Raw genomic sequence first — 139832 nt, 5'->3', positions numbered from 1 at the left:
TAACATTTTACAGTTAAGAGCGTGGTTACAAATAGGGGAAGAGATTAGGTTATAATTAAGTACATAGTCTTCATTATTTCGATTCATTTTCATGACAAAAAATTGCAAAAGGAAGACTCTAAGATATTGGATGTATTTATAAGCCTGTTAGCCTCACACAAGTGAGAAAGTAAGTCAAACATCTCAACATTGTTCAAGATTGGTCAGGAAAACATGATAGAGCAAAGCTCCTCACCAAAAAAGGACACACGTGACCAGGCCCCGGCCCGCCGCTCCTTTAAGCTCAAGGAGCCAAGGAACCTGCCCTCTGTGCAGTCTCCCTCCAGGTGGATAGGTGGGCAGATTCATCATCCCAGATGCCTGGCAAACCCAGTCTGGGGAAGGTAGGTACGGCAGACTGGACGATAGTCACCTGTGCAACACACCATGGACTGCTGTCCTGTACAAAGGTCCTTAAGAAAGTCCAGGATGTGACACCCCATCTGTCTCCCCTCCCGACTTCTCTGAAAGAGCTTTGGTGAGAAGTCCCACTGGACAGACAGCAAGGAATGGCTGGAAACGGGCTGCCTGCCCCCTTTTCCACTAGATGAAGCCCCATGGCCGACATGGGCCCTGTCAGGTGGCTGACATTCCAGAGTGGCAGTGTCACAGGGCAATGACCCCGCATGGCCTCAGCAGCCATTTGGAATTAGAGAAGGACTGAGGAAAAACAACAAAAGTGTATTTAAAGTACAACTCGTGCAAAGAGCCGATTATAAGGCTGCTTAAGAAACCAACAGGCACAAGCATCCCGAGCCCGCAGAGCACGTCTCATCACACTGCACAGGATGCTGTTCCCAGAGTCTCAAACCCGAGTGGCTTGATGAGTTGAATTAGTTCTTGTTCTAGCCTCAATCTCTACCACGTAATCTCCTTCACTGAGAACACCAGGTTATTCCTCAGAAATCACGTCAAATTAAGAGTGGACACTACGTAACAATTCCAACACCTCTCTCCTCCACCCCAATGCCCAGCTCCTGACTCCTTCCCCCTTTCTGCCTCTGCTCCCTGAAGAAACAAGGCATTTGAGCCATGATGGGAAACCCAGGCTTCTGGAATTCTGCTGTGGAAACTTTTCCTTTTATACGACCTGGAGAAACAATCTGGCCTCTGATAAATGGATTCTGAGGTAAGAACATTCTTAGAAACCAAAGTCCCTTATTAAAAGGGCCTCATCTGGGACTTGATCAAAATTTATTTCTCTGAAGCCAGCTGAAAAATAGCAGAGAAATCAGGCATCCACTACCTGGAACATCCACACAGTTGATACAAGTTTATAAAAAATGGCCCTCTTTATTTGGGGAAAGACGTGCTCTCCTCTCTTAATTCAGTTACTTATGGATGGGATGCAGATACTAACATGTTTTCTGTGACATTTAATATTACAGAAATGTTACACACCAAGGGATAGATGCTTCTGAGAAGCAACCATTGCAAAGTTATAGCAACCTCTGTGGGGGAGGCAAGCAGACAGCTGCACAGGAGTTTCAACTATAAGAAATCTCTGAATTCCTGGGAAACCTATCTGACCCTCTAAGAGTCTGAACATTCCACAGGCCCTTCACAGACGGCATCCAAAAGGACCTTTTTGGAAAGAAGCCTCACAGACTCGGATTTTAAGCCTCTGGCCATCAGTGTGAAGAAATCCCTCCAGGAGTCCAAGTCCCAACTCCTCAACTTAGGGCAGAGGATTTTCAGTCTCAGGGATTCTCCCCCATAAGGAACACACCAGCAGGTACCAAGTCTCCTCTGTGCTCTCGCCTGGGGAGCAGAGGAAGTAAACAGCCACTCATGCACTGCAGGAACAGCACCCACTCCTCCCACCTTATTTCTCCAGATCAAGCGGCAGTCATGGATCTCACCTTCAGGTTGCCAGGTCCTCTAGTACCACCCTCCCCCTCAGCCAGGCCTCCAAACAGTTCAGACCTCTGCACCTCGCCCAGTCATAAAACCACCAAACTACGCAGCAGTACCTCCAAAAGCGTATGATCTGCCACGGAGTAGCATCCATCACTATCATGAAGAGTACCTAGAATTTCTTCCAAAAATAAGCAGTCAAAAAAAAGCAGGTGTACATTATGCAAATACGTGATTTGTTACATACTGGGGAGAAAGTCCCTTACTCAACCAGAAGCTATAGCCACACCCCAGGTAAGGTTTCTGTGTTAGGAAAATCACATTTTTAGGAAATGGGAGAGGGGAGGAAGCTGGCATCCTATTTCTAATCATCACTAGCTCTTTTAAGATACCAATTTCACTAATCCTGTAACTTCCAAAAGCAAGATGCTTTTCACTTAAATTACGGTACACTCTACTAAATATGGATGCTGCTCCCCAAATCTCAAATTGTCAATTTCACAAGTAGCTAAAACGAACTCAAAAATAAAGACAAGCATTAAATATTATGTAAGGTTTTCTTTTATTTAAAAGATCATTCACAAAATACCATATCCATAGATTTACTTTCTGTCATATAGCTGAATGTGTTAAGTGTTTGGAATTCCATTCTTACATTTAAAAGTCAACCGGATTGCCCAGTGTAGATGAATTTGTTTTGTTCTTAATCTTTTCCACATTGAAGATGTAAGTAGGTCATCTGAAAGCATTCAGGTTTGATTACAACCACATAATGCATGTCTTTCTTAAGTTAAGTATTGGTGTTACACAAATGGTTCTTATTTCAGAAGCAAAGATGACAGGTGGAAGGAAAGAAGGGAGAGTTCTGTAAATTGCTGAGACCTTGTGACAAAGACAGAGTAAGAGAAGCCAAGGACGCCAGCTAGTGACGAACTACTAAGTACACTGCGCCGCGGAGGCCAGGCTACCCCTCAGCCCCCCGTCATGCTGGTGAGGGTCTCTAGCTGCTGGCTGAGCCCGAATGCTCCCAATGTGACAGACTGGGACTCGGGTGCTAAACAACTTAATTTGTTCACACATAGATGTTCAAGCTCAAAAGCTACTGCCTAGCCCCTAGCCCTAGGTAAATGCTAAACACTGTATGTGGGAACAATCAACTTTGCCCCAAAGATGACTCCTAGCAACTTATAGCCACCTACCAGTTATTTCAAGGTTCTTGACAGCTCTGCATAGTAAAATTCTCAATTCATCAAGTGATACAATAAAGTGCCAGATTCCAGGCCCATTTTCATTATAAAATTAAGGGATGGTGGGAAGCACAGTATTTCATTGTTACTTATACCAGGGAACAGACCAACAAGGAAGAGACGACAGGAATTTGGATGAAGCAATGGCCACACTATCAAGTTAGCCCAGCAAAGCTCGACCACCACCACCACCACCACCCAAAGCACCTGTGCCCCGCGGAAGAGAAGCCAGCAGCAGGCAGGTCGCTACATCCAGCCGGATAGAGGAGCCTCTGATACCGCCGGGGAATGGAGGAACCCAGTTTGGACATGGTGTTGAAAAGCAACAGTAAAATGTGCAAACACAGTACTGCATCTAACTGATCTTTATGGAAACTCCCCACCAACATTTCACAGTCCTCTTTTAGCTTGTACTGTCTGAAATCTGAGCCTATTCTCCTGGAATAATCCATTTGGGGAGGGCATAACAGAGACAGGACTACCTCTAAATAGGGATGGGAAGGAATTTGCAAGGATCAACAGATATGTTTTATCCTTGTTTTGAAAACAAGGTGCCTCAAATTCTGTGTGTTGATCACAGTTGAATAAAAACAAAATGCTATCCAATTTGTGACTTTTCTGTTTTTTTTTTCGTGGAAGCCACAGCAATACAGAACTCAACATGCAGGTCAGAAGAGAAGCACTGAGAAAAAGCAAAGGAACGACTGGAGTCTGGCCAGTGTGTCTGAAGTGAAAAGAGAAGGCAAAGGAAAAAGATGAAGCAGCACCTCCATCCAGAGAGCTCCCACATGGCGGCTGCCTTTGTCCCTCTAGAAACTCATGTGCTGGAAGGAAACAAGGAGCAAGAAGGAAAAAGGACAGAAGGAACGTGGGGGAAGTGGCAGGGGGGGAAAAAAAAGCACAAATCAGGCACTAGACACAGCAAAGCCAAGAATGTACTAAAAACCACTTGTTAACGGCTGACATGCACTCACAAGCTCTGTGTCCTTTGTAAGAAAGGAGGACAAAAGTCAGGCGCAGGAATGGCAACTGCAGGACTGCCGGCCGGCTAGCCAGGCTGCGGTCTCGCTCTAACTCCCCCCATGCCCCACTCCCTCCCAGCCGCAGGCTCATTCCTGCTCCTTTTGAACCACTTCCTCTCTGGGCCGGGCTCCTCCGAAGATAGCAGAGTTGGGATTGGCTACTTGGTTGAGGGGTGTTGCAACTGTTCGAGGTTTAAGCTGGAGCCGTGGTCTCTGTGCTCTTTCCTCTGGTGGGGAAAAACATGATTTGTAAAGAATGGATACGTCTCTCCATCTGGCAAAACGACCAAACAGATGCTCATCTCTATAGCCCAGCCCATTTTCTAAAAATGAACAGCCCTGTAGAACTATACCATCCCTAGCTATGCTTACCACTTAATAGTAAACTTACTATTTAAGACTAAGGGGGGACTACAGTAACTGTGCGTGGCCTAAAAAGGCAGGTATCGGTGGGGTGCACACAAAATATCATGGGAAGGCACCCTCCATTTACACGTTGTCGCCATACCTTCTGTTGGTTCTCTGAAATCCATATTGGGCCCTCGAAGGGGAGGGCCATCTCTGAAACGACTCCCCATTGGAGGGCCCGTTCGCCGGTCACCGGGGCGACTCCCTCCCCTGCCTCCTAAGAAGTCATCCCTGAAGCCTGAAGAAGGAAGACGACACTGAATTACTTTTTAGACTACTGTTTCAAAACTTATTATATAGCTGGTGTGAATTGTTTGACTTTAAAATTTAAATTCTTTAGTTTGTCCAGCATCTGAAGTTTTTCCAAAATACAGCATTGAAAATGAGTCCAAATGTGAATCTGCTGGGTAATTTCAATGCTAACAGAATTTTTACATAAAAAAGAATCTTAGGAGAGAAAAAAATAAGCTGTTGAAATTCTTAGCTTGTAGTATAAGTGGAAAAACACCATATGAGGCTATATTCTAACATGGCTTAAAACAATACGAAAATCCTCAAAACACATTTTATTCTGTTTTCTAACATAAAATCTATACAGTTATTAAGATAAACCTGAAATTTTGAAGTTACAATTCAGAATGCAAAATCACAAGAAAAAAACTAGATACAAAGACAAAATAAAAATACGAAGTCACCTCTGGGTGACACTCCCCATTTTCCTGTTCCTGCTGCGTTTCAGTGTGGCTCATTCTAAAAGCAAAGCACCTGTGTGGTAAACAAAGCAGTTATCCGAGTAAGGCCTGCTCCCTCAGGGGGGGCAAGCTGAAGAGAGGAGAGCAGCTCACACCCGACCTCACCTCCTCTGGCTGCAAAGGGGTTTTCCCCATTCATTTGTGTATCTGCTAAAACAATTACCAACAGAAGTAAAATGCACCTCATTTAAAAATGTTAAGAGAATACAATTCTCATCAGTGTGTAGAAAAAGAGCATTTTCTCAACAGACTATAAGACCCTTAGGCTTTTAGTTTTGTATTTAAGTCCAAGTCTTTCAGTTATGGGGGTGTAAGTTAATTACCTTGTAACAATATGGCCTATTGAAATAGAGTTAACTTGCAGTAAAAATTTCGGAAATAAGATTGTTATTAAACAAATGAGCTCGCCCGCTCTGTTTAAGCTCCCAAAGGTGACTACTTTACTCCCTCCAAGGATGGTGCCATTGCTCAAAACTTTATGGGAACGTATCTCTGAGAAGCCTAAGCCTGAGGCATCTTCTTCTATATAGTTGATCCCCGTTATTCAGAGATTTAGTATCTGCAAATTCATCTACTTGCTACAATTTACTTAGAACCCCGAAATCAATACTAGCGGTGCTGCGCCATCATTCAGACAGGTACACAGCAGGGAAAGATTTGAGTCACCTGACACTCATGTTCTTAGCTGAGGTACAAGGCAACACTCTGGCCTTCCTGTTTCAGCTTATACTGTCAACAGATCCTTTTCACAATCTATTTAGTGCAAGGATTTTGCTCTTGTACTTTCTGTTTAAAATGGCCTCTAAACAGAATTGTCTAGTGTTCCTAAATACAAGGCTGCGATGTGTCTTAGGGAGAAGACGCGTTAGATAAGCGTCATTCAGGGAGTTGCAGCACTGCTGGCTGTGAGTTCCATGTGAATGAATCAACGACATTTATTAAGTAAGGTCTCTTTAAACAGAAACACACACTAAACAAGTTTACATATTGATCCGCTGACAAAATGCTGTGGTCAGAGATTCACAGGAACCCGACCTTGTTATTTCCCTTGGGAGCAGTGGTTCAGTATTTAACTCGGTGTTCGCGGTGATTCTACAAACCTAACTACTGCTTACAGGAGAATCCACTATCTGCAATGGTGGTGCTTTTCCTGTTCTTTAAGGATGGCAAGGATTTTGGAAAAAGAGCAAGTTATCTGAAACCTGGTTCAGAGACGGAGTTGAACAATGTTAATTTTAACAAAACAAGGAATGAAAACACTAAAAACATTGAGACCAAATAGCTCTGCTTTGGGGAAAACACACTGGGATGCATATCGGCAAGTATGAGGTTCTTCACCAAGTTTTTTAACCTGACACTTTCCGCCAAACTAATCTAAACTGTGATGTGTACCTTTCCACATGAGCATGGAAGTAAACTTACTTTCCCTTAAAGAGATCAAGTAATTTTTGCTACCAGTGTTTAGCATAAAGCAAATCAGCTCACACCCGCACTGACAAGGCCGATAAACACACTGGGACTTTGTCCAGGTGGATGAGACAGGGCGGTAGAGGGAAAAACCAGCGTATGTTAATATCAGTGACAGCCTCATTTCAAAGTATCTGACGATACGAGCAGTGGGAAGATCAGGAGGGAAAGGCAAGGCTGACAAATACCTTTTAATTAAGTTTGATGACAGATTTCTAGGAGGCACACTATTCATGGGACTGTCCTGAGTTTTCTTTACAAAGTGTAGTTTAACACACTGGCTATTTCCGGTGGTGGCACTTTCTATATTTTTGTTTGTTTTCTTTGTATTTTTGGGTAATGCTTGATATTTTTCTTTTACAATGAGCAGGCACATGAAAGAAATAGCATCATTCTTTTAAAGAGGAAAAGAAGACCTACTTTTACAAAGGACATATACAGGCATGACTCCGCCACGTGTGCCCTTCACCAAGACTGGTGGTGGCACAGCAGTCTCTCTGGCTATGTTCACTGTATGTCTCTGCTTCAGAGTAAAAGCCCAACCAAGCCAATAGCAGAAAGGCATTCGTGACTTAACTTTCACAGTTCCAGAGCTACGAGCTCACTGTGCATTCCATGGTACCAGGAATGCACAGCTGGCAGGTCAGGTCAAAAACCACCACTCATCGAGCCACTAACTGCTTGCACCCGGATTGGCTTTGAGACGACCTTTGTTGCATGTTTCAATCAGAGACTAGCTTATACATAAAATTACAGGTTTACTGGATTATACTGTACTTTTATGAATAAGCTCATTTCTGATTGGCCAAAGGACTTTTAAAAATTAAATTATTCAATAGATATACAGTCATCTGTTTGGCTAAAGCAGTTCTGGAAATACATTTAAAAAATCTTAAGACTCACAACACACCTTGCATCAGTTTCCCCATACTTACCCATTACTTTATACTAAGTTTTGTTTCGAAGGGGGGGAGGGTGCTAGGGTGGGTGGGTGTGTTCTCATATAGTAGAGAGTGCAGAGATAACCTCAAGTTTATAGGAAACTTACTTTTAATTTTCTACATTTTTACTACATACATCAATTACTTTTATAATTAAAAAAAATAAAGAGATGAAGACATGTTTAGGAGAGCTTCTAAAGCAGAGGCCTCGCATGCAAAATGACCTCTTGAGTTGAGCCAAGGAGGCACCTACTGGTCTGCCTTGGTCAGGCAAGAGAAAGAATGGCAAAGTGGACCGTGCCTACCATCAAGGGATATGAGTTCCACGCCCTCCAGGAAAGGAAAACATAGGTACCATCTAACAGGGAGCCACCAGGAACCACAAATATAAGGCTTTCTGTAGGTTTCTAGAACCTCCATACTATTTCTAGAACTAGCAGCACTTCTATTTGTGCCGTACACACACGAGGCAGCAAGGAGTGTCCTCGGGCTACCGAGAAAGGCTGCAGCAGGAGACGAGGCACACGTGGGAGTGAACAGCAGGTTAAGCAAAAGTAACAAAATAAGGTGGCTCAGGCTGACTCTCCCACAGTGTGGAACCTTTCAAGCCCTACCCCACACATGTAGGTCCTAACACAAGCTCATCGCATGCCTGGGTACCTTTCAGGAAAGCTTCTTTTGTGAAAGGAACTACAAGAGTAGTTGGGCCAGGCCGGCTACGCCCAGAAACGTACACCAGCAGCCAGGCCGTGGGCAGGGTTAAGTGTGAGACTGTAAATACTGATACCGGAATTGAAGTCATCCCGGGACTCCCAGCCACCTCTAGATTCTCGAGGGCCACCCATTCCTGAGGACACACAAAAAAGATAAAGTTGAGGTCGGATCGTTACCCTACTGCACAAACATGGAAAAATTCATTGGGATGATACACAACTCAGGTGATGGGAACATCAATGAAATTAAAGATTTTTTTGCTGCCAACAAGGGGGGAAAAAACCAGTAACAAAAAACAAAAAACACCCAGGCTTGCAGAAGCACCGTCCACTCTTGCTAAGACTTCACATGTTTTTACAAGCTCTCACAGACCTACCAGACCTACGGCATGGAGCTCTATTAGTAACCTTCCAAGGTCGCAACCAGTGGGCATATAGCAAGTTTGTGTTCAGTTTTAGAAGAACCAATCACCTCTGTCATCTGGTCCACCTTTCCTGAATCCAAAGCCACCTTTATCTTGTTTTCTGCCTTCTGCAATGTCCACACGAAGTGACCGATCACCCAACAGCTAACGACAAGGGGAAAACAGTGTTAAGTATTAGCAAGAAAAACGTCTCAACTGCGAACATGACAGAAAACCTGAAGATACTTACTGCACCATCATATGTCAAGGCTTCCTTAAGGGAATCCACCTCATCAAATTCTACATAGCAGAAGCCTGCAAGAGAAAACAAACTCCATTTCCTCGAGGAATTGTGAGGTCAAGACACGGTGGGGTCCCTCTTTGTACCACTTCCCGACGTCAGAACTACTACCTTTGTTGCACTGGAATGACTATAGACTAGCAGAGCCCGAAAGGCAGGTTTTACTTTTCAGTAAGCAGAACTTGACTGGTATGCCTCCTTCTCAGTTATATTCCATCAGAAAGTGCTAATCAAACCGGCAGTGAAATAGCAGCTGTGTTTTTATAAAGCTTTCTTTTAGTTTCAACCATAATATTAAAGCCTTTCTTGGATTACTCACCGCACAGCTGTTGCTTCTGATTTCTGAATAACTTTAATATAACCTAATTGGGGTTTTAAGACAGATTTCAAATTCAATATCAAACATGCTTTGAAGGAGGAGGTTGAGGGTGCTTTTACTACTCGGTAGTTGGTATAAAAACCTCTGAATAAGCCTTTCCCTCTACTTGCAGCACTCTTGCCTGTGTCCCTTCCTTGCCACCTGGAGTCATATCTGGGTTAAGTACTGTCCCTGCCCTACTGTGCTCACCGTGCACCCCTACCCCCCCACCCGCCAGTGTGCCCTCATCCTGTGTGATGAGTACCTCCAACGCCCACTAGGTCGCAGTGCTGTGAAGGCCTGGGGCCACACCTATCCTGTTCACCACTTGCTCGGTGAGTACTTACTGCCGCTTGGCTGGACAGTGTCTACCTCCCTGCCCCCACCCCTCAAGTGGATTCAAGGTTTAGAGAAACTGAGAAAAACCCAAGTCCCCAAAGGCCACAGCAGCCCAGTCACACATCTCACACCCCAGATCCGCTGAAACGGAAGAGGATCCTCTAAGGAGACAAAATATAAACCTTGCTGCTACAGACTCACCCAGAGGCTGGCTTCACCCACACATTTTTACCTTAAGTTTGAATTCCTAATGCCTGTTACCAGGCAAACTGGGTGGGACTTGCTTTCACAAGCTCAACTGACACCATGTTTCCCCGAAAACAAGACCTAGCCGGACAATCAGCTCTAATGCGTCTTTTGGAGCAAAAATCAATATAAGACCCGGTCTTGAAAATACCGGGTCTTATATTGATTTTTGCTCCAAAAGACGCATTAGAGCTGATTGTCCGGCTAGGTCTTGTTTTCGGGGAAACAGGGTATATTGCTTTCATTGTTTGATCACATACTGTAACAAGGCTTCAGGTTCTAAAGTCAAAAAGCTTTCAAAAAGATAAAAACACGGCCTACACACAGAACTGAGATGAGCAACCCCCCGGCTTCTTGTCGGCTTCCCTGCTGTAAGTTACCAGTAACTCCCCTTCTCATGGATGGACTTCTGGGTAAATAATGTAAACCAAACGCCCATGTACCTCTCCTCATGCACTTAACCACTGGGCACATTTCCCTTCCGGCAACCTTGCAAGCTAGACGATAATGTCATTTGACTCTTCATTCCTATTCCTTCTTTGCTCAAGTGCCCTTAAGATACTAATCTATAGACACTAACTTTATCTGAAATTTGAGCCAGCCCTCTCCCAAACACATGCTCTGAAGTCACAAGTGTATAGTGACAACACTTATTTATATGATCTTTTGGATTTTATAACAACTAACTAAATTACAGGAAAACTACCAAGAAAAATGTATGCGTTGGCGAAGGTGAAAGGCACCTGAAAAGTCCACGATTTTATCTGTTCACGTCTTTCCCAGCTAACTCTTTTACTAGCAGACAAGACTGCTATACAGGTCAAACAAACAACAGATTTACTTGGGTATATGCCCCATATTTCTACGAACTTGATTATGTGTAAAACATTTTCCCCAAGTAGAAATGAAGGCTTACGGGTTAAAGTGCTGTATTTGTATCAGCTACTTGAACCAGGCAAACATTTAAAACACTTTCATAATTAGAGCCCTCTGTTTCACTAACACATTTTGGTTTAGACCCCTCCCCCCATAATAATGTACAGTAAGAATCCCCCCCAAACTCACCTTTAAATTTGTCTGTGTCTTTGTCTCTGACTAGCCGTACACTCCTTATGCTGAGATCCTTAAAGATAGCGTCTATGTCGCCCTGAACTGTATTAAAAGGTAGGTTTCCTACATATGCTGTGTAGGGGGGCTCTGTGGGCAGCTCCTTCTGGCCACGGGAACCATGGCCACCAGCAGTGCCACGGGACCTAGGAGGGGAAACAGACAGGATTCAAGTTTGCCCACACGTTCCTGTCCCAGATCAGGGTCAATGAAAATGTCCTCCACTCAGCCACACGATGCAGGTGAAACGCTCCACTCTAACACACAATAATATCGTCTGGAAGTTATATATCCTCCTGCGGCTCTCTCAGATTCACTTAGAATCAGCATCTGCAAAATGTTTATATCCTAAAACCTAAGCAAACGCCCTCCCTCACACCCAATACCAATACACAAACGGACTGTCCAGTCTCACTGCACTGTATTTAGGCGGGATTACTGAAGCTCCTGAAGTGTTAATGCACTCACAATACGACTGTTTCTTGCTACTTGATAACCACCCTCTAATACAAATTTTAGATTTTGTGCAGCAATTACCATATGTACTACTTTCCACCCCCCGTGTATTACTTCCCTGCGTCCTCAGACATACGGTGCGTATTACTAATCCACGAAAACCTCAATACCATTTCCTCAGGTGGAACAAGAGGGGTTTACCTATCCTTGGTGACAGAGCTCAAAAGTGGCGAAGGCAGGACTTTTATTCTACCCCATCACCATGCGGAGGTAGCAGTTTAAATCCCAGCCCTGCCACTTACTAGCCATATGACTTTGAGGAGTTCCTCAGCTTCTCTAAGCTTTATCTACTTGTGAAATTGAGTTAATACTAACAAAAATCTTGAGTTACTGAGAAACAACAACTCTAAGGCGCTTCCTACACTGCCTGACACTGTGTATACAGAGTAACAAGTACCATTATCACAGCCACCTACAACCTGAGGTTAAAAATGTTTCATCGACGATTAAAAAGAGTGGGCCCATTATACATCTGTCCAAACCTACAGATGTACAGCACCAAGAGTGAACCCTAATGCAACTGGACTTTGGGTGTTACCGACTTATCAGTGTAAGGGTTCAAAGATTGTAACAAATGTACTAACTACTCCTTTGCAAGCAGGGGAGGTTGCATGTGAGGGCAGGGGATATATAGGAACTCTGTAATTTCTGTTCAACTTTGCCACCAACCTGAAACTGCTCTAAAAAGTAGTCTATTAAAATGAATTAAGGAATGAATGGGAAGGGGAGCTCTTCTTTACATCAATAAGAATGTCAGCTAATAAATTCAGAAGGAATCACGTAACTAGAAAATCACTACTCTGCAACCCACAACGCAGCAGTAACCAATTCAGGCCAGGCTCATCAATGGAGGCACAAACCACTGATAAACTGGTTTTGGGGGAGCAAGATAGTCACATGATCTCGAATTATCCTCCACAGATTCTTAATCTCAAGGGGGAGGGGGAGTTCCTTCTCAAATGGAAAAATGTGTCAGTCACCACCATAACCAGGTAATTGCTAATAATGGGACAAGCTTACATTATATGCCTTTTTTATTGGCATGGATTCTTCAAATCTGTCAAAGTCATGAAAGACAAAAAAGGCACGGAGACTAATGAAATATGACAACCAATGCTATGTATGATCTTGGATTCTGGAACGAACAGCTATGAAAGAAAAAGCAGATGGAGAAATTTGAATATGGAATTATAGATATTGTATCAATGTTAAATTTCTTTGAAGTGATAATTGGTACTGTAGTTAGTAGAATGCCCTTTTCCTCAAGAGAAACTTGAAAGTATTTAGGAGTGAAGGGTCAAGACAGCCAACATTTACCCACACACATGTATGTATTAAATTTGGTCATTTTCTGTTGCTGGGGGGGGAGCCACCATTTATTTCTAAAGGGTTTGGCATAAAGGATGTTGTGAGCATGGGTGTGTGTGTGTGTGTAAAATGTGAAACTTACGAATAATCTATCAGAGTCCATCGTATCATTCTTTCAACTTTACGGCGATTTGAAAAATTTTCAAAATAAAATGTTTGCAGAATACAGGAGGAAAAAAAAGTAAAAAGGGAGGTATTGTTTCTTTTTAAAGAGATATTTAAAACAAATGAGTTTCCTACCAACAATCAAAGATCGGCTCAAAGTCATGCTTTATTCAAGGGAAATCGTAATTTAATTAGGCTTGGAAAGCAACTTGATTTCCATATATTGCTAGAAATATGAAAAAGTCCACATCTGCCTTGAGAGAAATTCCAGGTAAATACCTGGTAATAAATATCATTCTTTAAGATATTTTTCTAAAGCCCAAGCCATGATCTAATTCTTAGATGCCTAAATTTTTAAAGTTTAATAATTCAAAATTCTGCTACTACCCAATAGGAAGTATTAGGTATTATTCCCATTCTGTTCCAAGAACAGAAGAATGTCTGTGAATGAATCACACCCCCGCCCCCCCCCAGTTATTTTGCATTTCAGCATTGTCGCTAGTGCACAACCCTGTTATCATCTCTATAACCACAAAACCTAAATTACCTTTAGTAAGACCCTCTTTGGGACTGGATACTGAACATATAAGGCCCAGTATAACCATGCATCTGATGGAAAGCAGTCCCAGCCCTCAAGCAGCTCACAACTGAGAAGCACATAGAAGACACATAACTACATGTGCACACGAGTGAATGTTTGTGTTGTATGTCCACACACAGTACATTCTCAAATTAACATCATCCATAGCTTTTACGACTTTAAGTAAAATGACATAATGAAACCAATTTCACCGTAGGCTAATTGATGGAAACAAGAGTTAAGTTCCTACGGCATCTCATTAATGTTACATCGAAACCACGCTGAGGACCTGCTGCATATGTAAAAAAGCAAAAAGCTATAATGATCTTTTTAAAAATTTAAGCTGAAGGGGAAGATGAAGAGATGGTAAATTTCACAGATGTTTGGTGAATCAGGAAAATGGAGGTAGGAAAGCTTGCTGACAGAGCACGTTAAATGTTTACACGAGAACCTATGGAGGGTGCTCAATGTAGGACTGAGAAGATGGGGTCAGAGGGCCTCTGAGTACAGGGAGCCAGGGGAGCCTGGACAGGGACACTGCCACCTAGGTGATCGCCGAGATGACGAGATGACGGGGCACTAAGAACAGTGCCGCGGGATAAAAGCCCAGCTCGGGCTTGGGGAAGGTACAAGAATCCCCTCTCAGGCAAGCAGTATTTTAAGAGCTAGAGATGTGGAAACGTCTAACTAAGCCCTCAACTGGCTCATTTTCCCCTAGCCTCACAAAACCACCAGTGGCTCAATACGCTCGCCCTCATCGAGAATCACTGACGCCGTCCTAAACACCACCCCGTCCATCTGATGGGGTCAGCTCTAAAGGACTTAGGTGCTTTTCAGCTTTTCATTGAGCAGGTCACTGAACATACTACAGGGCAGTGGGACAGGGGCCACGGAAGCAGATTTAAATGTATCCACTTTAACATCCATGAAGCTTCCACAGTGTGCCATCAACGTGAGAGACCAAGCCCAGAGAGTGCATGTGCGTACAATAAAATATACCTTCTATTATCAACCAAATAAAAAGGATTAAATGCCAGAAAATTCTTTGAGCTAAAATCCCTCTGATACCTTTGACACTAATTTCAGTTTAGAGAGAACTATTACCTAAATAAGCAAGCTGTGTACATGGAAGCACTTCCGAAAACAGAGAAGACTGTTCTGACACCTTAGCTTGGTGTACGACCTCTTCCAAGTCACCTCATACCTCAAAGTTTCCTTGTCTGTTATTTTATAAATATTTCTAATCTTTACTTTATAAAGATGTTTAAAATTGACCATAAAAACACTTCATAAATACTAAGTAATAAAAAGTTTAGTAACAATTCTAAAGTGTTAGAGAAGGCCAAACACGCTCAAGACTGCACGGTTCATGCACAAGCAGGTGGACCCCAGCAGTGGTTATAAAACAGGAAGCAAGTGATACAAGCGGCAGGTAGGGGCCCCTTGCCCATTCAGAATAGATACTCGAAGGTCTGTGCTACAATCACCCAGGCTATACCATCCCTGCTACTAAGCAACGATCCTCTCTGCCATCACAGTTTCTTACTGTGCCATTAAAAACAATGTACGAAGTCTGACAATTAAGTTCACGAACTCATCCTAGAACAAGTGCTACATACCTCGTTGTTGAATATCACTAAGGTCACCTCTGAAGTGCTCCCCTTGGGAAGCTGTGCACCGACACCAGCACCTAGTCTACCCTTCAAAGCAATTTTGGAACTCTTTCTGGAATGGCCACCAGAGCTGTTGTAGTATTACCCTTGTCCTGAATGTCATCAAAATGTCTTCCTTTCAATATTTCCTTTATCTTCAAGTAAAGAAAGAAGTCATTGGGGGCCAGATCAGGTGAGTAGGGAGGGTGTTCCAATAATTATTCGTTTACTGGATAAAAATGCCCCCAGACAGCGCCGTGTGAGCTGGTGCACTGTCGTGATGCAAGAGCCAGGCATGAATTGTTGGCCAAAAGTTCAGGTTGTTTTCGTCTAACTTTTTCACGCAGCCTTTTCAGCACTTCCAAATAGTAACCTTGGTTAACTGTTTGTCCAGTTGGTACAAATTTGTAATGAATAATTCCTTGGTATCAAAAAATATTATTAGCAACATTGATTTGACTCTTGATTTGGACTGACGGGACATTTTTGGTCGTGGAGAATTGGCTGACTTCCATTGTTCACTTTGACCCTTTGTTTCAGGGTCATTTTGGTACATCCACGTTTCATCACCAGTGATAACACGGCCCAAAACATCATCTTGCCTCTCCAACAGGTCTTGACAAACTTCAACTCTCCTTTGCTTTTGTTCATGGGTGAGCTCCTTCGGGACCATTTTTGCACACACCTTTCTCATACCACGATTTTTAGTTAAGATTTTCCTAACTGTTTCTCTATAGACGTTTACTTGGTCTGCTATGCTTCTCACAGTCAGCTGAAGATTTCAGCGCACAAGTCGACGAATTTTTGCAATGTTTTCGTCAGTTCTGCTCGTTACTGGCCACCCTGACCTCTCCTCATCAGTGACACGTTCTCTCCCCTCAGAAAAACGATTAATCCATTTGTACACTGCCGTTTTCTTCATGGCATTATCCCCAGAAACTTGGACTAACACGTCCCAGATTTCACTTCCACTCTTGCCAAGTTTAACAAGAAATTTAATACGTTCATTGCTGTAATTCAAGCTCAGACATTCTCACAACAGCACACAAAAACACACAATAATGAACACCACTCAAAAAGATACTGCCACACATCAGCACAAACACAGCTGTGAGACACTGATATACCGAGGTTATGAAACCTTACGGAGCTGTTTGTATAGTGCTGCCAATGGAAGCGCACGGTGGAGCATTCACGAACTTAATCGTCAGATCCCATATGACAGTTTCAAATAATACGTAATATACTAAGTATTAGGAAATCCAACTTTCAACTCCAAGTACAAAGTCCTTTACAGGCAAATCACTTTTCTTCACTTAGTTCAACTAATATCTGAATGTCCATAAGGTACAGAGTGCAATACAGAACTAAGATTCAGTTCCTGCCCTTAAGGAGCTGATAACTCAATTGAGGATGGGGTGCGGGGTTTGTTCATGCAGCTACAAAGGAGAAATCCCATCCTAAGCAAAGGATTGCAGGAAATTCAGGAAGACAGCAAGGAGAGCAAATCTCTTCAGAGTGGTATAACAGGAACTTGGACTCCACTTTCCAGATAGCAAACGGAGAAAACTGAACTCGTAAGATGATTATATGTAAGTAAGCAAAGATATGCAGGACTGAGAGACCAGAAGAAGAGTAAGTACTGCACATAAAAAAAGAGTAAAAATTATTAGAGTTGGGATTGGATCCAGTAAGTAGATAAAGAGAAAATTACGTGCTCAAGACTTATTTCTAAATTGTAACAGTTAATGAAAAATGAGGGCCGACGCAGTGGCTCAGGTGGTTGGAGCGCCAGGCCGAGGTCTCCAGTTCGATTCCCACACGGGCCAGTGAGCTGCGCCCTCTACAGCTAAGACTGTGAACAACATCTCTCCCTGGAGCTGGGCTGCCGTGAGCTGCCACAGGCTGCGGCGTGATGCCGTGAGTGGCTGGTGGCCAGCGAGAGTTGCTGTGAGCGGCTGACCCATGACTGGCCACCCACTGCCTCAGCGGGAGTGTGTGTGTGACACACATGGACCCACAAGGCTCATTATACCAGCATGGGCCAGGGAGCTGTGTCCTACACAACTAGACTGAGAAACAACGGCTTGAATGGGAGTGTGGGGCGGGGGAGATGGAAGAAAAGGGAAAGGAAAAAAGAAAAACGAAGGACACATGGTAAATTATTTCTGGGACAGAACTTTATAAAGATTCCTAGGTGCATCAGAAACTATACACAATATAAGCACTGTTGCTGTCACTCTTAAAACTTCAAGACCAATGCCAAGATACCAAGACTATAGCTAACCTCTCTTTGGTATTTGGAACATTAGGTGTTCTTCTATTATTTCTAGTAGGTAATAACTGAGATCACTTTATTAGCTGATCAACAACGCTGGTCTCACCCGTGCCATCCAGAAACACTTTATTAGCACATACCTTGGCATGTGGCACTATGTTAGATCCTCCATAAAATCACAGTAAGATTGCCTTTATAAAAGTAAATACAAGTGTGCAACAAAGCCAAAATCCACTGAGCATACTTTGAAAAAAGAGAAAATAAAAAAGTAATGGTCAAAATGTGTAACCTATTTATTTTCTTGACAGTAATCAAAAAAGGTTAAGCTCTCAAAAGCCGAACATTATTTCATCTACACCATTTCACACTACCTATTCTCTTACAATAGTAAGATACACTAGTTATAAATCATTGAACCAATATAGATACATTGTTAACTAAAGTTCAGTTAATTCAGATTTCCTTAGATTTTCACCTAGGGTCCTTTTTAATCTGTTCCAGGATCCCATCCAAGATGCCACAGTACATTTTAGTAGTTGTAGCTTATGTCTTTAAGAACAAGCCCAATGCAACCTGGATTAAAAGCACTTATTTCCAAGAAGATCTCCCTCTAAGTATATGCATTTCCAAGGCCTTCAATCAGCATTCAAAATTAAATACCTTCATCTTGATAACTGTCATTTACTACAGGATATGTGCATAGAAACCTCTGAAAGTTTCTGGCAAACACTGGGGGGGCGGGGTAATGCCTATGGTAAATTCTTCAACAAGCCCTATTTTTAAGAAGCTCTTTTCTGCTGTGAGTGAGGACTTCTTAATTCAAGCACATTTATAAAGGCCTTGCAAGGAAATGCAAAGTAGTTCTAAGGCAGGAAACTCAGTATTGTACATTGCTATATCTCCAGAACTATTACAATATCTGGTACACTTACCAGGGATGGAAGGAATGAAGTCAGGCCTAGCAACTACTTTAGCACTGCAAATAACTTCTCTCACCAGTATTTGGGGGAAAAAATGTAAACACAACAGAAAGTTCCATGTATATAGATGATATCCCCAATTAGGTATGTGTTTTTCCAAAAATTTTGGGCTGTGACCAACAGCAAGAAGTATGTTTTACACCATGACTTAATATATGCATACATATATACCTGCCTGCATATTACCCATACAAATAAAAAGAGCTTGCCCAAGAGCACTAACTCATAGTAAAATGTACACTATTCTCTGTTCTACTGCATCTTTAAAAATGCTTGTCAGGATTTCATCATCTACCAAAAGGACACAACAGGCAGTTTGAAAGCCTTATTTTTAGATGAATAATGAACACAAGGGGGACTTCTAGTTTACACAGTCTTTAAGGGAATTTTCCTCATTAGGAAAAAGGCATTTATCATAATGTACTAAAATTTTGGATTCCCACACATTAATAAAAGCAAGTAAGTGGGATGTTAATTAAATAACTTCATATGGGTGAAAAAGATTTCTCAATCAAAAAGTTCCAGATTTTCCAGAGGAAATAAAATCTTAAACCTCAAATCTATCAGTCCTCAGAGAACACTGCTACAAAACACCTTTGTCTTACAGCTATGGTGTAAACTATTTCTATGGATTAGTTTTGAACTTTATAAGCCAAGAGTTCTTTTTTCTGAATTAGAATGCTTATTATTTGAGACCTGACACTCTACAGACTACCAGCTCTAATTAATTTTTAATGAAACTTCATTTTCATTCAATGTTGGATTTTGTATGATCCACAAATAACTTGCAACTATACAATTTACTTTAAAATTTTCAATTATTTAGGTAAGTACAAAATGCCACACACCACCACTTAAAATCTAGAGTTCAAACTCAAAAGGCCTTCAGTTATAGCCTTTTCTTCATTTAACATTTGAAAAAGCAAAAATCTAAATTACGTGTACAAAACACATGTATTAAAAAGAATACTTAATATTGTTTCTCACTATCGAATATATTTCAATTTATAGCTAGCTCACACATAGTTACAAGAATTAAATGTATTAAAAGTACATGGGGACGGTGTAGATGCCTGACCACTGTACTGTACACTTGAAGCTGAATAATACTGAGTGTCAACTATAATTTTATATATACATACATATATATAGTCACGAGATATGGAGTGCAGCACAGGGAACAGTCAATGGAACTGTAACAGCTATATACAATGTCAGAGGGGCAATAGATTGGGGGAGAGGGGTTATCACTTTGTGAGGGGTGAAATGTCTATTACATTGTTTTGTACACCTGAAACTAAAAAAACAAAAAACAAAAGTCATGGAGAAAAGCTACACATTCCCCCCATTTACAAAGAAATAGCCAAGAAAGAGAGGAACCTATCAATTAAAAAGGTTTAGCAGGCAGAATGACCAAACGCAATGTGTACACCCTGTCTGGTCCTGATTCAAACACATCAGCTGCACATCAAAGTACTGTATGAGCTCATTAGAGAAATTAAGTATTTACTGGGTTATTGTAACATTATGTTTTCAGATGTAATGATATTGTGGTTATATTTTTTTAAGTTTTTACCTGTGAAACTCATAGTGAAGTACTCCTAGATGAAATGAAATGATACTAAGATTTGCTTTAAAATAATCCAGAAGTGTGTGGAAGGAGAGTGAAGCAAGGAGGTATGGATGAAATAAAAGTGGTCACTTTTTAAAAAAGTGGATAAATGGATACATGGGGTGGATTATTATACTAGACTCTGCTTTTATGTTTTAAGTTTTCTATAATCAAATATTTTTTGCATATTCAAACAAGCCAACTATATGAAGTAATCTTTGAGACAACTGGGAAAACATGAACACGGACCACGTAACAGAAAAACTGGTGGTTAAAAAACCCTTACCAATTAGAAATACATAAATCAAGGATTGCAAGTATTTTAAGATAGAATGTTAGGAAGGCTGGGATTGGTTTTAAAATATTCTATCCCCTCCCCACAATGGGCAAGATAGATGAAACAGGACTAGCAAAAATGTTTATGAAGTTATAACTGGGAAATGACTGGAGAGTAGCTTAATGGGTAGAGTTTGTTTGGGATGATGAACAGTTCTGGAAATAGTGGTGACGGTTACACAGCACTGTGATTACTGAATTGTAATCACTGTGAACATTAGTGCCACTGAACTATACACTTAAATGGTAAATTTTGTCACACACACACACACTGGGTTAATGGCTACACAAGGGTTCGATATACTAGTCTCTACTGTTTATGTATGAGAATGAAAATATGCAGATTAATTTTTAAGTGTTAGGTAAAATGAGCAACTGGTAAATTCCAGCCCAACCTAGACCACACTGAAGTTCTTCCATTAACAGAAAATTAGCTCACGCAGGAATTCTTTCCATCTTCAGTCTCTAAAGAGCACTAGAATGCACTTGCTTTGGTTCCAGACACCTTTTGTCCACTTAACAGCACCTTAGGCTTACCAGCTGCTGTATCCCTGTTAAGTCTGCTCTTTTCATCCGACCTACACAGATCTTGCATTCAGCCTTAGCACAAATCAAGAGGGGGCACCAAACTGCACTATTACTACTCTTCACCAACCACTTGCAGTATTAAATAGAAAACAAAAACAAAAAACCCAGCTCCAATGAAGAATGCCCCTGATAAAGCACTAAAATTTTTTATTAAATCATGACCCCCATTTTAATATCCCGTGTTACGAAATGGGGACTGCTACTTGTACCATGGTTATCTCTATGAAAAGCACTCATACAAGTGAGTTACAAGCTGAACTAGCTATTCTTTTCATGGAATGCCATTTTTACCTGAAAGAATTGACAAATTATGGTTACTCAGTCTTGTGTATTAGGCAGACATTTTCTTGAAAATTAAGTGAGCCTGTCACTTCGAGGAAAACAACTAAAAGTATCTGTTGCAAATGATAAAACGCAGGCTTTCAAGCAGCAAAAAATAGAATTTTAAAAAATTTGTCTTTATCAATATAAGCTTGACAGCCTCCCAATACCTGAAAATTTTCAGCTGAAATCTATGGTGATGGTAATAAACATGACTTTTGATACTGCATAACGAAACGTGTGAACATCTGGAAAACTTGCATAACTCAGTCAACTGGTATTTTCCAAATGCCCAACGTGTATCACGTCACTCAAAATGTAAGCCAGATTGGAGGATTTTAATGTAACAGTATGAAGTCTATTGATAAAAGTTTCAGATTCTACGTTGCAACTAACCTTTATGGAAACTACCACTTGTTGAATTTTGGTATAGTGGTAAATAAGAATATCTACAACTAACTGAAAAGGCTATTAAAATACTGCTCCCTTTTCCAACCACTTATCTATGTAAGGCTGGATTTTGTTCATAAACCTATATCAACCAAAACTTCTGAGAGTGAATACAGAAGCACATATGAGAAACAAATTGTCTTGTACTAAGCCAGACATTCAAAAATGCTCCAAAAATGCAACTGATTACTTTAACTATAGAGGAATGCGTGCAGAACAAGGGGACCAGACTCTCCATCTACCTTACACTGGCGCGCAATGCTTAGGTGGAGCTGCCATGTATTCAATGGAGTATCACCACATTAGAGCACAGCCAGAGCCCCATCAAGTAGGAACATTTCAGGAATCATAACATGGGGAAAACTTCAAAAAATCTACGACATTCAATTTAAAAAGATGACTTTGATGAAAAAGCAGAGGCCGGGCATGCTCTCTTGCCCAATTCTCACTTCTGTTTCGAGAGGAAAGCTGGAAAACTGGAAGATGGAATCTGATCTTGGACTAACAACACCCCCTAAGCATTCTGCTTTTTATGTTCCAAGCTCCTGGAAAGATTTTTTGAATTTGTATCGTTTTCCTAGATCACTAAGGTTAATTTCAAATAGAAATATAAATGTAAAAAATATACAAAGCAAGTTTTTAGAAATCTCAGAGGCATTTATACTAAACATTCCAAGCATAAATTCTGTAACAAACCAATAACGTACAAGAATTACTTAGTATTGATTTGTAACACTTACGGCACCCTAGATGAACAGATTTCTTATTTGACTTTAGAAATATAGCCAGTTAAGTAAAAACTCACTCAACAGAACTTTTCCCACTTTACTAATCCCAAGGGAAATATTTTAAGAACTGAAAAATAACAAATCAAGAGCTACCAATTCTTTTCAGCTAACATGTGAGGAAAATGAGGCTGAGAGAGGTAAAGGAGCTTGTTCCAGATCACACAGCTAATACATGGCTGAGATGACTGACACTCAAGCTATGGTCTGCCTGATTCTAAAGCTGGGGCTTTTGCCTGAACTGTCTCCCAGAGAGCTCCAAGTATTTGTGGTAACACTTCTCATTGAGGATAATGATTTGGAATCAAGCACTGGGAGACTGGGGAGTGAAGTATAACAATAAACCCCAAATTGCCATTTGATAGGTAAACAGGACTTTAGAATAAGCTTTTCAATACCTTTACTGATCCTGTTATCAGTGAAAATAGGTACCATTTTTATACACTGTTTTCCTTCCTGTTTTAAGTTAAAACATGCTTAGAAATTTAGCCAGATATGCCAAGCTAAATTTCTATAAGACTCAAAGTTTAGAATTCTAATCCCCCTAACTGGAACCTGATAAAGAATACTTAAGTTTGGTTTAATCAATTTTTAGCAGGTACCATTTCTGCAACCTCAATTCTTGCTAACTCCAAGTTCCAACCTAATTCTCAGAATTGATGGTTTCAGGTTAAACACTCAAAAGGCTTTATTGCACTTAGAAAAGTAAAATCAGTATTACTCTACCCTTTTTTGCCAATGGCAAATGAAAAACTAGAACTTCAGAATGATAATTTAGCAAATTGCAAAAACAAAATACATTCAAAATCTGGTACAATGAACTCTTTGATAATTTGGAATTTTGTTTTTACTTGCTTTTTGAGCAACAATGCAGTACCTGATTCTCTTTGGTTGCTGGGGTTATGCCTCTATAGGCTGGAAAAATTAAGCAGTTGCCCAATATTGCTTCCTGACAACTGCACTGGTTATTACATACGACTATAAAATTAACTTATGGGGAATGTATAATTATAAAAACTAAGTTTTTAGATTATGACCATATATTTCAAACCTGCTATTCTTTTCACCTGTGACCCAAGCGGTTTAGAGTTGTGGAATCTTATCAAGCTAAGGAGTTTTAGACTAGAGGTAAGATGCCTTACAAAAGTACCAAAAGAAACAACACAAGACTGAAATTTCCATAGGGGGTGTGATCTTCTATAATGCGTGAACATTATATCTGGATATAAGCAAACAGCAGGGAGACACCTGTTGGTGTGAACACTTCAAATAACAATTGAAATGATCTTCACTGAAGAATATCTGGTCAACTATCCTACCATCTTGCTGAATTTCAGAGATTCCAATAACTCATAACTTCTGCTCTCAGAAAATAAAATTAAAATAACACTGACTCTGGAACAGGAAAGCTTTGGCACAGACTACTCCACTACAAGTCTGGACCTCTGTGAAGTTTTCAGGCCCACTCTAGACACTGTCTACATGAACAAACAAATTCACCAAAAGATTTTTGAAAGTACTTGTAAGAATCTGAGCAATATATCCTGTGTACTTTTACATAAATATGAAGTCAAATGGAAAATTCCAAGAAGGTCAGATGTAGAAAGTGCTTAACAGTAAAGACACTTTAAAAATATCTTTTTATTAGAAAGCTTAGGAGATGTAGAATGCTAGCTACCGTTCTCTCATATCAGTCTTTGGAGGACATCTGGGCAAATGGCTAACATTTTCAATTGTCTTTGATATTGAAATGAATAGCACCTTAAGAGAATTTTACTTTTGATCACTTTCTATTGCTCACAGCATTCCAACTGTCAAATGTGGCATCCACTAAGTCTAACTTGAACACCTCAAGTCACCAGAAGAGCTGGCAAATTTGTGAAAAAGCATAATAATAATAAAAAAATAATCCCCAGGCTCAGTCAGTATATGACTTACTGTAGTCCCAAACCAACTAAAACTCCTTGGGTCTGCCTTAAATTGAACTACTCTAAGAGTAGTTTTCCTGGGTACTTCTAAATGGAAGTTGGGGGGAAAATCCTAGTTATTAAATTTCAAGATGACTTAAGTACAAATTTGATGTCTAGAAACCTATCCCAAAGGCAGTAATTTTACATGTCAGCCAACATCTATTTCTTTTTTATTAGCAAATAAAATATTCTTTGTAATAACAGGTGGCTCCACTTCCATGTTATAGTGTCATGAATGACATTGGGTACACTCCCGCACCAAAAAAAGCCTTTGTTTGAGCCATTCCCAAACCAAGGCATTAAAAGATCATTCTTCACTAAACAAAGATACTTTTGGGATTGAAACCCAGGAGACTGGACACCTCAGTAGGTACTATTGTGGTGTTATCCTGGGAAAGTAATCCTTTCTGTAAAAGCACACAAAGGCCAAGTGTGTTCTTGACAAATAAGATGTTCACAGTCTATCTTCTAAATTCTGTATGAAGTAACTTGTATTAAAAAAAAATAATCCAGTGCGGGTGCCTGGAGTTAAACACCATAAGCTTTTTATTTACTAGTCAAGGATTTTTTCTTTTAAACAAGGCGCCTCAATTTCATGTAGTCTGTATATGACCAGAATCAGGATGAGGCTAAAGGCTAGCTCAGAAAGAAATACTAGGGAAAGATAAAATTTTCTGCCAGCAAGCACGTAGCATCTGTCATGAAGACACTGTGACCCAAAAGAGAATAAAAAAATGCTATGATGTATTCGTTTAGGTTGGTCTTCCCCCTCCTCGCGTGAACCGGACCATTCCCGGGCTCCAGCCGCCAAATCCCTGTCTTACACGTAAGGGGAAGGGAATCGTCCCTCTCGGCCTCCCGATCTCACCCAAGCGGCTGGCCTTAGGGCGAAGGGGGTCAGGGCGCCTGCAGCGCAGACAAACGGGAGGCCGAGGCAGAGACCGGGACCGGAGAGGGACAGGCCGCGGCCCCCACCCGAGCCTGCAGCACAGCCCCGCGCTGGCTCTGCCGTACTGGAGGATGGGGTTGGAAGCTGGAGCTCGTCTCCCAGAGCGCTCAGTACCGCTGCGGCCCAGCCTTGCGGCCGAGGCAGGGGGAAGAGGAAGGGATCCGCCCCGCGAGCAAGACCCCGGGAGTCTAACCGCCGCCGCCCCCTCCCCGAGCGCGCCATTTCCAGGCCCCAGCCCTAAGCGCCTCTCCGAGGCCTCCACCGGCCCAGCCCGGCTTCTACCTCTTGCCGCCCTGGGTGTGCGCGGGAAGGCCGCCGCCCCGGGGCCCCCGACTCCGCCCGTCCCCCGCGCCCGGACGGGGCCCGCGCACCCCTGCCTCACCCTCTGCCGCCGCCGAAGCTGCTGTAGGCCCGTTCGTCGTAGGTATCGAAGTCCGCCATTTGCCGTCTCCGCTCCGAGAGGAACCAGGGTGAGCGAGAAAGGACCCCGCAATATAACTCCCCCCGCCCCGCCGCCGGGGCTGTCCGCAGCGCCGCCTGATCGCAAATCGCACGCACGCGCGCGCGCGCGCACGTACGCCGCGCCGCGCCCGGCCTGGTCCGCTCCTGGGCCCGGCGCGCTCTGAGGCCCACGTGGTGCCGCGGCACTTTTGGCCGGGCACCTGGCCTCGCGCCCCCGCCCATTGTGTGCTAGCCCTGCGGCTTCACCCGCAGCCGCCTCCTGCCCCTGCCCCGCCCGTGGGCGCCAGCCTTGCCCATCCTTGGGCATCTCCGGTGGCTCCCTCCGCTTGCTCTGACGGCCGCTCTCCCGGCTGGCCTGGGCCCCTCTGCTCTTTTCCTCTTCGCCTCCAGATCTGGCGGGAAACCCAGAGTCCTGCTCCGCTTGACTCCACTCCTACACTCTCTTCCCGGCTAAGGGGTCGCCGGCTAACACCAAAGTAAGGGCACCTCCTCCAGGTTGGAGACCCCAGAGCTGGGAACACGCTGAGAACGCACGGGGGCGAAGGGCCCGGAAGGGGTGAGATTGGGGTCAGCATCTAAGCGTGCGAGGAGATGGGGATGCAGCTATGAATCGCCTTCCAGGGCCTACTCGCATCCTGTATATTGGGGTGGGAGGAGGGGATTGAGATTAGAGAGTAGGTTGTTGTTGAACAAGCAAAAGAGTCAGCACACCTCGCTTTTGCAGAAGTCACTGCACTGGAAAAGAATTCAATCCTGACGTGAATTCCATCCAGCAATAACAATGAATGGATATGCAATGAGAATGAATTAGGTTTGTGATTAAGGTTGTGGTAATATTGGATACTCCAAACCCTAATACGTCTAGGCACAATTTAAAAGAACTTAGTAGAATTCTTGTGTGTATAGCCAGTAAGTATATATAAAAGAAGTATACCCAGTAGGTATAAAAGTATAACAGTACTTTTATATTTAAACATTTTCTGCTATTTTATCCCAGTACTGGGATTGTCAGAGCAGCTATTAACTCATTTTCCATTTTCCTGTCTCTTTCCATATAAGACCACTTTACTATCAGATAGACAGACCCAAAGTGGCCTGGGTCCCGCCTCTTACTAGCTGCGTGACCTCAAGCAAGTTACTGAACCTCTTTAATGTCTCAATTTTATCTGTATAAGGGGAGGATATCACCTACCTTCTCAGTGTTGTAAATATTACCTTAAATGAAATGTTTGTAAAATACCTGTTCCACAATAATCTATATTAAGCACCTATTTACTATGTGTCTGGCAACATTATAAGTGTTTTGCATATGTAATTTCCAAATCTCTAATATAAGCTACAGCTATGGAAACCCCCAGAGAGAGGAAGTGACTTGTCCAAGGTCACAAAGCCTTGAACTTAGCACATGACTCAGAGAAGAATCAATGGTTTCTTCTCTCCCTGCACGGTTTTGACCCAGACCCCCTTCCACATCTCTTTCCCATAACCCCATTACTCTTAAAGTGCACTTAAATGCATTTGACTAAATGAAAACCTTAATTACTCTTTCTTCCAGTTTTATTGAGACTTTAATATTTATTACTGAATGGCATTACATTTTTTATTCCAAAGTCTCCCGGTCCAAAGCCACCTCAAGGTGAGATCCTGGAGGACAGGAACCATGTTAAGAGTGTTCCCTCTGTCATCTCCCACAGAGCTCTACATGAGAAGGGGATAATTTATAATTAACGAAGTAAAAGGAGGGAAGACTTGGAGAAAGGCCTGTGGCTGAGGCTTTCCCGGCACGAGCCAATCCTTTGGTCAGCCCCTCCCGCCTGGTTTAATCTTGTTTCTACCCAGCTAGCACCGGAGGCCCCGTCTCTTGGGCCATACTCCTAGACCATAGGCCCTTTTTCCTTACGTTGGTTTCCAGCACACAGCCCACCTCCCACCCAGGATCCAGAGGATTGAGGCCAACCCTAGAAAGTTCCATAAACAAGCTGACTGCCTCCATGGCAAAGTTAGATGTCCAGCCTCTCCTGAGGTTATTCTCATGAGCTTTGATCCTAATTTGTTGCCTATCTCCTTCCCCAGAGTGGATATCCCAGCCTTTACCAGCTCCGTTGAGCCCTGGGGGTGGGGAAAAGGCAACCCTCCTTGAAGCCCCACTCAGTACTCCTTTCTCCGAAAAGCCTTACGTGTAATGGTGAACCTGTGGATTGCATTTCAAACTGCTTGTGTGTAAATCCTGGCCAAGCCACTTTCTACTAGTTGTGTGACCTCAAGCAAATTGTTTAATGTGTCAGTTCTTTGTCTATAAAAAAGGAATAATAGTCATTGTGACACCAGCTTTCAGTATTCATGCTATTTTTTTAAGTTCTGAAATGTTGTTTTGTTGGTATAATACTGTTAACCTATCTAAAAGCTGAATTCATTTTTATGTTGAAATTAAAATCAATGACTCAGATATTCAGTTTGCGTGAGGAGACACATTGATACTGTACAAATCTTCTCCTGTGTGAATCTTTCTGATCATCCCTATTGAGCTGCGGCAAAGCTTCTGTTACAAGCATGAGTGTTACTCTAGGTTAGAGACTTTCCAAACAAGTGAGTATGAATGTGAAAAAAAAATTGAAATTGACACATGGAATCTCCATTTTGATGAAAATAAAGGAAAAACAGTACTAAGTATGTTTTCTTCCTAACCAAAACTATAGCTGTAAAAATGTGCAGATTTTGCACATTTTGCACAAATAACTCAAAAAACTTCAGAAAGATTTCAAATATATCAAGTAAGAAGTGGAACTATTTGAAGAAGTATGCTTCCACTCGGCCCCTTTGGTCTGTTTTCCACATAGTAGTTGTAGAGTTTCTTCTAACCCAAATCAGGGCATGTCCTTGCTCTGCTCAAACCCTCCCATCTTCCTGAGTAGGAGCCAAAGCCCTTGCTATGGCCTAAAAGCCCTGTGTGGTGTGCTCCCAGCCGGTCCTCCCTTCTCTCCCATCTTTCATCTGCCCAGTCACACTGGCTTCTTGGCTCGTTTCTCGAACACTCCAATCACCTTCCCACTTCAAGCCTCTGTCTTTACTGTCCCATGATACTCATATGGCACACACTTTGCTTCCTTTCCGTCTCTGCTCACAGGAGCCTTCCCTAACGGCTCTGTTTGAAATAACAATAGCCCCTAATTTTCTCTTTTCTGCCCGGCGGTTCTTTTTTCCAGCACTTGTTTCACCTGACTTCTCATTTATTGTTTTCTTATTTAATATCTGTCTTCCCTGAGAACAGGGAGTTTGTTTTGCTTGCTGCTTGCTGATGGAGCTACAGCACCTATGGCAGGGCCTGCTTCATAGAGGTCCTCAGTAACTAAATAGTGGCGCTTCTCCGAAAACTGGAACCAGTGAAAATATCTGGAGTCAGATGAAAACCCTTTCTTCATCATTCATTTTTTCCCATCCCTCAACTTTGGTAGCATTGTAAAGAATTTCTGCAGCCTCTGGAGTTCTTTGGTTAGAAAAAGCCCTGTGACTCAATAATGCTACCATTCATGTGCTTTATTGGTAATATTTTTAACAGTTTTATTGAGATATAATTCATATACCATGCAATTCACCCATTTAAATTGTACAGTTCAATGGTTTGTGGTATATCCACAGAGTTGTACAAACCTTAACACAATTTTAGAACATTTTCATTACCCAAAAGAAACCCTGTTCCCCTAAGCCTTAATTCCCTGACCCTCCCCGCTCACACACACCAGAGCTACAGACTAACTAATCTACTTTTCTGCCTTTATACAAGGTGTGATCAAACAATGTGGTGAATGTTTAAATAAAAAAAAATTATTACAGTAAAGACACATTGCCATTAATTCCCCTCAAAATACTCCCCTTCACTTCGAACACACTCTTTCCATCTTTCTTGCCACTTTTTGAAGCAGTTCTGGAAGTCCTCTTTTGTGAGTGTCTTTAGTTGTGCTGTCATGGCTGCCTTGATGTCCTGAATCATTTTGACTTTGGGGAAGAGCCAGAAGTTGCACAGTGTCAGATCCAGTGAGTAAGGTAGATGAGGACATGCTGTAATGTTTTTATTTGACAGAAATTGCTGTACCAGAAGTGACGTGTGACATGGAGTGTTGTCATGATGGAGGATGATTTATGGCACACTTTAAAACGCACCTTCTCTCAACTGTAGCTCACACCCAACCTACTGCACTGAAGAAGTTGAAACTTGTCACACACTGTTATTAAGGTTCGAGGTGCCGCTTTCCTTATTGAAGATCCCTGCCTTCCCATTGAATGGCACTTGGCAGCAGCATTCACCATATTTTGTGATCACAACAGAAAGGCTCCATGTCACACATCACTTCTGGTATGGCAATTTCTGTCAAATACATTATGGTGTGTCCTCATCTACCTTATTCACCGGATCTGGCACCGTGTGACTTCTGGCTTTTCCCCAAAGTCAAAATGATTCAGGACATCGAGGCAGCCACGACAGCGCAGCTAAAGACATTCACGAAAAAGGACTTCCAGAACTGCATCAGAAAGTGCCAAGAATGATGGGATACATGTGTTCAAAGTGAGGGGGAGTATTTTGAGGGGGATTAATGGCAATGTGTCTTACTGTAATAATTTTTTAAAAAATTTAAACATTCACTGTATTATTTGATCACACCTCGTAGATTTGCCTGTTCTGGACATTCCATGTAAATGGAATCATACAATACATTGACCTTTGTGACTTGCTTCTTTTACTTAGCATAATATTTTCAAGGTTCATCCATGCTGTAGCATGTATCAGTATTCCTTTTTTATTGCCAAATAAAATTCCACTGTATGGGTATACAGCGGTACCTCGGTTTTCAAACATAATCCATTCTGGAAGACCGTTCGAATTCTGAAACGTTTGAAAACAGCTGACAGCTAGGCCTCAGGATCTTGCACTCAGTGGAAGCTGCGTGACATGTTCGACTTCTGAGGTGTGTTCAAAAACCGAAGCATTTACTTCCGGGTTTACGGTGTTCGTAAACTGAAATGTTCGTCAACGGAGACGTTCGAAAACCGAGGTACTACTGTACCGCATTTTATTTATCCATTCATCAGTTGAGGAACATTTGGGTTGTTTCCATTTTGGGCCATTATAAATAATGCTACTTGTATTTTGGGCCATTGTAAATAATGCTGCTGTGCACATTCATGCACAGGTTTTTGTGTAGACACGTCTTTTCTCTTCTCTTGGGTGTATACCTAGAAGTGAAATGCTGGATCATATGGTAACTGTATGATTAACTATTTGAGGAACTTCCAGGCTGTTTTCCAAGGTGGTGTGTGAGCGTTCCAGTGTCTCCCCATCCTCACCAGCACTTGTTATGTGTCTTTTTGGTTATAGCTATCTTATGGATATGAAGTGGTATCTCATTGTGGTTTTGATTTGCATTTCCCTGATGGCTGTGAATATCTTTTCATGTGCTTATTGACGGTTTATATGTCTTATTTGGAGAAATGTGTATTCAGATCATTTGCCCATTTTTAAATTGGGTTATTTGTCTTATTATTATTGAGTTGTAAGAGTTTTTTCTATATTCTAGATACAAGACCCTTTGCAGATATATGATTTGTAAAATTTTTCTCCCATTCTGAGGTTTTTTTCATTTTCTTCATGGTGTCACTTGAAACATAAAATTTTTAAATTTTGATGATGTCCAGTTTTATATTTTTTCTTAGTTGCTTATGCTTTAAATGTCATATCTAAGGAACCATTGTCTAGTCCAAGTTCACGAAGACTTATGTCTATGTTTTCTTCTAAGAGTTTTATGGTTTCAGTTATTATATTTAGGTCTTTGGTCCATTTTGAGTTAATTTTTGTATGTGGTGTGACATAAGGCTCCAACTTCATTCATTCACATGTGGATATCCAGTTGTTCCAGCACCATTTGTTGAAGACTGTTATTTCACCATCTAATTGTGTTGGCACTCTTGTTGAAAAATCAGTTGACTGTAATGTGAGAGTTTATTTGTGAACTCAGTTCTATTGCATGGGTCTATACTTTTAAGTCTAGCTTTATGCCAGCACTGTCTTGATTATTGCTTTGCAGTAAGCTTTGAAATCAGAACGTGTGAGTCCTCCAATTTTGTCCTTTTTTTCAAGATTGTTTTACTATTTGGGGTCCCTTGAATTTCCATATGAATTTTAGGATCAGCTTGTCAATCTCTTGAGAGAAATCAGCTGGGATTTTTAATAGGCATCGCATTTAATCTGTAGATAGATTTTGGAACTACAGCCAGCTTAACAATTTTAAGTTTTCTAATCTGTGAACGTGAGATATCTTTAAATTTATTTAGGTTGTCTTTAATTTCTTTTACCAATGTTTTGTAGTTTTCAGAGTATAAGTTTTGCATTTCTTTTGTTAAATTTATTTCTAAGGAATTTTCTGGATGTTATTGTAAAATGGAATTGTTTTCTTAATTTCTTTTTCAGTTTGGTCATTGCTAATGTATAAAAATACAATTGGCTTTCGTGTATTGATCTTGTATACTACAATCTTGCTGAACTCATTTATTAGTTCTAATAGCTGTTAAGTGGATTCCTTAGTGTTTTCTTTGTACAAGATCATGTCTTCTGCAAATAGATATATTTTTACGTCTTCCTTTCCAATTTAGATTCATTTTATTTCATTTTCTTGCCTAATTGCCCTGGGAAAAATTATAGTGTCGAACTGAAGTGGTGAGAGCAGATATCCTTGCATTGTTCCTGATCTTAGGAGGAAAACGTTCAGTTCTTCACTGTTAAGTATGATGTTAGCTGTGGGTTTTTCACAGATACCCTTTATCCCGTTAAGGCAGTCCTCTTCTATTAACTAGGTTTTTGAGTGATTTATCATGAAAGAGTGTTGAATTTTGTCAAATGCTTTTTGTGTGTTTTCCTTTGAAGTTTTGTCCTTTATTCTATTGATGTGGTACATTAATTGATTTTAACAAGGATTTTAAACCAACCTTGTATTCCTGGTATAAATCCTACTTGGTCATAGTGTAGAATCCTTTTTTTTTTTTAATTTTTAAAGTGTGTTTTTCCAGGACCCATCAGCTCCAAGTCAAGTAGTTGTTTCAATCCAGTTGTGGAGGGCGCAGCTCACAGTGGCCCATGTGGGAATCGAACCGGCAACCTTATTGTTAAGAGCACCACGCTCTAACCAACTGAGCCAACTGGCCGCCCCTGGAATCCTTTTCACACACTGCTGGATTTGATTTGCTAGTATGTTGTTGAGGATTTTTGCATCTATAATCATAAGAGATACTGGTTTTCTTGTGATATCTGTCTGATTTCATATACTCTATTTTTTTAGATGACTCTTCTTAAAAGAAAAACATTTAAATTTTTCATGACAATGTTCTTCATTTTGAGGTAGTGTTCAGATTATTACTTTTGAATACTGCTTTATTTTTATCCTTTTAATCTGGTAACAATTAATGTAAGTTTATACTTGACATGTTAAAATGTTTGTATTTGCAATACAGTAAATATTTCGTTTCATTGACTTTGGTTCATACATTCTAAACACTTTTTATAAATTTTGCAAAGTAAATACCAGTGTACCACTACTGTCCACATTGGCATGTCCTACCTCGTGAGGTTGTCAGGATTAAACGAGATCAGTCAATGGTGCTCTCAGCACAGTGCCAGACGTGGCAGTAAAGTTATACAGATTTCCACATACAATTCATTGTTGTTACTACTACGTGACCATTTCCCTGCCTCTCCCAGGTGTCACGCCCCCGCCCCACGCACCAGCACTGTGATCTCACAGTCAGGCGGATGGGGCAGCCAGTCGTTTACATTATCTGCCTTCCCCACTGCACAGTTGTCTCCTTCAGAACAGGGAGGATGTTAGCCTTTTGGGGGTCCCCTCTGACCACCTGAGGTCTGGCTTCCCAAGGCTCTGGGTCACAAGAGGGGAATGGAGTGGAGAGAAGCAGAAGGGATGCTCAGGGCCTTAGCCAGGGGTCCCTTGGCTCAGAGGACCCTGGTCGTGGAACCTGTGTGGTGGACAGTCTGGCACCATGAGGCCCTCAGTCAGAAGGGTGGAGTTGTTCACTGGCAAAATCTGGGCCGCTTCCGGCGTGGCCGAGCCAGCCTGTCCTCCCCAGAGCTTCTGTTCAAACCCATACCCGACTTCCTGTGGTCAGGGCAAAAGTCAGAAGGGGTGGGCACACAGACCAAATTCGACCCCCCTGCAGAACAGACACCACCACCCCACTTCAGTCTTTTAAAGAATTGGAACATAATTCATATAAATATCTTGATTCTTGTTTGTCTTTCCACACTGGGAAGACTTGGTGACTCGGGCCTTCATTTCTTCATGGCACCAGGCGCTGGCGCTGAGTCTCGATCCCCCCAGGCCATGCTGGGCCTTGAGTCCTCCTGGCCCCCTTACCACTCCCTGTTCTTACATTCAACCCCTTTCATGTCTGAAGAAGTGATGCTACTATCATGTTTATAGTTTCCATTTTACATAATGGTATCAGACTGTACATGTTTCCATTCCAAATTATGTTTCTCCGATTTATTCATGTTCATATTTGTAGAACTAGCTCATTCTTTTTAACAGCTGTACGGTATTCCATTATATGAATAAACTGTAATTTATTTATCCATTCCCCCACTAGGACCAATTGGTGGTTGGATATTTAAACTACCCATTTAAAAAATGGTTATACTTGTAAGTTTATTTGGGTTTTCTATTTCTTCTTGAATACATTGTGGTAAATTATATTTTTAAGATAAATTATTCCATCTAAGACCTTTAATTTTATGTCATAAAGTGGTTCATAGTACAATCTCTATAATATGACCCTTTTTCTTTGCAATAGTTCTCACCCTCGCCCTCGCCCCACCCTCGCCCCGCCCTGCCCCCGCCCCCGCCCCCGAGGATTTATTAGGTTTTAAAAAGAACCACTTTAGAGTTTGTGGACCTTCTCTCTTATTTCTTTTTTCTCTATTTTCCTTTATTCTTTCTTTGGGATTTTTTTTCCCCCCTCTAACTCTCTGAGTTGATTGCCCAGTTCACTGACTTTCGGTCTTTATTTCTAACGTATGCATTTAAAGTTATAAAAATTTCCCCTAAGTATTCCAATGGCCACATCCTTTGTTTTGTTATATTTTCATTTCTTCTTTGACCAGTAAATACTCTGTATTTTTAGTTTCAACTGTGTAGGGACTTGCTTATGTTTTTTTCTCATTGCTTTCTCTATTGTATTGTAGTCAAAGAACATGGTATTATGATATTAATTTTTTGATATTTATTAAGGCTTGTAGCTAACTTAGCAGATGGTCAATTTTTGAAAATGTTTCATTTGTATTCTCTAATTGTTGAATACGGAGTTTTATGAAGGTAAAGGTAGTTTAAATCTTCTGTCACACTGATTTTTTTTGTCTGCTTCATCTAGCTCTCAACTAGTGGGAGAGGTATATTTAAAATCTCCCACTGTGATTATGGATTTGTCAATCTATCCTTGTAATTCTGTAATTTTTGCATTGTATGTTTGTAGACTGTTGTTATATGCATATAAGTTTAAATTATCTTGTCTTCTTGGTCAACTGATCCTTTAAACATTATGTAGTGAAGCTCTTTATTCCTACTAGTGTTTTGTTTTTTGTTTTGTTTTTTCCTTAAAGTCTATTGAAATATGTCTATACTAATGTATAGGACACACATGTACAACAGCTTTCTGTTACCTAGTATTTTTTTCCTCCCTTTAGTTTACACTTAGCCTTTCTAAATATTTTTAGAGCCTCTTATAAATAGAATATAGTTAAATATTATTAATAGCATATGATCAGATTATGTCTACCCTTCATTGGCAAGTTAGTCCATTTTCATTTATTGTAATTACTGATATATTTAGGATATTCTGTCTGCTATTCTATGCTTTCTATATACTTTACCTTTTTTTGAGTTGCCTTTCTTGATTCTATCTTCTATTAAATTGATCAAAATATTTATTCCTCCCCTCAACTTTTCTTATAATTCTACTTCAAATATTTTAGAATTTAGAAGTCATTCAATTTCCAGCATGCATATTTGATTTAAAAAGTCTAAAATTAATCCCAGACAAAACAAGGACCCTAGAACTCTTTAATTACTCTCTTGCCATCTGTAGTAGGTTGACTAGCGGCCCCCCAAAAGATATATAAAGATGGAGGCAGAAATTGGAGTCATGCAGCTAGAAGCCAAGGAACACCAAGAAGTGCCAGTGGGTACCAGAAGCCAGGAGAGCGTCTCCCCCAGGCCCTCCTGAGGGAAGCAGCCTTGCTGACACCTTGATTTCTGGCCTCCAGGACTGTGAGAGAATACATTTCTGTTGTTTTAGGCCACCCATTTGTTCGGGCAGACCTGAAAAACAAATACAACATTTTACAAGTTACTGACTTCCAGTATTTTATTTTCAACACTAAAGTTAGGCTTTTACAAAGTCCATGCTTATTTAGATTTATCCGCGTGCATTCTCATGTTTGCTGTCATCACAGCTTGCAGCCTACCCCTCCATTCTAAAGTCCAGTTCTTCCTGGAGCACATCCTCTACAAGTTTTTTTATTTTTTTTTTTAATTTTAGTGGGGAAGAGGAACAGGACTTTATTGGGGAACAGTATACTTCCAGGACTTTTTCCAAGTCAAGTTGTTGTCCTTTCAATCTTAGTTGCAGGGGGTGCAGCTCACCATCCCTGGTGGGAGTCAAGGAATTGAACAGGCAACCTTGTGGTTGAGAGCCCACTGGCCCATGTGGGAATCGAACCGGCAGCCTTTGGCTGCAGAAACACGGAGCTCCAACCGCCTGAGCCACCGGGCCGGCCCTGCAATTCTTTTAGAAAGGATTTATGTGTGATAAATTCTCTGAGTCTTTTTTGGAAAAATGAATTTCACTTTCATTATTGAAGGATGATTTAGCTGGGCCTAGATGTTTACAGTTGACAATTATTTTCCCATAGAATTTGATGGTGTTATTCCATTATCTTTTTTGTCTTATGTTGTTGCTGTGGTTCATGTCTGTTGTCAGTCTTATTTTCAGATAATCAGCATTTTTTCCTCTGTTTCCTTTAGCTTTAAACATTTTTTCCTTTTGCCTTTGTTTCGCACTTTCACTATGATGGTTCTAAATGTAGACTTACTGTTTCTAAGCATGGGAGGGTTTGGGCTTCTTGTGTCTTTTGTCCTTTCTGCAAACTTATTAATTGTTATTTCTTTAAATATTGCCTTCCCCCCATTTTGTCCTTCTTAAAGAATCCTATTAGACCTATGTCACATTTTGTTATTCTCTCTTCTATGTCTTCTAACTTCTATATTTTCCATCATTTTAGCTTTTTGTGCATTCTGGGCATAGATAGTGTGTTCCTCAGGTATGTCTCCTAGTTCACTAATTTGCATTTCAGGTACATTTTACCTGTTATGTAACTCATTTCCTTTTTAAAAATTTGTTTCATTGAGTGTTTTTCATTTTCAAAAGTTCTATTTGGTTCTTCTTCTATAAACCTGCCCCCATAAAGTCTTATTCTTTAGAGTTCCGATCCCTAATGTTTCCATTTAATCATTTGTTAAATCATTTTATTAAATGACAACACACATCTGGAAAAGTGTACAAATTATTGGTGTACATCAGAATTTTCCAAAACGGAACAACCCCTTGTAACCAGCAGCGGGGTGAGGACACAAAACCTTCCCGTTTCCCCAGAAGCCTTCCTAATGTCCACTCCCAGTCACTCCTTCCCTCCAAAGGCAAAACATGCTTTATAATCATTTTTAGGACTCATTTTATGTTCTCTTTCAGATTGTTGTATATTCTGGAGATCCTCTGTTTCTTACGTCTTCCAGGTTTCAATCCTAGTGGATTGTGCCCCCAGGGATCTTGACATTTTGTACTGTGAGCTCATCCTTAGGGTGACTGATTCTTAATTACTTTTTACCTCCTATAGAGTCTTTTGCCGCCTGGATCCTGGGAGCATGGCTTCAGGGCTTTTCCACTTTTGCTCACGTCCCTCGGAGTATCACCAGACTGCACCTTGTTTTTATGTCCTTGTATCGGCTGAGGAGTTTCTGGACTGTCCCTGTTCAGCAAATTGGCATCCCAAACCATACAGTGCTGGGCTGAGAGTTTTCAATTCTCAGGCTGAAACAGACAAGCTTGTCACTTGCTTGTTGAGGGGCACATTTTCTCAAATTTGCCCTTTTGCTGAGAGTGTGGCTTTTCAACGGTCCAGCTTTATGCAGAGATGTCAGGCCCACTGTAATCTTAGGTGCACCCCAAGGTTGTCTCCTGTCCCCATGGGCTTTAAGCCCAAGCCCCAGTTGCTGACCCTATCCTCACCCCATGGCAGACACATTAGCTGTCATCTGCGGGGCTCAGTCCCCTCTTGTTTCTGGCATCTTGTTTCTTTTGTGGGAACTCAGCTGTACATTTGAAATAATTTCTGTTCTGTTTCATTGGCCATTTTAAAGAGTATGTGATGAGAAAAATTTTAGGTTATTTATATTTTAGAAAAAGTTTGCAAAGTCAGAAATATCTGAGGAGGTATTCATGCAACTATTGAATGCCTGAAAGGTAGCTAACGAGGCTGTGGCACCGATTTTTAAATTTTGTTTCATTTTAATTACTTGACATTGAAATTTAAATAGCCACCTGTGGCAGGTGGCTCCAATATTGGACAGTACTGCCTTAGAGAGGAAGGAGGAACTGACCATGGCCCCACAGCCTCGGCAGACTCAGGTTAGACGAATTCCAGGGAGCAGACAACCTGCATTCCAGCCTTGGTGCAGGTTTCTGAGGAACTTGATGGAGGTCAAGTGGGAAGCCTGTGCGGTGGCCTCGATTCCACGCTGTGGATGTGGACCCACCAGTGCTTAATGAATGGGCTGGTGAGCCCGGAGGACAGGCCCTCGGAGGTCTGCCAGGTCTGCATTAGGCGCCAGCTGCTCATCTGTGTGGGGCGTGGCGGAGTTGTGAAGGGTCAGGGCCACCTCAGTGAGAGTCAGGAGCCCAGGGAGCCGCTTGGCCCTTGAAACCTTGGCTTTCATCCCCTAGTCTGTGCTCAGCCCTTCCCTGACCCTCACGCTTCCAGGAGAGCATCCCCTCCAGCAGGGGTCCCCCCCAGGGGCGCCAGCTCCCCCGTGTACCTCAGTTACAACCTCCCACACCTCCTGAGTCCTCACACACATCCTGCTTTCCCAGGCCTGTAGGCCTTTGCCCATGCTGTTCCCCCTTCCCAGCAGGTTCTCTCTATTACCCTCTACCCTCTTTCCCGATGGGCACATTTTAATTCTCTTTCAAGACCAATCTCAAATGTCACCTCCCCTAGAAAGTGCAACTTCTATACTCTCAAAAATGCTAACATACGTATTCTATTCTGATACATACGTATACGTATATATGTGTACGTGTACACACATATAAAATTTGAAAACGAAGCTTTGTACGTACAATGTGCAAGATTTAAAATTCATGAGTACATGGTGAAGTTTGTCTCCCGTCCCCTGGGTTCCAGGCCGCCCAGTTGCCCTTCCCAAGGGTACTTGTCAAGGGCCATATGGATTTCTTTTGAGCTGCCAGGCAGCGAGTGCCTGCAGGGCAGGGGGAAACGTGTTCCCTCTGCAGGCTGAGTGCTGAGGGGGAGTTTGATGCTTGGGCAGACGGCAGCCACCTGAGGACGGGTCTGGGGGACTGAGAGGGAGTGTGAAGGAGCTTGTAAACCCCTGACGGGAGAATGGGTGACGGGACTCCCCCACCAGCTTCCTGAGGGCACCAAGGGTGGGAGCTGGAGTTTCTTCCTGGGCAGGGCCTTGTGCATAAGCATCAGCCCTTGCTCCTGGTGTGGGCCTGGGCAAAGGACATGTCAGCGCTATGGACGGGAAGGGACGCTGTGATAAATGTAAGCGAAACTCCTAACTGGGCAGGCCCTGGAGGTAGTCACACCCCAGGCCTGTAACTTCTTTAGTAAAAGGTTTCTAAGCAAAGCCCTGTCCATTGTTTCTGTGCATCTAGGTTAACACACCTTTGAAGTGCCAGAGTAACCCTCTTTTCCAGACCCCTTGAAGGCATAACCACCCTCATTTGATGCCCTATTTGATCTTCCTTTTGGTCAATGTTGTCAGTTTGGCTCAAATAAACTCATAAAAATTCTCTACAGGTTTGGATGTTTCTTACTTGTGGACAGTCCAGATGGTTCAGGCTGGGATGTCCCACCTTCTCTGGAATACCAGTAGAAATGCAACTTTTGGGAATTCAATCATGGAGACCTGCATCCATGGGAAGCCAGGGCTGGGGGAGGCAAGTGGGAGAGTTGGGAGACGGAGGCAGGCAGTTCTGTAGGAACACAACTGGAAATGTCTGCTTTGAAAGCAAGTTCTGACTTCTCTTTTCAAAGAATCTTTTTGTGATTATCTGATCAAGTAAGATTTATATTCAAGCCCAGCAAACTTTTGGGCGCCTACTGTTGTGCTGGTCCCCAGGCTAGGGAATTATGCTCTTATACTCTCATTTAGTCCTTATGGCAGCACATGGAAAACAGAATGGAGAAAGCCCCGCAGGGAACCCCGTCCACTGTTCATCAGTAAGGATCTGATAATCACTTTCAACATGAGATGGTTTATATATCCAGGCACTTGCAGATTTGCTTTTGTTCCTGTTTGGACTGGCTCAGAGGTTTCCAAATTGTGCTCTACAGGGTGGTACACACAAAGTTGGGCAAACTAGTGCAAAAGCTGTACCATTGGGAGTTTCTCCAAACTCTTCTTATTCTAAAAAATTTTTTTCCTAAGATCTGGGACCAAAGAGAAGGGAGAGGTTAAAAGGCTTTGAGGGGTGGGGGTCCACACCGGAAGGAGAGCCTGCTGGACTGAAGGAGCCTGGTACCCGTATCCACTGTAAGTTTTTCTTTTCTACACTGGAATTCTGCTCTGATAGCTCAAGCCTTGGGTATAAAGGGAAGGTCCACATTTTGAGGATGAAGTAGATCAGAAAGTTGAACAAAATGAGCATGACAAGATTATCTGAAGCAGCGAGTCAGGTAAGTGGTGACAAGGGACGACAATGTTGAGATGGCACCACTCACGGGGGACCCCAGAAACATTTAGTGGGGAAGACACTGAGCTTCCTGAGACCCCGGGGAACAGGTGCTGGAATGATGGCCATTTGTATTTTAAAAGCCAGGGAACTTGGTGACTGTGGGGCCACAGGTATGACCACGTTGGGTTGGAAGGCACCTGGTCCTGCCTACTCGATCAGACCCACCCCAGCCGCTCCCCCACTATGTCCTCCTATGCTGCTGGCCTCCTAGTGGTTCGGACACACTCCAAGTCCTTGCTCACATCCGTGCCTTTGCACACGCTGTTCCCACTTCCCAGAATGCCCCTCTCCCTCTCCGTCCTCACTGCTCCCACGTGGCCACCAGGCAAATGCCTACTCCTTCTCTCTGCTTTTTACAAGTGCCACGCCCCCTGGGGAGCCTCTCACAGCACTGATTCCACAACACTGTCTATAAGCACGTCTGCCTCCCCACTGTGCTGTGGGTCCTCCAGTCCGAGGGCCACAAGGTGTTTGTTTCTATCCTCCCCTTCTATTGAAATGCTGGCAAGTGGGCGTGCAACACGTGTTTGCCAAATACATAGGTTTTTGAAAAGGCGAGTAGCGTTACTTAAGGATAAGTGAGACTTGGCTGTAAATCATACTGATGTGGATTTGTAGTCATCCATAAAGTTATTCTGAGATGCAGTGAGCTCTGGTTCCCCAAAAGCAAATGCCATCCATCTTTAAGGTAATGTAATAGACATGTACTGATTTTCAGCCTGCCAGCATCGCTGTTTCTCAGGCATACACCCATCTGCCACCCGCACATGAGGACAAAGCACCCAGGCTTTGGCAAACAGTACCCATCTTCCCAGGGGTACTGTGATTGGTCCCAAGCAGTGTGCACGTGACCCAGCAGGTCGATTCCCTGGAATGATGCACATTTGCAGGGAGGCAAATCCTCCTTTGCTGGAGTTGATGAGCTGGGACTGCTATGTAAGCCACTGGATTGGAGTTTTGTTTTGCTTTTTCTTAAGCCAGTTTGAGTTGGTTTCTATCACTAGCAACCAAAAGAATTCAAGTAATAAAGGCTAAATCAAGTAAAGTGAATGCTCCTGACTGGTGAGGGCCGCCTATCAGCTCTACACAGTACAATTGTAGAGTCAGAGACATAAGATGCTTCTCCTTCCCAGTATGTTGAAAGGCCTGGAAACTGTGTTCTGTATGTAAAATGAGGAAGACCTAAGGATTTTTAGCCAGAAGAGAAAGCTGAGCCTGCAGAGGGGTTAGATTTACCATCCACATGTTGAAAGAAGTGGATTTGGATCATAGCTGAAAGATACAGGAGGAGGAGGGACTGGCCGGTGATCAGCGCTATCTGAAAATGGAAGGGCTGCCTTGCTAGGCAGTGAGATCCCTGTCACTGGAGATATGCCAGCAGAGGTGTAATATGAATTGGGAACACTGATGAGGCAATTCTTGCTTTGGTAATAACGATAGACCCCAATAGGAGAAGTACGGCTCTTCTCAACATGGGAAATGAGTGGGGACTTGTTTTTTAATTCAGTGACTATGGAGTGCAATTGACATTTAATGAATCCAATTCTTTGGACCAATTTACACAGTAAAGGTTGCCTAAAATGCTAAGAGTGCCGGTACTGAGAAACACTGGAAGAAAGAGTTAGTTAGAAGAGTAGTTTTAAATTTTATTTTAGTAATGGAACAAATCTTATACAGAACCATGAAACACAACAATTCCGCATTCAGTATTTAAGATACAGATGTACTCATACTTGTGGGAAATGATATATGTACAAGAGTATTTCAGCAAAAACATTGGAAGAAATTTAACTATAAATGATGGTTCTCCCACAGAGAGGTATACTGTGCAGCCCTAAAGAGGAATGAGACATCCACTGACAGGAACCTACAAGTATTTATCAGGAATACCTAACAGAATTTTGTTCATTAAAAGGCATATACTAGAATGTTCACAGCAGCACTATTAGTTAGAACTAAACCTTGGAACCTGCCAGATGCCCATCAACAGTAGGATGGATAAATGGCTATGTATCCTTCACTAGCATAGCTCACAAAGGTGAGAATGAATCAGCTACAACGATACACAATGTGGGTGAATTTCACAGACACAGTGTTGAGTAAAAGAAGCCAGACACAAAAGAGAATATGTTCTGAGTCCGTGTGTATAATAAAAATGCAAAAAGCAGGCAAAACTAAAGTCCAGTGTTAGGAGTCAGGATAGTGGTTACTTTTGGGGGTAACACGATGCTGGCAGTGGGGGGCTGGAATCCTCTTTGTCTCCCTCTGCGTGCTGGTCACATGGTGCATTCACCTTGTGAGAATTCATTGAGATTTTCCCTCACGTGCACTTTTATGTATGTGTATTACACTTTAAAAAAAGGTTACAAAAAAAGAAATGAGAAACCTTTTCATGTACTGGAATGAAGTGATCTCTGAGGTTATGAGGTGGAATGAAGCAAGGAACAGAGACATATGTGCCTGTTAAAAACAAGTGTGTGCTTGGGGAGGGCATATACCTCCATCTGCTGGGGACAGCTGCAGTATAAATTGTTCACACCTTTTGAATTTTCTACCATGTAAATGTGTTTCTAATTCAAGAGAATAATGAAATTTGGATTTGGCTTTAACGAACATTATGGAGCCCCGGCCATGAGCCAGACACTGGCTGGGCCGTGCTTCCTGAAGCCCTTGGAAGAGCAGGTGAGCACTGCTTTCCCTCAGCTGAGCCTGAGAGGGTCAGCATTTGCCCGCAGGTACCCAGAACCTGAGTGATGGTGGCTGGAATTGATGTCCTGCTCCTGTGATAGAGGCAGAGAATTGGAGAAGCGCCTGGATCTCAGGCCGCCGAGCTCAGTGGTTTTCTTGCGTGTTCTTTGGTGCCTCAGGGTTCTGGAGAGGAGCCACAGTGGGCCACCCTGGCTGTAGGCCTTGTGATTCTATTCTGTATTCTCAGACCGTGAAGCTATTTGACAAATATTTCCATTGCTGAAAAAAGGTTGAAAGCTATTTTCTAACGAAGCCTCTCACCCAGAAGTTCTCAGTAGCATGTTGGGTGAGATAGTTCTTTTTATGGGATGGTCCCACCTGCTGCAGGGCCATGAGTGTCCACTAGCTATCAACAGTTGCAGTCATTGTGACAACCAAAAACACTCCTTAAAGTATCCAGCTGGAGCGGGGAGGGGAGTGTGGTCTAACCAAAGCAAGAGGTCCTCTAGACCCTGTTGGAGCACCCCCAGGGCCAAGGAGCTCACCGCCTCACGGGGAAGCCCAGGGCACATTCAGCAGCTCTGGTCTCTATACACAGCTTTTCCTTTTCCCCTGTCATATCCGCCAGTTGGTTCCAAATATCAGCCTAAACGCAGAGAGTAAATCAAAGTCCTTTCCCCTATGTACACCGCACCACGCATGAGATAGTCTTGTCAGAATGTGTAATGTGAGCCCAGTCGGGCCCTCACATGTAACTTCTCTTCCCAGTTACAGGAAACACAGGGGCTAGAGGAACGAGTTAAACAACACCTGAAGGAAATGTGACAAATCCAGAAGGCGGGACTTCATAGAAGACAGTTGTCCTGGTTGCTTGAAAAAGGGACAGAGGATTAGTGTCGGCAATGTTTGAGAGTAACAGAGAATAAAGGCACAGCAGGCAGCGTAGCCCTTTAGCCTTGGCTGGGTCCTGATGTGACCGACAAAACAGCTGTAAAATACTTTTCTGAGACAATTGGGGAAACTGACTACGGACTAGGTATTAGGTAGTACTCGGAATTATTGTTAATTGTTAATTTTCTTGAGCCTGATAATGTTATTGTGTTTTTGAAGAGAAATGTATTTTTAGGATATGCACGCTGAGGTATTCAGTGTATTCAGGAAGTGAAAGGTTATGATGTTTGCAAATTAATTTCAAATGTTTCAACAAAACCAACCAACCAACCCACCCACCCTGTACACACAGGCAAATGGTAACCATTGTAGAATATAGGTGGTGGTCATAAGGGACTCATTAACAAATCATTTCAACTTTTCTTAATGTATGTATTAATGTATAATAAAAAGTTCGGGAACAATCTCTCCTCAAAGACAGCTCAATGGTCAGTGTTTTATATTTAGTGTGGATGAGGAAAGGAGTTCTATGGAAAGTAATCTCACAGGGCGATCTGAGTATAAATTCCTAATTGGGCCGATCATGGTGGGTAGTCACACCCCAGGCATAACTTCTTTAGTAAAAGGCTTATCTTCACTTTAAGCAAAGCCCTGTCCACTGTTTCTGTTCATCCAGGTAAACACACCTTTGAAATGTCTCTTTTCAGAAGTAATCACCCTTAGAGAGCACATCACCTTAACTGTCCTGTAATCCAATCACTACGTCACTTTCTCCCACCTTCATGTAATCTTCCTTACGTTCCCTCCTTCATTTCAGGTGCATGAAAGAAACTGCAAAACTTATTCTCCAGAGCACTTGAGGTCTTGCTTCCCGGCATATGTCGTCGGTTTGCTCAAATAAACTTACAAAAATTCTCTACAGGTGTACACACTTGGGTATGTAGCCCTGTACAATCATTCTTATGTAAAGTAAGGAGGCCCAAAAGCCCAATTCAGATGCAGCAAGACTTGGGGAAGCAGGCTGCAGTTGGGAAATGTGAGAAGACCTGGGAAGCAGCTTGCAGGCTGTGGCGCGTCAGGGAGCAGAAGGACGGGGTAAGGCCGGAGAGGCAGCATGAGTGGAGTGGGGAAGGGCCTTGAATGCCAGGGCAAGGAGGATGATTTCCTCTGCAGGGCCTTAGACAAGCTGCTGATTGGCAGGGGCAATTTTGGCACGTTAGTCGGGAGCAGTGAAGATGACGATGGACTGGAGAGAGAGGAACCTTTAGGGGCAAGGCGGACTGTTTGGGGTCTGTGTTCATTGGGGAGGTGAGTCCCCTCTGAAGGAAACAGCTGCCATTTGGGGAGAGCTGATATTCCGTCCAAGGGAGTGAAATGTATGTAGGCCCAGCAAATTTCTCAAATTCAGCCAGAATTCTTTTTTTAAATATGTGAAATTTCTACTTCATAGTGTTGGCCCATTTAAAAACAAAAGCGAAGTAAACCACTGTTGCGGGCAGACAAAGCAGGTGTGTGTCTCTGGTTGGGCTCAGGGGCCACTATCCCTGGGCTAGAGGCTGGAGATGAATTAGGAGGTGCAGTAATCCAGGAGGCTGAGCTGGTGGCTGACGTCAGGCGCCAGGCCTGATTGCAGAGATACCATCCTGGAGACTTGGTGACTGAGCAGGTTTGGAAAGGGGAGGGTGGAAACCAGGATGATACTCGGAGATGGAATCACAGGAGGGCAGGGTGTGGGGGAGAGAAGTGCGTGTCTGGGCACAAAGTCGTTAGAGCCGCTGGACCCTCCTGCCACAGGCTGGAGAGGGGATGAGCTGGAGCCCCCGGGGCAGGCAGCTGTGCAGGAGGAGGAGTTGGAGCGAGGAAAGTGCTGAGCACGGAATGGAGGAGTGGGCAGGGGGTGCAGTAGGAAAGCTGACGCTTTAGGAGGCTGAAGAAACCCTCATGGTGCTGACTCACCCAAGGTGTTCCTGTGCCACACCCCACGCAGATGAACAGGTGGTGCCTAACACAGACCTGACACAACGCCTAGGGCCTGTCCTCCGTGCTCACTGGCCCATTCATCAAGCACTCGTGGGTCCAAATCCACAGAATGGAATCTAGGCCAACCCACATGCTTCCCAGGTTGTCCACCCTCTGGAATTAGTCTGACCTGAGCCTGCCAAACCCACAGGATGGAGCCCCTCTTCCTTGTTTTAGGGAAAGAGAAAATAGACTTTTATTGAGTAGTTACTATGAGCTGGGCTGGGTCAGATACTGTCATTTGATCACACATCAGACCTGCACAATGGACATTCTAGTTATTTTACTCTGACCACAAAGTGTCTGCCAATAATCCATACATTCATTTATTCATTCAGCATATATTTACCCAGTATCTTTTATGAGCCATGAAACTGCATTAGGCACTGGGGTACAAAAGTCTAAAACACCAGGAATTGAATCTAACACTAGGAAAGTGGGTTATGTGTTTTTCAAATTATGCAAGAATGATTCCCACCTCCATCCCATTTCTGGCCCCAGCTCCACCCAGATTTTGCACACTCCCTAGGGCACTGTATCAGAATTTTGGCAGGGGAAGAGGGGCTTTGAAACATGCTCTGAAAAACCTCCCCATATGTTTCTGATTTGGAAGGCTAAGATAACCAAAAACTCTCCTATTAAAACTCTTTGAAATGTGTGATAAAATTTAAAAATTTTATTCTAAATGCACAACTGAGCTCCCATGAAAGAAAGGGAAATCTCAGGAGTCCAGAAAGAAATAGGAGATTAAACATTGTAGATGACAGCCAGTGAGTTGATAATGTGTCTTCCCTTAGGTGTCAATGAGGGTCAGTAACCAGGAGTGACAGGAGATAAAGCCCTGCACTAGGGTTGCCAGAAAAACAAAACAAAACAGGGTAATTCAGGATGCCCGTGTGTGTGTGTGTGTGTGTGTGTGTGTGTGTGTGTGCGTGCGTGTGTGTCTGTGCATGTGTGTGTGTGTGTGTGTGTGAGTGTGTACAGACACTTTACATATATATGGCAGCCTGGACCCACCTATAATGGAAATTGTACCCAAGGGCTCTGTACAGCTTGACCCGTAAAAAGCCACACTCTCAGTGAAAGGATAGACTAGAGATAATGTATCTACCCAAGGAGGTGATGAGCTTGTCTGCCTCAGCCTGAGAATTCAAAGCCCCTGACCTGGCTTCACGTGTGAGGGATTCCAGATCACTCCATAGGAATGGTGCAGTAACTTGCAAGACAAGCAATGAACAGAAATAAAGATACTCCTGAGGAAGGAAAAAAAAAGTGAGGATGGGGTGCTGGGGAGCCCTGAAGGTATGCCCCCACGCTGTAAGGGATTCTCTAAATAAAATGAAAGACAAAACAAATGATGATTTACAGTTAAATGTTGAAGCCCTTTCCACATGTGAAACTCAAAGTACAAGTTAGAACAATCAGAGCCCCTAGATGTTGGGATTATACAACAACAACATGAAAGAGAATGTAAAATTTAGTGTGTTGAAAATTATGAAAGATGTAAAATAAGAAACCTAAACCTTAAGAAAACAAACACTATAAAACTCCCAGGATTTAACAGTGAATCAAATAGAGTTTCTAAAAATGAATAGTAGCTGAAACAAAGATCACAATAAACCCCTCAATGGGTGGCTTTAACAGCTGATTGAACACAGTAGAAGAGAGGATTAGTGAACGGGGAGAGAGATTTGAAGATGCGAAGAGAGATGAAATTACAAAAACGTATGAAAAAGAAGTTAGAAGACACCGACAATAGAATCAATAGAGTTAGACACCGACAATAGTTTCCAGAAAGAGTATGGAAAAAATGAGGTAGAGATATTTGAAGATATAATGACTAAGAATTTTCCAGAATTGTTGACTCATAATTTTTAAGAATGAAGAAACACTTTGAATCCTAAACATAACTTTAAATGGGCCCATAAGAAAAAAGCTTTCAAAAAAAGATTTTATCTCACAGATTCTTTCTAAAAGAGTTACTAATGGATTTGCTTCATAAAGAAGACACTTCTACTTAGAGCATTATAAAAAGTAGTGAGAAATGAAAAGGGGAAGTGACAGAGGGAAGACCTTGGCAAATGCTCTCCTCAAAAAAGCAATGATGAAACTTGCAAAATTATCAAATACAACCATTTCGGTACTCTGGAAGTTAACTAAAAGCATACAACAAATTGAAGGGCATTTATTCCAGAAAAGCTCCTGAACCTTGGTAATAACAGAGGGAGGGATCTGTGGCATTTTATCTCCGGATTGCTCCCATTTCCCTCCCCTCCCCTCGAAACGACATGGTAGCCATGAAAACTGGCATTCTCACTGCTGCTGGAGAGGTTGGCCTGATTTGGAGCTCTGCAAAAAAAGCTCATGGTGAGAGGTGATGTTGAAAATAATATCAATTGGTGGCAAACAATTGGGAAAGACTGATGTTACAATCGCCTAAGGCTATAATGCTGTCTGGGACAAGCAAGAGATCAGTCAAAAATAAAAAAAAAAAAAAAGAAATGTTGGGCACAAGACAGCCATAGGAGGCTTTGAGAAAGCTCAAACATATTCTTGGGGATTTCAAAGAGTGCACATATTAAGGGCTGCATATGTATGCAGGAGAGTATTCCGACCCTGGGTCTCTGGCTGGCCACAAGGCCTTGTGAAGCAGAAAGTAAAGTCCGACTGTAACCTTCCTTAACCTTGTGTGCCAAGCACACACATAGACCCTCTTGGTAAAGGCAGAAGGCACAGGCTTAACGTATTTAAGGAAAACTGACCAACAGTTGGCTGGCCACTGAGCTATGCTGATTCAGGGGTGAGACCTAGGAAGCCAGGCTTAAAAATAAAAGCAAGAGTTAAAAAAACACACACAAAAAACCCACAAACAAAACTGAACAGAAACTTTGGTGGCTGTACACTGCAGGGAAGACAAACTGTAAAGAATTAGTCCAGGCAAGTCACGAAACAAACCAACCAGCCAACCAGCAAACAACAACAATGACAAAATCTGTAACTGCCATCTCTGGGAGATCAGAATCCAGAATTACGGTATATTATCTAAAATGTCCAACTTTCAACAACAAAATTATCAGGTAGCTCTCATTTAATCCTCCCAAATGAGGAGTTTCTAGCTCCCATTTAGGGGAAATGAAGCCCAGAGAGGTAAAGTAGCTTGCTCTGGATAATACAGCTAGGCTGACACACACACTGGTCCACCTGATAGGGAAGGAAACAGGAAAGCATAGCCCAACACAGGATAAGGCGGTAACTAGAAATTGGCCGAAACAGCCCAGATGCTGGGCTTAGTAGTCAGACTTTAAACCAGCTATTATAAATATGTTTACAGAACTAAAGGAATACATGTTTCAAGCATTAAAGTATGACAAGTACCAAATAGAGAGCATCAATAAAGAGATGGAACTTATTTAAAAAGAACCAAATAGAAATTCTGGAGTTGGAAAGTACAATAACTGAAATCAGAAATTCGTTAGGTGTACTCAATAATAGGTTTGAGCTGATAGAAGAAAGCATCTGCAAACTCGAAGACAAATCAATACAGATTATCCAGTCTAACCATTAGAAAGAAAAAAGAAAAATTGGCAGAGCTTCAAGCCATATATGTAAATCAACATACATGTCCTAGAAGCAGGGCTGGCTATGTAATGTGTGGGTCCCAGACATTACGTATGAGGCCTTTTCTTTTATTACGCAATCTCTCTGTGCCCTTCCATGTTTCTTTGTTTGTTTCTATTCAATGTGCACTCACAGGCATGGGGCTACTTGGGGGATGAGTGCAGGTCCTTGCAGGAGCCTGGCCCTACAGCTCGTTGTGTGGGACATGTGCCACACCACATCGGAGTCCTTACTGGGGGCTGAGGGTGGCAGTCACTGGGTGGGGAATGGGGTGTGGGTGGCTGAGAACCCATCCTGGGGAGGCTGGGAGGTGGTGGGAGGCTGCACTACATGTGAGCTGAGTCTCCAAGCATCTGGTGCATGCTCCATTATTCCACTGGACTTCACTTATACAGCAAATTCAAAAATACAATTATTAAGAATTTCAAGACAGTGACTGAAGAGCATTAAACACCAAGCATGGGGCGCCCCCTCTAGAGAGTGTGGCCCTGTATGATTGCACCGACTGCATGCCATGAAGCTGGCCCTAGTCACAAGGAAAGGAGAAAAGAAAAGGGGAAGAAAAAAAAAAAGCCGAAAACTGTTAAAATTTGATGAAAAACATTTATCTACCCATGCAAGAAGGTGGATGAACCCCAAGTAGGATAAATCAAAGAGATCCACACCCAGACACATTACAGTCCAGTTGTTGGAAGACGAAGGCAAAGAGAAAATCTTGAAAGTAGCAAGAGAAGAAGCAATGGGACACAAAGACATGGGTACATTTGTGAGTAAATTAAACAAGTCAAATCCAAATCTGCTCAGAGAAATCGAAGACAAATGTTGGGAGTGAAACTAAAATAGTGGATGTCAATAGGTTAAGATGGGAAGAAAGTGATTGGAATTAAAGATCCAATGTCCTTAGAGAGGAGTAGGAAGGTTAATTTTACACTTTGGTAAGTCAAGTATGCAGTTAGAGGTTGAATGGCCACTACCAAAAGATAAGAAATACTGTACGATAACAAAAATTATGGGAGTAAGCATATACGTTATCAATTATTAAAAGGCAGGATTGGTGAAAAAAAGAATAAAAGAAAGAGCACAGAAAATAGAAAGTACAAATAGGATGGTACAAGTAAATTAAAATATAACAGTAATCATAAGCCATGTAAATGGCTTAATTCATCAAGCACAAGGCAGATATTGTCAAGTTCTATAATTAAAGTCAAAGCAATTCAAGTATACGAGTGTGCTATTATAACAGATTCACCTGAAATATAAGGACACAGGAAGAGTTAAAAGGATGAGAAAAGTGTTACTAGGCAAAGACAACTAAAAGAGTTGAAATAGCTTTATTAATACCGGACAAAATATACTGTAGGGCAAAAGCATGAATTAGTAGGAATAAAGAGGGTCGTTATGAAATGATATATAACCAAGCAGATAAAATAATTCTAAACGAGTATAGAAATAATAGAGGCCTCAGAATATACAATGCAAACATTTCCTGTATTATGAAGGGCAGCTCACACCATGGGGGTGTGGTTAACACACTTCTCAGTAACTGGTAGCTAGGCCAAGCAGACAGCAACTGACAAAGTTATGGAAGATTTGAAGAACAAAAATTAAAAAGTTGGTGTAATGAATTGTGATACTGTGATATAATGAGAAATACATATTTAGTCTTGGTCCCCAGTTCCTGACGGAGAGCTCCGAAAGCCCTTAGAATTTCCCTAATGGCCGGGTTAAGAGGAGTGTCTTTGTTATTTATAAGCCCCTTTCATCCACACTGACATTTTTTTTTCCATACTGGAATTTATGCTAATTAGATGACTCTCAGGGTATGGGGGCTGGTTCCCCCCCAGAGGGACCACTAGGTAGAGGGTTGGTACTTTTAGCCCCACCCCCGACCACGGGTGGGGAGAGGAGCTGGAGATTGAGTTAATCCCCAATGGCCAATGATTTAATCAATCATGCCGACCTAATGAAGCCTCTAAATAAATAAAATGCCTAAATTTACAGGTTTGGGATTCAGAGAGCTTTCAGGTTGTGGACAAGAACACATCCACCTGCTGGAAGGTGGCACATCCCAAACTCCATGGGGACAGAAGCACCTGAGCTCAGGACCCTTCCAGACCTTGCCCTTGGTACCTCTTCATCTGGCCATTCACTTGTATCCTTTATAATAAACAGTAATGTTAATAAAGCGCTTCCCTGAGTTCTATGAGCCATTATAGCAAATTATCAAACCTGAGGCAGGGGTTGTGGGGACCCCCTATTTGTAGCCAAGTCAGAAGTGTGAGTAACCTGAGGCCTCCTCCTTGCGCTGGCATCTGAAGTGGGGCAGTCTTGGGGGACTGAACCTTTATCCTTACCCTCCCTCTAAGAAGTTAGTGTCAGAATTGAATTAAATTGTAGGACCCTCAGGTGGTGTTTACAGAGAATTGGGGAATTGCTTGGTGTGAAAAACCCACACCTTTGATGTCAGCAATGTGTGCAGATAAAGTTTTCCTTTTAGAATATATACCTAACTGGGCATAGACCATACCTCAAAATTAGAGGATATGTATTCTTTTCAAGCACGCATAAAACATTTACAAAAATTTACCACATTCTACACCACAAAGCAAATCTCAATTGATATTAAAAGAAAACAGTATGATACATAGCACATTCTTTGTCTACACATAATAAAATTAGAAATCAGTAACAAAAAGATAACCAAAATATTCTTCTACCTTTGGGCCTTTTAAAACCTGTTTCTACATTAGAAGAAATTGTCGTGGACACTGGAAAACACTTCGGACGAAACACCATGGTAGGCTGAAAAACGGCCCTTGAAGATATCGGTCCTTCTCCTTGGAATCTGGATATGTTATCTCATATGGAAACAGGATCTCTGCAGGAGTGATTAAGTTAAGGATCTTGACATGGAGAGATTATCTTGGATTATCCAGGTGAACCCTAAATGTAGCCATATTTATCCTTATAGGAGGGAGGCAGAGAGAGACAGAAGAGAAGGCAATGCGACCAGGAAGCAAAGTGGTCAGTGATGCAGCCACAAACCAAAGGATGCTAGCGACCAGCAGAAGTTGGAAGAGGCAAGGAGTGATTTCTCCCTAGAGCATCTGGAAGGGGCATGGCCCTGCAGACGTCCTGATTTTGGCCCAGGGATACTGATTCCGGACTTCCAACACTGAGATAATACGTTTCTATTGTTTAAGCCACCGAGCTTGTGGTAGTTTGTTATTGCAGCCTCAGGAAACTAATACAAACACTAAATATAAATCATAGAATGTGGTGATAGGAGTGTTTTTAAAAAAGTATGGCCACAAATACATGTATTTAAAAACAAGGTATATTTAAAATAAGAAACAGTGAGCTAATAAACTCAGAAATTTTAGTAAAGGAAAAATGGAGTGAATGCAAAGAAAATAGGAGGAAATAACCAAAATAAGACCTACAAAAAAAAAATCTGTGGCAAAATTACTAAGAAAAAAAAAAGAGGCACAAATAACACTTTTAAAGAGAACAGAGAAGAGATTTAAACTATCCATCATTTTCTAACAATAATTTAAAATCTTTGGCCAAATGGTGAGTTTCCTAGAAAAATGCAAATTATCAAAGCTCACTCAAGATGACATAGAAAATCATCAAAGAAGTTGAATAGTATTTTAAATCTTCCTAAGATGAGAACATTCACAACAGCTTTACAGATGGCTTCCATTACTAAACTTTCAAGGGACTGAAAGAGTGTAATACATACTCTAGAAAAACAATGCACAAAAGCAACAGGATTCACAAATTCTATGAGGTTAGTATAAACTTAATGCCAAAACCAAGCAAGAACAACAGAAGAATGGAAAATTAGAGGACCATCTTCCTCTGAATTATGGGTGTAAGTTTCATTAAAAAAAACTTAGCCAATAGAATCCAACAGTATATAAAAAATTAATACATTATAGCAAAATTGGATTTGTTCCAAGAATGCAAGATTTTTAACTTTAGAAAAATCAGTGTAACCCATCACTTTATCAGTTTTAAAAATGAAAACCATATGAGCATCTCAATAGATGGAAAGGAAATGTTCCATACTTTTCAAAATCTATTCACGCTATGAATGTTTGGCAATTAATTAATAGAAGGGAACTATGTTAACTTGATACAGAGTATTTACTGAAAACCTATAACAAATATAATTTTCAAAAGAGAAATATTGAAAGCACGCTTCTAAAATTAGGGGAAAAAAAGCTTGCCTACTTATTACCACTTCTGTTCAATATTGTAGAGGTAGTGCTAGCCAGTACAGCAAAACAAGGAAAATAAACTAATGGTATTTGGATTGGACTAGGGCATGTTGGCTTACACACAGAGAAAGTACTATATATGTAACTGTATATGTGATTATTATTGAGGGTTCCCCTATCTATGGAAGACTTACAAACATTTGAAAAACTAATTTGTTACTGGCATGTTTGAGCTTCTTAAAGTAGAATTTTAAAGCTTTTCATGAGTGGTTTGGAGCCAACCTCAGAAGGAAACAGGGCACATTTTATGTACACATGATCATTCTGCTCTGTTAACTCCACAGTTTACAAGAAGGCAAGCACTCTAACAGAAGGAAATTATGTAATTTTCAAAGCCATATTAATTTGTATAAAACAACTAGCTCTGCTATAAACTCTGGGGAAAAGACTTAGTAATTTGATTTTGCACTTAGATGGTATTTTTTTTACAGTGGAAATTATCATTAAAATGATATCTGATGCCAGCAAATACAGCATAGTTTTATTTTATTACAAAGTACTGTATTGATTTGCCAAAATGTTGCCATTTGGCAAAGGAATTACCTTTTTTAGATTTGTATTTCCTAGTCTCTATGATTTAGAATGCTGTATTATAGGCAGATTATGTTAACTGAAAACTATTACCTACATTTTGCAGCACTCTAAACTTAAACAGAGGAAAAGTTCACATCTTTTAGCATTTTACATTTGCCTAACTTATAAAATTGCCGTGTGTCCAAAATCACACTTCTGTAATTGCTAAAGCATGGTATGTCAGATTATTGTAATGTAATTATGGTTCGAAGTAATTGTGACCACAAAACATTCTTTCTAAAAGGAAACTTGTGCATTATTTCACTTATAAATCAACTCCAGCATAAGTCCCAGGTACTTAATGTCTTTAAAAACATGGTGCCACGAAGAGAAAAACAATTGACTTAACCACAAAATGCACTGCAGTGGTTTTTATTAATGGGAAACCCTTATTTCTGATTATTGAAGGCCAGGTGCCATCTGAAAAACAATACAGTAAGTGAATTTTATTTCTTGTTTCAGGACATAGGACTACAACCACCAAATAGTATTTCTGATATTGGCAGTTGTTGCATACAGAGTACTTTGCCAAAAGGCAATTAGTTTTTGCCTGTATTTTATAATGCTTAATGTAAGTGACCACCTTGTCAGGTTTCCTGTAAAAGAGAAAGTTAATATATGCATGTGAACCACAGAACTGGTATACTAAACTATCTGAAAAGTAGTGTTTTTTTCTACTTAAAATATTGTCTACAAAACACACATGATTATTTCACTAGATGCAGAAAAAACATTTGACAAAATTCAGCACCCTTTCATGAGAAAAACACTCAACGAACTAGGAACAGTAGGGAACTTCCTCAACACGATGGGAAAACCCCACAACCTGACATCACACGGAAAGATCAGGAACAAGACAAGGGTGTTTGCTCTTACCCCTCTGTTCATCATTGTATGGGAGGCTCTAGGCAGGTCAAACAGGGAAGAAAAGCAAATAAGGTATCCAGACTGGAACAGAAACAGTACAACTACCTTTTTTTGCAGATGGCATAATCTTGTATATAGAAAATCCTAAGAAATCTACAAAAAATTAGTAGCGCTAATAAGAATTCAGCCAGGATACAAGATTAATATACAAAAATCAATTGTATTTGTATTCACAAACAATCCAGAAAGAAATTAAGAACACAATTTCATTAAAAGAATAAAATACTTAGGAATAAATTTAACAAAAGAAATACAAGATTTATACACTGCAAACCACAAAACGTTATTGAAAGACATTAAAGAAGACCTAAATAAATGGAAAGTCATGGTCATGGGTTGCAAGACTCAGTACTGTTAAGATGTCAGTACTCCAATACTCCTCAATTTATGTACAGATTCAAAGCACTATTAAAAGCCCAGCTGGCATTGGCATTGCCCCCCGCCCCCCGGAAATGGACAAGCAGTTTCTAAAATTCATGGAAATTCAAGGGACCCAGAACAGTCAAAACAATCTTCAAAAAGAATAACAAATTTGAAGGGCTCACACTTCCTATTTCAAAGGTTGCCTCAAAGCTACAGTAATGAAGACTGTACAGGGATAAAGATAAACATATCAATCATTAGAATTGAATGGAAAGATCAGAAATCATACATTATAGTCAGTTGATTTTTGACAAGGATGCCAAAATCATTCAACGGGGAGAAAAATAGCCTTTAACAAATGGTGCTGGGACAACTGGAATGAAGCTGGGTTCGTATCTCATGTCATATATAAAAATTACCTCAACATGAATCATAGATTTAAGTGTAAGAGCTGAAACTATAAAACTCTGAAGAAAGTATGGGTGTAAATCTTTCTGTCCTTGGATGAGGCAACACCTTCTTAGATGACACCTAAAGCATAAGCAGCAAAGGAAAAATAATGGACAAGTTGAACTTCATCAGAATTAAAAACTTGTGCTTCAAAGGACATCATCAAGAAAGTAAAAAGACAACTTTCAGAATGGAAGGAAATACTTGCAAATCATATAGCTGACAAGGATTTAATATATAGAATATATAAATAACTTACAACTCAACAATAAAAGCCCAATAGCCCAATTAAAAAATGAGCAAAAGTTCTGAATATATGTTTCTCCAGAGAAAATATACAGATGGCCAATAAACACATGAAAAGATGTTCAACATCATTAGCCATTAAAGAAATGCAAATTAAAACTATAATAAGATAGCACTTCACACTTACTAGGATTATAATAAAAAAGATGGACAATAACAAGTGTTTATGAAGATATGAAGAAATTAAGTGCCTCATACGTTGCTGATGGGTATTTAAAATGGCTCAGCCACTTTGGAAAACAGTTGGCAGTTCCTCAAAAAGTTAAACATAGAATCACCATATGACTTAGCAATTCCACTCTAAGGTATATACCCAAGAGAATTGAAAACATGTTCAAACAAAAACTGGTAACAAATGTTCATAGCAGTATTATTCATAATAGCTAAAAGGTGGAAACAATCCAAATGCCCATTATTCATGAATGCTTAAACAAAATGTATATGTATACATCTACAATGGAATATTATTCAGCCACAAAAGGAGTGCAGTACTGACACATGCTACAACGTGGGTGAACCTTGAAAACATTATGCTCAGTGAAAGAAGCCAGGCACAAAAGGCTGCATATTGCATGATTCCAATTATGTGGAATGTCCAGAATAGGAAACTCCATAAAGACAGGGATTAAATTCGTGGTTTTCAGAAGCTGTGGAGAGGGAGGAATGAGGAGTGTCTCCTAGTGTGAGTGGGGTTTCTTTCAGGGGTGATGAAAATGTTCTGTAATTAGATAGTGGTGATGGGTGTACAACGTTGTAAATATATTAGAAACCATTGGATTGCCTCTAAAAAATGAACTTTATGGCACGTGAATTGTATTTTAATAAAAAAATGTGTGTATAAAATATTGTTTAACTTAAGACTTGTCAGTCCATTTGTAAAAGCAGCTCAAATACTTTAAGTACTCGGTTGTTTTTTTTTAATTGAAACGGGAGATTGGTTTTACAACCAAAATAACATTTCAACTAAACAAAATATGTGCAAATATTTATATTTGAAAAAAAATTGGCTTGTACAATATATGTAAGGTAAATTTGTTCTTAAAAAGGTGTTATGTTCTAATGATTCTATTTTCTTAAAAACAAATAGTTTGAGCAACCTGTCAATCCTACAGTCCCCATTTCCTCTGGGAATTTTGCTGAGTTATGTGGCGATGGACTTGAGGCTACAAAGCAGAGGGTTTGCACAGTCTCCTGGTGCTTAGATTCTAGGACACTACTAGAATCAATACAAAAGTGAAACAAAACTAATCAAGGCTAAACTACAACTCCTGAGTTGAAATCCTGACGATCTAATATCAGCTGGTCTAAGATGGCACTGGACGTTAGAGTTTGGGTTTAGCACAGAGCGATCTTCTTAACCCCCATCTGAAACCAGAGGTGAACTCAATCTAATTAGAGCTGCAGATCTAATTATATAATTTCCCCAGATCAACTATACACTTGGTGGAATTGCAATGATCATTCCTCCACCCTAACCTCCTGATGGAGGAAAGGGGTTGCATCCTCTGAAAAAAATATGAATGAATAAAACAAAAATTTATATGTTAGTCCCCACTTTTCTGTTACACATAATATCCAAAACAAATTTAAAAAGTTTGAGAAATGCATTCAGAGAAGCAGGGAAATGTGACCCATACTCAAGAGAAGACAAAACAAAAAATTCTAGAACAGAGTTCTAGAATTTGTTTTTTTAAAAAAGATTTTTATTGGGGAAGGGGAACAGGACTTTATTGGGGAATAGTGTATACTTCCAGGACTTTTCCAAAGTCAAGTTGTTGTCATTTCAATCTTAGTTGTGGAGGGCGCAGCTCAGCTCCAGGTCCAGTTGCCATTGTTAGTGGCAGGGGGTGCAGTCCACCATCCCTTGTGGGAGTCGAGGAATTGAACCCGGCAACCTTGTGGTTGAGAGCACGTGCTCCAACCAACTGAGCCATCTGGGCACCCGGGGAGCTGAGCGGCAGCTCATTGACTTCATTCCAGTTGTGGAGGGCGCAGCTCACTGGCCCCTGTGGGAATCAAACCAGCAGCCCCGTTGTCCAGAGCTCGTGCTCTAACCAACTGAGCCCCTCCATTTCTTTTTTCAGTTTCTATTTCTCTATCAAGATTTTCTATCTTTTAATTCATTGTGAAAATATTTTCCTTCACTCCATTGGCATAATTATAATAGATACTCTAAAATAAAATACTACAGAGTTAATTTCAACATTTGGGTCATTTTAGGATTGGCCTTGGATGACTTTCTTTTCTCCTGAGATGATTGGTCACATTTTCCTGTTTGTTGTACATTGAGGATTTTGGATTTTATCCTAGATCTCGTGAATATTATGTTGGAGAGATTTTAGATTCCTTTATATAACTCTATGTTTACCTTTTTTTTTTTTTTTTTAAGCAGGCAATTGATTTTGTGGACCCAAACTCAAACTCTGTCTTTTGGGCAGCAGCTCAAATCTCGGTTCAGTTCTTTTAGCTGCCATGAATATGCCCTTGAATACATATTGTAGGAGTCAGCAAGAGATTTGGGCAGACTTGTGCCAGAAGCAGGGGCTCACCTGGCTCTCTTTTCATGATTCCCCTTTACTTTCCATCAGTCGTGGTTGTCCTAAATACTGTTCTCTAGTTCTTTAAGCCAGAAATAATAATTTTAGTTTGGACAGAGCACTTACTATAGACACTGTCTTTGTCTTGACCTTAGGCTAAAAGCTATAAAAGTGGGACACTCACACTGTGCCAGTTCCTTATTCTAATTTTCAACCCCCTTTCAGGATCTACCTGCTTTGCTCACACTTAACTGCTTTTATGACATTTACAAATATTGTCTAGTATTTACAGTTGTTATCTCTGAGAAGGTCAGGTTTGTTAGGTGCTTACTTGGCCATACTGGCAGTGAAACCAAATTTTCCAGCTTTGATGAAACGCATTAATCCATAAATTCAAAAAACTTCATGAAGCCCAAACTGGTTAAATACAAAGAAAATCACACTTAAGCAAACCAGAGACAAGCTTCTGAAAGCCCAAGGTAAAGAGAAAATTTTAGGGCTGGCCCAATTGCTCAGGTGGTTGATTGGAGCATCGAGCTCCCAATGCCGAGGTCACCGGTTCGATTCCCACATGGGTCAGTAAACTGCACCCTCTACAGCTAGGATTGTGAACAATGGCTCTCTCTGGAGCTGGGCTGCCATGAACAGCCAGAGGTTGTCGTGAGCTGCTGCAGCCTGCCCCAGCACGAAGTGGGGTAAATAAAAAAGAGAAAATTTTAAAAGGAGACAGAGTAAAAAATTCAACATACGAGGGAACAATAAGAATAATGGCTAAAACCTAATCATAAATTCTCAAAGCCAGAAGACAGTAGAAAGATGTGTGTAAAGGCTGAAAATATAATCTGTCAGCCTAGAATTCTATACCCAGTGAAAATGGCCTTCAAAAGTGAAAGTAAAATACTTTTTCAATAAACAAAAGTAGAGAAAAATTGTCTCTATCAGACATGCACTGTAAAATTATAATAGGATATTTGTCAGTCAGAAGGGAAATGATACCAGATGGAAATTCATAGCTAAAGGAAGAAATGAATAACACCAGAAATTGTAACTATGTAAGTGAAAATAAAGACTGTTTTTTCTTAATTTACTTAAGAAAATTGGTGGTTTAAGGCAAAGAATACTAACAACACATTGTGAGGTTTATAGCATTTCTAGAAATAAAACATTACAATAATAGCACAAAGGATGGGGAAAGGTAAATAAAATTACATTTTTGTGACTTTCTTATATTATGTGTAAAGTGGTAAACATTAATTCAAGGTAAACTGAGTTAAGGGTCTGTTTTGTAATATCTAGAGCAATCAATAAAACTTACAAAGTATAACTATTAATAAAAAGCCAAAGATGGAGATAAAATGGAATTCTCAGAAACAAAGAACTCAATCCAAAAGAAGGCAGAAAAAGAAAACACAGGAACAAGAAGATAGGCGATTAGAAAATAAAAGCAATAATTGCAACATTAATAATTTATTAAATATAAGTGGACAAAACATTATTAAAGGTAGAGTGAGAATGAACAACAAAACAGGACCAAATCATACGCTGTTTCAAGAGATGGAATTTAAATATAAAGACACAGATAAGTTGAAAAGGATGACAAAGATATACCCTGCAACCACTAGCCATAAGAAAGGTGGGATGGTTACATTATTATCAGAGATAAAGATGAACATTTCATGATGATAAAAGGGTCAATTCATCAAGAAGACAGCAATCCTAAATGTGTAGGCACTTAATAACAGCTTCAAAATACAAGAAACAGGAAGAGGATAGTTTTTTCAACAAATGGTGTTACCTAAACTTATTGTGTTAATAATTTCACAATGTATACATATATCAAATCATTACGTTGTGCACCTAAAGCTAATACAATGTTATATGTCAGTTATATCTCAATTAAACAACAACAACAACAACAACAACAACAGGGAGGCCCGGTGGCTCAGGTGGTTGGAGCGCCGTGCTCCTAACACTGAGGTCGCCAGTTCGATTCCCATATGGGTCAGTGAGCTGTGCCCTCTACAGCTAAGATTGTGAACAATGGCTCAACCTCAAACTGGGCTGCCAGCGAGAGCTGCCAAGACCAGCCAACCAACGGCCAGTGACCGGCTGCCTCAGCTGGGTGGAGCGCAAGGCTCAAAATACCAACATGAGCCAGGGAGCTACGTCCTCCACAACTAGACTGAGAACAATGGCTTGAATCGGAGTTGGGGGCGGGGGTAGGTGGGAAGAAAACAACAACAACAATAAAAAGAAATGGTGCTGCAACAGTGTCGTGCGGGAGACCCTGCTCGCTCCTCCATTTGTCGTGCGGGGCGGCCTGCGGGGTCTCTGGTCCCGCTCCCCACATAAGAACGCAGGATATGGTGAGGCCAACAAGGAACACCCACGGAGCCATAGGTAGGGGAGCCATACCACCACGGTCTCACTGGAGGCTGGGCCCACCGGACGCCGACCTGCCGTCCGCTTTTCCGCCAACCGACCGACGGATGACTCTTCTCCGCTCTCTCCTCTGTTCCTCTCTCTCGGCTCTCTTCTTCTGCTCTCCTCGGCCCTCCTCTTCCGCTCTCTTCGGCTCTGCTCGGCTCCTCGGCAATCCTCGGCAATCCTTCGTAGCCGCAGCAGTTATACCAGCGGCCAATCGGCTAACCGGCCACAGCCGATGGCCAATCAGCCACAGCCGACGGCCATTCACCACCCGAGCCAGTACCCCTTCACGTGAGGCCGAGAGCCTGTAAACTACTTTCTGGGGCTCTGTCCCCACAAACAGGTAGTTATACAAATGCCAAAAAATGAACCTGGTCACTAAACTCACATCCTAATAAAAAAACTAAGTCAAAATGTCACAGGATCACAGGCCTAAACATAAGAGCTCAAACTATGTGTGCTAGAAGAAAACAGAAAAAAACTTTTTGACCCTTAGGCTAAGCAAATATTTCTTTTTCTTTTTTTTTTTTTTTTTAATTTTTATTGGGGAACAGTGTGTTTTTCCAGGGCCCCTCAGCTCCAAGTCGTTGTCCTTCAATCTAGTTGTGGAGGGCGCAGCTCAGCTCCAAGTCCAATAGCCGTTTTCAATCTCGGTTGCGGGAGGCACAGCTCACCATCCCATAAGCAAATATTCCTTAATACACAAAAAGCACAAACTGTAAAAGAAGAAAACTAATAAATTGGACTTCATCAAAATTAACAACTTTTGGCCTTCAAAAGATATAGCTCAGAAAATGAAAAACAAGTCACAAACTGGGGAAAAAAATATTTGTACAACACATCTGATACAGGACTTGAACCTAAAATATATGAAGGACTCTTACCACTCAATAATAGGAAGAGCAAACCCAATAAGAAATAACAAATGTTTTGAACGGATACTTTACCAAATAAAATATATGAGAGGAAAATAAGCAAATGAGAAGTTACTCAAAATAATTGGTCACTAGCGAAATGCACATTAAGTTCACAATGAAATGCCAATGGCTAAAATTAAAGACTGATGACATCTACTGCTGTTGAGGATGCAGAAAACTAGAATTCTCAGACATTGCTGGTGGAAATGAACAATGGTACAACCATTTTGGCAGTTTCTTATAAAGTTAAGCAAACACTTACCAGATGGCCCAGCAATTCCCCTCCTGGGTATTTATTCAATAGAAATGAAAACATATGTTCTTACAATGATTTGTGTATGAATGTGTAATAGTCAAAACCCAGGAACAACAAAAATGTTCATTAACAGAAGAATGTGTAAACAAATTGTAGTGTAGTATATTCATACAATGGAATACAAATGAGCAATAAAAACAATAAAATACAACCATACTCAACAACTGGACACACCTGGAAAGAATTAGGTTGAACAAAAGAAGCCAGACACAAAAGAGAACATGCTGTATGAGTCCATTTATTTGAAGTTTAAGAACTGGAAAATGTGTTGGAGCGTGATAGAAATCATAACAATGGTTCCCTGTGAGGTGGTGGTGGTGGGAATTTATGGTAAGAGCACCAAGGGAACTTTATGGGGATGTAGAAATGTTCTATATCTTATTTGGTGTGGTCACGTGGGTGTATACATTTATTACAGTTCTTCAAATTGTGCACTCGAGTTATGCACTTTACTGTGTGTAAATTTTATCTAAAAATTATCTTGGTGGTTCCCTTTCTATATTTTCTGGGTTTTTGTTTGTTTGTTTGTTTATTTTTAAAGATTTTACTGGGGAAGGGGAACAGGAATTTATTGGGGAACAGTGTGTACTTCTGGGACTTTTCCAAGTCAACTTATTGTCCTTTCAATCTTAGTTGTGGAGGGCACAGCTCAGCTCCAGGTCCAGTTGCTGCCGTTAGTTGCAGGGAGCGCAGCCCACCATCCCTTGTGGGAATCAAACCGGCAACTTTGTGGTTGAGAGCACGCGCTCCAACCAACTGAGCCATCTGGCACTGGCCCATGTGGGAATCCAACCGGCAGCCTTCGGCATTAGGAGCGTGGAGCTCCAACCACCTGAGCCACGAGGCGTGCCCCATGTTTTCTGTTTCAGGCTCGTTAGGTAACTCCTTTTTTTTCAGTTCCAACTAATGGAATTCTAGGGAGTAGGCTTGAAAATGCTAATAAAAGGCTTAGAAAGAAAAGTATAAAATATATGCCCTCCTACAGCTGCGGAAATGTGGACATCAGTGAGTATCAGAAAGCTATTTCTGACAAAGCAGTAACTGGAGAACATTCACAAAAGTATCAGTTCTGCACCCCTGTCTGATGTGAGAGTGTGCAAATGTGTAATCCTCTTCTCAACACAAATGAGTCTTCTAAGACACCCAGACTTCAGTGTTTTTTTACTATATTCTGTGAACTGAAACCAATAATCCCCAAAAGTCTGCACTCTGGTTATCTAATAATTTGTTGCCCTTGTAATGATGTTTAATCTGATGTTTATACTTTCTGAAAGATATACATCATTGAGGTTCATTTTGTTAAGCCAGGAAAGGATTTTTGGCACTTTTTTCCTTTCTTTACTGCAAAAATTTAATAAAACTCCAAATCTATTGGATTTCTTGTTCAACCAGAGGGTTGTGGAGTCTGAGTCTCATTTAAATTTATAGGGCTAAGAAGTGGAAGCAGAAAGAGGTTGATGGACTGGTTTGATGGAGTGGGCAAGAAGTTAACATAGAGAATAAATGTTGAATGATTTAATTATTGAATAAATAATTTAGGTGCTTATTCTGAGACTAAGGTGGCAGCTGGGAGTCCTAGATATTGTAAGTCAATTATGAATTCTTTTGTTCATTAATTTACCCAGTACTACATCAATCAGGGACCAGTCAGGATAGCAGAAACCAAAATTTATAATTTACTAGGACCTAGGAGCTCTAAGTTGTATCTCCATGCAGCTGGTGTTCAGAACCCTGAGAAACCTGGAAGACAAGGTGCCCTTGGGTAGTGCCCAGACTACTGAGGAAAGGGGCGGGGCTGCGACTTGTGCGCAGAGAGCTATGGGCAGCCTGAGATATGTGTGCTGCAAGTAGTTTCAGGTAGAAGTCAAATGTCTGCTGCTGCTTGAGAAATACAGACAATCCCTGGGAAAGTGAAAGGAAGTCCTTTCTCCCCTGTGGCCATCTTCTGAGGTCCCCTTATTGTTTCCTGTTGTCAGAAGTTAGAAGGCAGCTGGCAAGAGAAATAGACCTTCATAGGTGGGACTATGAGATTTATTTTGTTATGTCTTTGACCTTGAACTAAGCACTGAGCACCTTGCCAATGTAGATGGGATTCTGGTATTCCCTGGCATAAAGAGACATCTTAGGTAATCAAATTACACATGGTTGCTTGAGATGAGGTGCCTATTGAACCCAATGCCATGTGAAAACAAGTGGCTAAGGAAAACTCTAAGAATGGCGAGGTGGGCTGGCTATTTCCGACTGCACTGCAGAGTTTTAGAAAGAAAAGGATTAGCTTGGGGCTATAAATTCTCGGCTCAAGTTGTGGTCAAAGAACCAGAGAGGTTTTATGGTGGCAGTATCAGCTATCTATTGCTGTGTAACGACTTACACTAGAATTTAGTGACTTCAAATAAGAGCAAACCGTATCTCCCAGTTTCTGAGGGTCTGGAATCCAGGAGAGGCTTATCTGGGTAGTTCTGGCTCAGGCGCTGCAGGCAGTTGAAGCCTGGAGGAGCCTTCACATGGCTGTAAAATTGGTGCTTACATGATGTCTATTTTTACCGTTAGTTCTAGCAGCTTTTGTTTCACATATTTCAAAACAATGTATTTGGATGCATACACATTTCGGATAGTTATGTCTCTTTGGCTAGCTGACTTTTTTAAATCATTATGTAATTCCCTCTTTATCCCTAATAATTTTCCCAGCTCTGAAGTCTACTCTGTTTGATACTAACCTAATCTAATCTAAATATAGCCAGTCTAGCTTTCTTTAAAAAATAGTGTTCATGTGGTATATGTTGCCTCATCCTTTTACTTTTAACCTATCGATACTCGTATCGTTATATTTCAAGTAGGTTTCTTGTAAACAGCATAGGTAGTTTTTTCTTTAAATCCAATCTGACAATCTCTCCTTTTGGTAGGAACACTTTATATATTACAGAATTCTTTGACTGTTACACTGTTTGCAAATGTTCATTTTGGCTTGTCATCTGCTTTGGTTAGATTTTTAAAAATTATTGTTTAAAAAATTTACATGGAGGGGTGGCCGGTTAGCTCAGTTGATTAGATCGTGGTGCTAATAACAACAAGGTTGCTAGTTCGATCCCCACATGGGCAACTGTGAGCCGCATCCTTCTTAAAAATAAATAAATAAATAAATAAATAAATAAATAAATAAATAAATAAAATACAAAATAAAAATTTTACAAGGAGTAAAATTGACTTCTTTTTCTGCTTCCAGTTTTGTGTTTTAGCACATTTATAGATTCGTTAAACAACCACCACAATTAGGATACAGGGTAGTTATATCACCCTCAAAAAACTCCTGCTACCCCATGGTAGTCAAATCCTTCCCCACCCCTAATTCCTGGGCACCATTGATCTTGCCTTTTCTAAAATGTCATAAAACGGGAATCATACTGTCTGTAACATTTTGAGACTGACTTCTTTTACTGATGATCGTACTTTTGAGATTTATCCATGTTGTTTCAGTATCATTGGTTCCTTTTTATTAAGTAGATTCCGCTGTATGGATTTACTGCATTTCATTCATTCACTTGTTGAAGGACACTTGGGGTGTTTCCAAATTTTGGCAATTAAATAGAGCTTTTAGGAACATCCATGTACTCACAGGGTTAAAAAAATTGTGTGTGTGTGTGAAATGGAAGTTTTAATTTCTCTAGGGTAAATACCTAGTCGTGGGACTGCAGGGTTATGTGGTAAATTACATGCTAAGTGTGTTTACCTTTGTAGGAGTACAGTACCACTTGGCACTCCTGCTACCAACAGACGAGCGCTCCAGTTGCTTCACATACTCACTGACACTTCGCATTGCGGGTTTTAAAAATATTAGCTATTCTAATAGGTGTGAGTTGAATCACATAATGGTTTTAATTTGCATGTCCCTAGTTACTAATGATGTGACGCACCATTTTATGTGCTTATTTGGCATCTGTATATATTCCTAGGTGAAGTGGTAGTTAAAATCTTTTGCCTATTTTTTTTTAAAATTGGGTTGTTTTCTTGTTTTTGAGTTTTGACAGTTATGTTCTGTATAAAGCCCTTTGTTGGACGTATGATTTGTAAATTCTCTCTTCCAGTCTGTATCTGATTTTGGTATCAGTAATTCTGACCTCATAAAATGAGTTAAGAGTTAAAAAGTGTTGGGGGCCGGCCCGGTGGCTCAGGTGGTTAGAGCTCCGTGCTCCTAACTCCGAAGGCTGCTGGTTCGATTCCCACATGGGCCAGTGGGCTCTCAACCACAAGGTTGCCGGTTCAGCTCCTCGAGTCCCGCAAAGGATGGTGGGCTGTGCCCCCTGCAACTAAGATTGAACACAGCACCTTGAGCTGAGCTGCCACTGAGCTCCCGGATGGCTCAGTTGCTTGAAGCATGTCCTCTCAACCACAAGGTTGCTGGTTAGACTCCCGCAAGGGATGGTGGGCTGCGCCACCTACAACTAGCAATGGCAACTGGACCTGGAGCTGAACGGCCCCCTCCACAACTAAGATTGAAAGGACAACAACTTGACTTGGAAAAAAGTCCTGAAAGTACACAGTGTTCTCCAATAAAGTCCTGTTTCTCTTCCCCCCCACCCCCCAAAAAAGAAGTGTTCTCTTCTCCTCTCTGGAAAAGGTTGTGTAGAATTGGTGTTTTTTCCTTTTTGAATTTGCCAGTGATACCATCTGGGCCTGAAGTTTTCTTTTTCTGAGGATTTTAAACTACAAATTAAATTCATTTAGTAAATAATTAGTCACATTTTCTATTTATTCCTTGGTGAGTTTTGGTTGTGTCTTTTAAGCAATCAGTCCATTTCATCAAAATTAAAAAAATTTGGTGCAACAAAGGACACAAAGAAGTGAGAAGACAATTCACAGGATGGGGACAATATTTGCAAATCATATATATAAGGGACTTCTTTCTAGAATATTTAAAGAACTCTTGCAACTCAATAAGATAAATAACCCAATTAAAAAGTGGGCAAATAACTTGAATAGACAGTTCTCCAAAGGAAATATACAAATGGCCAATAAGCACATGAAAAGATGCTCAACATCATAGTAACTAGGGAAATGCAAATCAAAACCACAATGAGATACCACTACACATCCACAAGGCTGGCTATAATAAAAATAACAGACAACAATAAGTGTTGTGAGAAATTGAAACCCTCATACATTGCTGTTCGGAATGTAAAATGGTGCAGCTGCTGTGGAAAACGATTTGGAAGTTCCTCAAAATGTTAAGCATAGTGTTACTACTCTCAGGAATATAACCAAGTGAAATGAAAACATACATTCACACAAAAACTTGTACACTATTGTTCATAATACAGCATTATTCATAGTAGCCAAAAAGTGGAAACATATTACATGTCCTTCAGCACGTCTATGAATGGTAAATAGTGGTACATCCATACAGTGGAATATTTTTCTACATAAAAAAGAATGAAATACTGATGACATGCTGTGACATGGATGAACCTTAAAACTATGTTCGGTGAAAGATGCCAATCACAGAAGACTGCGTATTGTGTGGGTAAAACTTATCCAAATCTATAGCAAGTAGATGAGTGGTTGCCTAAGGCTGAGAGAGGGGTGAAATGGGCACTGGGTTTCCTTTCTAGGGTGATGAAAATGTTCTAAAATTAAATGGTGATGGTTGCACAACTCTGAAGACATTAGAAACTATTAAAATTTACATTTTAATTGGTGACTTGTACGTGAATTATCTCATTTATAAGAGTTACAAAATCAATTGACATCATAACCCATAGTAGCAATGAGGACTACGTATAGAAGCTCTGCATTTTTCCTTCCCTCTAGTTCCCTTATTTCGTATAAAAGTATTGATGATGATGATGATGATGAACTTTACTATTTAAGTCTTTGTCACTGAATATTCAAGTAGAATTTTGACTGGAACCAACAGTGATGGGTATGATGACATAGAACTTTGCTGTCCGTCCCTTTTAGGGAGAGAATGATGCCATCTGTGTACAAAGGACACTTGTACAGCTTTAGGTGAAGCATGAAGTTGTTGTTGTAGTATGGAAATTGAATATGGTAGAAAGGTGTGAGTGGGTGTGAGCAGCCCAAGGAGCGACCTGTGTTGGTTACTTATGGTGTCTCAGCACCAAACCCACTCTTTTCTGTTCTGCGATGCTGTTGCTGGACTGCTGAAAACTACACTTCCCACACTTCCTCCAGCTGGTTTCCTGTTAAGGTCAGCCAGGGGCCAGCAGAGGGAGATTGGAAAGTGAAAGAGAAGGGACTTTCTTCTGCCCTCCAGCACTAGTCAGCAGCAGCAGACACTTAAATCCAGCACAGACCATTTTTGCACCTATGTTCTTAGAAGTTCCAGCACTAGCTGCTTAGAATCCACCCCCCACCCCCCCACACACATAAAAAACCCAAGAGTTGGTCCCATGGGGCTCCTCCCTCCAGATACCTGGCCGGCTTCCAAGATGACCCCCAGTGTACCCTCCTGGTCCCGTATTCATGGCCTTGCATGGCCCCCTCTCACACCGAATCAGATTTGGTCCATGTGACCAATGGAATATGGTGAAAGTGAAGCTGTGACTTCTGAGACAAGGTGATAAAAGGCAGTGGAGTTTCTGCTTTGTTCTTGGGATGCTCAACTAAAGGATGCCGTGAAGACACTCAACAAGCCCTGTGGAGAGGACCCTGACGCCTTGTCAGCAGCCAGCATCAACCTGCAGCCATGTGGGAGCCACATACAAGGTCCTTAGAAGTGGGCCCTCTGGCCTCAGCCATCCCTTAAAGGGCTGAAGCCCCAGGCAGTATCTGGCCACAACCTCAGGAGAGACTGCAGACCAGAACCACGCACCCAAGCTGCTCCCAAACTCTTGACAGAGAAATTGTGAACTGTGAGTGGTCACTGCTATTGTGGCCACCAGCTTTAAGGACTGATTTGTGATGCGACATCAGATAACTAGTCACCTCTTCTTTCCTTAAATGCCCAACAAGGGGTGGTAGCTGCTTCCTGCAGTTCATCTCTGGGTCACCTCAGTATTTTTTCAACAGCTGTATGCACAAGTCATTGGATTAAATGCCCTTTATATGGAATACTAGATTGGTGCAAAAGTAATTGTGATTTTTGCAATTATTTTTAATCTTTTAAACCACAATTACTTTTGCACCAACCTAATAACTAGTGTGGTTTCTGTTTTCCTGATCGGACCCTGTATGTTTTAGGAAGAAACATGAAATGAAAGCAACACATCCCGTAATGTCTCCCTCCCCCTTAAACGCAGCTTTGGTTAAATCTTCACTTGTCCCCTGGGCCACCACCTCTGCGCCTGCCCTGTGCATCCTCTGCCAGCCCTCCATGTCTGTCTTCCCACCAGGCTTCTAGTCACAAAGCTCCTCTCACATCCTGACTATTTCCTCAGGGTCCCCCCACCCCACACACACACAGTGTGACACAGGATCTGGGGGGGAGTACAGAACTGAGTTTATTGTTCTGAGTCTGGGTTTTGTTCCTTAGACATCATGATTCCTGAACGGAGGGACTGTCCCACCTCTGTGAGTCGGTCTTGTGGGCCTATTTAGATTGTTTTCCAGGTTCAAAGTGCACTGAGAAGGCTTCACAGTTTTAATACTTCCTAGATGCTCAACTGAGGCAAGGTGACAAAATGGCGCCCCCACCCCGCCCACCACAAAAATAAAATCCCAAGCCCCCGGCAGCTGCTGCTGCAGCCGTATGAAAAAATAATACAAACTCTTCTTAAAAAATAGATTACACAGAAAGAACCCAGAGGACGGAGGGGTGTGAGGACGGACAGGGCTGCTCCCGCCAGTGGCAGGGAGTGTGGGGACAGGCTTGGGAGGGGCGCTGAGATGAACGTCAGGGGCTGGGATGCTGGTGGACACGTGCCTCGTCCGCTCTGCCCACCTCCCTCTGTGGCTCCTCCCGGCAGCTCTGGCCCAGGGACCCTCCCTTCACCCTGAGGCCTGGTACCTGCTTCTCACTAAAGTGGTTCCAATCAAGAAGTAAAAAGAGCCAAAGCAAGGAGGGCTGCTGCTAGCCAGCAGGGACAGACCTCCCCACACCGGAGCAGACCTCTCTGATTTGGATGTTTGGATGGTTATCAATACCTGCTACCACCTAGGTACCCTTGGGGGTGGGGTGATGGGTCCCAGATTCCCCTATGGCTCCTGGGAACATGGCCTCTCCCTTGACACATGCCCTCCTATGGACCCAGCTGTGACAGGGCACAGTCTGAAGCTGTCCTCCAGCTTGGCCTCGGAGGAGCTGCAGACAGGTGGAGTGTGTGCAGGATGGCAGGGCAGAGGGGTGCAGGACAGGGCACAACTCACATGGGCCCTCCAGCTCATGCAAGGAGAAGCGAGGGGGGCAGCCCCACCAAGACAGAGGTAAGGCGGGGCGAGGTGATGGTTCGTGTGCAGCCAGGCCGCTCTCGGGCCAGGGGCAGAGACAGGGCAGGGGCCACAGCCTGCAGGGTAGAAGGCAAGTCAGGGCCGGGAGGGATCTGGGTGCCCGGTGCCCACTAAGGGCGCCACAGCCAGCTACCTCCTGCAAAGGAACCTGGTGCAGGACGGATTCTCCGGAGTGGGGACAGGGGCTGCTGGGTGGGCAGGGTTCAGTCAGGGACCTCGGGGTGGGCAGGCAGTCCGCTTTCGCCGCGCCGGTAAGTCTCCCAGAAGCCTCTGTCCAGCTGCTCCAGTTGTGGGCTCAGTGGCAGGTGGCCGGCCAAGTGCATGCGGAGGGTCTCCAGCCACTGCTCCAGCTTCACGAAGGAGGGCCTGAGGCAACAGGTGGAGGGGTCAGGGACAGGGGCTCTGGCTCTGCTGTGAACGGCTAACCCTCACGGCTGCCCCGCGCTGAGCCTCACCCCACTCACCTCTTTTCAGGGTCCAGATCGCAGCAGCACACAGTAATGGGGAAGAAGCTCGGAGGGCAGTTGGAGGGGCAGTAGCGGTCCAAGAAGCCTCGGACATTGAGGCCGAAGTCCATGGTGCGCGGCAGGTAATCGGGGTCGGCGCTGACCCGCCCAATGATCTGTCCGACACAAGGGCAGCACTTACCTGGGGCCCCGGGGTGGGCGCCATCCAGGGAGGTCGAAGGCAGGTCGCACGGGGCCTGCATGCTGTGGGCAGCCCAGTGCCAGAAGCCTCCTGGCCTGGGGCCCCTGCAGACTGCCAGCCTGAGGCCTCGGAGGGGGCGGAGTAGAGAGGAGCCACTGGGTCCAGTGCCAAGTGCTGCCACCCCCGGACCTACCTCACACAGGACGATTCCAAAGGAAAACACATCCACCTTCTCGTCATAGCGGCAGCCTGGACAAAGAGACTGACTGTTAGCAGGTGAGGCAGGGCCAGGGATGCCCACTGGTGGGGAGTGGGGGATGCCGGGCCACGGACGGGCCACCTGGGTGGATGCCCAGGCCAGCAGGTCAGGACTGGGAGGCAGATGCCGGCAACCTCCACAGGGTCAGGGTCTAGGCTGTGTCCCTGACCCCACCAGGTCTGAGCACACTTTTGGGGGGTGAGGCTGAGCCCAGGGCAAGGGGTTCCAGGCCCAGCCCAGTCACTGACCAGTGAGCTACGTGTATGACTCCAGGCAAGTAATAGACTTCATGGTGGTCCTGAACGATAAGCATGTCAAACCCCTGGGACCTGGGACTTTATTGGAAATAGGGTTTTTGCAGAGATGATTAAGGATCTTGACACGAGATCATCCTGGATTATCCAGGCAGGCTTCAAACTCTATCACAGTGTCCTTATGACAGACAGAAGAGAAGACACACAGAAGAAGCGGCGGTGGCCATGGGAAGGTGGAGGCAGAGACTGGAATGATGTGGCACAAGCCTGGAATGCCACGACAGCCACCAGAAGCTAGAAGCAGCACGGAACAGAATCTTCCCTATAGTCCCCGCAGGGAGCACAACTATACTGGATTTCAAACCCCCAGCTTCCAGAACATTATATAAGCAAACAAATTTCTCTTGTTTTAAGCCACCCAGTTTGCGGTAATTTATTATAGCAGCCTTAGGAACTGATTCAGACTTGCTGAGCCTGTTTCCTCATCTGTAAAATGGGAAGAACACTATCTACCTCACGATGTTAAAAACAATCGCAACCATGCTCATTTATTAAATGCTGCCTAGTTTACAACCTTATCTAATCCTCACGTCATCCCTTAAAGATAGGGCTGTTAACCCCACTTTATAGGGGAAATTATTTGTGGGGCTATGTTACCTTTAGTCAGAACTGGCGCTGAGATGACCCCGACTGCCTGCCCTGACCCTGTGTTTCATTGTCACCTGTCTGTGGAGGGGCTTTATAACCCCTGTCTAGGCATACACTGTGTGACAGTCCTGATAAAAAAGAGTGGGAGACAGGCCTGTCCTAGGTTGAATAACGGCCCCTAAAGATGGCCACGTCCTGAGCCCTGCAACTGGGACTCAGCAGGTGTGATGAAGTTAAGGATCTTTAGATGGGGAGATGACCTTGGGTTACTCGGCGAGCCCTGTGTGATCACAAAGGTCCTTACAAGACAGCGGGGAGGAGCAGGGTCGGGGAAAGTGACGTGACAACGACAGATGTCAGAGAGAAAATGCTAGGCTGCCGCCTTGGTGGAGGGAAGGGGCCATGAGCCGGGGAAGAAGGCGGAAAAAGAAAGGAAACAGATAGTTCCCTGTAGCCCCCAGAAGGAGCCAGCCCTGCTGACGCCTAACTTCAGCCCACGGAGACTGATACTGGATTCCTGACCGCTAGAACCACACAAGAATTTGTGTTTTTAAAGCCAAGAGTGTGGTAATTTGTTACAGCAGCAATGGGAAACTAATATAGGACCCAGAGGGGGCGGGGGGGGGGGGAGCCCGAGGCGGCCAGGGGTGGTGTCCCTGCAGCTCTGCCTGGGGCCACACACTCACCGTTGATCATCTCGGGGGCCATCCAGTAGGGGTTGCCTACCACCGTGTAACGCTTTTTGCGGTCTGGCTTCTTGAGGCTTCGCAGGTCCTCGGGCTGCGTCTTCTCATCCACCATGAGCCGTGCCAGCCCGAAGTCAGCCACCACCACGTTCTTGTTCTGGGGCAGTTAGGAAGCAGGGCCAGTGCGCACGCGCTGAGCACCACCTGCTACCTGCTCCTTGCCGGGCCCCTACACCAGTGTGCAGGCAGCCAGGGCACATGCCTGCCACCCAGGGGCCTGCCACCCCACTCCTCAGAGGGGATCAGGTGCAGGGTGAGGACCCCTTCCTTCCCCAAAAGCCTCTGCCCAAAGCTCCTGAAAACACCAGTGTGGCCCCACTCCCGCTTCTTCATTTAGTATTTTATCTCCCAACCTCCAACAATCTGGTAAGGAACATGTTATTTTTATCCTCACCTCATACATGAGGTGACTCAGGCCCAGAGAAGTTAAGAAAGTTGCCCAAGGCCACCCAGCTGGTCAGTGGCAGTGCTGGGTTTCAAACCCAGGACTTCAGAGCCCCAGGCTCTACTGTTTTAGGTTTACAGGAGACCCTCCCAGGGCCTGGGCCCGAACCCTGAAGAATGGAGATGTTGACTACTCTGTCTACCCTACACGATGGGAAAGTCATGGAGGGGGCCTCATGAAAGATGAGGGACAGAGAGGGAGTCCGGGGGCACAGTGCCAAGACAGGGGGCTGCAGAGGTCCTCCAAGTGCCCTGAAACCTGCCCTCTTGGGCTTGGTATCTGGGGCCCTGGAATTCTGGACCCTACTTGCCAGCCCTATGATTGGACACTGAGGAGGGGGCACAGAGAGGCTGAGGTGGCAGGGCCCCAGCCAGGCGGGGGCCAGGGCTAGGATCACTGTGACGGGAAGGAGCCTGTGCTGCCTCTGAGAGCGATATAAATGTGGACAGTCACCTAGAGAAAACTCTACAAAGATGGCTGGGAGGGGTCCTAGCCACCTCAGCCTGAATATAGGTCCTAGCCCCACCTGGATGGGGCCTCAGGTAACATAGTCCCTCTCAGGGCTCCATCTTCTCAGGTGTAATACCAGGGGGAAGGGTAGTTGAGGGGGTTTTGACCTGGGACCCTTGGGTCCCTGGGCAGTGGTTCTTGAAGGCCAGGGTTTACCAGGATTGTTCAAGTGCGGGCTCCTGCCCCATCCGTTTCAGGTGGGGCTCAGGACCCTGCATTTTCGACGAGTCCCCCAAGATCTAATGGTATAGGGGTCTGCAGACCCCTCTACAGGAAACAGCTCTAAGGAAACCAGCCAGGCAACCACCGGGCTCTCAGAGCCCCCAAATTGCAGGCAAAGGATTTGGTAGTGCATAGATAGATTCTGGGGAGGGGAAGGCTCACAATTCTCATCAGATAATCATGGGATGGTCCTTGCTATGGGATTGAGGCTATGCCGGGCCACGCTGTCCTCACTCTGCCCTCACTCTGCCTGCCCTCACACTGGCTGGGCCCTGCAGTGACGCTCCTCGCCAGCAGGGGAAGTCTGAGCCTGCTCCGGGGAAGGCCCATGGATGCAGCCTCACCCCACTCTGTGCTCACTGCCCACTGCTCCCCACTGCCCAGAGGACCCCAGAGCCGCCGGGACATTTTCAGAGGGCTGAGACCCCCATTCGAAAGTGAGTAACTCATCACTTCCTGAATGTCATACCACCAGGTCTTTGCATGTGCTGTTCCCACCACCAGAAACACTCTTCCTGTACTAAATTCACTGGGCAAACACCTGCCTGCAGAACCTCCTCCTCTAGGACTGGCTCTCAACTGGCCTGTAGTGTGATGAATCATGTCTCCCCCAAAATTCACATCCACCCGTAACCTCAATGTGACCTTATTTGGAAAGAGGGTCTTTGCAAATACAATTAGTTAGGATGAGGTTACACTGGCTTAGGGCAGGCCCCAAATCCAACGACTGGCGTCCTTATAACAAGAGGACACACAGAGGGAAGAAGGCCACGTGAAGACAGAGGCAGAGACTGGAGTGGTGCAGCTACAAGCCAAGGAACACCAAGGAGTGCCAGCATATTCAGAAGCAAGGAGAGAGGCACGGGACAGATTCTCTCAGAGCCTCTAGAAGGAACTAACCTTGCCAACGCCTGCACAGTTTGGACTTTTGGCTTCCTAAACCCTGAGAATACATTCCTGTTGCTTCAAGCCATCCAGTGTGTGTGGTACTTTGCTACAGCAGCCCCGGGAAACCTCTCCAGGTGGGCATGGTCAGTCACTCCTCTGCCTTCTGTGACCAGCTGTGGTCCCTCAATCACTACCCCTCAGAGCCTGGACTCACGGTCCCCACGGCCCCCTACTTAAGTATGTCCCCCCAAAGCCTCTTTCAGAAAGCCTGCCTCGAGCACTCCAGCTGCATGCCCAGGCCCTCCTCCGGACCTGCAGCCCTGCAGCTCTGGCTGCCGCTGGTGTGGGCCTGGCCACTCTGCCACGGCCATTCTGCGAATGCCACGCTCGTGGTCCTTCACGGTTCATACTTCACTTTCTCCTTCATCAACCTGTCAGACCCTCCTACAACCTGCGATGTCGGTGGCTCAGAGCTGGAGCCACACTGCAGGTAAACGGCATGGCGAGGTTCCCCACAGGCCAAACTGGAGAGCGGGAGGCAAGCCAGGGACCCGGGAAGGGGCGCGGAAGGGGCGCGAGGCTAAGGGGCGGGGCTTCTGCTGTCCCTCCCCCGGGCCCAGGCTGCTCACCTCGCGCACCAGGCAGTTGTGGGAGTTGAGGTCGCGGTGGATGATATTCATGGAGTGGAGGTAGGCCTGGGGGCGGGGAGCACGGAGGTGAGGAGGCAGCCGCGCTGAGGGCCCCCAGCCCTGCTCCAGAGGCTCCCACCTCCCCTCCCGCCCCAATCAGGCCACTTGGGGGTCCTTTTCCGACTCTATTCAGTCCTCTCTGCCCACTCCAAAGCTTCCTTGTGGCTTCCATTTCTAAATTCCTTGTGGAATTTTAGGTTAGTGGGAGACAATGTTTTCCTAAGTGGGGTTGGCTCACCCAGCCCACACCCTGGAAGTGAGAACCAGCGCCTACTCACCATCCCCGAAGCGATATCCTTTGCAAAGCTCACCCTCTGACTCCACGGGTACTGGCTGTCCTGGGGGCGGGGACACAAGGGTCAGCAGGGGCCAATGGGGCCACAGAGGCAGGACCGTCAGGTGAGAGAGAGGCAGGAGGGCACGTGTCCTAGAGGGTCTGATGACCCCCACTCTCTGCTGCACCCACACCTGCCCCTTCTAAGGCGTGTGGGTGAACAATTCAAAATGACTTTCCAGCAGAACTGATTTCACACAGTAAGGTGGGGAATACTCTTCTGTAGTTCCTGACCCGCCACCCCGGAGAGAAAAAGCTGTTTACCTCGTACAAAATGCCCTCCTTTCAAGTTTAACAAAAAATGTGAACCTACTTCCATGGACCAGCAGACATCTATGGGCCCGGCGAGGTCACCTGCAGAGCACCAGCCATGTCACTCAGTAGCGCAGGGCTCTGGGCTCCAGTCCTTCGTGGGAATGCCTCCTCCTCTCACCTCACCCCCCCACCCCCCCCACCTCCAGCCGGAGGGTGAGGACATCAGAGCACATTAGAGATCCAGAGCGCACTTAGGAAGCCTAAGAGGTGGAGCCCCACGTTTTGAAATCATACTTGAGCACAGAATTCCTTCTGAGAGGTATCTGTCAGGAGCCTGCAGGAGCACCACTGTGGCAACACCAGGCAACACAGCCGAGGTGCTCAGTTAGTTCACTGAGCACTCAGTGGTGGGATCTCGAGGACTCGGTGACGCCAAGATGGCGCTAGCCCTGGATCCCTGGGGCACTAGCACTGGATCCCTGGGGCACTAGCACTGGATCCCTGGGGCACTAGCACTGGATCCCTGGGGCACTAGCACTGGATCCCTGGGGCACTAGCACTGGATCCCTGGGGCACTGCCCGCAGCATGAACGTGCTAGACATGTCCCACCAAGCTTCGTTTCTAAGGCTGGCTCTGTAACTTTACCGAAGCACTTAAAGTTCTAAATTTTATGGAACATGGCATACTGGAACAATGATTTGGTTTTGCCAGATGCAAAACAAAGGCCACAGTGAAGAGGAAATGGGAAGGTGCCTCTCCTAAGGTGTTTGACCTGTGGCAGCTGCGGCCGGGTCTGGCCTGGGGCCCCACAGGACAGCTAATCCAAAACAGTCTGTGTGTCCCCTCGGTGAACCTGGCCCCTTCTCTGGGCCCCAGCATTTTCCCAGCTTTAGATGGAGTGCGTGCAACACTATTCAATTCTGAATCTGGGTTTGGTGGGCCTTGGAGACCAGAGGCTGAATCCACAAAAGAGCTGAGGAGCCAGGCCCAGGTGAGGGGCTGGGCCCAGGGCTCTGTCTGGCACTCACCATGTTCTTGATGATGCCTCGGAGTGTGCCCCCCTTAATGTACTCGGTGATGAAGTTGAGCCTCTTGTCCTTGTAGAGCACCCCGATGAACTTGAGCACATTGGGGTGCTCCAGGCATCGCATGACCTTCACCTGGTGGGGAGCAAACAGGGGGGCCTGGGGCTGTGCCCATCTCCTCCTCCCTCTGCCGTCCCACCAGAGGCCACACACAGTCCCAAAGATAAAGGAGCCTCCGTGTCCCATGGGCCCACTGCGTGGTGGGGTGACCCCTCTTGCCCTCCTGGCAGATACTGTCTCTTCTTTCAACACGTGGATTTAGTGTCACATCCTCCTGGGCCCTCTGCCACCCCCTCTCCATGGGGGAAAGGAGTGGAGACCACACGTCCTAGAAACCCGGTGAAGAGGATGTGGCCGTCCCACTCACTGACCTCCTTGAGAAACGTCCTCTGAGTCTCCTCGTCGAACCGGATCAGCTCCTTCATCACCATCACCTCGCCCGTCTCCCGGTGTGTCACCTGTGTGGGGACACCGAGGCATGAAGACAGACAGACAGAGGCTCTGCTCTAAGCCAGCCCGGCAGGAAGCCCCCAGAGCGCCAGGGACATGAACAGTCGGCTTCGAGCCGTTCACACACATCTCACGTGCCGCTCCTGGCCCTTAGCAGGGTAGTACTTCATGTTTTCACAGAGGAGAAAACTGAGGCTCAGGTAGGTTTCCTAACAGGGACCTGGGTTACCCAGCTGGCAGGGAAGGGGGGTGGCTGGGGCTTGGGTCCAGGACCCAAGGGGCAAGGGCTGGGGGTCAGACATGAGCCAGGGAAGGACTCATGTCTCTGCTGGGGAGAGTATGAAGGGGGAAGCAGCGCAGAGCCCCGAGGAGGTTGGCATCACGCTCGGTATGGGGCCTCAGGGTTGGTCTGGGTTGCCCTCCCATCCCCTACCTGAGGAGCCACCTTCCAACAACCTCCTCCATATAAAGTTCTGGGTCTATCCGCAGTAGGTTCCCTCCCCCTCACTAGCTCAAGGAGGCCCAGGTGGAGGTGAGTACTGGCCAGGAAGTCTAGAAGCCCCTTCCATGTGGATTCCTGGAGGCACTGGCGGGAGGACTGATGGGTTGCACCCGCGCTGCCCCCCTACTTCCATCCATGGCCTGTCCCTTCTTTGCATGCCCCGTACCTTGATGGCCTGGCCGAAGCAGCCCTTGCCCAACACTTCCCCATGGATGAGGTCCGATGGCCGGAAGATGCGGTGTGGCCGGCAGACCACACGGAGGGACTCAGAGCGCCCCAGGTCCTTGCGCTGGGAGGCAGGGGAGCCCAGAGAACCAGCAGCCGGAGACCTGTCGATGCTGCAGCTCCTCCTGGGGGGGCACACACATTTCCAGTGCCACTGGGGGCAGGAGGGCACCTGGCCGAGCCCCCTGGCCTTGACCTGCCCCCTTCCTCCTGCCTGCCATACTCCCATCAGTGCCAGTCTCTGTAGTCGCCCGTTCCGAGAGGGTGGCACAGGGCAGCTCTCCTGGGGTGGTCTTCAGGCCCTTGCCCCTTCCTGATGCCAGCACCCGGCGCCCTGCCCTGCTCAGCCTTCCTGTTTGAGGCCCAGTATCGCTCAGGTACCCTTGGTAGGAATGTTTGCCTTTGGCCTTCTTTGCTTGGTGGCCTGGGTCAGAAACTTTTTGTCTCCTAGCATTTGGGTCCCCGAGTGCAGAGGCAGACAACCTGCCCAGGAAGCCCATAAACCTGCCATATAGGTAACCCTACAGGGTGGCATGAGCTCTAGATAAATGCAAGCAGGGAGGAAATACATGCCTTTAGAGTAAAGGCTGTCCCCCAGAAGATGTCCCCTCCCCTTCAAGTATTTACCAGGAGTCCTGAGTAGGCCCACAATAAGTGGAGTGAGGACCAGGCTGCCTCTGGGTTTCTTCCTCATGCCCTTCGACCCCCTTCAAAAGGGTACGTACGGGGCACCCCCCACCTGGATCACTGCAGCAGCCCTCTAGCTGTCTCTGGTCTTGGGCACGCTTCCGCACAGGGGACCAGAGTGGTCTCTGTGAAACACATCCTGGGCGGACAAAGCCTCAAAGACCCCTGCATATCTCAAGCCCGGCAATTAGCTTCTGCCTCATTGAGCAACCCCCCGCCCCACTCCCACGCCAACCACATCTGACGCTCCCTTAATCCTGAGTTACTCGCCATGAAGCCAGGAGGCTGGTCCACCCTGGAAGCGATATGTAATCCCCGGATAGGGGAGCTGCTTCCACCTGTTTTCCTACTTCTCATTGCCCTTCCTCTTTCATAGTCCCCAGCATTGCTTGCTGGCCTGCTTTTCTGCAGGGCCGACTTCCACACACACTGAGCGACTGGAAGGTGGGCTCAGGTCTCATCCCCGAGGCCCCGAGTCAGTGCATGTACCCAGACACGCCAAGGCACAGGGATGACTTACAAGACAGGCTTTTGCCGGGCAGAGCTGCTCGCCTCCCCACTGGGAGTGTGCGTGGGGGAGCACAGAGGGCTGGGCTCGGGCCCTGGCACATGGCCCAGTGTGTCATGGGGATCGTGCTCGAGAGTCAGCTGGAGCAGGCGGCTGGTTTCCTGGATCAGCAGATCAATCTGGGGAGAACAAGTGTGTGGACAGGTTGAGTCCCTGGTAGTGGCAGGCAGGCATGAAGGCACCACCTCCAGTTCTGCTCGCCAGACTCAGGACCTATACATACCTCATCCAGGGGCACGTTCCGGATGGGTGTGCCATTGATTTCCAGGATCCGGTCTCCGACGTGGATGGAATTCTTCACATCCGGGCTCATACAGCCTGGGTCCACTCTGTGGGCACAGAGAATGGTCAGACCCCGGCCCACCTGCCTCCTAGAGCCCTGAGTGGAAACCAAAGCTAAAGGGATCAGATCGGGGTGAAGGGACAGATGATTCTATCTTGTGTGATCAGTAGGTGGCAATGGTCTAGAATCCTGAGTTCTGGCTTGGTGGGAAGAATTCCATAATTATTTACTGATGTCTGCTGCGGGTGTGAAATTGGAGAAAGAAGGCACACCCTTAGGTATTTACTACCCCACACTAGGTGCTCGGGGCTCCCATTCAACGGAGCATGGGTTCTGCCACGGAGGACAGAGCGATCCTCCGACCGTCCTGGCAGGCTTGGGGCAGACGAGTGTCATGAGTCCTAAAGGGTCAGGATCCTGTGGCTTCCCACCCGGCTCCCAAACTTGCCGTGCAAGGTGAGGCGAGGCTCCCATTCCTCCAGAATCAGCAGGAAGGAGCCAGCAGCCTGCCCTGAGCCAGTTAGAGTGGAGGCAGGATGACACCCTCGATTAGCTGGCTATAAGCTAACTCCTGGAACGGCTAATTTGCCAGTTTCACTTGCTTCTTTTAACCCTTCGGTGCTAACTATCTGCTTTTCCTCTTCTCTCCATAAAAGCTTAAGGAATGTTCATTTTGTCTCTGGCCTGAGATGGGCAAGGGCTCGGGGACAAGACAGAGAGAAGACTAAAGACTTAAAGAAAAACAGAGTCATACAAAATTTGTCATAATCAAGAGTACATTCTCACATAGGGGAGAAGCTCTTCCTTATATTGGAAAGCCAGGTTATCAATGCAGGAGGAAGAACAGAGTTAGGAAACCACCATTTCGTAGCCATCATAGTAATAATTGATATGGGTAAGAATTATCCATGGATGCCAGCACCATTTGGTGAAAGGTTCTTGGGGAACAGGATATTTACAGAGTCGTATCTCACACATAACTTACTCGTTACAATGCAAAGGGAAAAGTCCTTTACAGCAGAGATTATCTGCACTTTAGCCAAGGAATCAAAGCTGACACCCCCAATAAAGGGCTCACTGTACTGACACTGCGTGTGAGATGCACAGAGAAGGAAACAGCATCACTTCTGTAGTATCAGCCAAAACGCATAACCTAAATCTAATACGGAGGGAGCATCAGTCAAATCCAAATGGAGGGACATCCACTTAACAGCTGACGTGCACTCTTCGTAACTGTCAAGGTCATGAAGGACAATGAAAAACTGAGGAACTGTCACAAATGAAAAGAGACTGAAGAGCATAAGGATTCAATGAAATGTATGATCGTGGACTAGATCCTGAATTAGGAAGAAACTGCTATAAAGGACAATACTGAGACATGGACAACATTTGCATATGGATTGTATATTGGATAAAGGTATTGTTATCAATATTAAATTTCCTGAAGGTCATGATTACATATAAGATACAAGTGATAGTTATGTAAGAGAATGCCCTTGTTTTTAGGAGAATGTCTAAAGTTTTTTTTTTGGGGGGAAGGAAGGGTCAATGATATCTGCAACTTACTCTCAAATGATTTAATAATAACAATATGTACACATGTATAAATCAGTATAAATATATATACTAATACATATATGTAGAGGGAGACACACACATGCACCCCAAATGTGGCAAAAAAATTAAAATTGGTAAACCTAGGTGAAGGGTGTATAGTATTCAACATACTTATTTTAGCAAATTTTCTAGAAAGTTTTAAAATTTCAAGATAAAAAGTTGAAAACACAATGAATATATTTTCATTGATATAGGCTTCTTGGATATAGCCTTAAAAGTATATTCCTTGGACCCACCGCCCCTCCCTCAGTCTCCTAAGGCAGCAGGGGGCTGGGGCACAGACAAATCAAACTTTCCTTAAAATGCTGCTATAAACAAAATGAAAAGTGGTCAACTCCAGCTCGCTTAAAACAAACAAGAGACTCTGGTTAGCAGCCTTTGGGCAAACTGGGCTGCTTCTGAGGAGTGGCTCTTTGCAAAAATTGGAAAACAGATGTCTGGAAAGAATACTCCTCCAGTGAGGGAGATGGGGGGAGGTGCCACTGGCTCTCCATTTCTAAAATGCCGTCTGGTTGTCAGAGACCAGCTGGTCTGGGAGTTTCCCCATCTCTCTCACCAGTCTGTCTGCTTACTTGTCTATGTAAGGCAGCTGCTGGCCTGGCTGATGCTCAAGGCGGGGGTGGAGAAGCAGAGTCACGCCTGACAGCATCCTCCTTCCCAAGTACCATCTTCACTTCTTCACAACTCCCAGGCATGGCGCCTGGTACCCGACAGGTGTGTAAGGAAGTTCACTGAATCCAATGGAAGCCGGCACTTGGCTCCCATGTCGACGTGTGGACACCGGAGACATTTAAAACTACTTCTCAAGGCGTCAATGAAGGCCCCGGAGAAATTTTAGAAGGCTCTAAGGTGTCCAACCTCCTCCTTGTTCAGACCAAGACCCCAAAGCCCAGAGGACAGGGCAGCTGCTCAGCATCACAGAGTGCTGGCCACTGGCCTGGCTCCCTACTCTCCACTGCTCCCTGCATCTCAGACCTTTCCTACATCCTTCAGGATTCTCTTAAATGATCTGCTAGTATCAAATCTCGGTTTTGTCTGCCTTAACATGTCTATATTTTTTTCCATTCAAAATTACATTTATTAAAAACTTTACATACAGTAAAATTTATCCTTTTTGGTGTACAATTACCATGTCTATTTCACCCTCAGTCTTGAAGGATATTTTCATCAAATATAGAATTCTAGGTTGATAACTATTGTTGGCTCAGTGCATTGAATATATCATTTCACTGATTACTGGCTTCCATTGTTTCTGTTGAGAAATCAGCTGTCAGTCTAATTGTCCTCTTTTGAAAGTAATGTGTCTATTTTCTGTGGCCACTTTGAACATCATTTCTTTTGTCTTTGGTGTCCAGTTTCACTAGACGAGGGCGATCCATGGGTGGATTTCTTTTTATTTTGCTATTTGGGATTTACTGGGCTTGAGTCTGTGGATTGGTGTCTTTTATCAGTCCTGGGAAATTCTCAGCCATTACATCTTCAAATAGGGCCACTTTTCCAATCTCTCTCTTCTCCTGGTATTCCAAGTAGATGATTAGAGCCTCTCACTCTGTCTTCAATGTGTCTTAACCTCTCACAGTTTTCATCTTTTTGTGTCTCTGCTTCTCTCTTCAGCTATTTCAAACCCTACTCTACTGTTAAATACTTGCAAAAGATTTTCATTTTAATAAGTATATATTTCATTTCTAGGGGTATTTTATTTTTCTCCAAATTTATTGTTCTTTACTCATTTTTCAAGCATCTCTTATTTATTAAAACACATTGAGCATAATTATTTTACATTGTTTCTGGTAATTCCAATATCAGAAAGTTTTATAGGTCTGGTTCTGCTTCCTGTTGTTTCTGCTGACTCACTCACCGTGCCTTGCTTCCTTTCATGTTCAGTGATTTTTGACTGAATTGCTCACCTTCCTTGGGACACTTATCTAAGCAAATTCAGTGAAGCCTGGAGGTGGGTTTCTTCAAAAAGGATCTGCTTCTGATTCTGGCAGGGCCTGGGAGAACTACCAGATGGGAAGTACTTTAAACTTATAATTTTGCCTTAAGGTTTTCTGAACCACTCAGGCATATGAATTTGGTTTGCAATCCCAAGTTTATGAATTCTCAGATTCCCTCTACCCTTTCATTCAGGTTCACACCAGTTTACTTTACAGCTCTGGGAGTCGGGGGCTGATAGAAGGTGTGGTTCTCTTCTCATTCATCCTCACCTTGAGAGCCCTGCTGGGGTCTCAGCTTATACGTGAGGGTGCAGTTCTCTTACTAGACTAGCTTCCTCAGCAGGTCAAGGCTTTAAGAGGCCCAGCCGTGAAAGGACTTGAAAACTGAAGCTTAAGTTCACCTAATTGAGATTTGTCCTCTAGGCATGGCTGCCTTCAATATTCTGGTGACACCCCTGGGCTCCCTCCTGCACTTAGTCCTGAGCTAGTTACTCCTCTTTGTTATTGCATCATACATGGATTAAAGAAAATATTTAAAATATTTTATTTCGCATTTGTAATGGTTGTTAGGCCAGGTACCTAGCATACCAGGCTGTGTGAGCTGCACTCAATCTGTCCCTAAATGCTCCCCGGCCCCAGCTGGCCACCCATCTAGAGCATCCATGGCCACAGCCATGCCAGCTGCAGCCTTGCAGGCCAGTCACTCACCCTTGGACGCGGACGGTGTGGGAGTGCTCTGTGCCACAACCCGATGGGCCATGAGGGGGGTCGATGGAGACCGAGAGGCCACGTTTTCCATGAGCTGAGGCTGGGATGGATACTAGGGTGACTGTGTGGGGCAGGTGAGAGCCGGGGGAGTCAGGCAGGATCTGCTCGATGACAGGTGTCACCACGGTCTGGTAGTAGCAGTGCCCGCTGCAAGAACCACAGGCAGTGGGGACACAAAGAGTGGGAAGAAAAGAGCCTCAGCACAGTCACCAGAATCACCCCCCAGCCCCCCAGCCCCCCATCAGCCCCAGGCTGTTTTCCCCTCCCCAGCTTCACTTGGGAGGAAGTGGGTCTTAGCTACCTACAGACTAGGAGCTGGAACTAAACATGCCCAGCCCTGCCCTTGCCCCTCTGGCGCTCAGCCATTCCGGGTTTGTCTACTCTCTGTTATGTTGTAAGCTGGCCAGAAAAAGGCCTGGGGATAAATCCAGTTCAGGAGAAAGTCATTAAAAGTCCATCTGGGATCAAGCCATGCTGCCCTCGTATCCAGCTTTATCAGCATTGTAAAATAAAGAATTTATCTGTTCTTTGTCCCTGGTTCCTGGGAAAGAGACTCTGAATCCTTGGAATAAGAGTGTGTTTTCCATGAGCCCCTCAGATGACACCTGAGTTTATGTTAACAAGATGACTCAGGGTGGGGGTTAGTCACCAGAAAGACCAACTGTGTGATTAGAAGGTTGGGGCTTTGACCCAGCCTAACCTCCGAAGAGGGGTAGGGGTCTGGGGATTGAGTTCAATCATGTGCCCAATCATTCAATAAATTTTGCCTACATAATGAAGCCCCAATAAAAACTCAGGTGATTCCAGGGGAAGGGGGTCACATGTCTTAATTCCATAGGCAGGATGTATAGAACCTCTACATTCGGGACACTCAGACCTTGCCCTTTGGTCTCTCCATCTGGCTGGTCCTCATTAGTACCCGAAACTAACCCTAAGTATATATAGTACTTCCTGAGTTCTGTGAGTCACTTAGCAAATTACCAAACCTGAGGGGGTTGTGCGAAATCCCTGATCTGTAGCCAGCTGGTCTGAAGTGGGAGTGGCCTAGGGACCTCTGAACTTGTCTGAAGTGAGGGGGGTCTTGCTGGAGACTGGCCCTGAACTTGCAGGGTCAGTGCTAACTCTGGTGCTTGGTGCCAGAATTTGCACTGCAGTTATACATCAGGAAGACAGCTAACGTCCGAGGCTTTGATGCTGTGACTCTTGTGTCATATTTCCCAGTCACTTCTACACCATCACTCTGATTAATGACTCCCCCCATGGGCAGGGAAAGGGCCCTGGTGTGGGAGATCTGTGGTCAGGCAGGCACGGCAGACTTGGGGAGGGGCCAGGGCACTCACCAGTACAGCTTGGAGTGCTCCACCAGTGTGTAGGTGTCCCCGTCACCAATGAAGGTCCCACATGTGAGGCAGATGAAGCACTCGGGGTGGTACTTCAGCTCCCCAGCCACCTGGCAGGGATGTGGGGGGAAAACCCAGCTTAGCAGCCCCTTCAGCCCCCATATCACCTCCCCTTGGCCTTCTCTTCAGAATAGCAGCCCCAAACAAAATTAGGGGGCTTGATGAGCGAGCTACTGAACTCTTGGACAGAGCTGGCTCCAAAGATAGGGGGCTGGGGGATACAGACAAATGGGCTAAGAAGGCATGGGGAAATGAGAGAACCTGCAAAGAACCAGAGAGATGATGAGAGAATGGTCTAGAGCAGTGACATCTGTGAGGACACACACACAGGTGTGTGGGGTGCTCACCATGACCAGCCCCTTGGTGATGTGCTCCGAGCACCCATGGCAAGATTCGCCGTAGCGGGCCCAATAGTCCTTCTTGCAGAAGAGCTGCCCGTCCTTCTCATAGTACTGGTGTGAGAGGGAGGCACTGCATTCACAACACCTGGAAGGAAGAGGCGCTGGGGCTTAGCAGGGCCGACTCCCACCCCTCCCCACAGCTGGGCCTTGTCATAGTCTATAGGCGCCTTTGTGAACACTAGAAAAAGGTGTGCCGTCCGGGCAGAGGCAGCCTGCGCTGGAGCACAGGGCTCAGAAAGTGGAGTCAGATGGACTCAGCATCCCCTTGGCCGGAAACCTTTGTTCAGTGCACAGCCTGCACAACCACCCATAGCAGTTCCGCACCCAGAGCGTCTGGTCCACCTGTTAGCCCCAGGTAAGCAGTGCTCCTCATCTGAGACCCTGTCCCGTATCATGCAAGGAACATGGCCCAGAGAGGGCAAGTGACTTGCTCTTGGTCACCAGTCAGGTGGAGGAAGTAACTAGGGAGCCCAGGACTGAGGTGCCTGAAGAAGCCATAGGCCCTACTCCTCTAGTCTAGTCTGCTTCCCCTCCCTCCCGCTTCCCCCATCCCAGCGATGTGGAGGCACCTCGAGCCAGCTGATGTAGATAAAAGTGACCCGCTGGGGCTGTGAAGACCTACCAAAGGCTAGCACTTTCCCATTGTCTTGGTTAAATTTATTTAATCCTCACCGGCCACCATGAGGCAGACGAGCTTGAGTGTCTTAGTGGCCCAAGGTTACACAAAGCTACTCCCTGTTCCACTAAGACATGAGGCAGGAGCTCAGCTCAGTAGAGACCAGCCAGGAGCAGGCAGACAGGGGATGTGGTGTTCTCCTAGACCCCCGCCAGCCCTCGGTGCTGTCAGTCACAAGAAGGGGCGTAAGAGGCAGTGCAGCACAGCCCCTCCTTCCAGTCAACCAGGGCCTTACTCCCCATATCTTCCCTCAGAAAAGCAGTTGTGCTCTATGGAGAATGCCCAGATGTGCGGGGTCAGCAGGGCCAGGGTACCCTTGCTCCATAACCAGGGGATACCAGGGAGGCCTGGCTGGTGGGGCCCCTGGAGGGCAGACGGGGAGGAGTGATGTACCAGCTTCTAGATGTCAGCCCACAGGCCCAGAGCTAGACCAATACGCCTGGTTTCTTTCCACCCAAGTGTTTGTCCCACTGGGGTGGGCACCAGCAGCCCAGATAAGTCAGGATGAGCAAATGCAGAAACTTGGATCCCCAATGGGCCCCCAGGGGCATGTTTTCAAGAGGCTGACCCAGGGTCCTAGGGGCCAGAGTACACACCATGTAGAGAATCAGTCTGGCTCTGCTACTGTTTGGGCCCTGGGTGATGTGCCAAGGTCACACAGTGACAGAAGGACCCATGCTCAGAGCTTACGGCTCAGTAGGGAAAGAAGTCAGGAGAGAAGACGGCAGGAAAGACTGGGATCTGACTGAGCCTCATCCCACAGGGAACCCTCCACTCTACTGGAGCCTGCTCTTGACTGCATTCACTGACTGGGGATAAATAAGGAGGAGGGAACAGGCAGCAGCAAGAGGGCTGGTGGGACACTGTCCCTTTAAGAGGATCCAACCAGTTCCCCATTGTCTGGGAGCCTGAGGGAAGGGGGGTGGGGACCACTGCCAGGGGCAGGGAAGGCACAAAATGCCTGGCTTCAGAAGCACAGGGGGTGCGTGTGCACCCAGGAAAGGGGGATCTAATGAGGTCTATGAGACGGGAGCTGGGAGTGAGGGTCTCAGGAGACGGCCCTGGGATGTGAGAGGCGGCAGTGGAAGCAGCGGCTGGACCAGAGCCATGACGTCATCTGCTGCCTCCTGCCTCCGCAGCCCTTCCTGCCCCCTTATCCCTTCCCCCGCCTTACTCCAGCTCAAGCAGGGGGCGGGCATCCAACTCCACAACACTGAAGGGGAACTGGTCAGAAGGGGCACCAGGCCCCACAGGGGGAGGGCGTCCAGGGATGGGGGCAGGTCCCCGAGGCTCTCACATAGCAGGAAGGTGCGCAGCAGGAGCGGGCTCTGCAGAGGCAGAGCAAGCTCTGCACCTCACTGCACCGTGACCTTGGGGAGTTCCCCCCACGCTCTGCGCTGATTAGTGATTCACTTCGTCCTTCCACCAACCAGACACGTTGCGTCACAAGAGTGTCACCACAGGAGTCTCCCCCTCACTCTCCGGCTGCAGGAAGCAGGCAGGCCCCCCCCCCCCCCCCCCGTCTCCCCGGGGGGGGGGGGTGGTTTGGTCCAGGCTGAGGAGCAGCTGCCCTCCTCCAGGGGAGAGGATGCTCTTCTCCCGCCTGCAAACTCCTACTTCTTCAGTCCTTCACACACCTCATCACCTTAGCAGCCCTGGATGACCTGGCTCTGAGTACAATCGCAACCTGGTCACCACTTCCTCGAAGCCTGTTCAGAGGCCTGGCTGGCGTGTCCCCAACCCCCACTGCCCCAGTGCAGCCTGCACCATCAGTCTCTGCCATTAACCTACAGGCTCTCTGAGGGCCCAGGCCAGGCATCCTCAAACCCTGGACCCCAAAGAGAACATAAGGGGTTCCTGCCAGAGGCCTGCTCTGTGCACTCAACCCGGAGCAGTTCCCACCCCCAGCATCCTCAGAACTGCTCCAGGGCACCCCGGCTGGGCATCTGTCTCAGAAAGGGGACCTCCATTTCAGATAGGGGATCTAGCCCAGGCTTATGCAGCAGCTGTGTGGCTGACACTCGGGCCCTCAATGGGCCTTTGCTGATGGAAGGCACCCAGGAGCCCCTGACCCTGTCCATCTCTTTATCCCTCAGGCCCACACTGGGCCGGGGCCAGAGGAGGCAGGTGGGGCAGGCAGGCCTGGCTCTTAGGGGTGCTCTGCACATGCCCCCAGCCCCACAAAGGACGTCAAGAGAGAAATGCCAGGTACCAAAGGTGTGGAGAGAGGGTAGGACAGAGAGGAACTCCTACAGGATGGCCTATACAGGCTCAGGCACTGGGGAGGGCATGAAAGGACTGGGCTGGGAGGTCCATCCCTCCCGGGGTGCCCTCTACCCAGGACCACATCCCTGGACACCAGAGGTGACGAAAGACCAGCAAGAGGACCAGCTTTATGGGGAGACTGTACCAGAAAGGCCAGAAGCCTCAGCAGCGGCCTGCTTCCTCTCAACAGGCGGCCAACAGTGACCAGGAATTTCAGTTCTCCTGCCCCACAGCCTGGACCCACGTCGGTCTGTCCCACACTTGCCTCTAGCCCCAGCCCTCACACTAGGGGCCCTGCCTGAAGTCTGACAGGTGGAGATGGACTTTCCACTTACTTGGCCCCTCTAAGGAAGCGCCTTCTTCTGAGGGCCGAGGGCAGCATCCTCTGCAGCTCCCCACAGCAGGAGGTCTGGAGGCCTGAGGAGCGTAGGGGTGGGCCAACCAACTGCTTCCCCATCCTACTCCAGACACTCAGGATTGGAGGCTGCAGAGGGTGGGGCCAGTGTGGTCACCCAGCCTGGGAGGAGAATGCAGCAATGTGGGTGCGAGAGGACTTGGTCTGGGCCCACAACAGGAAGCAGTTGAAGGGCCTTCAGCTGGGGCTCCGGTGCAGGCAGACAGGCTGTAGCAGGCACTCTGCCCTCGGCCCTGCACACTTGAGAAAGGCACCCCTCCATGCTCCTGAGCCTCTGCTTTGACAGAGACACTGGGGACTCAGGGCTCTCTGGGGACAGGGACAAGCTCAAAAGTAGCTGCTCCTTCCGGTGCTGCCCCCAAGAGAACAGATGTTGACTTTCATGGATAGTCTGTCTTCCTTGCTTGAAAGGTCCCCCAAAGAGAGGGAGGCTGCATCCTGGCTCAGGCTCAGACCTGCAGTGCCAGCTGCACGCTAACCCCTTCTCACCTAGAGCCAGCCCACCCAGCCTCCAGAGAGATGCTACCAGAACTACAGAAGCCCCAGAGCTTGTGGGCTGTAGGCTGCCCAGGAGGGACCTCCCAGAGGCAGCAGCTGGGCCACTCTGGGCCTGCCAATAACCTTCTGGGAGGTGGGGCCCACAGGGGGTGGGACACCTGCAACGGAGAAAGGGGTGGGCCCTGGGGTGACAATGACCCCCCAGTGCTAATGCCAGAAGCATCCTGTGTGCCTGCAGCAACTCTCCCACTGCAAGGCCTTGGAGCCCAGGGGCTGGGGCCAGCCCCACTTCATAGCACTGAGAGGCTTCCAGGGAGAAACCACGCAGAGTCCAGAGCCTTGGGAATCCCGCTGAGAGCCAGCCTGACTGCCTGTTAGCCATGGGACCCAGGCGAGCAGTGACTCCTCTCTGAACTGCTTTCCTAACTGTCATAGGTTGAGGACACTTGGCCTCACCCAGTTTTGGGGGCTGTTGGGAGAACCACACACCACCGGGCCAGCAACACTCATGTAAGCCCCACTGGGAGCTGTGGCCCTTGCTGCCCGTGGGCGCTCCTCACGGTGGGAGCTTTCCCGGTACCCATCATACCTGCTGCGCCCACAAGAGGCCTCAGCCCTCTGCTGGTTATGCAGGCAGGGATGCTCCAAAGCTGGGTTCGATGAATCCTGCCCCATGACTTCCCTTCCAGGGCTGTACTCCTAACCCTCCCTCACGTCTCCCAGGCTCCATCTCCCTGCTCACCTAGGCACAGGGACTCCTAAAGTTCTTCCCCTGATTTCTCTTGGCCCCATCTCAAATCCCATCCACCACTTCAGTGACAGCCCTGAGTGGGCCGTTCTCTCTGGCCTTCCCACCTCTGATGGCGTCAGACCACCTTGGCCAGCTCTGGGCAGGGCACTGCAACCCTGGATAGTCCACCACAACTCCAACGTAACACGGACAGGGCACAACTCCTCATCAACCCGGCCCCCAACTCCACCAGGGTCAACAGACCACTGCCCTCTCCAGGTAAAAACCAGACCATTTTAGATTCAGCCCCTGTCATTCACCAGCCCCCAAACCTACCCCAAGGCCCCTCACCTCTTCAACTCTGCAGTGATTTGGAACGAGACAGACACAGATCTAGCTTGGTTCCAGTCCCAGATCTAGCTTGATTTCTCTTAAGCCTCCATTGCTCACGAATGCAAGTTGGGCAAATAATGGTACCTCATTTGGTTATGGCAAAGATTTAATGAAACATTAAAGGAGTGCTCAATGAGTGGTGGCTAATATAACTAATACTTGCCAAGTACTGTCCCTTCTGTATCTGCAATGCTCTCAACTTAGTCCTAGGTCAGGCCTTGAGTACAGATGCCTGAACTACTGTGACAGTCCCTTCCCTGCCAAGTTACCATCTGCCCACTGGAATGGCACTTTTCAACAGCACTTCCGCTCACATCTTCCCTGCTTTCTGAATTCCTCCATCGGTCCCCTACTGCCTTCAGGAGGTCTTTATCTCGCATTCAGGGCCCTTCACAAATCCATCCCAAGCTTCCTCACTGCATCCCTCGGCTTACTCTGTTCCAACCCAATGAGCTGTTCCCCCATTCCCTCAACTGCCCATACCGTCCCACCTCCCTGTCTCCGTGCACGTGGTTTTATTGGCCTGTTTGGAGTCCCCTGCCATCCTGAAGACCTCCTTTGGAACGCCTGCCTGGGAACCCCAGGGCACGGTGCCTGTCTCTCTTCTGGCCTCATCAGCCAGTATGGGCGCTGTGTGTTCATTTCACTCACTGGCCGTGTGACTTTGATCAAAATAATTAACCTCTCGCTGTGTCTCAATTAATGGCAACAATGCAATATCTAACTATACAAAGTCCTTATACCAGTGCCTGGCCATTATTAAATTGTAGAAAATGTTATGCATTATTCTTTAAAAAAAAAAAAAAAAAGAATACTTGTCAGAGGTTCCGACTGCCTAAAATAAATTCCATTAGCTGGTCGATGCTCCAAAGACCCCAGCTGGGTCTCCTAACTTTACCTTCTCTCCTTTGCAATGTTTTTCCACCGAACTCTGCTGTTCACTGACTGGGCCAGGCCCTGTCACAGTTCTACCCTTTCCACCTCCTGGGTCCTCTGCCTGGAATTCCTTTCTGCTAATGCTTCCCCACGCAGGACATCTCACGTCTTTTAAGACCCCAAGTCTGGCTCTAGAGCCAACTCTAAGGCTATCCACTAGCCCTGCTTCTCACTATGGTCCCACTGGGGTGCTGGGCCACCTTTGGGTCCCATTTGCTCACCTGACCTCTCTCTCCAAAACTTGGGAGCTGGTGTCTGGGCTATGCTTCTGGGCTGTGCATCTTCACAACCAGCCCGGGGGCCAGTGAAGGAGGCCCAGCTTCCCCCAAGGCAGGGTCGTCTCCCTTCCTCCCCTGGAACATGAGCACCCAGAAGGCAAGGGTGCTCTACTCATCCCCTGCTCCCCTTGCCTAAGTGCCTGCAGGCTTTGGTAATACTGGTGGAAAGTGAGGTTTCTCTCCTCCTCTCCTTGGAGGTCCAGAATGACAAAACAGAGAGGGCATTAGGCATCGTCTAGTCCAAATGCCTCATTTTATAGATAGAGAAAAACTGAGGCCAAGGACTTGCTGGCAGTCACGACCAGAGACAGCACTGGCAGAACAGCCAGCTCTCCCTGATTGCTGCCTCTCTGGCAGGCCTGACCTAGGACACCCCAGCCCTGGCCAGCCCAACTTACCTGAAGCAGTGTGCGTGCCAGTCAGCGTTCAAGGCCTGGAGGTACTGGCCATCATAGATCCTCTGGCCGCAGCTTGCACACACAGGCAACTCGCTTCCTGCAGGGGTGGAAAGCCAGGAAGCATTCTTAGAGGAGTCAGTTGGTGCATGGCCAACCTGCTCTGCCGACCTCAGGCATCTGCACAAATCTTCGTGCGCACACATACACACCACAGCACCACCCTGGGCAGCCACTCTTCCAAGCAGGAGAAAGGAGGTAGGTCTGAGAGTGTTGCTGAGACCTTGGCTAAATTACCAAGGCTTTCTGGATCTCAATTTCCCTATCTGTAAGCTGAAGAGGAGGATCAGATATCTACCCTCCAGCAACAGCGTTCTTTACCTCAAAGTAAATGAAAGAAAGTGGCTGGATTTAGAAATGAGGCAGCGGGTGACATTCTTGTCACAGCCCCTTTCCTCTCCTGACTGCCCAGGAAAAGGTGCTAAGAGAACCCTTCAAGTCCAGGTAGGGACTAGATAGGGCTGGATTGGTGCATCCTGGGCTGAAGCCCCTGGCAGGGAAAGGGCAGGAAGCCCAGAGGTGCTGGCCCTAAATGAGCCTCAGCTATGCTGTGGCCTGACCGGGAGCGGGGGGTGCCCAGCTGGACACTCTCCCAGACACCTACCTGCTCCAGGGAGGCCTGGTACCTCTACAAGCTGGCCACTATGCGTGCTTAGTCATGCTTGGGGCCTGGCCCAGTTGGAGCTGGGTGGGCCCTGGAAGATCCCTCAGGCCTGCCCTTCCTCACTGCACAGGTCGGGAGACTGAGCCTTGGAGAAGGTAAGGCTTGCTGGGTCACACAGCAGGCTCCCAGGCCACAACCTGTCCCTCCATTAGGACCCAGGGACCTAAGGTACCGGCGATGGTGAGGTGGGCGCTTGCTCCAAGTAGGCCTTCAGAGACCTGGTGGGAGGACTGGCAGTAGCCCCAGGGGAGGGCAGGGCTGGAGGGGCTGGCGTAGTTGGGACAAGTGGGCCTATGTGATGGCCTGGCTGAGGAAACCCAGGGGAAACCTGACCTTGTTCTGGGCTGGGGGAGTTTAAGGGGGGTGGGGAGGGTTTTCACACCCTAACTGTGGTGCAGTCCCAAGCCTTGAGTCTTAGTACCGGGAAAGGGGCTGAAGAGAAGGCTGGGATAAATGCGAGTCATCCTCCCAGCCAATCCTGATGGTAGGCACTGGGTCTGGCGGAGAGAGAGGGGGTGGAGGCCCCCAGCAAACCGTCAACGGCTCCCTGGAGGCACATCTCTGCTCTGTCCATTCGCCCCCCTCAACCACCAGTACTCGGGGCCAACTATGCGGCCCCCAACTGTACAGACGGGGAAACTGAGGCTCGGCAGGTAGCGCCTAACTCAAGGTCATGGAACCAAGCAGGCGCGAGGCAGCGACTCAGACCCAGGGCTGCGGCTTCCTCAATGCCTCTTTCTTCCCAAGCCCGGTTAGAGATTGGATAAGGGGTGGCCCGGGACGAGCCCCGGGTGGACAGAGCACGCGGATGGAGGCCAAAGCTGGGGGCGGGGGACAGTGCCTGGAACTCCTCCCAGGTGGTCGTTGGTCGGGAGATGGGGGAAGACGGGGAAGAAAGGGAGGAGGGGCCCTCCGCCCGTGGGAGGGCAGCCCACCCAGGGCCGAGGAAGGGGAAACCGGGTGGGAGCTAGTCAGGGAGGGGCCTGCGGGCTTCAGAAGGTCGAGCTCATCCCGGAGGAGAAAGGCGCGGCCTCGCGGCTGACCCGGCCTCCTCGGCCGCCCAACCCGGCCCCCTCCCGTGTCCCCCGACCCCCAGTAGCGGCGCCGCACCCTCCCAGCCCCGGCATCAACACCCCGCCCGGCCCGCGCCCAGCGCACCTTCCTCTCCCATACGTTCTTCCCTCCAGGTGCAACAAAGTAGCGTCAACCTCATGCACTCGGCGGGGGGCGGGGCCCGGCGGGGCTACGGCTGGGGGCGGCCCGGGCCCGGCGAACTCGCCCGCTGCCGCCGCCCGCCCGGTAGGCGGAGGCGGAGACCGCGGGCCGGGCCGGCGTGGGCTCGGGGCTAGCGGGGCCGCCGCCGTCTCTAGGACACCGGCTCCGGCACCCGCTCCGCGCCGCGGCGGCCTGGGGAGGGAGCGGAGGGGCGGGCCGGGGCGGGGCCTCAGAGCTGCGGCAGGGGGCGGGGCGGGGCGGGCAAGCAGCGGAACTGCCCTGCGCGGCCCCGCCCCACGCCCTCGGCGCGTCCCACCCCCCCGACTCCTCCTCCCACTTCATTCATCTCTCTGGAGAGACAGCTCTGCCCACAGCCGGGAGGCGGAGAAGCCTTGGAGGGATGCGTACTCTGATGCGGCAGCCTGGGCGGGTTTAGGAGCCTCGAGAAGGGGCCTCAATTTCCCCGCGGGGAGCGCCTCTGACTCAAGCGAGCTGGATGGAGGCCAACAACCGAGACCTGAGCTGGAGGAGACGTGGACCCTGAGACCTTTGTGGTCTCCTTGGGGCGGGGTGCGGCTTAGGTCCTCTCCCTCTCGGAGGCCTGCGTGGGAGGAGAGGCGGGAAGGCTACAGCGCAAATCTCAGGCCCTCACGGGCTAGGCAGGGCGCTAACGGAGCAGGCCCTGGGGGAGGACCTGCCAGCCCGCGATAGATGTGCCCAGAGGTTAGCTCTTCCCAGTGCGGGCGACCTGATGCTGGCGCTGCTCTGCTCAGGGTTCAGGAGGGTCACAGCTGAACAGGGTTTTGGCTGAGTGAAGTGGCCAGAGGAATTGGGCGGTTCCCAAGGCACAGGTGCCTAGTCCAGCACTGGAAAGGTGGAGCACCTGCCTAGAAGCAGAGGATCCTACAATGCCATCTGGAGAGGGAGTGACCCTATCTCCCATGGGACCGCCCTCCCACTTCATCCCACTACCCAGGAAGCTATGAGCTCAGATTTTGAGCCACATGCCTAAGTGCGCCCAGTGAACGAGCGCAGAGCTGCTCGGACTCTGGCTCCAGCATCACAGTTGCTAGACATCTCTAGCCAGGGCCCAGGGCCAGTGGACTGTAAGGCAGGGGCACTCACCCCTGGGTGCAAAACAATTACCTGGGGGAGGGAAGAAAATATTCAAATTTTGCTTTCTAATAAGAAAGAAGCCGGGCTTTAAAATAATATTCAGATTGATGCTAGTGCTCTCACTTTGTCTGCTGGTCAGATGGTCCCAGAGCATTTACAGTAAAGTGTCCCAAGGAGACATGGTGGTCCTCAGAGGCTGTACAGCATGGTTTTACTGTTTTTGCTTTCATATAAGGTATATCTCAGACAGGGTCCTGGCCCTCAGTGGGGATTATTGAGGAGAGTTTCATAAAGGGGATTTTACAATAGACTGGGCAAGTGTTAAGGGAAACCAGTGAGGACAGGCACAGTCCCGGGGTGGCAGCAGTTACCACCCCAGCGTGAAGGGCCACAATGCAGGGTGGACCTGGAGAGGCTGTTGACCTGTGCCTGGTTAGCTGAGTGACATTACCTAGTTTTAACAAAATTAATCCTCACAGAATGGATTTGTGGCTGCAAAAGATTCCTGAAAAGAAAGCAGAGATGGAAGACAATGCTAATGCAGCAAGACGAGCGAAAAGAGAAAGCTGGCATTTCCATCCCTAGTTGGAGCCCCCTGTCAGCAACATTTCCCGTTGAAACCAGTGACTGGCTCATCAGACCTGACGTATTCAGTCACATTGCTCAAAGGTATTAAACTTTTTTTTTAATTGAAAGCAAAAAAGGAATTTTGTACTTTTAATAAATAAAACCATTCAAATATTGTTTATCTCATCTTTAGAGCACTCTTCTTAAACTCTGCTTTTGCATTGTTATGTGATGAACATATTTTATTATTTGTATAGTCAATTATGCACATAATTTATAAGTGAATATGCCTACGTGTGTGTGATCTGGCACAAATCTTAATTTAGGTACAAATTAAGAGCTCTGGCTTGGATGTGTTAAGTTTTAGGTGCCCATTTGTGTTCCATCAGAAATATATATATATATACACACACACACACATATATATATATATGATGTTTGCTTAAAAATATTTTACTGATGGAATTCATGATACAAATTTTTTAGATGAGGGGTTGAGAGTACTGTGGGAAAGACTCGATTATTCCAGGTCATTGATGAGGATTTGTCCGAACTGGTGCTTGGCTGAACACTAGCTGGTGACAGGAGAGAGGCTCTGTGGGGACACCCAGAGGATGAGCCCAAGACTGTTGTTCAGGGCAGGGGCCAGCGCCTGAGCTGTCTTCGTCTAGGAGTGAAAAGACAGCTGGTATGATGGGATCCCTGCTGTCAGACCCAGTCTGCCGCCTCCTCACCCAGACATGTGCCTCAGTGACTCACTCCATCGTCTCTCCGTGAACTGCAGACACAAAGACCCAAATGTCTACTTAGCATCTTCACTTGGATGGCAAATGGGCACCTGACACTTAATGTGTCCAAGCCAGAGCTCTTAATTTGTGCCCAGATCTGCTCCTCCCCATTCTAGGATTCTTCACTTCTAGATGTTTCTCATCTCAGTAAACGCCACCACCGTCATCTAGTGTTGTTCAGGCCAAATCTTGCAGCTGTCCTTGACTTCTGTCATTCTCTCTCCCTACTCCTGGCATCTGACCCATCAGCAAAGTCTGTTGGCTCTTGGTACAAAATATATACAGAATTCCACCACCTCTCCCTCCTCCCTGATCTGGCTAGGCTTCCAGTGCAACAGCCCCTAATCTGTCCCTCTGTTACCCTTCAGAGCCTCTGAACACACAGGTCAAAGTGTGGCAGTTCCTTGCTTTCCAGTCCAAAGCCCTCACTTCGACCCTTGTGAGACCTAGACCCTGGCTGCTTCCTTGCCCTTATGACTTCGCTCCTTGCTCAACTTTGTTAACCAAGGGGTACTTCTCTGCTGTTCTGACTTCCCAGACAGGTGCTCACCGCAGGGTCTTTGGCCTGAGGTCAGGTGTCCCCAGCCATCCCAAGTAACTTAACATTCTTTGTCATGCTCTGTCTCCTTCCCTGGCTTTTAATCTTTATAGCACGGATTCACCTGACATTACAGTTAATTGTTTGTTCTCTGTGTTAGTTTCCTGTGGCTGCCATAACAATGACCACTAACTTGGCAGTGTAAAACAATAGAAATTGATTTTTTCATGGTTCTGGAGGCCAGAAGTCCCAAATCAGTTTTCTTGGGCCAAAGTCAAGGGCTGTACTCCTTCTGGAAGCTCTAGGGAAGAATCATTTCCTTCCCTCTTCCAGCTTCTTTTTTTTTTTTAAATTGCAGTGAAGAACACATAATATAAATTTACCATTTTAACCATTTTAAGTGTATATTTCAATAGGGTTAAGTATATTCACTCTATGAATATTAAACCTTTGTCATATATATGATTTCCAAAGTATATGAAACAAACCTCCAAAATTTTTTCATCTTGTATATCTAAAACTCAATATACATTAAACAATGCCTACCTATCCCCTCTCCCCCCGCCCCCCCAGCCCATGGTAATCATGATTCTACTTTCTGTTTCTATGAATTTGGCTATTTTAGATGTCATATATAAGTGGAATCATACAATATTTGTCTCGTGACTGGCTTATTAGCATAATATCTTCTAGGTTCATCCATGTTGTAACGTGACAATATTTTCTTCCTTTTTAAGGCTGAATAATATTCCATTATATGTATGTATCATCATCCATCTGTAGACATTTAGGTTGCTTTTACCTCTCGGCTATTGGGAATAGTGCTGTTATGAACATGGGTGTGCAAACATTTCTTAGAGACCCTGCTTTCAATTCTTCTGGGTATATACGTACCCAGAAATGGGAATGCTGGATCATATGATAGTTCTAGTTTTAATTTTTTGAGGAATCTCTACACTGTTTTCTATAGTGGTTTCATTATTTTACATTCCCACCAACAGTACGTATGGTTTCCAACTTCCCCACATCCTCGCCAAAGCTTATTTTCTGCTTTTTTGGATAGTAGCTATCTTGATAGGTATAAGGGGATATTTCATTGTGGCTTTCATTTGTATTTCTCTGCTGCTTAGTGAAGTTGGGCCTCTCTTTGTTTTTGGCTATTTGTATATCATCTTTGGAGAAATGTCTGTTTAAGTCCTTTGCCCATTTTTTAATAAGGTTATTTGGTTTTTTGTCATTGAATTATAGACGTTCTTTATATATTCTACATATAAACCCTTTATCATACTCGTATATATGGTCTGCAGATATTTTCTCGCACTCTGTAGGTTGTCTTTTCACTCTATTGATTGTGTCCTTTGATGCACAGAAGTTTTTAGTTTGATGTAGTCCCATTTGTCTTTTTTGTTTTGTTACCTGTGCTGTTGGTGTCATATTTAAGATATCATTGCCAAGACCAGTGTCATGAAGCTTTTCTTCTATGTCTTTCCTAGGAAACAAAAGTTTCCTAGAAGAAACTTATAGTTTTGAGTCTTACATTTGTCTTTAATACATTTTGAGTTAATTTTTATTTATGTTGTAAGATAAGTGTCCGATTTCTTTTGCGTGTGGATATCCAGTTTTCCCAACACCATGTGTTGAAGAGACTGTCCTTTGTCCATTGAGTGTTCTGGGCATCTTTGTGGAAGGTCATTTGACCAAATACATGAATATTTATTTCTGGGCTCTCTATTCTATCCCATTGGTCCATTTGTCTGTCTTTATGCTAGTACTATATTGTTTTGATTACTATAGATTTGTAGTATGTTTTGAAATCAGGAAGTATGAGTCCTCCAACTTTGTTTTTCTTTTTCAAAATTGTTTGGCCCTTGAAATTTCATACGAATTTTGGGATGCGTTTTCAATTTCTACAAAAGATGCCATTGGGATTTTGATAGGGATTGCATTGACTCTATAGATGGCTTTGGGTAGTATGGATATCTTAACAATATTAAGTCTTTCAATTCATGAATATAGGACCTTTTAATATATTTGTGTCTTCTTTAGTTTCTTTCAGCAATGTCTTGTAGTTTTCAATGTACAAGTCTTTCACTTCCATGGTTAAATGCCTAAGAATTTTATTCTTTTTGACATTATTGTAAATGGAATTGTTTTTTAAATATCCTTTTGGATTATTCATTGTTAGAGTATCAAAACACAACTGATTTATTTTTAATTTTTAAATTATTTTATTTTTTATTATTTTCTAACTTTTTTTGGCAACTGATTTTTTGTGTGTTAGGTTTGTATCCTGCAACTTTGCTGAATTCATTTATTGGTTCTAACAGGTGTGTGTGTGTGTGTGTGTGTGTGTGTGTGTGTGTGTGTTCTTTAGGATTTTCTACATATAAAATCCGGGGCAGAGATCATTTTATTTCATTCCAATTTGGATGCCTTTTATTTCTTTTTCTTGCCTAATTGCTCTGGATAGAACTTCTAGTACTATGTTGAGTAGAAGTGGTAAGAATAGGCATCCTTGTTATATTCCTAATCTTAGAGGAAAAATTTTCAGTCTTTGACCATTGAGTACGATGTTAGCTGTGGGCTTGTCATATATGGCCTTTATCATGTTGAGGTAGTTTTCTTCTACTCCTGGTTTCTTGAGTGGTCTTTATCTTGAAAGGGTGTTGAATCTTGTCAAATGCTTTTTCTGCATCTATTAAGATAATCATGTGATTTTCGTCCTTCATTTGTTAACATGTTGTGTTATATCAGTTGATTTTTATATGTTGAACCATTCTTGCCTTCTGGGAATAAATCTCACTTGGTCATGGTGTATAATCCTTGTAATGTGCAATTATATTGAGTTTGCTAGTATTTTATTGAGGATTTTTGCTTCAGTATTCATCAGGGATATTGCTCTGTAGTTTTCTTTCTTTCCTCTCAAAAATCTATCAATTAATTGATCAATTAAAACATCCAGCTTTATTGAGGAATAATTGACAAATAAAAATTGTCTATTTTAAGTTGTACAATATTTTCACATACATATACATTATGAAATCAAGCTAATTAACATTTCCATCATCTGATATAGTTGCTTTTCTTTTTTTGTGCTGAGATCACTTAAAGTCCACTGTCTTAGAAAAATGTAAGCATACAATATTATTAACTATAGTTTGTATTATACTTAAATCTCCAGAACTTATAACTGCTTAACTGAAACTTTGTACCCTTTGACCATCATCTCCCTATGTCCCCTATTCCCTAGCCCCTGACAGCCACCATTCTACTCTCTGCTTCTATGAATTCGACTTTTTTTAGATTCTACATATAAGTGATATCATGCAATATTTGTCTTTCTCTGTGTGGCTTATTTTACTTAGCATAGTATCCTCCAAGTTCATCCACGAAATGGCAGGATTTCCTTCTGTTTAAAGGCTGAATATTCTATTGTATATACACAACAGGTTTCCTTTATCCGTTCATCTGTTGATGGATACTTAGGTTGTTTCCATATCTTGGCTATGGTGAGTAATGCTGTAATAATCATGGAAGGGTAGATATCTCTTCTAGATATTATTGAATTTCCTTCAGATGTATACCCAGAAGTGGGATTACTGGATCATATAGTAGTTATATTTTTAATGTTTTGAGGAATCTCCACATTATTTGTCATAGTGGCTATTCCAATTTATATTCCCACCACCAGTGTCCAAAGGTTCCCCTTTCTCCATATCCTCTCCAACACTTGTTACCTTTTGTATTTTCATAATAGCCATTCTAACAGTTGTGAGGTGATATTTCATTGTGGTTTTGATTTGCATATGCATTATCTGGTGATTGATGATGCTAAGCAACTTTTCATACATACCTGTTAGCTATTTGTATGTCTTCTTTTGAGAAATGTCCATTCAGGTTCTTTGCCCATTTTAAAATCAAGTTATATGTTGTTTGTTTGTTTGTTTGTTTTGGTTTGTTTGTTTGTTTTTGCTATTGAGTTGTTTGAGTCCCTTTATGTTTTGGGTATTAGCCTGTATGAAATGTGTGGTTTGGAAGTATTTTCTCCCATTTCATAAGTTGTCTCCACTCTGTTGATTGTTTCTTTTGCTGTGCAGAAGCTTTTTAGTTTGATGCAATCCCACTTGTCTATTTTTGCTTTTATTGTCTGTGCTTCTGGGAGCCATATTTAAAAAAATCATTTCTCTGACCTATGCCAAGAAGCTTTTCCCTATGTTTCTTCTGGAAGTTTTACGGTTTCAGCTCTGCTGTGTGTCTTTAATACATTTTGAGTTGACTTTTGTGTGTGATGTGAGATAAGGATCCAGTTTCATTGTTCTCCATCTGAATATCCAGTATCTGATTTTTCCAACACGAGTTATTGAAGAGACTATCCTTACCCCATTGTTTTTGGGACCCTCGTCAGAGACCAGTTGATCAAAAATGTGTGGATTTATTTTTGCGCTCTCTATTCTGTTCCATTGATCTATATGTCCATTTTTATTACTATAGCTTTGTATTATGTTTTGAAATCAGGCAATGTGATGTCTCTAGCTTTGTTCTTCCTGCTCAAGATTGCTTTGGCTATTTGCAGTCTTTTGTGGTTCCAAATGAATTTTAGAATTTTTTCTGTAGGGAGCTGTGGGCTGAAGACCTCCTATTCTGCTATTTTGCTGATGTCACTTCTCTGTAGTTTTCTCTTCTGTCTTTGTCTGGATTTGGTATCAGGCCTCTTAGAATGAACTTGGAAGTATTCTTTCCTTTTTAATATTTTGGAATAGTTTCAGGAGGATTGGTGTTAATTCTTGAAATGTTTGGCTTTTCTTTGTTAGGAGGTTTTTGATTACTAACTTAATCTCCTTATTTGTTATTTGGTCTGTTCAGATTTTCTAGTTCTTCATGATTCAGTCTTGGTAGGTTGTATGTTTTTAGGAATTTATTCATTTCTTGTAGGTTATCCAATTTGTTGGCATACAATTCTTTCAGCTTCTTACCCTGTTTTCCTGAAAATAAGACCTAGCTGGACAATCACCTGTAATGCGTCTTTTGGAGCAAAAATTAATATAAGACCCAGTATTATATCATATCATATATCATATCATATCATAGCATATCATATCATAGCATATTATATTGTAAAGACTGGGTCTTATATTATAGTAACATAAGACCGGGTCTTATATTAATTTTTGCTCCAAAAGACACATTAGAGCTGATTGTCCGGCTAGGTCTTATTTTCGGGAAAACACGGTATAAATAAGAATACATGTGATTACATTCAGGGTCCACCCTGATAATATAGGATAATCTCTCCCAGCTCAATATTCTTAACTTAATCTCATCTGCAAAGACTTTTTCATATATGTATAATTGTTATGGGTGAATTGCGCCCCACCCACCCAAATTTGTATGTTGAAGTCCTAACCCCCAGCACCTCAGAATGTGACTGTTTGGAGATAGAGTCTTTAAAAAGGCAGTTATGTTAAAATGAGGTCATTAGGGTGGGCCCTAATCCAATAACCAGTGTCCTTATAAGAAGGGGAGATTAGGACACAGAAATGTACAGAGGGACAACCATGTGAAGACACAGGGAGAACACAGCCATCTATGTACAAGCCAAGGACAGAGGCCTCAGAAGGAACCACCCCTACCCACACCGTGACCTTGGACGTCCAGCCTCCAGAACTGTGAGGAAATAAAGTTGTATTGTTAAAGCCATCCAGTCTGTGGTACTTTGTTATGGCATTCCGAGCAAGCAAATACAGTAATATTTACAAGGCTTCAGGGATTAGGACCTGGATATGTTTGGGGCCGCTATCAGCCGAGCACATTTGCTTACTGTCTCTCTACCAGAGTGTATAACTAATGAAAGCAGGGAGTTTATCGATTTTGTTCTTAAAACAGCGTTTATCCTCAGGGAACTTACATTCTATTGTCTTTCCTTCAGACAATAAAGAAGGAAAGTCTACTGTGCCACATGGGTGCTCTGGAGAAAAAGAAGGCTGGGGCAGGTGAGAGAGTGCTGTACAAGGGAGGCTACAGTTTGCAGTTTTAGAAAGGGGGTAGGGAAGGACCTTTTGAGGAGACGTTTGAGTCAAGACCTGAAGGAGATGAGGGATCCCCGCATGCTGACAGCTGAGGGAAGAGCATTCTGGGCAGGAGAGACAGCAGACGTGGAGGCCTGCCGTGGGGTGGAGGCCTGCTGCTTGCATGAAGAATAAGAGGGCCCCTGTAACCATAGGAGCTGGTGGGAGGCTGAGAAACAGGATGTGAGGTCGGAACCCATGGTGCAACTCAGGTAAGTGCTTCTAGACCATTGAAAGCCTCTGGTTTTGGCCCTGAGTGAGATGAGAGCCATTGCAAGATTTTGAGCAGACGCATGACCTGAGCTGGCTTATGTTTTAAGAGGATTGTTTTGCCTGCTGTGTGGAGAGAAGGCTTAAGGGGAGCCGGGGCAGAACTGGGCGGCTCAGTTAGGAACCTGTGTCAGTAATACAGGCACTAGCTGCTGACAGACCAGAGCATGACCCCTGGAGGTTGTGAGAAGTGGCTGGACTCTGGACATCTTCTGGAGGTAGCACTGCAGGGATTTGCTGGTGCATCTGCCGTGGGGAGTGAGAGGAGAGGAGCCAGAGATGAGTCCAAGCTACCAGCCCGATCCACTGGAGCTGCCACTTACCGAGCTGGGGAAGGTGGGGCGGGGAGCATGTTTTGTTGTGGAGGGTGGGAAACCGGCCCCTCAGGGATGCCTATGAGACTTCCAGATAGAGATGTTAAGAATTGGCCTTGGATGTGCAAGTCTGCAGCTCAGGGGCTAGGTCTATGCTGGAGGTGGTTGGGAGTTGCCATGCATAGGCAGTATTTAAAGCCATGAACCATGAGAAACCAAAGCAGGGAGGCCCCCAGCTGGGGCTGGCCAACCAGCAAGGGGTATTTTTGTAGAATAAGTATATGAATGAATGAATCTCCTTTGCCACTACTCTTGGGCAGGCTGTCAGTCCTCACTGATTGCCACAGCAGCCGGTTGTGGGTCTCCATGAACCCAGCCTCTACCACCTTCAGATACCGCCTCCATCTTCCCTTGGCTCTGCCCTGTCCCACCAGGCACCCTCCCTGTCCTGTGCACTAGGCCTTCATGTGGGCTGCTCTCCTTCCCTGAAGGGCGTGGTCCTCCTCCCTGCTCTAGTCTGCCTGATTAAATTTCCTTTTGTGCTCTACTATCGTCTAGGAAGCCATCCCTGAGCATCGTCCCACCCCCTTTCTCTTTCCATCCCACTCTTTCTGGCACTGTGAGGAGCCTTATGAACAAATGCAAGATCTTCTAGCGCCTGGCAAGCTCCACCCACTCTCCCAACAAACAGCTGCCCTGCACCCTCCTGGCTGAGGGTTGTACTACTGGCCATGGGGTCCTCCCTCAGGAGGTTGGGTGCATGCGTAAGTCATGTGGGTCCTGGAAGTGGACTTGGTGGTTTGGGGAGGGAATTCCATAATCTGGTACCCAGAGTATAGCGTAGAAGGGAGTTGTAGGCACGTCCCCAGGCTCCATGGATTTCTGGCCCCAAAGAGAAGGAGATGTCCCTGGGGATGGGGGCATCTAAGGGTGGTACGTTTTATAAAGAAGTGAAGCGGTGCCTTACATGGCCATGTGAGAGAGTAGGCTTTCCTTAGAGTGGATGTTTCAGAGGGAAACCAGTCTTCTAGTTTTCTCAGGTGGGGTCATGTTCCCCTTTCTGTACGGCTGTTCACTGGGCTGAGGGTTTGGTCTGGACAGAAGGGTCACTTTTGTTTCCTCTACCCCTCCAGCTACACACTCAGCGCTTGGAGGCTGCCCACCAGGCCCTGTGCTCGGGTCTTGGTCCTATAAGGTGAGGGCTGGGAAGGTGTGGCTGGGTGGGTGAGCCACTGTGGACAGGAGACCCACAGTAGGCAGGTGTGTGTGGGGGCCCTGCTTCCCCTATAAAGGGGCTTTCATTGTTAAAGGACAAGCTGAACTTGGAGAAAGATCAGACACCAGAAGCCAACGATAGTTGATTCTGGTAAGCAGCCCCTTAAATACACCTTGAAAAGTGGGGGTTCCCCAAGGCCAAACCCTATTCCCTACCCAGGCCGGGAACTAAAGGCAGATGAGAGATTACAAAGGATGCCAAGACACAGTTTCCTTTAAAAGGTTTTCATTTATTAGTCTTTTCTGAAGCAGTTAATTCTCTTTTCTTATTAAAAAAAGAAATGTGTGTTTCATCCAGAGTTATACCAAAGTGATTAAAATGAATTTTTCTACTGAGGATATAGCACCCCAGATCAGAAAAAAAACAAAAAACAAAAAAAACCAAAAGAATCTTTTTTTTCCCAACTAATCACAAAAATAAAACCAAGAGAGAACATCAACAATCAAAAATAATCCCCAAATATCCAGGACAAAAAATAAAATATTTATTGATCTATCACAGCGAGACACAAAGAGATGGGCAGGGCAGGGGTGGGAAATGCTGTGAAGTACAGTGGCTCAAGGGAGGGATGGGGGATACAGTACTGCGTGGGGTTGACCCAGGTTGGCGGGGAGATTCCTGCCGCCCCAGCTGGCACAGCCCCTCACACCCTAGGCCCCTTCATAGGGGTATATGTGGTGGGGCAGAGGCAGGGCATAGGCTGCCCTGACAGGTTCACCAGGTTGATGGTGGGATACCTGACCAGCTAGTGGTGCCAGGTGGTCAAACTGGTGACAAGGATGGATGGACAGACGGACAGATGGGCGGATGAATTCCACAAGAGCAAGAGGGCTATTCCCAATGGGGTTCTTCTGATCTGAAGGTGCCTCAGACATGGGGAATAGCGATTGGTGTGGGGAGAGGGGGGCCAAGAGGGCCAAGAGATGGTGTAATCGAATCCAGCTTGAGGTTTTCAATGCTTGGGTACCAACTGGACCACAGCCAAGGGTGGGTCCTGGTGGGCAGGGGGAGGTGGGACTGCCCAGGAAGTATCGCACCATTTTCAGAGGAGCCCCAAAGAGGGGTTTCCCCGAAGGGCTGTCCTTTCCTCCTCCCTCCCCCAGGAAGATGAAAGCACCAGCACTTAGCACCAAGTTCCCCTGGAGATGGAGAGTGTATGGAGGGGGAGCTCCTGGGCGGGAAGAGGGTGAGGGCAGGGTCTAAGCCCACCCACCCCTTGCCTCTGAAGTCGGGCGCTTCCTGGTGCCCACTTGGCCACCGTTCTCTTATTTCCTTGTCCTGTGGATTTCCATGTCCACCCGGCCAGCCCTGTCCCCTCCAGGGTTGGGGACTTAGGAGGGGGTGTTGGGGGGGGGGCGTCACAAAGGGTTTACATTCTCCACCAAGCAGTAGCACCAACGTTGATGAGGTCGTGAGTCAGGGGTCCTGGGAAGCTCACTTTCTCTTCCGGCCACAGGATTTCCCCAGGCAGGCCCCACCTAGGGGGAGGGGCATATGTCAGTCATTCTGGCCCCTCCTCATTGCTGCTCAAGCCGTGGCCCACTGACCAACTCCAAGAAGCCCCCAGAAGCCTGGGTTCCACCCCAGGCCAAACTCTTACTGCGCAAAACCCCTCTCGACAGGTAGGTGGGAGCAAGGCTCAGATTGTGGTTGATGAAACCAAGGCTCAGAGAAGGGAAGGGGTCAGGGCATGAGGCCATGTCCGGGAAGGAGCGGACTTGGACAAGGTCTCCATACTCTCAGTCCACATCTGGGAAGCCTTCAGCAAGCGGCTCAGAGCAGCCCCCATCCAGGGAAATGGTGTGATACACATGCGAGTTTATGCTTCAGGTAAGTAAACGGAGGCCCAGCGAAAGGGAGAGTCTCCTCATCCACAGTCAGTGGCTGACCTGGGACTGGAACCCAGGACTCTTGCCTTCTCCTGGGGAGGGTCTGATTGATAAACCTTGTTTCCAGTCATCAAGCAAGGCACACTGTCTGGTCCTACCTAAGGCCTGGTGTAGCTCCCTCCTACCGCTGAGGGAGCTAGACATGGCTTGTTACTGCCACCTGGTGGCAGTGAGCAGCCACGTGGGGCAGGGATAGGCCTCTGTGCAGCTCATCCAGAGTGTTTCAAAAGCAAGGGGATAGGGCCACAAGCATCACTGGGCACCCTGGTCTTGCCTTTGCCTCTCCCCACCCTGGCCCTGGCTGCCTTTTCTGTGTAGACAGAAACAGGTTGGGGTGGAAGGGAATCCACAGCCTGAATAACCACAGGGGTGAAGCTGGGGCTTCTTTGGGTATAATTGGGAGGAAGTTGGGGAGTGGTGATCAGGACCCACCCCACACACTCCTAGAGGCATGTCTGTGTATTTGAGCAAGGGTGTGGTCAGGTGGTGGCCTCTGCCCACTCTGCCCAGCCTGGGCACCTTGGGTCCCTCTGCCCACCCCTCAGATTTGTGTCATCCATTTTCACTCTCTGTATCTGCCCCTCTGAGTCCTCCCCTCCTCCTCCTCCTTTCTCTTTCCCTTGGCTCCTTCCTGCAGGGGGTGTATGAACAGCAGGGAGGGAGGCACTGCCAGGCCAGACCCGGCTGGGTGAGCCGGGAGGGTCCCGGGCCACTTCCAGACCTGATCATCTGTGTCAGAGGCAGAGGGACGGTGAGGTGTCCGGCTTCCCCAGCCTTCCCACTCCCTGCCAAGCCTGGGTGCAAACGTGCTGCCTCCTCTCCTACACTGATGGGCCCCAGCCTCTGCTTCCATCTCTGCCCCTCCTTTCCTGCCCGCTTCCAGGGTGGGGTCTCTGCTCACCTTGGTATCCCAGGGCTCCCAGGGCCCCTCCGAAGGGCTTGGGAGGTTTGCCTGTGGAGGGAAGGATGGGGTTTGGGGAGGGGGCAGGACTTTACGGCCTCCCCAGGACCCCCGCCGTGTACAGGGCCTTGATCCTGTCCCAGCAGGTTGCAAAGGCCTTTGCATTAGATCCTACCATGGAGGTTGGAGCAGCTCAGCAGGCGCCCTTCCCGCCACAGCCAGACCCCAGCCTCGGCCTTGCCTGAGCAAACACGCTGGGGTCGGGGAGGTTTCGGTCTCCCTGGCCACTTGCTTGAGGACCTTGCTCTTCTCTTACAGTTTCTCTCCTTTTCTATGGGAACTCGTCCATCTCTCCACTTAGACCCCAAGCCTTGGGGTAACCCAGGTCCCTGTCTTACTCCTACTGCCCTGTCAAGTGCCTGACTGGGAGCCCCAGGAATCAGGATCCTTGTCCCCTGTCCCCACATCCCAGGGCTGAATTTTCAGCTTCGATGACTCCCCTTTGGGCAGATCTCTTAAGCCGCCACACTAGAGGGCCAGCTGAGGGCTGTGGCTACACCAGCCATTCCCTCAACAGGACTCTCCCTCCACCCAGCAAGGAGCTCAGGGCCTTGCTTGAAGTGGGGCACCCCCTTCTCGCAGACTCACCACCAACTCCCAGGCCCCCAGCTCCGCCACCTGCAAGGTAAGGAGAGGGACTGTGAGTGTACCTCCTCTGGGAGCCCAACAAGCCCTCCCAGCAGAGGGGCTGCTGGCTCTGCCTCACTCTCTGTGTGCCCCCAGAAAAGCTGATGCTCCCTGGCCTTGCAAGGCAGGGAGAGAAGAATGAGGGGAGGCCCAGCCTCGTGTAATCTGAGGTAGGGGGTCCATCCCGGGGCTTGGCTCAGCCCTTTGAGCAGGAGATGAAGCAGGGGAGGAGGAGGGTGGCAGCCAGGGCTGCAACACAGGGCCTGGGGCAGGAAGCAGAGACATACCTGGGAAAATAGGAGATAACCCGAAGCCAGGTCTTGCTGCAACTCCTGCAGAAGGCACTTGGGGTTGGCACAGGGCAGGCCCCACTCTGTCCTCAGCCCCTCTTCCTCTCTGCCCAGGACCACTTCCTCCCCACTGCCCCCCTTCCCCTCCCCCATACCCAGAGTAGCTTTCTTCACAAACCTTGTCCCCACCTGACATCCTGTTATGGGCCCCGTAGCCACAGCTTGTCAGCCTGGTGCCCGAGGCCCACGGTGCATATCCCCTACCGTACCCTGAGGCCTGCCCCTTGCCCAGGATGTTTCCTTTCCTGAGCTGTCCCCGCCACCCTCTCTCTCATGTCCTCGTGCTAGTGTAGCTCTGGGATCTCTCCTGCTAGCCCCAAAGACTTCTCTAGACCCAGGCATAGTGGACTTCACAGCAGAGAAGGCCCCTACCTCCACCCGGGAAGGGCCTGGCTCCTAAGACACCTCCAAGGCCAGCAGCACCTGAGAAGAGGGCAAATGGGGGTTGGGACAAGGCACAGTCTAAGTGGCCCTGGGATCAGGGAGATTCTAGAGGGCTCTCGGGGATACTTCAAGCAGGACTGAGGGCTGAGCTGTGTGGGGATGGGGCGGTTAGAATGGGGGGAGGTACAAGCAGCCTGCAGGCCTGGGCAGGGGAGGCCAGCAGCGAGCCACTCACCATATTTGGCTGCTTTAGCAGCTGCAGCTGGGGACACACCTGGGGAGAGGGGCTGCATAAGGACTCAGGAATATCCCTGCCCTCCGTTTACCATCTACCCACTGACGCCTCCTTCCACCATCTCTCCACCCCTCCTTCATCCATCCATGTTTCCAAAAGACTTCATTAAGCTTCTATTGTGTGTCTGGTCGTGTGGAACACATAGGAAGATACTTCAGACGGATTTAGGTAGGGAGACACAATGATGACCCAAAAAAGAGTGAAATGTCAACACAAGGCTCGCCAGGATGGCAGAGACTTTGGGAAAGTAATTCCCTCCAAACTTTGGTTTTCTTCTCTAGAAAATAGGTGTAACCATCATTATCCTAATGAACTCCCACTGGAACTGCTCATACCAGTTGAAGGAGAGAGGAGAGGGACAGGGTTGGAGTCGCAGTAGCGGCAGGAAGCAGCCCCAGCTCCTGCTTGCCCACGGCCCTCTGTACCTGCTGCAGGGGCCTAGACAAGGGCGCAGGCCACCTTGACTTGTAGATGAGGTACCGCTGGGGTGGGGGCAGAGAAGAGAGCTTGAGCAAGGTGTGGCCAGGTGGGAAGGAAAGTCCCTCTGTCTGTGTCTGTCTGTCTGTCTCTCTCTTACACACACACCATGGACTCACTGATTCCAGAGCAGCCTCTTACCTCCAAAGCCCCCAACCCCTGGGACAGCCCCAAGCCCTCCAATTCCCAGTCCTCCAGCTCCGAGCCCGCCGGCTCCGCCCAGGCCTGTGGAGAGAGCTGTGTGTTAAACCCCCACTGGTGGGACCCCTGCTGCTTGTCTGTGGAGGGCTGAAGTTTTCATCCCAGGACCCAGGTGGAGCTTGAGCTTCCAGGGCCTTTGTGGGTGCAGTGGGGCCAGAAGGGGCGCTGGGCCCTGGGGAGATGACGCCCCTGAGGGCTTCAGGGGCAGGTCAGACAATAGTGCACCATGGTGCACGGTCAGAGGATCCCCCAAGCCGCCCCCACAGGACTTACCAAACTGGGCAGCTTTGGCAGCAGCCTTGCTGGCAGCAGCCAAGGCAGCAGGTCCAGCTCCTGGAGACACAAAGGGAGCTTAGGGAGCGATTCTCCATGGGTCAGTCTCCCTCCCCGCCCAGCCCATCCTGGGGTTTCAACTCACCTGCCACACCACCTGGAACACCTGCTCCAGCAAGAGGCCCAAGCCCTCCAAGGGCCCCAGGCCCTCCTGCTCCTGAGGAGAGAGAACAGAGAGTCAGTCCGCCTATTTCTGAAGGACCCAGGGACAGTAAGCAAGCAGACAGGTGGCCGAGGCCATGTGACCCAGTGGAAGGTGCACTGGACAGAAGTCCATTCCTAGACACTTGGGCCTGTGTCACTGACCAATCAGACTAGGTGTCCTTCTCCTCTCCATCCCATCCCTCTGGGCTAGCACTAGAGCTGTAGGTGGCCACAGTGGTAGCCAAAATCTGCCGAGAGGGGAAGACTAGCCTCTGGTTCTGACAGCCCTGGGTTCGAATCCTGATTTCTCCACTCATCAGAGCTGTCACTTCTCTGAGCTCCAGAGCCCCATCTTCCTAAAGGGGGCCATGATCCTTACTCCACTTACCCTATGGATGTTTGGAGAGTAAAAGGAATGTACTCTAGTTCTGAGCCACTACTTTCCAGGGCAGAGCTACTAGCAAAAGCAGCTGCCAGAGTTCCACAGTTCTCAGTGTTCTCACACATTAGCCTGCTTCTTATTCATTGCAAAAGGAAAGGTAGGTACTATTATTATCCCCATTTTGCAGATGAGAAAATTGAGGCACAGTAGGGATTAAGCAATATTCTCAACAGCCCCTGGGCAGGAAATAGCTCTGGAGCCAGTGCCTTAACTGTTTTGTTTCCCTGGCGATGTTTGACAAACTCAGGCCGGCAGAGCAGCCAGCAGGGAACAGGAGAAAGGCCCGCCAGGAGTGGGGAGTAAGGAAGCTGGGATTTTCCGAGGTAGAAACTGGCCCCAAGTGGACTGGCCGGGGCTGGATGGTGTTTCCCTGGCGGAGGCCCTGACCTGGCTCCCAGGAGGCCAGGAATGCGGGGGCCACAGACAGTGTGGGTCTGGCCAGCTGGGGTTGCTGAACGCCAAGTGGAGGGGCAGGCATGTCTGCCACGTCCTTGTGGCTCGTGGCAGGCGCAGTCATGCTGACAAGGAGGCAGGCGGGGGGCCGGGGCTCTGCTGGCCAGGAGGCAGAAGCCGCCTGGCAGACAGCAACCTTGGCCCCTCCATGGCCCTGGGGCCCACGAAACTGTGAGGTCCAGACAGGCCTTAGGGACCATGGTCCTCACCAAGGTGGACCTGCCCCCAGGGAGGTTGGAAATATGAGGGGCGTGTTTGGTTGTCCCCGGGGCTGGAAGCATGATAGGCATTTAGTGGGCAGGAGCCAGGTCTGTTAAACGGTCATGAATGTGTCCTAGAAACTGCCTTTTTCCATCCTGACCATCCCAGTCTGTGCTGCAGGCTCCGGGCACTGGGCCCTAGCTCAGAGGGAGGGGAGATGGGTGACTAGGTGCTGTCAGGGATGGTGGGGCAGTAGTGGAACCAACCCTGGGTGGCAGTGTGTGTGGGGCCACTCACCATATTTGGCTGCTTTAGCGGCAGCCAGGGATCCAGGTACTGAGGAAAAAGGAAAAAGGGAAAGTGGGGTGGTCAGCAGCTGAGCTCTATGCTTGGGGGTTCTGCTTCCTCCAGGGAGCCCTTCCTGCCTTCCTCTGCCTTCTTTGCTCCTCTCAAAGCCCTGAAGCTGTGGCTTCCCAGCCAAGAGCTCAACCCGCCAGGTACAGAGCTCCAGTATCTAATCATGCCTCTATAATTCTGGTCTGGGGGTGCTTGAGGGCTGAACTGTGCCTTCTCCTTCCATTGGCCCCTTCCCATCCCCTCCAGGTCCAGTGTGGTCTGCCTGGGGTGGGACCAGAGTAGGCTCAGTAACCACCCTGTGAACAGTGGTCCACCCCTTGCCACAGCACATTGCTGAAGGGGAGCCAGGCTGGCCCACCCGTGTTCACTGAGCCCAGGTACCTCCAGCCTCCTTCCCTGGATGGTGGGCTTCTTCTCAGTTTGGAGCCCTGTGACCCATCCACTGAGGGAGAAGGAACTCTGACGTCTGGCAGCCTGGGGCCTCCTCACCTGGCTTCCCCTCATCTGCTACCCCAGGCATCTCTGACTGCTCAGGTGAACCGAATGGGAATTTACCGCCAGCCCCACGATGATGGGCTGGGGCATGTGCTGGCAGGGGAGAGGTCTCCCTCCTCTGAGCTCAGGGGTCATTTCTGTCCAGCCTTGAAGGCCGCTCACCTGCACCTGCCCCAAAGCCTGGAACCCCAGCACCAAGTCCAAATCCGGGAACTCCAGGGGCAGCTCCGAATCCGGGAACTCCAGGAGCAGCTCCGAATCCAGGAACACCGGCAGGAAGCCCAGCTGCCGCCCCTGGGGGAGATGGGCAGTAGGGTGGTGGCAGCAGGCAGGGAGCAGGACCTATGGGGGGTGTCCTGCCCAGGGAGCTGAGTCAGGCCCCAAGGGAAGGGGCCCAGACCTATGCAGGGGCTTCCTCTCCCTTAATCCACCCTCTCTGCTGCCACAGAAATGATCTTCTTAACTCCCACTGACCACCAAGCCCAGCCCCTCCGCTCCCCTAGCTGGCATTCATGGCTGCACACTCTCTACACCACTTTCCTTTCCAGCCAAACCTCCCACTCTTCCTTCTTGGATGAATTCATTTAGTTCTCCCAAAAACCTGCTGTAGCAGATGCCATTAACACCCCCATGTCACAGACAAGGACAGAAAACTCAGAGGTCACTGAGTTAATGTGGGGCTCAGAATTCGAACCCGGGTCTTCCTCTTGTCAAATCTGCTCATTCAACCCCTCTGCCTGCTGCCTTGGGGACCCCCAAGCCTGCATGATGGGCCTGAGAGTCTGCAAATCATGGGGCCCAGCTCTGGCTTGGATTGCTCTGGGCCAGCCTAGACTTGGTGGGGTGAGGAGGGAAAGGCAGGCAGGGCACTCACGGAGCTGGGCTTTGGCAGCCGCCTTAGCAGCAGATTTGGCTGCAGCTGGGGCCCCTGCTCCTGGAGGGAGAGGGAGATGGGTCAGGGATGTCACCCATGGAGAATTCAGAGGCTCCTTAGGCCCAGTGACTCACGCAGCTCACCTGTAACACCTCCGGGACCAATACCAATTCCGGGACCCACACCAACGCCGGGACCCACACCAACGCCAGGGCCTAACCCTACAAGAGCGAGAAGAACAAATGCTTAACCCAGTCCTGACCAAGGACAGAAGCCAATGGAAAGAGCAGCGAGTTGGGAATAAGGAGCCTTGGGTTTTCATCCCAGCTGGGGCAGACTTGCTGTGTGACTTCGGACAAGTTATTTTTCCTTGATGGGCCTCAGCTGCCTCATTCCTAATATGAGGCATAGGCAGGATCAGGAGTTCTTGGGTGGGACAGGACCCATCTGAGGCTTCTGAGGGTGGTGGAGGCAGTTATTCAGCTAGTGTGGGGCCCATAGCAGTGAAAGGACCTCTGCAAGACAGGCAGACCTGGGTTTAAAGCTCAGCTTGGCCACCACTCAGCTGTATAACTGTGAGCAGTTACTTAAGCTCTCAGAACCTTAGTTTCCATATCTGTAAAATGGGAATAATGGCACCAACTTCATAGAGTCGGTGTAAGGATTACTTCAGCAAATGGCAACGTAACAAAAAAGATGTCATTTGTCATGTGTCAGTTTGAGGGTCAGTGGACCCTTAAGATTTCTGTGGCCTTGACAGCCCTAGATTTTCTGATTTGAATTTTGCTGCATGCAGGTCCCTAAATCAAGGCATGAAGACCCCTAGCCTAGGGCCTGGCAGGTAACTGGGCTCTAAGGTGGGGCTATTGCCATTTGCTATAAGCAGGTGTGGGCGCCCGGGGCCATCAGGGTGGCCCTCAGATGTATAGAGAGATGGAGAACCTTGTCAGGGAGCAAGAAATACTGCACCGAGGGGGTGGGAACCGAGAAGAGCCCAGCCTGAGGTCTAGAAGGCAGGAGGGCCCCAGCTAGACTGGGTCGTAGGGGGTTTGGGAAGTGTGGGGAGCCGGGTCCTGGCGAAGGCTCACCAGGACCTGTTCTTACTTTGCGTTCCCAATCAGAGAGTTCACCCACACCCTGAAAGTGGTCAGATGGGTCAAAAGGCCCATGCTCAGAATGTGACAGCCTGACCCCAGAGCAGGCAACATGAAAGAGCAGCGCTGTAGGAAGAGCGCTGGGAGCAGACCTGGGTGTGGACACTTACCAAACTGGGCAGCTTTGGCGGCTGCCGCAGCGGCTGCAGCTGCTGGGGTACCTACTCCTGCAGAGGTGAAGAGCGGGGATCAGGGAGGGGTCCCCTGCATCCCTCCTCACTCTCCTCCACCTCCCACTGTAGAAAGACCTCCCAGACTCCACCTCTAGGAAACTGTCCCCTCTCCCAGAAGACCTTCTCCTTGCTGCCTCCTCACCCTGGAGACAGAGAGGGAAGCATGCAGAGTGCGGCCTGAGGCAGGCTACCTGGGTTCCAGTCCTGCTGTGAGGATGACTCACTAGCCGCCCAGGGCACACCCCCTCTCAGAGAAGGAGCTGAGACTGCCGCAGACTAGCTCAGGCTATGGTGGGGGCGGAGCCCAAAGCTGTGATTGGCAGAGGCCTAGATTCTCTCCAAGCTTCTGTCTAAAGATTTGTGGAGCTTTCTACTAAAGGTACTATTAATTTAACAAAATCCTAATTGTGCTTGTATCCAAAACTATTGGAGGAAATAGCTCATTTCTTGAAGAAACTCAAAAGGGGAATTTTCTCCCAGAAAGAATAAGGAAGGCAGGAGAGAAATCTTCTGGTGGGAAAAAACAACCGAGGAAGGCTGTAACTTAATCTCATTGTAACTTCATCTCTTGCCTCTGACTGGTGGAGGAGAAAGCGTCCAGGGGAACCAAAGGGTGAAATTGGCCCTGCCACCTAATCAGGAACAGAAAGGCCCTGGAGTAAATGAGGGCACCCAACCCTGGCAGAGCAGAGCTCTACTGCCCAGGTGGCTGACGTCTTGAGTGTCCTTGAGGGAGCGACTGCCAGGTTAGTTCAGCAGACTGGAACCCCAGAAAGGGTCTCTCTTCCAAACTGCAGGACATTGCTTTCCCTCCTCCCCACCTCTGGGCGGTCTTACCATCTGTAAAAGGGTGCACTTGGCCTGGGTCTACTCCAGGGCCCCTTCCATGACACAAACCAAACCCGTCTCTGGGTTGGGGATAGCTCACCTGGCACCCCTCCAACGCCCGGCACCCCAGGTACTACACCTCCGGCTCCTGGCACCAGCCCACCTAGGGCTCCTGCTCCTCCAGCACCTAGAGGAATTAAGAGCATCCAGCTCTGCCCCTCCAAGTGCCCCTTCTTGAGGGAGCAGAGGGTGAAGATGGGGTGGGGAACAGACTAGCTGCGTGGGCACCTTTGACTGTTGGTTTGGGGTAGGGTGATAACCAAGGTGCCAATAATCCTAATGGGGGCAACTGAAAAGAGCAGAAAAGTTCAGTGTGGCTTTGGAAGAGGGAGCCGGGGACATTTCAGCCCCCGGATGTCTGAGTGTGAGCGTGCTCTGTCCTCATGCTGGAGAATTGCTCTGAGCTCAGAGTCTGGGCCCCAGGGCAGAGGAGGGCTGGGGTGGGGAGGAGGGCAGGGCACTGCCCTGGGTGTGGGGCAGGTAGAGGGCAGGGGTACTTACCATACTTAGCTGCCTTGGCGGCTGCTGCCTGAGCTGCAGCTATGAGGAAACAAGAAAGAGACCCTCAGAAAGTTGGCTGGATTTCAGCGGGGCTGTGCTGACTGCTCTCCTGTCGCCAAAGACATTGCAGGCCCTCCCTGCGCTCTCCCCCGACTCCCCCCTGAACACACTGAAGCCCAGTCTACACGCCCCCACTCCCCCTAGATCCCTACAGGAGAGAAGCCCTCACGACTTCTCCTGGTTTCCCTGGAGGGAACTAGGGCTCACGGGAAATGCCAGCTCCAGGGATGGCTCCAGGGATGGCTCCAGGGATGGCTCCAGGGACACCTCCGACTCCAGGGACACCTCCGACTCCAGGCCCGAGACCACCGAAGCCAGGAAAGCCCCCAGCACCAACCCCATAAGTGGGAATGCCTCCAACTCCCACTCCAGCTCTGGCTCCTGCAGAGAGAGGAGAACCAGATGGAAAAGGATCTCAGTGAGAGGAGCTGGGAGGGCCCTGGGGAATGCTGATGGACTGGAAAGAGGGTGCAAGCCTCCCTCAAGTCCGGTCCTTGCAGGACAGGAAACCATAGGATGCCTGGACCCCCACCAGCCTCCTCCAGGAAGCCTTTACTGACACTCTCCCCCAGCGCTCCCCCAACCCCTCTCATATCTGACTGGGATAGGGCACCTTTGTTTGTTATAGAGAGACTGCGGGCAGGTCCCACTTCCCCAACCAGGCTTGGGCTCCCCTGAGAGGGCCCTGGCTGGGGCAGGGAGGGCCAGGAACACTGTCCCCTCTGGGAATACCATACTGGGACTCACTCGTCACTCAGCCCCATGGCCTCATGGTGGGAGACCACTAGGGAAAACATCACTTGGGACCCAATTGATCCAAGTCCCAGCTCTGCCAGTGACTTGCTGTGTAACCTGGGGCAAGTCACTCCCCTTCTTTGGCCAGAACAAGATGTGGCGGGGTTGTCAGCGCACTCACCATATTTGGCTGCTTTGGCAGCTGCTTTAGCAGCTGCAGCTGGCGACACAGCCCCTGTAGAGACCAAGGGGGACACAAATGATCAGGAGAGAATAGAGGAGAGATGCTCAATATACTCCCCCTGTCCACTCATCTGTTCAGTCCATCTTTCTATTAAGTCAACCCAATGGAGGTCTGTTCATCAATTCACCCACTCACACCTCCATTTGTTCATCTGTCTACTTAATCACCCATTTCATTCATCCTCCTACTTACCTACCCATATGTTTGCCCATTTGTCTGTCTGTCCTTAGACTTCTAACTACCCACTCAACCACTTATCTCTCTCTCCATCCATGTACCCATCTTTCCATCCATTTATCCACTCATCTACCCATTCATCTAACTATTTATCCAACCATCCATTTTGCATTTGCCTTCTGCTCACCTATCTATTATCTATTCATCTGCTCATCCAACCATGTGCTTATCCATCCATCCATCCATCCATCCATCCATCCATCCATCCATCCGTCCATCCATCCCTCCATCATTCTAACCACTTATTTAGTCCCTCACCTGCCTTTCCATCTTTCTCTCCATCTACCCATTCATCTCTCCATCCACCATTTTACCCATGTATTTATTTATCCATATATCCATCCACCCTCATATCTGTTCATTCATCCTCTTATCAATCAACTTCTCTACTCATTCACATGGCCATTACCCACATATCCAGTTGTCCATCTGCCCATCTATCCATCTATTCATCCATCTATCATCCATCTATCCATCCACCCACCCATTCATCTATCCACCATTAATTGAGCATCTATTTAGCTAAGGGTTGGTAACACAGAGATGAAAAAGACATGGTTCCTTCCCCCGGGAGCAAACTGACAGACAAAATGTGAATTGGAGAAGATAATGCTAGCAGTAACTAGTTAGGAGGTTGTTATAGCCCAAGGGAGAGAAGATGAGTCACAGCTAGTAGCATAGGAGAAGAGAATAGATGGGTTAGGTGTTCGGGAGAATCTAAAAGTCTTGGCCATAGTCTCAATATTTCTCTCTTACACACACACACACACACACACACACACACACACACACACACACACACACCAGCTCACCTGGTCCACCTATGATGCCTGGGACCCCAACACCTGGGACCCCAACACCTGGGACCCCTACACCTGGGACTCCAACACCTGGGACTCCAACACCTGGAACTCCAACGCCTGGAACTCCAACACCAGGGACCCCAACTCCTGGAGCACCCGGCACCAAGCCTCCAGCAGCTCCTATGGAAGGAAAGGATTGTTCTCCTGGCCTGGACCCTGTGGGAACCTCAGAGGGATTCCGAGGGCATGGCTCTGGGGCGCTGTGGGACTGGCAGTTTCTGAATATAGCATCCCAGGTGGTCTGGCATTGCGAGTGAATGGGTTCAACTCCTCCGAGAGATGAAGAGGGCTGAAGGAGCCCAGATGGAGCGTTAAAGCTTGGGTTTATGGGTGGGAAGAACATGGTCTATGTCGAAAGTAAGGTCAGAGCTCTCCACTGGGCACCCAGGTAGTTGGTACAGCAGCTGTGGGTTGGCTCTGGGAGGAGAGTGGGAGCCAGATGCTCCTGCACAGGGCACCCACTGCTAGGCCAGTCACTGGAGAACAACAGAGAAGACCAGACAGAGTGGCTGGAATGGTCAAAGGCAAGGAGACATGCACACGGCATGTTTGGGAAAGGGGAAGGGAGGCTGCCATAGATGCACAAAGGCAAAGCCCATCTAGCTTTAGAGGCCTGGGATCTCCAAGGCCATGCAGAGGCCTAGGCAGGCCCCAAGGGTCTGAGGGCGGCCGGGGCCCAGGGCCTGCCTCCCCTGGGGGCACTCACCATATTTAGCTGCCTTAGCAGCCGCCTTTGCAGCAGCAGCTGGAGTCCCAGCCCCTGGAGAGACAGTCACAGAATGTGAGTTCCTTCCCTGGTGGCCCTCTCGAGGACACCCCCACCCAGTGCTGGAACAGACACTACCTGCAATGCCTCCAATCCCAGGAATTGCACCGGCCCCGCCAGGAATGCCAGCACCTCCAACACCAACACCAGGGAGCACTCCCGCTCCCCCAGCACCTGCAGGGTTGCAGACAGTGCAGCTGTGGCTCCCAGGGCCCCTCGTGAGGCCAGGGCGCTGGCATTTTAACCAGCACAGTCTCCTCCGGGAACGAGGCCCCGGCGTCTCTGGCTGCTCCTGCCTGAGGAGGTCCCCACCCCATTGTTCCTTGACTCACCCCCAAAGTGTCCATTTCAACACGCTCATTAAGGGACTTGTATGTTTTCAGACAAATCCCATTCTAATCACTGCCACATACTGAGAAACCACAAGCGGCCGCTCCCTGGGCCAGAGGGGCCCCTGTAGGAATGTTCAAGGCTTCCTCTCCCTGTGTTCCGAAGACTCAGCCAAGTTTGTAATCCAAGCGCCTGGCTGCCTGGCTCTGGCAGCCCCTCGCTGCCCCGCTCTCCTGCTCCCACATTCCACCCTTGGGGGCCTGGAGGGAGGGCCTATGGGGCCTCCGTGGGGTAGGCCTCCAGCTCCGTGCTTCCCTCCACATTCTCGCCCCCTTGGCTGGTGGGCAGATGTCTTCTGTCCCACCATGGCTTCAGGAAGGGCTCGCTGGCACTGGGGCTGAAGGCAAGGACTTCAGCCCCAATGATGACTCTGAATGGGGACTACCTGGGGCAGGGGGACAGATGCCAACTCCCATCACCACATGGGCACGGGAAGGCCGTGCCATGTTTGCTCGCCAAGGGATGACGAGATTGAGGAGCTAAACTTTTTATAGTACACACTATTAAATTGTTTAAATGCTCATATAGGTTCCACCTAAAATGATCATTGTAACCATCAATGTATCCATTCTCTCTGCCTGGGCTCCTCCTTCCTGTTTTAACCTCAAGGCAAACTCCACCTATATTTTAAGGCCTGAATCAAGTGTCATTTTCTCTGAGAAGGCTTCCTGATTTTCTTCCCCGGGTGGAAATGATATCTCCCCTCTTCTCGACAACCGCAACAAGGTCTATAGTCTCCAATAGAGCTCTTATCTGTTCTTGGTCTCTGAAATGGGTGGAGGGAGGGAGGGATGGGTAATTAGATGAGTGAGTGGATGGATGGAAGGGCGAGTGGATCAATGGATTATAGAGAAAGGGATGAAAGGCAGAGTAAATGCATGGATGGATGGATGGATGGATGGATGGGTGCTGTTGAATAAGTTGGAAAAATGGGGGGTGGGGTGGGGGAAGGGCTGCCTTGCTTAATTATTTGTGAAGCAGGCTCTCAGTAATAACAGAGATGGAGAGGTTGCGGGGCTGAAGGCTAGCAGGTAGGGACTCAAGGGGTACTCACCATACTTTGCTGCTTTAGCTGCCGCTGCTGCAGCCTGGGGGCCAACCCCTGGGGGAGGGGAAGGGAAGAGATTGCAAACTGTGCCCCTGCCCTCTTCATCCAGCCCCAAAAGAACCACCACATTCATACAAGGGTGTGGGGAGGGGCTTCATCGCCAGCAGAGGCTGAGAGATCCTCACCCAGGATCCTTCTCCAGGCTCAGACTGGGGTTTGAATGCAGGGTGGGTTGGCCTGCTTTCTGGAGAGAACCTGGCCAGCCCCAGGGCTCTGGAACGAGGTGATCCAGCAGGGTGAGGCTGTCCTTACCTGTCCCTGTTGGGTATCCAGCCTTGGCCCCGGCGCCAGCCACTCCTCCAGGCCCATAGCCTATGAAACAGAGATGTTCAGTGGGCATCCATGCAGAGCTCACCACGGCTGTCCCCCTGCCCTGCCGTTAGGGCGTGGGCTGCCCAGAGTCTCTACCCTGTCACCCCTAGCCAGAGTTAAAACAAATTCAAATATGTGGTGTGTGGTTTCTTCCATTTGACACACTAGGACACCAAAGCTCAGAGAAGAAGCTGATTCTCCCAGTGCCTGGTGATAAGTGTCAGGGCCAGGATTGATAACCCAGCTGTGTGAGTCCAAGTTCCAGATTCCTTCCTTCGGGAATTCCCTGTCCAGGATTCCACTCTACCCCCAGTTGTGTGCTCTCCTAGCCCAGGCCTGAGGCTGCAGCTTCCTGGACAGGACCCTGTATCTGGAGAAAGCCGGAAGCTGACGAGTCTAGGAGGGCCTTACTCACCATAGGGCAGTTTCCCAGTGCTGTAGGGCAGTCCATAGCCACCTGAGGAGAGGGCAGGGTAGGCTGAGGCACTGCACCATGGTAGCCCCACACCTTTCTGGGCTCTCACTACCTGGGTGGACTGACCTATTCGCTGAGGCCTGAGACACCCCCACACCTGCCCAGGGGTCATGAGTGACTCACATAGGCTCTCAGGAGAGCAGAGGCCCTGGGTGGATGAGGGAGAGGGCACTCCTGTCCCAGGGCCAGCTGGGGCACCCATCCCCCTACCAATCCAGGCCCTGCCATGGCCCTAGAATCTGAGTATCTTCCTTACTCCCCTCTCCAACAGGAAACATCTCGTCTTTCCAATGAACAGTGTTTTCCCAATGAATGGTGCTTCTTACCATCAGTACAAATGGTTCCCATCAGGGCTGTGGGTCTCTGTGCCTGTGCATGTGTGTGCATGTGAGTGCATGTGTGCATATGTGTGTGCATGTGTGTACATGTGTGCAGGTGAGTGCATGTGTGTGCATGTGTGCATGTGAGTTCATGTGTGCAGGTGAGTGCATGTGTGTGCATGTGTGCATATGTGTCTGCATGTGTGTACATGTGTGCATGTGAGTGCATTGAGTGCATGTGTGCATGTGAGTTCATGTGTGCAGGTGAGTGCATTGAGTGCATGTGTGTGCATGTGAGTGCATGTGTGCATGTGAGTGCATGTGTGCATATGTGTGTGCATGTGTGTACATGTGTGCATGTGAGTGCATTGAGTGCATGTGTGCATGTGAGTTCACGTGTGCAGGTGAGTGCATTGAGTGCATGTGTGTGCATGTGAGTGCATGTGTGCATGTGTGCATGTGAGTTCATGTGTGCAGGTGCGTGCATGTGCATGCGTGTGTGTGCATGTGTGCATGTGTGCATATGTATGCATGTGTACGCATGTGAGTGCATGTGTGTGCCTGCGAGTGCATGTGCGCGCATGTGTGCACATGTGAGTGCATGTGTGTGCCTGCGAGTGCCTGCGAGTGCATGCGAGTGCATACAAAGTGCATGTGGGTGCATGTGAGTGTACATGTGTGCATGTGAGCGCATGTATGTGCAGGTGTGCATGTGTGTGCACGTGTGTACATATGAGTGCATGTGTGCAGGTGAGTGCATGTGTGTGCATGTGAGTGCATGCATGTGTGTGCATGTGAGAATGCGAGTGCATGTGAGTACATGCGAGTGCATGTGAGTACATGTGAGTGCATGTGTGTGCATGTGTGTACGTGTGTGTGCATGTGAGTGAGGCTACCACCTTCAGGGTGGCTTCCCCACTTTTTCCTTTGCTAGCAACCAGAAGTAGGGGTCGATACCCAGGTTCCCACCAGAGACACCTGTGGCCAAACAAGTACCCCCAGCAAGCTGGCTTCTCAGCAGCGAGATTCAGCGAGTGGTGTCTCTTGAATCCTCCTTTTGACTTACCTGGCAATTTGGGTGCCTTGATAGGGTACCCCAGTGGAACTCCAGGCTGCTGACCCCCAAAGGGTCCAACTCCTGTGGGAACAGGGAGAGTCAAATCAGGTCCTAGCAACTTGGGCCAGCAGCTCCTGCTAAGCACCCAGCCTCATTCTCTACTTTCTGCTCAGGTAGAAGGAGCCTCCACTGCATCTGCCTAGAGGGCCTTCTTGCTTCACTGTCACCAGTCAGCTGAGCCCTCCTAGCACTGGGCCACTCCCTCTTTGCAGGATTCTCTTTCTTAGGCCATGAGCCACAGTTGGGCGTGCAGTCCTCGCAGCATTTGCATAGACTGGTAGGTTTTCTGGGTGCATGTGGGCTGCTACACATGAAGGGCTGGGACTGGGGAAGTAGGGCTGTGATGGATGCCACTTTGTGCTGGAGCCAGGCCAAGGCCTGGAGCAGTAGGCATGAGGGAAACTGGACAGGCCTGATGGTATTCTGAATGCCCAGCCCCTTCCAGGACAAGAGCTCCTGCCTGGCTGGCCACGCTGCTGGCCTGGCCACCCATGTGGGGGTCCCAACCTTGCCTCACCTGGGATTCCAGCAAAAGCTCCACCTCCACCTGCAATGACAAGGGGCCATCACTGCAGCCCTGCCACCATGGGCGCAGGGCACTGAGGCACTAATGGCTGGCACCAGGCACCACTGAGGGTGTGGCTGGCCAGAGCAGTGGCCAGTTTTGCCCGTACCTCCCAGCTCATGTTGCCCTCACACATATTCAAGAATTTCTGAGAGGTTTGGTGGTCATCTCAGCCAGTTGTACCAAGGCTGCAGTGAAAGACGCGCCCACCCAGAGGGCCCTGAGACCAGGAGCCCCACCCCTACCCCCAACCCCAGGCCAGAGGGGCCTGAAGATTCCCACCATGGGTCCCCAGCCCACCAGCTGCATACCTGGGGCCTTGGGCTTGACTCCTGTTCCAGTGGGAACCCCGGGGAGCACCCCCACACCTGGAAACCGAGCTCCTGAGGGGACAAAGTAGGGGCTGGCAGTGAGGGCCAGAAGGCAGGCCTTACAGGTGCAGCCTGGCACCCGCACCCCACCTCAGGTCACACGCTGACCTCCTTTGCACTGACCATCAGCCACGGGATGGGAGCTGTTTGGTGTGACTTTGCTTCCCTGTCTGACTCAGAAGATCTGAGTTTTAATCCCATTTTCTAGCCACATGAGCTTGTGTCTCAATTGGCCTTGTCTCTAAGCTGGAGTGAATTTCCACCTGCCCTGCCCACCCTCACCAGAGAAGGCAGACAGTCAAATCCGGTGTGAAGTGGGAAGCCCGTGCCCTTTCGGGCGCTCGCTTGATGTGCTTTCACAACGGGACACACACAGCCATCTGCTGTGGCCAGGGACTCTGCAATTGCCAGTGTCTGTCACTCCTACCTCTCCTGTCTCCCCTGGGGTTGGGCCTCGCAATCAGAGCGACAGAGGGAGGGACATTGTCAGCAAATGGCACAGAGCAGCCTGAGTCTGGGCTTTTGGGGGAATTCGGGAGGTCACATGTTGGGTGGGGTGGTCAGGGCCTGGCAGGGAGAGGAGGGTGGGAGGGCAGGTCTAAGGGTCTCCTGCAGCGCGGCTGCTCTGGGCAGGCTCCCTGGTGACTCATGGCTTTTGGGAAATAGTTGGCCACACTGGGGACTTGGTGTGTCCTCAGGGGCCCAGCGCCGGCTGTGGTGATGATCTGGGTTTGGGCCTGGATTTGGGGCTTGTGTGGGGTGGGGGTGGGGTGACCTTCATGGGGAAAGATGACAGAGGCCTTGTGTCCTTCAGCCTGAGCCTCAGGGAGGGGAGGGAGGCGGCCAGGGGCTGCTCTCCTTGCTCTAGGGTCCCCTTTTCCTCCTTGTCCTTACCTGTGCCTGGGAGCACTCCACCTGGGTATACACCTGGTAGCCCTACACCTGTGGCCAAAAGAAGGAGGAGCCTTAAGTAGCAGCCTGGCCCCCAGTAATCCCTTCCTGACCTTTCCCTCCACTGTTCCAGGGCTCATAAACCAGCCACCCCAGTGCCCAGCCAGGATACATGTTGTGGTGGCCACAGCCCTACTCCCACGAGTTTCGGAAGTCATCTGCAAACCCTTCTGTGCGTGGATTTATCTTGTCTCCTGGAGCCTGTTTACATGGCCGGCCCACCCCACCTCTGGGCTAACAGCTTCCAGATGTTCCCTCCCTGCTGTGTGGACTCAGGCAGGCTTTTGTTTAACCTGAAGTCACTTCCTTAAGGTCTTGGTGCAGAGGAATGAGCACCAGATGGGGAGTCGGTGCACCTCGGGCCATACTGGCTCTGCTGTGACCACCCAGGGCACTCTGCACTGATTCGCCATTCTGAGCCTCAGTATCCCCTTCTGTCACTGAATACCTGCCATAGAGCCTGTCTCTGAGGTCTTTTCCAGCTTTAAGATCCTGGAAGAAGGGCCTGGAAGTTAGGCCGGGGCCCCTCTCCCCCGTTTGGGACTCAGCACCACGCTTTGGGCCTGGCTGTCTTCCATGCCCTGCTGTAGCCAGGCCCCGCCCTTTCTGCCCAGTGACTGCATTGTGCAGCCCCAGGGATTCCACACTAACCTGGCACTTTCCCAGGCTTCGCTCCGGCTCCAACTCCAACTCCTGCTCCAGGTACCACAGCACCTGGCATGGAAGGGGCGTATCAGAGTGGATGTCACCCAGGTCTGCAGCCTTCAGTTGGGCAACTCAGGGGTAGCCACCATACCTGTAGACACTCCTAAGCCACCGACACCGCCAATGCCACCGACACCGCCAAGCCCACCGACACCGCCAAGCCCAGCACCTACAGAGTCAGGCGTAGGAGAGGTGAGGGGTCATGCAAAGAGCAGAGGGAGGCAGGAGGGCTCTGGGTGCACTTGGAGGGCCCAGCGTTGAGGTTTGGTCCTGTACTGCCTCACTTGGAGACTTGGGTACAGAGGGTTACCTCCCGAGCCCCAGTACATTGGAGATGAGGATATACTACCTCCCAGGAAAGGTTCTTTGCAAAGTGGAGAGCCCATGGAGACCAGAGGGTTGTATGGCATGTCCCAAAGAATCACACTCACCAGCCTTGGCAGCTTTATAGGCTGCAGCAGCGCCAGCTGCTCCGCCAGGCACTGCAGCACCCGGGAAGGTGCCCGCAGGAAAGGTCCCAAGTCCTGTGGAGGGGAAGACAGGACGAGGTCCTGAGTCACTCAGCCCCTCCCAGGAAGTCTGCAGGACTTCCACAATAAGCAGCAGCCGCTGCTCCCAGGACCCGGGTTGGTGTCAGAGAGCAACATGTGCCAGTCAAAACTACAGGGATCTTTTAGGGTCAAACTTCCACACCCCCTCCTCCAGGAAGCCTTCCTGAATCCCTGCTGAGTTAAGCAACTCCTCTGGGCTCCACTGGCCCCTACAGCCTCTTCCATCCCTCTCTCAGCATTACGTTATAACAGCACCCAGTACCCAGTGGTGACTCCCTCGTGTCCTGGACAGCTTTTCAGGACAGGTGGACTCAGCATCATACCCATACCAGTGCCCAGGATAGGCCTGGCCCATATCCTGGTACTCTGACTGCCTTCCACATCAGGAAGACGCCCTGGGCTTGGCTCTGGTCCCGATATAGGCATTTTGCTTGGGTGTCAACACTAACCTGCCCCAAGGCCACCTCCTGCAAGCCCTCCAGCACCTGCAGGGAGAAGGAGACACAGCCAGGTGAGGAGAGGAGAGACTGGTATGTGGGCATCATTCTTGGGCCCCAGGTAGGAAGGGTCTCATGGAGGGCAGGCAGGAACTAGGCAGTGCTGTGGTCACTGTGCAGCCACTCAGGCCCCTAAGCTGGACTCAAGCGTTTGGTACCTAGGGACTGATTCTGATAAAATGGCAGCCACCATTTAGTGACCAGCTGCTATGTGCCATGTCGATGTGATTGCATTGACTCCCCATAACATGCCTGGGTCAGGCCTTGCTTTCCCTAGAAGTTCTGCCAGATAATGGGGGACCCACCAGGGCTTTCTGTGAGGGTTGGAGCTGTGTAGAGGCTGCCAGCAAGACCTCACCCAAGCTAGGCCCTGCCCTGCTCCCACCCCAGGCCTCTTCTGCTTCCTCGCAGGTGTCTCCTGACTCAGCCCATTCCCCCTCCCCTGGATCTGGAGACCCTTCTGTCCCCACCATCTGTCCATCTGACCATCCAGTCTGCCTGCAGTCCAGAAGCCTCCTCACTTACAGACGGATGCTAAAATGTTTATGAGAAGTCAAATGGGTCTCTCTGGCTCTCTCCTTTGCACATCTGGGCCCAATCGCAATTTCTCCCCCTCCAGGAGACATTCCATGGCTTTGGCCAGGACTGATGGGCAATCAGGTTGGAGTTCACAAGCGTGCCGGGTTTGTTTCCAATTATGTGAGAATCTCTCCTGCAAGAGCCAGTCCTGGCTGCCAGGGTCGTGAGACCAGGGGAGTCCTCTCTGGGGAGCCCTGGAGATTCTACCTGGCTTTCACTGGGCGTGGTCTCCCTGCTCCCTACTCATTTCCTACTTGTGGGAGTAGGTCCTGTCTGAAACTCAGCCAGCCCCCCTGTAAGATGGGTCTCTAACTCTGGCCAGTCGCCCTTCTTGGTAGGCGTGGTATGGGTCAGGCCCGGCCTGGGGCGTGCCTGGGTCACTTCCCGGCACTACAGGCCCTGCCCCACCCCATCTGTCAGGGGCTTCTCTCAAGCCAGGCCTAAGCTTCAACAGGGCAGACGACATATTTGAACCTTTCCTGACCACAGAGGGAATGGGAAAATATGATGCGGGACCGAACAGAAAGAGAGAAGAGGCTGGGGTGGGTAGGGTGGGGGCAGGTCACCCCTCTGCAGCCATCTGTCCTTTCCCACACTCCCCCCAGCTGTCTGGTCCCAAGGCTGCCCTCCAGCATGACCAGACCCACCCCTCTTGCTGGCCTCCCTGTGGACTCACCTGGCCCAAATGCCCCAAGGAGTCCAGCCCCTGGAAAGGAGGAGAGATGGGGTGAGATGCTGACCACAGCTGTGAGCCCAGGGGCCTGGTCAGCCCAACCCTTCCTCTTCCCGGGATCAGAGAGCTCTGCATTCTAGTGCTGCTGTCCCTGCTGACTCTTTGCATGCAGGAGCAAGTCACTTCACTCTCTGAGACTCAGGTGTTCTACCTACAAAATGGCCATTGTGTCTCTGACCTTCCTGGGACCAGTGAGAGCATGAGCAGAAAGCACCTAGTATGTGCAATATGCCAGGGTGCCCAGTATGTGTGCCTTGCTCCTTCCTGTCCTCTCGCGTAGGCAGCTGGCTTCCAGCTGGTACTAGGGGTGTGGGTGTTGCTGGCTCCCAGCTGCCTGGTCCCCTACTGAGAGTCCAGGCAGGGCCAGCCTGCCGAGGCCCACATGGAGCAGCTGCCAGGCCACCCACCCTCTACTCGCCAAGGGATTAATTGTTCCGAAGCACAACACACACTGCCTGTGCCCCGTTCCATCTCGCCTGGGCAGGCCCCAACATCCCCATGGCCCGGATGTGGGGAGCTGCCTGGGGGAGGGGGAAGTCTGTGGCTCTGTACAGGCCTTTGTAGCCCAGAGTCCTAAGGCTGAACGATGACCTCAGGCAGGTCGTGGGATCCAGCCCCTTTTCATCAGAGAACGTTGCTCACCCTCCAAGAAGGCAGGATGCACGTTCTGGCAGGAATTCCAAGGGCAGTGAATCCCAAGGGCTCCAGCCTTGCAGAACCCCCAGACCCTAGGAACCCCTTTCCCAAGCTTCCTGCCCTCCTGCCTCTCTCCGGCCTGGCCTCAGCCCTGGAGTTTCACAACCCAGATGGACTTGCAGGGAGAGGAAATCTGGGTCTTGCAGACTCATCTGCACTTGGATCATCACACAGTGGGATTTCGTAAGAACTGTCGGACATCCAAACTGTCCTAGCGCCTTGGGCTTCAGAGCCAGGGAGACACAGAGCAGGGTGGGGGTGCCAAGGCCACATGCGGAGCATCTCACTCCGATGGGGTCATAAATCTGGACAGAGACGCCATTTCCGCCACCTGCTTCCTGGTGGGACACGCCCTCCCTCTTTCCTGGGTGGGGTATGTTCTTTGGAGCTGGTGGTGGACCCTGGTGGCAGATCCGGCAAGACCAGGACAGATCTAGCCACATCTCCTTCCTGGAAAACTCCGTGGTCTGGACACAGCTAGAAGGGGCCTGGGATCAAGAAGGGTGCTCATCTGGGGCCAGGGCCAGGGTCCGACCTGGGATTAAGTTTAGGGCTGAGTCTGGAGTCAGGTTCAGCCTGGGGTCAGGATAGGGCTCAGACTGTCATTGAAGTTAAGGATATTGAGAGTCTTGGCCTGGAGTTAGAGAGGGTGTGGTCTGGGGCCTGGGGATCATTCTGGTGGAGTCTAGAGCCCACCATCTGTGTCATTCAGTGTTGGTGGCCACTGGAACATCAATGCCTACCTTTGCCCCGAGTACTAGGGCTGTTTCTGAGACGGGTGCAGAGGGGAGAGGGCAGCTGGGCACATAGGCACTGGCAGGGTAGAGCCTGGCCACTCCTCACATAGAGAGATGTCAAGCTGCCTTCAGCCTCCTGTCCCTGGAGCCCTGGGACCTGGCCCCAGCCTGCTCACGCCTGGGGGCTGGCACTGCCCACCACCTCCTTCCTCCCCTCTCTTGCTCATTGGCTCCCTTGCTAGGTGAACAGCTCTGTTGGCCCTTCCCTCCCCTGCCCCTTGGCCTGCTCTCAGAGCCCTAAGACCTCAGGTCTTACCTGGCTTGGGCGGTTTGCCTCCAGGACCCAGTGCTGCAGAGGGAAGAGATGGCAGTGAATGAGGAGCCCCAGCCCACCTGTCTTACTATTTATCCCACTAGGACAAAGCAAGGACATTGTGGGGTCTTACTCTCCAAGTCCTAAAAGGGCTGTCAGGGACAGTCCTCTCCTTTGGACAGGGAATTGCCGGGAGCCTAGTGTCTACATGTCCGGTAGGAAGCCCAGCTCCAGCCCTGATCTGTGGCTTATATTTTCTCAGACTCAGTTTTTCAGCCTTTGAAGGGGATGATGATACCCGCTCAGCAGCATTTCAAGGAGGTTGTAGAGGAATATGAAAGCAGGCAGGGGCCACCAGGGGGAAAGTCTTGGGAGAGGCTCAGGAGGCCAGTGGGTTCCAGTTCTCAGACAAGTCTCTCCCCACTGGCCACTTGGTCTATAAAACAAGGGGCCCTTGATGCCTTGGCCTTTTGGAGTTCTGAGTTTTGAGAACATGTGTAGGCTCAAGTGACACCAAACCCCATCAATGAGGAACTAAATTTGGTTTCTGAGCTTACCTCCTCCTCCCAGGCCTCCAAGACCAGTCCCTGTGGAGAGAAGGGGGGGAGGGGAAGACAGAGAGAGAGAGAGAGAGAGAGAGAGAAACATCAGTGCCCCGTCAGATCAGTGCCCTTGCCAGAAAGCCACCCATCATCCACCCTTGGTCAAATCCATCACTGCCTGGCTACGTGACCTCTACAAGCCTTAACTTCTGTGAGCCTCAGTTTCCTCCTCTGTCTCATCAGGCCAATAGCCCTGTGCCAGTATGTGCCTGAGAGAGTGCTGGCAGCTGTCCTTATTTCCACATCAGTTCTCAACACTCAAATACTTTTTAAGTATAGAAAATATTACTTTTGATTTTTCAATATACTTTAAAGCGGTATATTTTTTCTGTCTTTTTCTAAATTAAAAGAAAATGTGGCCCCCTGATGCCATTGCCCCAATATTCTGCCCATTTTCTTTTGGGGGAGGGCTTCCAGTCTCCACCTGCACATAGTCATTGCTTTGATATTGTTTTTACCTGAACAAACACTTTACCATATTGCACAACAGATAACATATTCATACTTTTCAGTAATTTTGTACTATGTCAGAATTTGCTTAATCACAGCCTCCAGTCAGGAAGGTTTCTTGTTTTCCATTTTTGCAAACACCGCTCCTATGAACCATGTTGCAGATCATTCTTTTGCTCTTCTTTTCAGTTGTTTCCTTGAAATGGATTTCCACGAGTGGGTTAATCGTTTGAAAGCTGTGAATGGCAGGGACGCGTGAAGGCACCCACTTTCCTATAGCCTCACACATTTTGTGTTTCATCTTTCAGAAGATTATGCTCTTAATAGTTGTAAAACAGTGTCACATAAACTGCTTTTTTAAGTAGGAGTGGCTTGTGGGTTCTCTAGTAGGTGTGCCAACGTTCTTCCCTTCTGCAGCGTCAAAAGGTACATCTGTCGTGAGTGAACTCACTGTCTACCTCACCTGGGAGTGTGGAAGTTTCATGTGCATTACCTGGGTAATAAACTCCTCCAGGAACTCCTCCAGGAACTACCCCAGGAATGACTCCAGGAACAGCCCCGGGGACCCCTAGAAGGAAGTGGGTAGAGTCCTCCATTAGTCAGAACTAATAAAAGCACATGTAATAATAATGATGATGATGATAATGTTTATAATATTGCATGTCCACAAAGCAACTTATGTCAACTGAACAATTTATGTTTACAAAACATTTTCTCATTCATTCTCCTCAAAATGGCCCTGTGAGGTGGGGAGGGCAGGGATTACTATCTTCATTTGAACAGATGAGAAATCAGGCTCAGAGAAGTTAGGAGACGTGCCAGAGGCCACGCAGCTGGAAAGAGATGGAGCCTGGATTCAAACCCTCTCCCTGGAGAGGGCGGGCATGAGGCCGGTCTGAGCGCCTTTCGCTGGGCAGCCAACTCTCTCTAGCCCTGAGCAGCATGGGCAGGGACCAGGGTTGTAGGAAGGCAGGCCAGGCTGAGACTGAGCGGTAAGGAAATGTGCTTGCTGCCAGCAAAAATGCAACCATTCCCACACTGATAGGATGGTGTGAGGTCAGCGTCCTCAGCCACTGGGCAACAGTGGCTGGGTGGGGTTCTGGCTGTCTGACAGAGGGCTGTCTTAGGAGGCGCCGGGCCCCAGAGGGGGACACCATGAATGAGCAAAGTGAATAGTTTCCTAAGGAAAAGCTAATTCACTGGCCAGGCCAGGGGCCGTCTGCCCAGCCAAGATCACGAGTTCAGTCCCCACGGACTACTGAAGCTCTCACTGGGGAAGGCTGTGAAGCTGGGCCCCAGACCCAGCCTGAGCATGGTCATGGCAACAGATGACCCTGGTGCAGACCAGGCCCTAATGCTACCACCACACAATGGCCCCAACCTTGACAAGCCACCTTGCCAATGCCCCAACCCAGGCCCCAGAACCACCCTGCTGAAAAGGGCGCAGTGGGGTTGACAGACCGTGTGGGGTAGAACTGCAGTGTGTCCAGAGACCTCCCAGATGGACATCTGGCCTCTGTGGCCTGGTGATGTTGCACAGCTAGACCCCAGAGGCCCGTCAGCCCCAGTCCCAGTCCAGCAGGGTAGGGGATGCCAAGCTGTCATGGCCACCCTGTGCCAATGTCCCGGCGCCAGTCCTCCTCCTCCAGGGCCTGTGGCCCCCCAGGAATTTCAGTCCAGGCCTGGAGTGTGCAAGCAATCTTGTTGGAGCCTCAGGGGCTCAAAGCGGTGGCTCCATGAGGGTGGCCCTGCTGGGAATGAGGACTTCGGCCCTGTCATCCAATGCCAAGCACACACATGGCCTGCCTCGAGCCTTTGATGCCTTCCCTGGCTCTGGCCTCCAGCTCTGAGCACTGTCTCTTACATGCCTTTCCCCGGTGCACTCCAGACCTTTCTCTGCCCTGGCCTCCTCTCCAGCTCCAGAACAGACGGCAGGAGCAGTGTGGGGAGTGGAGAGGGCAAGGGGTTCAGGACAGACCCATCTGCCTCTGCTCTCGGCTGTGCCACTTCTTACCACCTGTGTGACCTTGGGCAAGTCACTTAACGCTTTTAAGCCTGTTTCCTTTTCAACAATGTGGGGCTGATAACCGTTGCCTTGCAAAGTTGTTGTGAATTGTCAAAGGGTTCAAGTAAGAGACCTGTCCTGCCATGGAGCTGGCACACAGTAATTGCTCAGGAAAGAAAAAAAAAGATGGTAAATGTTTGTCTCTACTTGGCTGCACAGCACATGGCCTGGGGCCAGGTATACAGTGGGTGTTTAATAAATGATGAGTGAATTAGGTGGAGGGGAGGCAAGGATGTTGCCTGTGGGTCTGGGTCCAATCTGTTCTTTATCCCCAACCAGCCAAGGGGTCTCCCACCTCAGACTGGTGTAGCCCTTAGGACTGGCTGAACCCCCACTTCCTCTCCTTGGGCTCTGCTCTTTCACACTCACTTGTGGCCAGGCCCCTCCCGGGCCTGCCATCTCCTCTTCTGCTTCCTCTCTCCCAGCGCATGCCCATCTCCCCCCAGCTCTCTCCTCTCCCCACTCTCCACCTCCGTGACTCAAATCCCAACAGCATGTGCCAAACTCTGTGCCTGAACCATGACAGCCTGAGGAGCTATAGATTTTGATCCCCATTTTGCACTAAGGTAATGGAGAAGGCCTGGTGGGTGTAAATGGTCCCTGCCCTGCCTCCTCTCTTTGAGTGCTGGAGAGGTGAGACTATAAGACAGTAGTCAGTCAAGAGCCTTTGAAAAGGCAGCAGCCACTTTTCAAGCTCCAGTGGTCACCTCTACTCCTTGGTCTAAGCAGTTTCTCCTGCCAGGAATGCCTTCTCTTCTCTTCAAACCCTACCCTTCCACCAAGACTGAGCTCAGATTCTCCCTCCTGCCTGCCCTGAGCCTGTGGTTCTCACTGCTTAGCTGGCCCAAAGCAATTGGCCTGGAGCACGCTTGTCTTGTTTTATGTGGGTTTGGCTTGTTTCACCAGAGAGTACAGGGTGAACTTGTTTCTTGCATCTTAGAGTCATGATCCTAGACTCTCAGGATCATAACAGTCTTCTGGCCTGGGCTGCAATGCCTTCTGCGAACATCCCCTGGTGCTCCTGCTTGCATGCCTCCAGTGACAGGAAAATCACCACCTTCTGATGCTGTCAGCTCTACCTCACAGAGGTCTTCCTCCTATCAAGACATAATCTGCCCCCCCAATTCTGCCTCCCAGAGGCCCATAGATGGAGGCTCCCCTCTCGTCCATGGCTAGACTCTCATACATTTCTTTAGAGGTCTAACTCAAAGGTCACTTCCGCTGTGAAGCCTTCCTGCGGCTACTCCGGGCACCCTGTCCCCCCGTCCTGTCTGTTTCCTCCATCAATTCGTGCTCCTCCCCACTAGACACAATGTGGCCTGAGTAGCAGGAGGAAAATTAAACCTTATAAATGTGCAGCAATTACAAGGGTCAATCAGCCAAAGTTAGCAAATTCTGAAGATACATCATTTTAAGAATTCACATTCCCACAGTCTTCTTATTTGATGCATTTTTGGCAGATGTTTTATTGCTAGAGCCTCCCCTCCCACCAGCCTTAGGAGATAAAGTAGGGCAGGGATTTCTTTCCCCGCTTTACAGCCAGGGGAACCAAGAGCCTGGCTTGGGACCCACAGCTGAACCCAGTCACATACAGGGCCTTCTGCCTGGGTCCTGGGCTCCAAGTTCAAAGATCTCGGAGAAGCCTGTTTGGGAGCAAGCAGTGGGCCAGCGGGCCTTGGCAGGGGGCTTTGCCAAGCCCAAGTCCAAAGGGTTGGCCTGGGGAGCAGATAAGACCACATGAAGCTGTTTGTTGTTTGCATGGAGAAAGGCTGCCAAGGGCTTTTCAAAAACAATCTGTCCTCCAGTGAGTGCCTCCATCCCCCCCCTCCCCTGGGCACATTTGCCCTCCTGCCGTGGCCCCAGCAGACCTAGAGAACCAGATCAACCCCTAACCAAACGTCCTTGGCCCTGGAGCCTCACTGGAGTCACCTGGGAAGCTTTGACAAAACCTCTATGTCTGGGTTCCTCCACAGGCCAAATAAAGCAGGAATTCTTGGGTGAGACTCCAGCATCAGAATTGTTTAAAGTTCCCTGGGTAACTCCAATATGCAGCCAGGGGTGAAAACCCCTGTTTCAAAACATCTTCAGTTCCAAAATCGGAAAAAACAAACAAACAAACAAACAAACAAACAAACAAGACCCTGTAATATTTCTAGGGGGTGGGGAGAGAATTATGCCCAATTTAGTTATTTCCTCTCTTTTTAAATGGCATGGTGGTCTGGGACAGCTGGTCCTCAAAGCTACTTTTGACCCATCCTAACTGGGTCTAGACAACGCTTTCCATCACAGGGTCTTCCTAGGGAGCCCGTTTCTTGGAAGCCCACGGGCAACATGGTTTTTTGGAGCTGGGAACTCGTGGAGGTGACACTCTCTTAGGGTGGGGGACAGCTGAGCTCCCCTAGGACAGCCAGGCAGGTGGCTCTGTGGTGTATGTGTGTGTGTGTGTGTGTGTGTGTGTGTGTGTATGTGTGTGTCTGCAGCCCCTCCTACTCTCCGACCTCTCAAGACTTTAGTAGGCTCTGGGGACTAACCTGTGAAGACCTCATCAATCCACACACCCCTTATTTGGACCCAAATACTTTACCACCTGGTACAGAGCTGAGATTTATGTTTGCAAAGAAAGAATAAGGCCAGCTGAGCATTTCATGGTGTCACTGAGGGAACAAGGAGAGGGTGCATTCTGCCCTAGGATGTGCCCACCATAGAGGACTCAGCCCCAGGCCTGTGCCTCCCTAAATGTTGCCTGGACCTGGCCCCGACACCCCCCATCCTTTGGTCCAGGGCAAAGAGCTGTCTGGTACTAACCTCCTGGGGCTGCCTTAGCGTGTCTGAATCTCAGTTTCCCCATTTATAAAGTGAAAATAGTAATTCTCAACTCTCAAGGTTCCTGTGGGGGTGGATTAATTAATTGCCATGCTTTAGGTGGAAGCTCTGGGAAGGCAGGTGTTCAGCGGACACACCTTGTGGTGGGGAGGTTCAGGCAGGTGCAGAGGCTGCTCTCAGGCAGGCGGGTGGCGGGTCCTCTGGGTTGCCTTGCTGCCCCCACTGGGCCCCACCTGGTGGTGTGCTCATCGTCTCTCAGCCTCGTCCAAACCCAGGAGCTGACCTCTGCGCAGGAAGCCCCTGCTCCCAGCAGTCCTGCCCAGCCAGGCAATCTCACGGAAACAGCTGCTGCTCCTGCCCGGTGCCCTACTCCAGCCCTCCTGCCTGGCCTGCTCCACCCTGCGCCCCCCCCCCCCATGCTGGCCTCCACCAAAGGTCTGGTTCTCATGACCAGGAGGACTCGCACAGGAATCAGACCCCACCCAAGCCACCCCACAAATGGCTCATAAGCCTGCACCTCTCTCTTTCCATGGTCAGAGTACCTTCAGGGGCCCCCGGCGGGTCTCCCAAGGTGTGTAGCAGGCAGGTGGGGGACTCTTGGGGCCTGTGGAAGGACATACGCCAGATGGTCCAGGACTGCCCCAAGGTCCACTCCAGCCTCTGCCATGGGACACACTTACTCTGCCGAGAGAGGGACAGTTTCCCCAGCTTCCCTGTTCTCCCTTGTGTTCCATACTACACACACACATCGTCACACACACAGTGACAATCCACACCCAGTGACACACCTGGACGCCAGATCTCCCATGTGTACATGCCTGTCGGGTGGCAGACTTTTGCAGGTGCTAAGAGGCACTTTCACATACCCTAAAACCTCACCCCCAAAACACAAATACACACACATGCACATACACACATACACATACACCTGTTCAGGGATGACCCTGTGAACAGATATTTATCTCCTCCCAGAAATCTCCTCCACTATTTGGTGACACATTTGGGCATATACACGCATGCACACCTGTGTAACAGCATGCAAAACATCCATTCATGTATGCACGTGCATGCACGTTCACACACACACGCGTGCGCTCAGAAGTCCCAGCCCTTCTCACCAGGGACAGACCACAGCAGCAGCTTTCCAACTGGCGACCCCATCATCACTAACCCTGACTTCCCTCAGAGCAGTGGGAGTGGGGGTTCCTGACTTCGCAGCGGACAAGGAACCTGCTGAGGTCACACGGCTCACTGTGGCTGGCCTCCAGCCCAGGTCCCCTGCCCACAGGGTATGTGGGCACACCGCTGGGGCCACAGGTGTGCAAACAACCAGTGCCTGCAGACCCATGGGACCGGCTCGGCCCCAGCACACTCCCATCATCCCACAGAGCAGGAGCCCCTCAGCCTTCTCAGGGCAGCAGAACCTGGACATTGCCGGGACTATCCCGAATGGGGGGGTGTCTGTGTGACAGGTTCCACCTCAGCACAGGCTGGCTCCCGGGAAGGGCAGTTCCAAGGATCCAGTGGCTATGGGGCTCCGGCCTGGGAAGCCCAGGAGGACGCCAGGGGTGAAGGGTGCTCTCTCATCCATCAGCCCAGACACCTGGCCGGGAGGCCCCAGGGCTGCAGGCAGCACCGGGAACAGGGTGAGGCCTACCTCCAGGCTGTGAGGGCTGGACGATGGACAGCAGGAGCAGCAGGACTCCGGGCCGCAGGGCTGCAGCTGTCGGACCCGCCATCTCGGGGAGAAATGCCCCAGCCTGCTCTCCACGCCTCGTTTTATCCCCAAAGCGTAATTGCTGCCTCCTCGGCTGTGAGGGAAGGAGGGAGGGAGAGAGGGAGGGCGGGCGGGAGGGCCAGCGAAGGGGGAGGCCTGGGGGAGGGGGCCAAAGGGAGGGGGGCAATTACGAAAGGCCCAGCTCACAAGCCTCCCAGGCTGGGTCTGACTGGACTGGACTGTGGGCTTTTTTCCTTAAAACACAGACACTCGCGTGCGCGTGCACACATACACGCACGCGCGTGGACACACACACACACACACACACACACACACACACACACAGTTTTCCCCCATCTCTCTCCTGCTTTCCCTCTGTGGCTGTTCTCTCACTGCTGGCCCT

At 47.4% G+C, this 139832-nt stretch overlaps 3 protein-coding genes across 7 annotated transcripts; all 3 read right to left on the bottom strand.

Annotated features, from left to right (window-relative positions):
• Positions 1 to 2439: 2439 nt before the first annotated feature.
• EIF4H (eukaryotic translation initiation factor 4H) lies at positions 2440 to 26231 on the bottom strand. 2 transcript variants are annotated; one of them, XM_019754964.2, is made up of 7 exons: positions 26074 to 26231; positions 11160 to 11347; positions 9101 to 9165; positions 8919 to 9015; positions 8521 to 8580; positions 4674 to 4811; positions 2440 to 4392 (listed from the first exon to the last, which is right to left on the bottom strand). In XM_019754964.2, exons 1-7 carry the CDS (start codon positions 26130 to 26132, stop codon positions 4253 to 4255), a joined length of 747 nt encoding a protein of 248 aa, XP_019610523.1. In that variant the 5' UTR covers positions 26133 to 26231; the 3' UTR covers positions 2440 to 4252. The 2 variants fall into 2 exon arrangements, with proteins under 2 accessions (XP_019610523.1, XP_019610524.1); XM_019754965.2 differs by lacking the exon at positions 8521 to 8580.
• Positions 26232 to 70998: 44767 nt separating this feature from the next.
• LIMK1 (LIM domain kinase 1) lies at positions 70999 to 96503 on the bottom strand. Of its 2 annotated transcripts, XM_074328429.1 has the most exons (16): positions 96258 to 96503; positions 94379 to 94475; positions 87736 to 87874; positions 87329 to 87438; positions 85929 to 86135; positions 81607 to 81712; positions 81336 to 81502; positions 80070 to 80253; positions 79323 to 79409; positions 78895 to 79026; positions 77555 to 77614; positions 77217 to 77282; positions 74463 to 74619; positions 72809 to 72864; positions 72432 to 72589; positions 70999 to 72333 (listed from the first exon to the last, which is right to left on the bottom strand). In XM_074328429.1, exons 1-16 carry the CDS (start codon positions 96310 to 96312, stop codon positions 72171 to 72173), a joined length of 1944 nt encoding a protein of 647 aa, XP_074184530.1. In that variant the 5' UTR covers positions 96313 to 96503; the 3' UTR covers positions 70999 to 72170. The 2 variants fall into 2 exon arrangements, with proteins under 2 accessions (XP_074184530.1, XP_019610554.1); XM_019754995.2 differs by lacking the exons at positions 94379 to 94475; positions 96258 to 96503 and adding an exon at positions 91066 to 91203.
• An 11207-nt stretch (positions 96504 to 107710) lies between these two features.
• ELN (elastin) lies at positions 107711 to 139566 on the bottom strand. Of its 3 annotated transcripts, XM_019755001.2 has the most exons (37): positions 139370 to 139565; positions 133318 to 133392; positions 132330 to 132359; positions 131776 to 131808; positions 129970 to 129999; positions 128667 to 128702; positions 128098 to 128190; positions 127758 to 127835; positions 127613 to 127675; positions 126905 to 126952; positions 125951 to 126022; positions 125592 to 125621; positions 125024 to 125095; positions 123578 to 123619; positions 123103 to 123162; positions 122797 to 122844; positions 121431 to 121526; positions 121293 to 121346; positions 120536 to 120706; positions 119424 to 119477; positions 118715 to 118888; positions 118448 to 118486; positions 117987 to 118073; positions 116996 to 117052; positions 115875 to 115952; positions 115732 to 115791; positions 115020 to 115151; positions 114303 to 114341; positions 112851 to 112922; positions 112706 to 112765; positions 112373 to 112456; positions 111695 to 111733; positions 111448 to 111498; positions 111013 to 111057; positions 110687 to 110716; positions 110039 to 110089; positions 107711 to 108726 (listed from the first exon to the last, which is right to left on the bottom strand). In XM_019755001.2, exons 1-37 carry the CDS (start codon positions 139449 to 139451, stop codon positions 108683 to 108685), a joined length of 2409 nt encoding a protein of 802 aa, XP_019610560.2. In that variant the 5' UTR covers positions 139452 to 139565; the 3' UTR covers positions 107711 to 108682. The 3 variants fall into 3 exon arrangements, with proteins under 3 accessions (XP_019610560.2, XP_019610563.2, XP_019610561.2); XM_019755004.2 differs by lacking the exon at positions 110039 to 110089 and having other exon boundaries at positions 139370 to 139566; XM_019755002.2 differs by lacking the exon at positions 123578 to 123619 and having other exon boundaries at positions 139370 to 139566.
• Positions 139567 to 139832: the final 266 nt, after the last annotated feature.

The sequence above is a fragment of the Rhinolophus sinicus genome, linkage group LG03 (genome assembly GCF_036562045.2).
Source record: "Rhinolophus sinicus isolate RSC01 linkage group LG03, ASM3656204v1, whole genome shotgun sequence".
Taxonomy (NCBI): Eukaryota; Metazoa; Chordata; class Mammalia; order Chiroptera; family Rhinolophidae; genus Rhinolophus; species Rhinolophus sinicus.
The sequence above is the reverse complement of the archived record's forward strand: the minus strand, read 5'-3'. Positions and strand labels throughout refer to the sequence as shown.

Excerpts from the sequence above, each read along its gene's own strand:
- LIMK1 (XM_074328429.1), bottom strand. The coding sequence starts at position 96,312 with ATGAGGTTGACGCTACTTTGTTGCACCTGGAGGGAAGAACGTATGGGA. Across the intron at positions 80,254-81,335 it reads GCCCGGCAAAAGCCTGTCTT|GAGGAGCTGCAGCATCGACA; the intron begins GTAAGTCATCCC and ends GTGCCCCCCCAG. Across the intron at positions 72,334-72,431 it reads GATCTGGACCCTGAAAAGAG|GCCCTCCTTCGTGAAGCTGG; the intron begins GTGAGTGGGGTG and ends CTGTTGCCTCAG.
- EIF4H (XM_019754964.2), bottom strand. The coding sequence starts at position 26,132 with ATGGCGGACTTCGATACCTACGACGAACGGGCCTACAGCAGCTTCGGC. Across the intron at positions 4,812-8,520 it reads CCGGGATGACTTCAATTCCG|GCTTCAGGGATGACTTCTTA; the intron begins GTATCAGTATTT and ends TTCCTTCTTCAG. Across the intron at positions 4,393-4,673 it reads TTTCAGAGAACCAACAGAAG|AGGAAAGAGCACAGAGACCA; the intron begins GTATGGCGACAA and ends TTTCCCCACCAG.
- ELN (XM_019755001.2), bottom strand. The coding sequence starts at position 139,451 with ATGGCGGGTCCGACAGCTGCAGCCCTGCGGCCCGGAGTCCTGCTGCTC. Across the intron at positions 131,809-132,329 it reads TGGAGGCCTGGGAGGAGGAG|CACTGGGTCCTGGAGGCAAA; the intron begins GTAAGCTCAGAA and ends TTCCCTCTGCAG. Across the intron at positions 114,342-115,019 it reads AGGCTTTGGGGCAGGTGCAG|TACCTGGATCCCTGGCTGCC; the intron begins GTGAGCGGCCTT and ends CTTTTTCCTCAG.